Source organism: Coregonus clupeaformis, chromosome 30, assembly GCF_020615455.1.
Source record: "Coregonus clupeaformis isolate EN_2021a chromosome 30, ASM2061545v1, whole genome shotgun sequence".
NCBI classification, from domain to species: Eukaryota; Metazoa; Chordata; class Actinopteri; order Salmoniformes; family Salmonidae; genus Coregonus; species Coregonus clupeaformis.
In genome coordinates this window covers 954,050-1,081,741 of record NC_059221.1, presented here as the reverse complement: position 1 = coordinate 1,081,741, position 127,692 = coordinate 954,050, and the positions used below count along the sequence as shown (strand labels likewise).

The 127,692-nt window shown below is 43.2% G+C and overlaps 3 protein-coding genes across 6 annotated transcripts; all 3 read left to right on the top strand.

Annotated features, from left to right (window-relative positions):
* The first annotated feature begins 16,096 nt into the window (after window positions 1-16,096).
* On the top strand, window positions 16,097-74,309 carry LOC121546778 (EF-hand domain-containing protein D2). Its single transcript, XM_041858015.2, has 4 exons — window positions 16,097-16,770; window positions 70,740-70,887; window positions 73,170-73,304; window positions 73,618-74,309. The coding sequence occupies exons 1-4, from the start codon at window positions 16,436-16,438 to the stop codon at window positions 73,747-73,749; spliced, it is 750 nt and encodes a 249-aa protein (XP_041713949.1). The 5' UTR covers window positions 16,097-16,435; the 3' UTR covers window positions 73,750-74,309.
* Window positions 74,310-92,810: 18,501 nt separating this feature from the next.
* On the top strand, window positions 92,811-101,120 carry LOC121545961 (renin binding protein). 3 transcript variants are annotated; one of them, XM_041856912.2, is made up of 11 exons: window positions 92,811-93,002; window positions 93,330-93,435; window positions 93,632-93,707; window positions 95,132-95,207; window positions 95,933-96,111; window positions 98,294-98,521; window positions 98,716-98,797; window positions 99,278-99,453; window positions 100,019-100,150; window positions 100,407-100,494; window positions 100,927-101,120. In XM_041856912.2, exons 2-11 carry the CDS (start codon window positions 93,335-93,337, stop codon window positions 101,001-101,003), a joined length of 1,215 nt encoding a protein of 404 aa, XP_041712846.1. In that variant the 5' UTR covers window positions 92,811-93,002; window positions 93,330-93,334; the 3' UTR covers window positions 101,004-101,120. The 3 variants fall into 3 exon arrangements, with proteins under 3 accessions (XP_041712846.1, XP_041712847.1, XP_041712848.1); XM_041856913.2 differs by having other exon boundaries at window positions 93,315-93,435; XM_041856914.2 differs by lacking the exons at window positions 92,811-93,002; window positions 93,632-93,707 and having other exon boundaries at window positions 93,353-93,435.
* Window positions 101,121-104,355: 3,235 nt separating this feature from the next.
* Window positions 104,356-119,371, top strand: LOC121545962. 2 transcript variants are annotated; one of them, XM_041856916.2, is made up of 4 exons: window positions 104,356-104,693; window positions 114,661-116,500; window positions 116,595-116,858; window positions 117,054-119,371. In XM_041856916.2, the coding sequence occupies exons 2-4, from the start codon at window positions 114,686-114,688 to the stop codon at window positions 117,852-117,854; spliced, it is 2,880 nt and encodes a 959-aa protein (XP_041712850.2). In that variant the 5' UTR covers window positions 104,356-104,693; window positions 114,661-114,685; the 3' UTR covers window positions 117,855-119,371. The 2 variants fall into 2 exon arrangements, with proteins under 2 accessions (XP_041712850.2, XP_041712849.2); XM_041856915.2 differs by having other exon boundaries at window positions 104,356-105,035.
* The last annotated feature ends 8,321 nt before the right edge of the window (window positions 119,372-127,692 follow it).

The following is a 127,692-nucleotide window of genomic DNA, read 5'->3' as shown; positions in this document are numbered from 1 at the left end:
AAACAATCTGAAGTTGTTGTTTTTAAGTTATATATATACGATGATTTTTACGGTCCGGCCCACTTGGGAATAGATTTTCCTCCATGTGGCCCCTGAGCTAAAATGAGTTTGACACCCCTGGCCTAGATCATTGATTTAGTAATAAGATCAGGAAGATAGTAATAATAAGAAGCTGGATAGAATAATTTAAGATAGGGACTAGCTGTCCAGAAATAGATGAAGAAGGAGGAGTTAAGGAATAAATGCAGAAATACTGTAGAGCTTGGGTACTCCATTATGTAATGCATACTGGTAAATTAAGTGATCTTATCTATGGAAAGTGATCTTTTACCATGGCAGTCCATGGTAAAATCATTTGGAACTCTGAGGAGGAAGAACAATTTATGAAGAGAAAAAAGTTGCTCACTTCCCAAACAGTCTTAGCTTTTCCTACATATAACAGGGATTTTACCCAAATGGTAGAGAGTAAAGAGGGATATATGACATTGGTCGTGATTTAAAGATGGTGATGAGGGAAAAAAAAAAATTTGTGGGCTGTTAGATATAACTGGGTTAATCACGAACATAGAGTTTTTTTAATTATTTGTTGCTAGGCAGAAGACTTAGGTGACCTAGGGTCGAAGTGCTTGCTCTTACTTTAATCCATGGCTGTCTTTTGTCTCTCTTCAAACATTGTGAAGGGAGTGGCACCAGGGTTGAGCAGAGTTCAGGCTAAAACCTGTCTCTCCTTTGCTATCTTCTTGATTGATTACAGCATGAAGGGGGGTTTGTGTTAGGTTTGAAAGATTTAAGTATGGACCTGTCATGTCCAACCATCAGTCTTTAGGTCAAGCCCGGGAGAGCCGGGGTAGAACAGAGTTTGAACTAAACATGAGTGTTTTTACAAAGATAAGAGATTGATTGATTGGATTACTATTGATTCTGAACTGAATGAAAGTCCAATTTAGCCGCCATAAAAGACAGAGGAAGTGGGAGGAGCAATAAAGAAGCAAGGGACAGTCTCAAAAATAAATAAGGGATGGCAATTGGATGATAAATTACCAATATTACCTAAGTGATTGTTTACATAGGTGGTAATATTGACACATGAGCAGAACCATGTGTCAAGAGGGGGGAAGAGGCTAGTGGTAGGATTAAATAATATACGAAGGAGAGGACAAAATACTTTTTTTTTTAAACATTTTTTTAGATACAGTCTAGAAAGACAATACTGATGTGAACGGTATGATTAGAGAGGGGTTAAAGAAAACACACAGGAGAACAGGAAGAAATGGGGTACAACGTGAGAAGGTAGTTATTAACCACACCGGTATGTCAGAGGTTTTGTGCCCCACAGGTGAACTAAAGGAGAAGGTGACCCACTCTATCCAACCAGGTGACTGGTGAGGATCCAGTCCCTAAAGAAGAAAGACTGGAAGCAGGCCTGTTGGGAAGGGCCCTATCAGGTTATATTGGTCACTGCCTTTGCCATTAAAATAGCAGAAAGAGCAACCTGGGTCCACGTTACCCACTGCAAAAAGGTAAGAACTGGACCAATAGGGTCTGGGGATCACCTCTGTTAACGAAGATCTCCTACCCCGACCTATCATCACAGTAGTGTGTTCTCAGGGTGTGAGTATGGGGTGATACCAAGCAGAAAGACTGAGGACAGGAGAGGGTTGGCGGTTTTTGGGAATAGGGGTAACTTGAGCTGCATCATTGTCTTGGCAATGGTCTTGATATGTCAAGATCCACCACCAATTACGCTATGCCCTTACCATTATTAAGAAGTAAAAGAGAAGAGAAGCGACCCGACATACTGACCGTCAAGGACGAGTGGCCTACAAAATGGGAGTCAGAGAAGGGCAGACTGTAGGATTCAAAATAAAGGTCAGGGACGTAGCCAACGGGTGGGGTACATGTCAATAAGCAATTTGGGATTATAAAATCCCATTATATTCGTGTTCGGCCCCCACGGCGGATTGTTTCTAGACTCAAGTGTTTAAACACACATGGGGACAGGGATATGAGACCGGGCGGGACTGAACATCCAGATGGGGGGTAAAGAGAAACAAAGACATCACCAATTATCAATTGGAGATAGTAGTAATGTGATTGACTTAAGTTCAGAAGCACAGGAGAGAATTCTGAACCTTACAGCCCCTGTAACCGATGTGTGGTGGGCGTGTACCAGTAAAGGCAGTATAAGGCAGAGAATACCAAAAGGGTGGCTAGATACGTGCGCCCTGGTTCTACTGATTCAGCTAGTTAGAATTAGTCACCAGGAACCAAGGAAAGGGTTAAACAGACGTAGGAGGAGTTTTAACAAAAAGAAGAATAGCCCTATTTAGATGGATGCGATTGGGATACCAAGGGGGGTATCGGATGGATAACAAGCTATGAAAGAATTAGGGGAAGGGTTTACTACCACGTTCTTTTGGTGGGTGACAGTAAACAAAATTGTGGATTGGATTAATTATATATATTACGACCAACAACGATTTATTGGCTAGACTAGGAATGCAGTAAAAGGGATCTCTGAACAATTATCCACCATCCCACTCATGACTTAGTAAATGAGGTTGGCTCTAGATCAGGCAGAAAGGGCCGGTGTCTATAGAATGATAAGCCATTGTTGCACATTTATCCCTAACAACACCACACTGGATGGGACAGTCACCAGTGCTCTTGCAGAATGAACTGCACTAAGTGAAGAATGAACTGAGAACTCAGAAGTTAGTACATCGTGGATAGGGTGGTTTGATGAAATGTTTGGTAAATGGAAAACCATAGCAGCCACCATCTTAGGGGCGGTCAGTGTTTGAATGGGTATTCTTGTATTATGTGGTTGTTGTCTTGTTCCCTGTGTCCGAGGATTGGTGAGTAAGGCGTTGGTGAAATGCAGTATCTCAACAATGATGAGAGATGGACCGACTCGGACTCTGACCAGGGGAATGTGAAAACGATCCTCCAGGCTTGGTGGATGACGAGGATTTTGACCCTGAAAGACCGCAATTGGATGAAATGTTTATTAGTTCTGACGTAATCTCTGAGATTAATCATGCTTGTAAATACATTTATCCTGAATGTGAAAACATTTAGTCAAAGGGGTGGATTGATAGATTCATTTGTATTTTAAGAATAATGACTAAAGGATTTCACCCCAAATACAGTATAAATGTGTGAACGGTGTTAGAGTTATAATGTAGTGTCAACCCACTAACAGAGGGGGAAGTTAGAAACTGTTGAGAAAGCATTCCAGGGTGAAGGGGACTAAGAAACGGTTTAAAGGTGGGCGGAGCAAAATGCCTTTGTGTGTCAAGGGATATACAAGCTGTATGTATGTTTTTTGGCGCCAGAGCTCTCCATGATTAAAACATACAGATAATTCTTGTTGGTTGCGGACCTTCGTTTAATTCATGATTAAACCAGAGCCTTACACCCTCTGGGAATTATTCAAAGCATTAAGTTAGATTAATTAGAGATATAAATTTTCGTGACAGATATGTACGTACGTCACTGTGGGGATGGCGTTGTCGATGCACTTATTGATGAAGCCGGTGACTGAGGTGGTATACTCCTCAATGCCATTGGATGAATCACGGAACATATTCCAGTCTGTGCTAGCAAAACAGTCCTGTAGCGTAGCATCCACGTCATCTGACCACTTCCATATTGAGCGAGTCACTGGTACTTCCTGCTTTAGTTTTTGCTTGTAAGCAGGAATCAGGAGAATAGAATAATGGTCAGATTTGTCAAATGGAGGGCAAGGGAGAGCTTTGTATGCGTCTCTGTGTGTGGAGTAAAGGTGGTCTAGAGTTTTTTTCCCTCTCGTTGCAAATGTGAAACACTGGTAGAAATTAGGTCAAACGGATGTAAGTTTGCCTTCATTAAAGTCCCCGGCCACTAGGAGCGCCACTTCTGGATGATCATTTTCTTGTTTGCTTATGGCCTTATACAGCTCGTTGATTGCGGTCTTAGTGCCAACATCAGTTTGTGGTGGTAAATAGACAGCTACGAATAAAATAGTGAGAACTCTCTTGGTAGATAGTGTGGTCTACAGCCTATCATGAGGTACTCTACCTCAGGTGAGCAATACCTCAAGACTACTTTAATATTAGACATCGCTTACCAGCTGTTATTTACAAATAGACACACATCCCCGCCCCTCGTATTACCAGATGTAGCTGCTCTGTCCTGCCGATGCACGGAAAACTCAGCCAGCTCTATATTATCCGTATCGTCGTTCAGCCACGACTTGGTGAAACATAAGATATTACAGTTTTTAATGTCCCGTTGGTAGGATAGTCTCTACCGTAGATCATCGAGTTTGTTTTCCAGTGATTGCACGTTGGCCAATAGAACCGATGGTAATGGTGATTTACTCACTCGCCTACGAATCCTAACAAGGCACCCCGACAATCTACCTCTGTATCTCAGCCTTTACTTCACGCAAAAGACTGAGATTTGGGCCTGGTCTCCAGAGAGCAGTATATCCTTCGCGTCGGAGTCATTCAAGAAGAGGTGAGTAATCGAGGTGAGTAATCGCTGTTCTGATGTCCAGAAGCACCTTTCGGTCATAAGAGACGGTAGCAGCAACTTTATGTACAAAATAAGTTACAAACAATGTGAAAAAACTAACAAAATAGTACAGTTGGTTAGGAGCCCAGAAAACGTCAGCCATCCCCTCCGCCGACATTATTCACATGTATCACTGTATCATCTGCAAACATTTGAACTTCAGACCCAGTACAGACAGAAGGCAGATCATTAATGTACAGGCTGAACAGGAGGGGCCCCAGTATTGACCGTTAGGGCATGCCCACATCATTGCCGAGAGTGGGCGACAGCTCATTGCTCACTCTGACACACTGGGTTCTGCCTTCAAGGTATGATTTCGTCCATCTCAAGGCATTTGGGGGAAAAGTTGAACTTGGACAGTTTTGTGATGAGAACCTAATGGTTATCAGTATCAAAATATTTCCTTAGGTCTGGAAATACAGCCCCAACAATGCCCCCTTTGTCCATCTTGGACTTCACATTTTCCAGAAGAAAGCAGTTGGCCTTTTTTGTGGAGTGTTTTGCTGTGAAGCCAAACTGCATGCAGTGTAATGTGAAGGGGCTGTTGTTGAGCGCACTGGAGCAGGTTTTCATTTAGGATCTCTCTGTGCTCTCTCCAATCATCTTTCCCTCGATCCTGACTAGTAATCCAGTCCCTGCCACTGAAAAACATCCTCACAGCATGATGCTGCCACCACCATGCTTCACCGTAGGGATGGTGCCAGGTTTCCTCCAGACCTGATGCTTGGCATTCAGGCCAAAAAGTTCAATCTTGGTTTCATCAGACCAGAGAATCTTGTTTCTCATGGTGTAAGAGTCCTTTAGGTGCCTTTTGGCAAACTCCAAGCGGGCTGGCATGTGCCTTTTACTTAGGAGTGGCTTCCGTCTGGCCACTCTACCATAAAGGCCTGATTGGTGTAATACTGCAGAGATGGTTGATCTTCTGGAAGGTTCTCTGGAGCTCTGTCAGAGTGACCATCGGGTTCTTGTTCACTTCCCTGACTAAGGCCCTTCTCCCCAGATTGCTCAGTTTGGCCTGCGGCCAGCTGTAGGAAGAGTCTTGGTGGTTACAAACTTCTTCCATTTAAGAATGATGGAGGCCACTGTGTTCTTGGGAACCTTCAATGCTGCAGAAATGTTTTGGTACCCTTCCCCAGATCTGTGCCTCGACACAATCCTGTCTTGGAGCTACGGACAATTCCTTCGACCTCATGGCTTGGTTTTTGCTCTGACATGCACTGTCAACTGTGGGACCTTATATAGACAGGTGTGTGCCTTTCCAAATCATGTCCAATCAATTTAATTTACCACAGGTGGACTCCAATCAATTTGTAGAAACATCTCAAGGATGATCAATGGAAATAGGATGCACCTGAGCTCAATTTGGAGTCTCATAGCAAAGGGTCTGAATACTTATGTAAATAAGGTATTTCTGTTTTTAATTTTTAATACATTTGCAAAAAAGTCTAAAAAACAGTTTTCACTTTGTCATTATGCGGTCCTGTGTGTAGATTGATGAGGAAAATATTTTATTTAATCCATTTCAGAATAAGGCTGTAACGTAACAAAATGTGGTTAAAGGGAAGGGGTCTGAATACTTTCAGAATCCACTGTATATACTACAGTTTTCTTTTACTACAGTATGTATACTATAGTTAACTACAGTATACTACAGTATTCACTATAATGTTTTGCGGACTTTAGTTTGCAAAACACTACAGTGAATACTACAGTAAAGTCCGCAGAAACACTACAGTGAATCCTATAGTGTTTATACCATAGTAAGTATACTATAGTATTTTTCCATGTGGTTATGGGTTTGAAATAGTTACTTGCACAAAACACCCAACTATCTGGCAATCCATAAAAATGCATACTTCCACTTGTGAGCACAAATGTAGACCAGATTTTCTGTGTACTGAGCTACAGAATGGCAGCTGTAGGCTACTATTTGAAACGAGCCAGGGGAAGTAATTGAGTTGTTTATGATGCTTGGCAGACAGATACTTGACTATAAACCTTGAAGACAGATTTACAACACTAGACTCACACATGTTGGCACTGTAGCTAACTCTATATAATCTGTTATTATATTATAATAAAGTTGAACACACATTACAATTATGCAATTGTAGATCATTTTTAAATCTACAAACATTGAGACTTCACACAGGAGGCCAGTGAAACCAAGAGCAGTGGAGTGAATATGCAGTGTGTGTGTGTGTGTGTGTGTGTGTGTGTGTGTGTGTGTGTGTGTGTGCATGTGTGCGTGCGTGTGTGTTAACCACAGCACTTGTAAGGGAAAGCATACTGAACAAAAATATAAACGCAACATGCAAGAATTTCAAAGATTTTACTGAGTTACAGTTCATATAAGGAAATCAGTCAATTGAAATAAATAAATTAGGCCCTAATCTATGGATTTCACATGACTGGGAATACAGATATGCATCTGTTGGTCACAGATACCTTAAAAGAAGGGAAGGGGCGTAGATCAGAAAACTAGTCAGTGTCTGGTGTGACCACTATTTGCCTCATGCAGCGAGCGACACATCTCCTTTGCATGCTTATCATGCTGAAATATGAGGTGATGGTGGCGGATGAATGGCACGATAATGGGCCTTAGGATCTCATCACGGTATCTCTGTGCATTCAAATTGCCATCGATAAAATGCATTTGTGTTCATTGTCCGTAGCTTATGCCTGCCCATACCATAACCCCACCGCCACCATGGGGCACTCTGTTCACAATGTTGACATCCGTCTGTGGTTGTGAGGCCGGTTAGACGTACTGCCAAATTCTCTAAAATGACATTGGAGGCGGCTTATGGTAGAGAAATTAACATTACATTATCTGGCAACAGCTCTGGTGGACATTACTACAGTCAGCATGCCAATTGCACGCTCCCTCAAAACTTGAGACATCTGTGGCATTCTATTGTGTGACAAAACTGCACATTTTAGAGTGGCCTTTCATTGTCCCCATCACAAGGTGTACCTGTGTAATGATCATGCTGTTCAATCAGCTTCTTGATTTGCTACACGTGTCAGGTGGATGGATTATCTTGGCAAAGGAGAAATGCTCACTAACAGGGATGTAAACAAATTTGCGCACAATCTTATTCTGGGTGCGTATGGAACATTTCTGGGATCTTTTATTTCAGCTCATGAAACATAGGACCAACACTTTACATGTTGCGTTTATATTTTTGTTCAGTGTAGAACAGGAAATGCACTGACCACAGTGTAACATGCAAAGTATTTCAAAAGTAGCTTTTATGGGCAGTGAGTTTTGCATACTACAGTGGGAAAAAAAAGTATTTAGTCAGCCACCAATTGTGCAAGTTCTCCCACTTAAAAAGATGAGAGAGGCCTGTAATTTTCATCATAGGTACACGTCAACTATGACAGACAAAATGAGGAAAAAAAATCCAGAAAATCACATTGTAGGATTTTTAATGAATTTATTTGCAAATTATGGTGGAAAATAAGCATTTGGTCAATAACAAAAGTTTCTCAATACTTTGTTATATACCCTTTGTTGGCAATAACACAGGTCAAACGTTTTCTGTAAGTCTTCACAAGGTTTTCACACACTGTTGCTGGTATTTTGGCCCATTCCTCCATGCAGATCTCCTCTAGAGCAGTGATGTTTTGGGGCTGTCGCTAGGCAACACAGACTTTCAACTCCCTCCAAAGATGTTCTATGGGGTTGAGATCTGGAGACTGGCTAGGCCACTCCAGGACCTTGAAATGCTTCTTACGAAGCTACTCCTTCGTTGCCCGGGCGGTGTGTTTGGGATCATTGTCATGCTGAAAGACCCAGCCACGTTTCATCTTCAATGCCCTTGCTGATGGAAGGAGGTTTTCACTCAAAATCTCATGATACATGGCCCCATTCATTATTTCCTTTACACGGATCAGTCGTCCTGGTCCCTTTGCAGAAAAACAGCCCCAAAGCATGATGTTTCCACCCCCATGCTTCACAGTAGGTATGGTGTTCTTTGGATGCAACTCAGCATTCTTTGTCCTCCAAACACGACGAGTTGAGTTTTGACCAAAAGGTTATATTTTGGTTTCATCTGACCATATGACATTCTCCCAATCCTCTTCTGGATCATCCAAAAGCTCTAGCAAACTTCAGACGGGCCTGGAAATGTACTGGCTTAAGCAGGGGGACACGTCTGGCACTGCAGGATTTGAGTCCCTGGCGGCGTAGTGTGTTACTGATGGTAGGCTTTGTTACTTTGGTCCCAGCTCTCTGCAGGTCATTCACTAGGTCCCCCCGTGTGGTTCTGGGAGTTTTTGCTCACCGTTCTTGTGATCATTTTGACTCCACAGGGGTGAGATCTTGCGTGGAGCCCCAGATCGAGGGAGATTATCAGTGGTCTTGTATGTCTTCCATTTCCTAATAATTGCTCCCACAGTTGATTTCTTCAAACCAAGCTGCTTACCTATTGCAGATTCAGTCTTCCCAGCCTGGTGCAGGTCTACAATTTTGTTTCTGGTGTCCTTTGACAGCTCTTTGGTCTTGGCCATAGTGGAGTTTGGAGTGTGACTGTTTGAGGTTGTGGACAGGTGTCTTTTATACTGATAACAAGTTCAAACAGGTGCCATTAATACAGGTAACGAGTGGAGGACAGATGATCCTCTTAAAGAAGAAGTTACAAGTCTGTGAGAGCCAGAAATCTTGCTTGTTTGTAGGTGACCAAATACTTATTTTCCACCATAATTTGCTAATAAATTCATTAAAAATCCTACAATGTGATTTTCTGGATTTTTTTTCCTCATTTTGTCTGTCATAGTTGACGTGTACCTATGATGACAATTACAGGCCTCTCTCATCTTTTTAAGTGGGAAAACTTGCACAATTGGTGGCTGACTAAATCCTTTTTTTCCCCACTGTACTAAAAGTAAGTGTATTCAATCATCTTGTCTCACCATGAATAGAGTAATCTGATTTTGTGATTCCATGGCTGCAGTCCAAACACATTATTTTTACCCCCTCAGTCCTCGCGCTAGCCACTTTCCCTCGGGGGATTCCAGTCGAAACCGGATGCAGTTTGATTGCCATTTTAAATGGAGGTCTAATTCACAAACTTTTCTGCCTCGGCCCTCGATTTAGAGATTTAAATAACTTTTTTCATATGACTGACAATTCAATTCAAACTGTAGTCACGTGTCAAACTCTGGTGGCCACGAAGTGTCAAATTTAATCAACCAGGCTGCATTTTTGGCATGTCAGACAAAATTATGATTCTAGCTTGCTAAAACATATATATAGATGATGGCAAATTGGCTTAGTCTCGTAGTGAGGAGCCTATAAAACAAAGCTAGCTTCATAAACATATTTTTGGGGATTCTGAAATGTATTGGAATAAATGACCAAACTATAAAACTAGCTAGCCAGCTATGAGTAACTGTTGCTAGCTACCTTACAGTAGTGTTAGCTAGCTACGTTAGCTTGCTAGGTACATTGCTAGCTTTAGGTTGGTTGTTTTCAAGCTCAACTTCAGGATTTCCACCAAGGACGTTGCCTCTCAGATTATCACTGTCCCACGCTTGAGCAAGGGTCATTTAAGGTACAATCGGATGTGTCGATGTGGAATGTAATTCAAGGGCTGAGGGTTTAGGGCCGAAGGCTGTCTACTTTGAGTTTGGACTGCAGCCCATGACACAATTGAAATGTGTAGCCTATACAATTTGTAGCAACGTGCATGCCCTGCCCACCTGAGGATCTATCTTTTTCAGCCATCTATTTCCTGTGTTTGAGGGGTGCAAAATCCACTTGTCACTTAAATCTCGCTGGATTGACTGCTTTCTATTTATTCCTGCAACTCTTTCATACTCTTGCTTGCCTTCTCTTCCTGTTAATGTTACGGCCGCGGAAATTTCCTGTCAAACACACCCAGGTAATGGCTGAAATGGACTCAATGGAATACATTATCTTACCACTGAATCGTCAGAGTGCTAAAGTTTCGTCTGGGATTTAATGCACCGTCTAGACACTTACATCACAAGAAAGAGAAGATAACTTTATTTTGATGGGTGTTCATTTTTGTGGAATTAAATTTTTTAAATAATTTAATTAAGTTTAAATGTTTACAATTTAGATGCGCTGAAATGAAAGCAACTTCCAAAAATGAACAGTGATATCATGTCTGATCTCGCAAACAATGTAATTTGTGTTTAGATAAGTGTAATCTAGAACAAAGCGTGTTGATTTTTAATCCAAGGGTATCCTGCTATTCACACAGTTGTTGAATTATGCAAGAGAACGTGACAACAGCAGTAATGAATGAGGCAGTCAAGACAGTGCTGGTGAATGCAGATTATGTCTCTCTGTTCCTACTCCCCGCCTACAAGCAGCAACTCAAGAGGGAACCACCAATACAGAGAATAGTGAGGCGCTGGACAGAGGCAAACTCAATGCTGCAGAATTGTTTTGAGAATACTGATTTGAATACATTGCATTCGAAACTATTCAGACCCCTTGACTTTTTCAAAACGTTGTTACATTACAGCCTTATTCTAAAATTGCTTAAATTGTTTTTTGCCCTCGGCAATCTACACACAATACCCCATAATGACAAAGCAAAAACAGTTTTTTAAATTTTTTTGCAAAGTTATTAAAAATAAAATGCTGAAATAGCACATTTACATAAGTGTTCAGACCCTTTACTCAGTATTTTGTTGAAGCACCTTGGCAGCTATTACAGCCTTGAGTCTTCTTGGGTATGACACTACAAGCTTGGCACACCTGTATTTGGAGAGTATCTCCCATTCTTCTCTGCAGATCCCCTCAAGCTCTGTCATGTTGGATGGGGAGCATCGCTGCACAACTATTTTCAGGTCTCTCTAGAGATGTTCGATCGGGTTCAAGTCCGGGCTCTGGCTGGGCCACTCATTCAGAGACTTGTCCCGAAACCACTCCTGCGTTGTCTTGGCTGTGTGCTTAGGGTTGTTGTCCTGTTGGAAGGTGAACCTTTGCCCCAGTCTGAGGTCCTGAGAGCTCTGGAGCAGGTTTTCATCAAGCATCTCTCTGTACTCTCTCCAATCATCTTTCCCTCGATCCTGACTAGTCTCCCAGTCCCTGCCACTGAAAAACATCCTCACAGCATGATGCTACCACCACCATGCTTCACCGTAGGGATGGTGCCAGGTTTCCTCCAGACCTGATGCTTGGCATTCAGGCCAAAAAGTTCAATCTTGGTTTCATCAGACCAGAGAATCTTGAGTCCTTTAGGTGCCTTTTGGCAAACTCCAAGCAGGCTGTCATGTGCCTTTTACTGAGGAGTGGCTTCCGTCTGGCCACTCTAACATAACCTTCTGGAAGGTTCTCCCATCTCCACAGAGGAACTCTGGAGCTCTGTCAGAGTGACCATCGGGGTCTTGGTCACCACCCTGACCAAGGCCCTTCTCCCATGATAGCTCAGTTTGGCCGGGTGGCCAGTTCTAGGAAGAGTCTTGGTGGTTGCAAACTTCTTCCATCTAAGAATGATAGAGGCCACTGTGTTCTTGGGCACCGTCAATGCTGCAGAATTTTTTTGGTACCCTTCCCCAGATCTGTGCCTTGAGACAATCCTGTCTCAGAGCTCTATGGACAATTCCTTCGACCTCATGGCTTGGATTTTGCTCTGACATGCACTGTCAATTGTGGGACCTTATACAGACAGGTGTGTGCCTTTCCAAATCATGTCCAATCAATTGAATTTACCACAGGTGGACTCCAATCAAGTTGTAGAAACATCTCAAGGATTATCAATGGAAACAGGATGCACCTGACCTCAATTTCGAGTCTCAAAGCAAAGGGTTTGAAACTTATGTAAATGAGGTATTTCTGTTTTGAATTTGTAATACATTTGCAAACTTTTCTAAAAACCTGTTTTCATTATGGGGTATTGTGTGTAGCTTGATAATCAATTTTAGAATAAGGCTGTAACATAACAAAATGTGGAAAAAGTCAAGGGGTATGAATACTTTCCGAATGTACTCAATGTTAAAAGACTCAACCACCCAATACTTATTCATTAACATTGCGGAATATACAGTGAGGGAAAAAAGTATTTGATCCCCTGCTGATTTTGTACGTTTGCCTACTGACAAAGACATGATCAGTCTATAATTTTAATGGTAGGTTTATTTGAACAGTGAGAGACAGAATAACAACAAAAAAAATCCAGAAAAACGCATGTAAAAAATGTTATAAATTGATTTGCATTTTTATGGGGGAAATAAGTATTTGAACCCTCTGCAAAAAAAAACTCTGACTTAGTACTTGGTGACAAAACCCTTGTTGGCAATTACAGAGGTCAGACGTTTCTTGTAGTTGGCCACCAGGTTTGCACACATCTCAGGAGGGATTTTGTCCCACTCCTCTTTGCAGATCTTCTCCAAGTCATTAAGGTTTCGAGCCTGACGTTTGGTAACTCGAACCTTCAGCTCCCTCCACAGATTTTCTATGGGATTAAGGTCTGGAGACTGGCTAGGCCACTACAGGACCTTAATGTGCTTCTTCTTGAGCCACTCCTTTGTTGCCTTGGCCGTGTGTTTTGGGTCATTGTCATGAGGGAAGGAGGTTCTCACCCAAGATTTGACAGTACATGGCCCCGTCCATCGTCCCTTTGATGCGGTGAAGTTGTCCTGTCCCCTTAGCAGAAAAACACCCCCAAAGCATAATGTTTCCACCTCCATGTTTGACGGTGGGGATGGTGTTCTTGGGGTCATAGGCAGCATTCCTCCTCCTCCAAACATGGCGGGTTGAGTTGATACCAAAGAGCTCGATTTTGGTCTCATCTGACCACAACACTTTCACCCAGTTCTCCTCTGAATCATTCAGATGTTCATTGGCAAACTTCAGACGGGCCTGTATATGTGCTTTCTTGAGCAGGGGGACCTTGCAGGCGCTGCAGGATTTCAGTCCTTCACAGCGTAGTGTGTTACCAATTGTTTTCTTGGTGACTATGGTCCCAGCTGCCTTGAGATCATTGACAAGATCATCCTGTGTAGTTCTGGGCTACAATCTTGTCCCTGACATCTTGGAGAGCTCTTTGGTCTTGGCCACGGTGGAGAGTTTGGAATCTGATTAATTGATTGCTTCTGTGGACAGGTGTCTTTTATACAGGTAACACAGGTAACTCCCTTTAAGAGTGTACTCCTAATCTCAGCTCGTTACCTGTATAAAAGTCACCTGGGAGCCAGAATTCTTTCTGATTAAGAGGGGGTCAAATACTTATTTCCCTCATTAAAATGCAAATCAATTTATAACATTTTTGACATGTGTTTTTCTGGATTTTTTTGTTGTTATTCTGTCTCTCACTGTTCAAATAAACCTACCATTAAAATTATAGACTGATCATTTCTTTGTCAGTGGGCAAACGTACAAAATCAGCAGGGGATCAAATACATTTTTCCCTCACTGTACATCGTCAGTCACAAGCTTTTTTAGGAAATGTGTTGATGATGTTGTAATCACTATAACAATCCGGACATACCCCAACCAAAATGGATGAACGGAGATATCCGTACAATGCTGAGAGCCCATACTGCAGCATTCAATGTCAGCAGAACAAACCCCAATGACTTGGTGGCGCGCGAAGTGTACAAGGCAAGCAGCTACGAGCTCCGCAAATCCATTAGGGATGCAAAAAGACAATACAGACTCAAACTTAAATTGATGTTTAATAACTGAGACTCGGGTCACATGTGGCAAGGATTTAGAGACTATCACAGACTACAAAGGCAAATCCAGCTGTGCGGTGCCCACCGAAGCTTCCCTCCCAGATGAGCTTAATACATTCTATGCTCACTTCGAGGCAGACAATACCGAACCATCCAGGAAGACTCTCGCTGCTCTGGACTACCAGGTGCTTTCAATCTCTGAGGCTGATGTGAGGAAAACTGTCAAAAGAGTGAATACTCACAAAGCCACCGCCCCAGATGTTTGCTGACGACACCACGGTTGTAGGCCTGGTAACCAACAAAACAAAGGAGTTGATTGTTGACTTCAGGAAGCAGAGGAGGGAACATGCCCCAATCCACATCAACAGGACTGCAATAGAGAGAATCACAAGTTTTAAGTTCCTCGGCGTACACATCCCCAAGGACTTGCCATGGACTAACAACACCACCACTCTTGTCAAGAGGGCACAAAAGCGTCTCTACTTCCTAAGGCAGCTGAAGAAATTCAGCATGCCGCCCATGTCCTCCAAATACTACCGCTACACCATCGAGAGTGTCCTGACTGGTTGCATCACGGCCTGTTACACAAATTGCTCCGTCCACTACCACAAGGCCCTCCATCACTGGGACTGTGCTCCCACCCATCCAGGACATCTACTCGAAACAGTGCCTGAGGAAGGCACGCAGCATCATCAAGGACCCTACACACCCCAGCCATGTGCTTTTCTCTCTCTTACCGTCGGGCAAACGGTATCGGAGCATGAGGTCTGATACCAACAGGCTCAAAGACAGTTTCTATCTACAAGCCATCAGACTGCTGAACACTTGAACTGGACTGACCACCTGCTCTGATTCTCTGCACCTTAGCACACATTCATTCACTCATGCACACAACCACACACATATACATTCATGCTACACACACATCACAACTGCTGCTACCAGACTCTTATTATACTGCTCAAGTTTATAAACTGCCCCCATCCCCCCCTTCCCCAATACACATGTAAATATTGGACTATAAATTGTGCCTTGTTGTATTATACTTATGCTAAATGTTTATTCTATTCTACTAAGCCATTTACTTAATGTTTGTATTCGTATCTTGTATTATTTGTTATTGTTGTTGCATTGTCGAGAAGAAATATGCAAGTAAGCATTTCATTGGAGCATGTATACCATGCATATCCCCTACATAAGACAAAAAAAACTTGAAACTGAAACAGGTAGGGTAGACACAGAGAGTGTTTGATGGTTGCAGCCCTGTCCCACCCTTTATGTAAAAAAGTGTATATATGGAAATACACCTGGTATTATTTTAATACAAAATATTTATACAAATATCTAATACAATAAGAACATGTATATATGAGTGCATTCTTACAAAAAAAGTGACATTTGACAATAAATTGAATACCTGAATTCCCACCAAAATCCCTGAACATTAATTTGTGCTATAATTAAGTCAATATCTGATGGATTATAAAAATTTGAAAAGTTTGGAGTATCTTCATCCATTGTCCAACCGTTGCATTTATTATAATTGTTTTAAAAAAACCTTCTAACAAATTCGATGACCTTTGCTAATACAACCTAAAGCTAATACAATGTAAAGCATCAGACACAGTTCCCATATTAAACATTTTGCTGACCACCTGTGTGAAAGGTGTAACATCACTTAGAACAAACTTTTTAAATTAACCATTCTGTACCTGCCTGGCAGAAAATATAACAATTGTAAATGATGGTATGGGAATATAGTCTAAACCCAATGCATGGGCTATATTTATATTTATTGGTTAGGCTAAGCCTACTTGAATTATATTTGGAGGCGCACCATCATCATATGGCAAAACGGATAAATATGGCAAAACTGAGAAATCCCCTGTGAACTGTAAATATGAACAAAATTTACGTTTGATAACGTTGGACACAGAACTATTGTCATGTGCGTCCCTTTAAAATGCGTGCTGACGAGATTGAAATTTTACGTAGCTTTCTAAAGCAGTGTGTAACCTACTTCAGTGGAGATATTCGTGCGCCTCGCTTGTCCGTTGTGCAGTCGCGCGCTGTCCCTGCTTGCTGAAAGAGGATGCAGATATTTTGCTGGATAATTTCTATTCCAGAATAGTTCATAATTCTGACTGTCTGCACAGGAGTAGCCTAAACACGCAACAGATAGACGCATGCCTATGGACCACAGACATTGTGTTGTATGCGCTCTCGGTGTCTCATCTGTTTTGTAGATACAGTAGCTTTTGAAATAAACATCGAAATGGCCACAGACGAGCTGTCGTCGAAGCTTAGTCGTCGGCTGCAGATAGAAGAGGGTGCCGAGGCACCGGTGGCGGTTGAGGCTGGTCAGGGACATGAGAAGGCGGCCACAGCAAACGCAGACTCGGAGTTGGGAGTAAAGCTCATGCGGCGGGGGGAGTTGAACGACGGAGTGGGTGAACACCATCAGCCGAGCATGAAGGTCTTCAATCCATACACCGAGTTCAAGGAATTCTCTAGGAAGCAAATCAAAGATATGGAGAGAATGTTTAAACAGTGAGTTCATGTTGTCAAAAATATCAGCAATTGAAATATTTTCTACATACAACCTGCATAAAATGTCAACCGACTAGTTGGCTTTGGTTACGCACATGTATGCTTATCAATTGGCAATTCGCCATGCATATGACATATTAAAATACACTACATGACCAAAAGTATGTGGACACCTGCTCGTCGAACATCTAATTCCAAAAATCATGGGCATTAATATGGAGTTGGACACCCCTTTGCTGCTATAACAGCCTCCACTCTTCTGGGAATGCTTTCCACTAGATATTGGAACATTGCTGCGGGGACTTGCTTCCATTCAGCCACAAGAGCATTAGTGAGGTCGGGCACTGATGATGGGCGATTAGGCCTGGCTCGCAGTCGATGTTCCAATTCATCCCAAAGGTATTCGATGGGGCTGAGGTCAGGGCTCTGTGCAGGCCAGTTTGGAACTCGGTAGTGAGTGTTGCTCACTACCTCAATTTACAATACCCCATAATGACAAAGCGAAAACAGTTTTTTTGAAATGTTAGCAAATTTATTACAAATAAAAAAGCAGATACCTTATTTACATAAGTATTCAGACCCTTTGCTATGCGACTCGAAATTGATCTGGGAGGTGACCAAGAACCCGATGGTCACTCTGACAGAGCTCCAGAGTTTCTTTGTGAAGATGGGAGAACCTTCCAGAAGGACAACCATCTCAGCAGCATTCCACCAGTCAGGCCTTTATGTTAGTGGCCAGACGGAAGCCACTCCTTAGTAAAAGGCACACGACGGCTCTCTTGGAGGTTGACAAAAAAGTGTTGAGAAAAAAAGAGCAGAAGTAAAATAAAATAACAGTAGGGAGGCTATATATACAGGGGGGTACCGGTAAAGAGTCAATGTGCGGGGGCACCGGCTAGTGGAGGTAGTTGAGGTAATATGTACATGTGGGTAGAGTTAAAGTGACTATGCATAAATAATTAACAGAGTAGCAGCAGCGTAAAAAGGATGGGGTGGGGGGGCAGTGCAAATAGTCCGGGTAGCCATGATTAACTGTTCAGGAGTCTTATGGCTTGGGGGTAGAAGCTGTTGAGATGTCTTTTGGACCTAGACTTGGCACTCCGGTACCGCTTGCCATGCGGTAGCAGAGAGAACAGTCTATGACTAGGGTGGCTGGAATCTTTGACAATTTTGAGGGCCTTCCTCTGACACCGCCTGGTATAGAGGTCCTGGATGGCAGGAAGCTTGACCCCAGTGATGTACTGGGCCGTACGTACTACCCTCTGTAGTGCCTTGCGGTCGGAGGCTGAGCAGTTGCCATACCAGGCGGTGATGCAACCAGTCAGGATGCTCTCGATGGTGCAGCTGTAGAATTTCTTGAGGATCTGAGGATCCATGCCAAATCTGTTCAATCTCCTAAGGGGGAATAGGCTTTGTCATGCCCTCTTCACGACTGTCTTGGTGTGTTTGGACCATGATAGTTCGTTGGTGATGTGGACACCAAGGAACTTGAAGCTCTCAACCTGTTCCACTACAGCCCTGTCGATGAGAATGGGGGCGTGCTCAGTCCTCTTTTTTTTCCTGTAGTCCACAATCATCTCCTTTGTCTTGGTCACGTTGAGGGAGAGTTTGTTATCCTGGCACCACATGGCCAGGTCTCTGACCTCCTCCCTATAGGCTGTCTCATCGTTGTCGTCAGCAAACTTAATGATGGTGTTGGAATCGTGCCTGGCCATGCAGTCATGTGTGAACAGGGAGTACAGGAGGGGACTGAGCACGCACCCCTGAGGAGCCCCCGTGTTGAGGATCAGTGTGGCAGATGTGTTATTACCTACCCTTACCACCTGGGGGCGGCCCGTCAGGAAGTCCAGGATCCAGTTGCAGAGGGAGGTGTTTAGTCCCAGGATCCTTAGCTTAGTGATGAGCTTTGAGGGCACTATGGTGTTGAATGCTGAGCTGTAGTCAATGAATAGCATTCTCACGTAGGTGTTCGTCTTGTCCAGGTGGGAAAGGGAAGTGTGGAGTGCAATAGAGATTGCATCATCTGTGGATCTGTTGGGGCGGTATGCAAATTGGAGTGGGTCTAGGGTTTCTGGGATAATGGTGTTGTGAGCCATGACCAGCCTTTCAAAGCACTTCATGGCTACAGACGTCAGTGCTATGGGTTGGTAGTCATTTAGGCAGGTTATCTTAGTGTCCTTGGGCACTGGGACTATGGTGGTCTGCTTGAAACATGTTGGTATTACAGACTCAGTCAGGGACATGTTGAAAATGTCAGTGAAGACACTTGCCAGTTGGTCAGCACATGCTCGGAGTACACGTCCTGGTAATCCGTCTGGCCCTGCGGCCTTGTGAATGTTGACCTGCTTAAAAGTCTTACTCACATTGGCTATGGAGAGCGTGATCACATAGTCATCCGGAACAGCTGAACGAAGATGAACGAAGCAATGTACAGCGAGATCCTTGATGATAACCTGCTCCAGAGCGCTCAGAACCTCAGACTGGGGTGAAGGTTCACCTTCCAACAGGACGACGACCCTAAGCACACAGCCAAGACAACGCAGCAGTGGCTTCGGGACAAGTCTCTGAATGTCCTTGAGTAGCCCGGACTTGAACCCGATCGAACATCTTTGGATAGACCTGAAAATAGCTGTGCAGCGACGCTCCCCATTGAACTTGACAGAGCTTGAGAGGATCTGCAGAGAAGAATGGGAGAATCTCCCCAAATACAGGTATGCCAAGCTCCACACTCGAGGCTGTAATCGCTGCCAAAGGTGCTTCAACAAAGTACTGAGTATGTATGTATGTATAAAAAACATGGGGGATTGGAAGTGATGCAGACAATTACATTGATGGAAGTTACAATCTATCTGCAACATTAAGCTGATCTACCCCCCCCCCCCCAAAAAAAAAGTACTGAGTAAAGGGTCTGAATACTTATGTAGATGTGGTATTCCAGTATAAATACATGTATACATTTTTTTTTTTGCTTTGTCATTATGGGGTATTGTGTGTAGATTGAGGGGGGGGGGACTACTTAATCCATTTTAGAATAAGACTGTAATGTAACAAAATGTGTAAAAAGTCGAGGGGTCTGAACTTTCCGAATGCACTGTATGTGAGTGTCACTTGGAAACTGAAAACTCTGTTTGCTGACACTCATGCCATTGACACGATGAATCAGCAAAACAGTTTCACAGCTCCGTCACAGGTCTGTCAGTGGCATGACGTTGTTAGTCAAAACATTGAAGTAACTGGTTTTGTGTGATATGTGTTATTGATGTGTCCTAATAGCTTCCATACGTGTGTGTGATTAAGCAGTGCCAAGACTGACGGGATCTGTCAAGACTTAACAGCAGCTTGGGGACCTACACTATATATACAAAACATTAGTGGATTCAGCTATTTCAGCCACACCCGTTGCTGACAGGTATATAAAATCGAGCACACAGCCATCCAATCTCCATAGACAAACATTGGCAGTAAAATGGCCTTACTGAAGAGCTCAGTAACTTTCAACGTGGCACCGTCATAGGATGTCAGTTCGTCAATTTCTGCCCTTTTAGAGCTGCCCCGGTCAACTGTAAGTGCTGTTCTTGTGAAGTGGAAACGTCTAGGAGCAACAACGGCTCAGCCGCGAAGTGGTAGGACACACAAGCTCACAGAAAGGGACCGGCGAGTGCTGAAGCTTGTAGCACGTAAAAATGGTCTGTCCTCGGTTGCAACACTCACTACAGAGTTCCAACCTGCCTCTGGAAGCAACATCAGCACAAGAACTGATCGTCGGGAGCTTCATGAAATGGGTTTCCATGGCCAAACAGCCGCACACAAGTCTAAGATCACCTTGCGCAATGCCAAGAATCGGCTGGAGTGGTGTAAAGCGTGCCGTCATTGGACTCTGGGGCAGTGGAAACGCATTCTCTGGAGTGATGAAACAAGCTTCACCATCTGGCAATCCGACAGACGAATATGGGTTTGGCGGATGCCAGGAGAACGCTACCTACCCCAATGCGTAGTGCCAACTAAAGTTTGGTGGAGGAGGAATAATGGTCTAGGGCTGTTTTTCGTGGTTTGGGCTAGGCCCCTTAGTTCCAGTGATAGGAAATATTAACTCTACAGCATACAATGACATTCTAGACAATTCTGTGCTTCCAACTTTGTGGCAACAGTTTGGGGAAGGCCCTTTCTTGTTTCGGCATGACAATGCCCCTGTGCACAAAGCGAGGTCCATACAGAAATGGTTTGTCGAGAGCGGTGTGGAAGAACTTGACTGGTGTTACGGATACAGGTATCCTGTGTCTGTTTGTGTTTTTCCTCTCCTTCTGCCCTAATCACAGGTGTCCTGTATGTTCCTGATTGGTGGTCATTGGGGAGTCTGCTGATTGCTAAGGTGGACCAATCAGTGAACATTCCTCTGCATTGCACCACCTGTTGCTGGTTTTTCAATCACACATCCCATTGTTTAAAAGCCGGTCAGTTGTGTTTGTTGTTAGAGACTATTTCCGTATGTGAGTATGGATACTGTGGTGTCCTGTGTTTTGTGTACTCACTCATTTGCTGGTTACTCTGTTTGGTAACTTTGTGTGTTTCTGGGAAAAGGGGAATTTAAGCAAGTTGCCCTTGGGCGTACATTACCCGTAGGAAGAAAACTGTCTAAAAACACTAGTTAGACCTGAGCGGACCACCCACTGTAATTTTTGTTTGATTAGCAGTAGCTTAGCGGTTCTTGAGGCAGGCAAGATCAGTTTAGGGGTGTTTTACACTATTGTTTCATTTCTTGGGTCCTGCTCAGCCCTTTTTTCCAAACCCTTTACCGTGTGTTTAAAAATAAACCTTTTATGTTTGAAGGTAGTTTATGGTTGTCGTGTAGTTTTTGTTCTCACTGTTCCATGTCATCATTCTAATTTGCATGAATTATGTTACGGGTCTCTTCTCCATCCACCCTAGACGTTTAAAGCCACGGGGTTCGTAACATTGGCCTCCACAGAGCCTTGACCTGAACCCCATCGAACACCTTTGGGATGAATTGGAATGCCGACTGCGAGCCAGGCCTAATCGACTAACATCAGTGCCCGACCTCACTAATGCTCTTGTGGCTGAATGGAAGCAAGTCCCTGCAGCAATGTTCCAACATCTAGTGGAAAGCCTTCCCAGAAGAATGGAGGCTGTTTTAGCATCAAAAGGGGGACCAACTCCATATTAATGCCCATGATTTTGGAATGAGCTGTTCGACGAGCAGGTGTCCACCTACATTTGGTCGTGTAGTGTATCTGTGGGTTAGTGTCACAATGGTGCTTGGCTAGCATTTGTCGGTTTACATTTCAGACATCATTGAATTGGGCTGTAAATCAAAACTCTTAAGTCTGAGAGACTAGTTACTTATGTGCAAATAATTGAGTCCTATAGCACTGTTACTGTACAAAATGGCTGGTCAAGTATTGTAGAGAGGATACTGTATCACAGGGGACATAGTATGGGAATCCATTGGATAGCATTGGGTACGCAGGCACGCACACACAAGCACACTCTCGTTCAGTCCTGGCATACTGCCCTGACCCAGAGGTCACATGCGTTGCACTTTCTACGATACATAATATCTCAGTGTAGCCTACTCATTACGTACTCAGTATTTCAGTCCAATCAATGCAATGTCTACCCGACTTCACTCTTACTTGCTCAGTATGCTGTCACTGTCAGTGGTTGCTGAATACAGTACAATAGGTTATATTCACTCTCATTTATCTACGTTTCAAGCTCTGGCAACCCCATTTGGCTGCATTCCATATGGTTCCTTTTTGATAGTGCGGGAATTTACATTGTTGCCTCAAGCGTGACGAGTGTCTTTGTTGCTTGGTACTTGCAATACTGTAGGCCTACGTGGTATTGTAAAACCCTCTTGAGAACATTTTGTTTCATCAATCATGATTTCCAAGCCTTTTCTTGTGTTAGTAGAACAGCTCTGTAAGAGTCATTCATATTAAATGATTTGCTTTCACTGAAATATCAGATAGATATGAACAAGTGTCTTCTTTTTAGTTTTTACCCCTTTATTATTTCCCATCTGCACAACAATACTTGTGATAGGCTAACTGTAGTGTTAGGAACAGCACATTTACAGTATATGCAAATCAGAACATCGATTCAGTTCCTGTTCTACACAGCTCAATATATAAATAATATAATATGCCATTTAGCAGACGCTTTTATCCAAAGCGACTTACAGTCATGCGTGCATACATTTTTTTGTGTATGGGTGGTCCCGGGGATCGAACCCACTACCTTGGCGTTACAAGCGCCGTGCTCTACCAGCTGAGCTACAGAGGACCACAGTGTGTTGAATGTGTTGAAGGTGATTTTTTTTCAATGTGTTGAAGGTGATTTTATAACCGTTCTACTTTTCATGTCTGTTTCATAAAATGGCTTATCTCACTGCCCTAGGTTACGTTTATAGACAAGGCTGGCTAGCTTTTGCAAAACTGACTCGACAAGCGTTTGCCAAAACCAAGCTTATCTTTTCTTCCATATCAGGTGGAGTCACCACCCCTGATTTTATATTTCCTGTGCTTTTCAGTGCGACAACAACATAATTGGTCTCGAAACACACAGAATTAAAATCCCTAGTTTTGAATCATATTGGTTATTGAATCAAACTCACGATTCATTTTTACTCACACTTGTCAGATTTTTGAAATTACATTATCTTGAATGTTTTATCATATTGTGGAGGTCTACACATTTTTTTTCTGAGGTCTTGGCTGATTTCTTTTGATTTTCCCATGATGTCAAGCAAAGAGGCACTGAGCTTGAAGGTAGGCCTTGAAATACATCCACAGGTACACCTCCAATTGACTCAAATGATGTCAATTAGCCTATCAGAAGCTTCTAAAGCCATGGCATCATTTTCTGGAATTTTCCAAGCTGTTTAAAGGCACAGTCCACTTAGTGTATGTAAACTTCTGACCCACTGGAATTGTGATACAGTGAATTATAAGTGAAATAATCTGTCTGTAAACAATTGTTGGAAAAATCACTTGTGTCATGCACAAAGTAGATGTCCTAACCGACTTACCAAAACTATAGTTCGTTAACAAGAAATTTGTGGAGTGGTTGAAAAACGAGTTTTAATGACTCCAACCTAAGTGTATGTAAACTTCCGACTTCAACTGTACATACATACGGTATGCTACAGTAGAAACTTCAACACGATATACAGAAATATATATATATATACACACATACATATACACATACATACATACAGTACCAGTCAAAAGTTTGGACACACCTACTCATTCAAGGGTTTTTCTTTATTTTTTGATATTTTCTACATTGTATAATAATAGTGAAGACATCAAAACTATGATATAACACATGGCATCATGTAGTAAGCAAAAAAGTGTTAAACAAATCAAAATATATGTTATGTTTGAGATTATTCAAATAGCCACCTTTTGCCTTTATGACAGCTTTGCACACTCTTGGCATTCTCTCAACCAGCTTCACCTAGAATGTTTCTCCAACAGTCTTGAAGGAGTTCCCACATGCTGAGCACTTGTTGGCTGCTTTTCATTCACTCTGCCGTCCGACTCATCCCAAACCATCTCAATTGAGTTGAGGTCGGGGGATTGTGGAGGCCAGGTCATCTGATGCAGCACTCCATCACTCTCCTTCTAGGTAAAATAGCCCTTACACAGCCTGGAGGTGTGTTGTGTCATTGTCCTGTTGAAAAACAAATGATACTCCCACTAAGCCCAAACCAGATGGGATGGCGTGTCGCTGCAGAATGATTTGGTAGCCATGCTGGTTAAGTGTGCTTTGAATTCTAAATAAATCACAGTGTCACCAGCAAAGCACCCCCACATCGTAACACCTCCTCCTCCATGCTTTACGGTGGGAACAACACATGCGGAGATCATCCGTTCACCCACACCGCGTCTCACAAAGACACGGCAGTTGGAACCAAAAATCAACAATTTGGACTCCAGATCAAAGGACAGATTTCCACCGGTCTAATGTCCATTGCTCATGTTTCTTGGCCCGAGCAGGTCTTTTCTTCTTATTGGTGTCCTTTAGTGGTGGTTTCTTTGCAGCAATTCAACCATGAAGGCCTGAATCACACAGTCTCCTCTGAACAGTTGATGTTGAGGTGTGTCTGTGACTTGAACTCTGAAACATTTATTTGGGCTGCAATTTCTGAGGCTGGTAACTCTAATGAACTTATCCTTTGCAGCAGATGTAACTGGGTCTTCCATTCCTGTGGCGGTCCTCATGAGAGCCAGTTTCATCATACCACTTGATGTTTTTTGCGACTGCACTTGAAACTTTCAAAGTTCTTGAAATGTTCCGTATTGACTCACCTGTCGTTTCTCATTGCTTATTTGTTGTTTTTGCCATAATATGGACTTGGTCTTTTACAAAATAGGGATGTCTTCTGTATACCACCCCTACTTTGTCACAACACAACTGATTGGCTCAAACGCATTAAGAAGGAAATAAATTCCACAAATTAACTTTTAACAAGGCACACCTGTTAATTGAAATGCATTCCAGGTGACTACCTCATGAAGCTGGTTGAGAGAATGCCAAGAGTGTGCAAAGCTGTCATCAAGGCAAAGGGTGGCTATTTGAAGAATCTCAAATAGAAAATATAGTTTGATTTGTTTAACACTTTGTTGGTTACTACATGATTCCATATGTGTTATTTCATAGTTTTTATGTCTTCACTATGATTTTACAATGTAAAAAATAGTAAAAATAAAGAAAAACCCTTGAATAAGTAGGTGTCCAAACTTTTGACTGGTAGAGTGTGTGTGTGTGTATGTATGTGTGTGTGTATATATATCTATATATACATACATACATACATACAGTGGGGAGAACAAGTATTTGATACACTGCCGATTTTGCAGGTTTTCCTACTTACAAAGCATGTAGAGGTCTGTAATTTTTATCATAGGTACACTTCAACTGTGAGAGACGGAATCTAAAACAAAAATCCAGAAAATCACATTGTATGATTTTTAAGTAATTAATTTGCATTTTATTGCATGACATAAGTATTTGATACATCAGAAAAGCAGAACTTTTAATATTTGGTACAGAAACCTTTGTTTGCAATTACAGAGATCATACGTTTCCTGTAGGTCTTGACCAGGTTTGCACACACTGCAGCAGGGATTTTGGCCCACTCCTCCATAGAGACCTTCTCCAGATCCTTCAGGTTTCGGGGCTGTCGCTGGGTTATACGGACTTTCAGCTCCCTCCAAAGATTTTCTATTGGGTTCAGGTCTGGAGACTGGCTGGGCCACAGGTCTGGAGACTGGCTGGGCCACTAAGGAGTGGCTTCTTACGGAGCCACTCCTTAGTTGCCCTGGCTGTGTGTTTCGGGTTGTTGTCATGCTGGAAGACCCAGCCACGACCCATCTTCAATGCTCTTACTGAGGGAAGGAGGTTGTTGGCCAAGATCTCGCGATACATGGCCCCGTCCATCCATTCCCCCCTCAATACGGTGCAGTCGTCCTGTCCCCTTTGCAGAAAAGCATCCCCAAAGAATGATGTTTCCACCTCCATGCTTCACGGTTGGGATGGTGTTCTTGGGGTTGTACTCATCCTTCTTCTTCCTCCAAACACAGCGAGTGGAGTTTAGACCAAAAAGCTCTATTTTTGTCTCATCAGACCACATGACCTTCTCCCATTCCTCCTCTGGATCATCCAGATGGTCATTGGCAAACTTCAGACGGGCCTGGACATGCGCTGGCTTGAGCAGGGGGACCTTGCGTGCGCTGCAGGATTTTAATCCATGACGGCGTAGTGTGTTACTAATGGTTTTCTTTGAGACTGGTTTTGGCAGGCAGCTGTCATTTGAAACAAATCTATGGAGAGAGTGAGTGTGCAGGCTGCGCAGCAGGGTTAGCTAATGTGTGTGTGTGTTTTTGGTGTAGCTATGCTTTGTCATGGTAACACAATTTGTTTACTGCGGCCTTGGTTAAAAATATATCCCATATTCAACCTAGACTGCAGCATGCATAATATTGCGCAAGTAGGCCTACGACAATTATTTATTTGATTTTAAATATGCCGCGACCAAAAAAACAACAATCATATTCAAGACAGATATGCCGCGGAACGACAAGCGTTCCTCCACGGACCTGCGCCGGTCCATTGACCAGGGTTTGAGAAAGGCTGCTCCAGTGTTCTCTACTGTACTCTTCTTTACTGTACTGTTCTCTACTGTGCCTTACTGTACTGTGCTGTCCAAACTTGTGAAACATAGATGTCTATGATTCGTTCAGATTTGGTCCAGCCAGGGCGGACTGACCAGTGGCGGCTCCTGAAAAAATTCTCAGGGGGGGCAATTTTTCTGATGATTTAGGTGACCTACACACATTTTAAAAAAGATATGTCCAGCAACAACATGAAGACAGGGGCAGCATATAAGTCAATACTGATATACACATTACTTGCTTCAAAAAGGCCTCATGGTTGAATTGGAAATATGTGCACCTGAGCAAGCAGGAGCTTTTGATAGAGGCTACTGAAAACATTGATGCAAGTTATTGGTAATAAGAAATTTTTATAGACTTCCATATTCTGCCCTCTTGTATAGATTTGTGAAAATGAACAGTGATAGACATTTTGCCTGAAAACAGAATTTGAAAATAATTTCTAGAAAAGGTAAACACAGCTATCTGTATGGCTTTGTAAATATGAACAACCATATTCTGGCCAATTGTATAGATTTGTAAAAAAAATTGTTTACTTTTTTTTAAATGAAAAATAATTATTTTAAACAACATCAACTGTGAACTGATTTGGGCGTGTGTGTGTTAAAGAGACAGACAGGGAGGGACAAAGAGAGAGAGAGGCTACATTACTTGTACTGAAACTGTTCTCTTCTCTCTTTCAATGCAGCAAAGCGGTCAATGACTTTCTCATTGAAATCAGGCATGCTGAGGACTAGTTTACTAGTTACTTTTTAGCTTGCTGCATGATCAAATTCAGCTGATGCGCATAGCAATGCACGTAATGGCCTTTCTTGAAATGCTCACGCACCTTTTGCCTTCTCTCGCCTCATCACACTGGCTCCATCGTAAGCTTGCGCAATGAGTTTGACTTTCACGTCGTCGGCAAAAAGACCGTTCAGTCGCTCCAAAAGCACACTGGCGATTGAGACTGAGGTTGATTCCGAGATGGGAAGGAACTCAAAAAAGCGCTCCTGCACTTTGTGGTTGTCTCTTTGATGTCAACTTCTTTCAAAGAGACAATCGAGTTGCACTGAACGCTATAGCCATCTTGATAGTAGTACGTGAATTGATTGATGCTGCTACCCGCTCTTTTCTTAGTTACGTTCATGGTTACGTTACGTATGACGAAAGCGTGTAAGTGCAAGCCCTCAGAAACCCATAGAGATTGTATTGAAAGCTCTGAAATTTGAAAAAAATAGATTTTACATGGGAGTCTATGACAGACTTCTGGGCGATTTTCAACCTGAATGAAATCGCCCCAAAAGGGGGGGGGGCATTTGAAGCACGACTTTAGCCTGATTGGACATTTAGTGGCAGTGTGGCACTGTGGCAGATCAGACGTCTAGATTACAACACTGATAACTACTGTTGCCGTGATATACAGTGGGGAAAAAAAGTATTTAGTCAGCCACGAATTGTGCAAGTTCTCCCACTTAAAAAGATGAGAGAGGCCTGTCATTTTCATCATAGGTACACGTCAACTATGACAGACAAAATGAGGAAAAAAAATCCAGAAAATCACATTGTAGGATTTTTTATGAATTTATTTGCAAATTATGGTGGAAAATAAGTATTTGGTCAATAATAAAAGTTTCTCAATACTTTGTTATATACCCTTTGTTGGCAATGACACAGGTCAAACGTTTTCTGTAAGTCTTCACAAGGTTTTCACACACTGTTGCTGGTATTTTGGCCCATTCCTCCATGCAGATCTCCTCTAGAGCAGTGATGTTTTGGGGCTGTCGCTGGACAACACAGACTTTCAACTCCCTCCAAAGACTTTCTATGGGGTTGAGATCTGGAGACTGGCTAGGCCACTCCAGGACCTTGAAATGCTTCTTACGAAGCTACTCCTTCGTTGCCCGTGCGGTGTGTTTGGGATCATTGTCATGCTGAAAGACCCAGCCACGTTTCATCTTCAATGCCCTTGCTGATGGAAGGAGGTTTTCACTCAAAATCTCACGATACATGGCCCCATTCATTCTTTCCTTTACACGGATCAGTCGTCCTGGTCTCTTTGCAGAAAAACAGCCCCAAAGCATGATGTTTCCACCCCCATGCTTCACAGTAGGTATGGTGTTCTTTGGATGCAACTCAGCATTCTTTGTCCTCCAAACACGACAAGTTGAGTTTTTACCAAAAAATTATATTTTGGTTTCATCTGACCATATGACATTCTCCCAATCCTCTTCTGGATCATCCAAATGCACTCTAGCAAACTTCAGACGGGCCTGGACATGTACTGGCTTATGCAGGGGGACACGTTTTGCACTGCAGGATTTGAGACCCTGGCGGCGTAGTGTGTTACTGATGGTAGGCTTTGTTACTTTGGTCCCAGCTCTCTGCAGGTCATTCACTAGGTCCCCCCGTGTGGTTCTGGGATTTTTGCTCACCGTTCTTGTGATCATTTTGACCCCACAGGGTGAGATCTTGCGTGGAGCCCCAGATCGAGGGAGATTATCAGTGGTCTTGTATGTCTTCCATTTCCTAATAATCGCTCCCACAGTTGATTTCTTCAAACCAAGCTGCTTACCTATTGCAGATTCAGTCTTCCCAGCCTGGTAAAGGTCTACAATTTTGTTTCTGGTGTCCTTTGACAGCTCTTTGGTCTTGGCCTTAGTGGAGTTTGGAGTGTGACTGTTTGAGGTTGTGGACAGGTGTCTTTTATACTGATAACAAGTTCAAACAGGTGCCATTAATACAGGTAACGAGTGGAGGACAGAGGAGCATCTTAAAGAAGAAGTTACAGGTCTGTGAGAGCCAGAAATCTTGCTTGTTTGTAGGTGACCAAATACTTATTTTCCACCATAATTTGCAAAGAAATTCATTAAAAATCCTACAATGTGATTTTCTGGATTTGTTTTTCTCAATTTGTCTGTCATAGTTGACGTGTACCTATGATGAAAATTACAGGCCTCTCTCATCTTTTTAAGTGGGAGAACTTGCACAATTGGTGGCTGACTAAATACATTTTTTCCCCACTGTAATTGATTAGAAAAAAAATCCCTTCCTTTTCCCGTTTGGCAGTGCGTCGCCCATATCGCCCTATTGAACACACCGCCCCTGGGACTGACCAAATGTAAACGTTCAATATCCGTGGACCTCCAGTGTCGGTCGGTGCACATTGGGTGAGGATGCTTTTTACAGTAAATGAAAAGAGGATAAGTGGTAGGTGTCATGCCGCATTCATATGCTTGTCAGAACTAGGAAACTCTGACATTTCCGATTTGCTATCTGGTTGAACGCGGCACGTGTATAACTAAACTCAGCAAAAAAAGAAACATCCTCTCACTGTCAACTGCGTTTATTTTCAGCAAACTTGACGTGTAAATATTTGTATGAACATAACTAGATTCAACAAATGAGACATAAACGGAACAAGTTCCACAGACATGTGACTAACAGAAATTGAATAATGTTTCCCTGAACAAAGGGGGGGTCAAAATCAAAAGTAACAGTCAGTATCTGGTGTGGCCACCAGCTGCATTAAGTACTGCAGTGCATCTCCTCCTCATGGACTGCACCAGATTTGCTAGTTCTTGCTGTGAGATATTACCCCACTCTTCCACCAAGGCACCTGCAAGTTCCCGGACATTTCTGGGGGGAATGGCCCTAGCCCTCACCCTCCGATCCAACAGGTCCCAGACGTGCTCAATGGGATTGAGATCCGGGCTCTTCGCTGGCCATGGCAGAACACTGACATTCCTGTCTTGCAGGAAATCACGCACGTCTTCTCTGTAACGCACAGCATTGAGATTGCCTGCAATGACAACAAGCTCAGTCCGATGATGCTATGACACACCGCCCTAGACCATGACGGACCCTCCACCTCCAAATTGATCCCGCTCCAGAGTACAGGCCTCGGTGTAACACTCATTCCTTCGACGATAAACGCGAATCCAACCATCACCCCTGGTGAGACAAAACCGCGACTCGTCAGTGAAGAGCACTTTTTGCCAGTCCTGTCTGGTCCAGCGACGGTGGGTTTGTGCCCATAGGCGACGTTGTTGCAACAGGCCTACAAGCCCTCAGTCCAGCCTCTCTCAGCCTATTGCGGACAGTCTGAGCGCTGATGGAGAGATTGTGCGTTCCTGGTGTAACTCAGGCAGTTGTTGTTGTTGCCATCCTGTACCTGTCCTGCAGGTGTGATGTTCGGATGTACCGATCCTGTGCAGGTGTTGTTACACGTGGTCTGCCACTGCGAGGACGATCAGCTGTCCGTCCTGTCTTCCTGTAGCGCTGTCTTAGACGTCCCACAGTACGGACATTGCAATTTATTGCCCTGGCCACATCTGCAGTCCTCATGCCTCCCTGCAGCATGCCTAAGGCACATTCACGCAGATGAGCAGGGACCCTGGGCATCTTTCTTTTGGTGTTTTTCAGAGTCAGTAGAAAGGCCTCTTTAATGTCCTAAGTTTTCATAACTGTGACCTTAATTGCCTACCGTCTGTAAGCTGTTAGTGTCTTAACGACCGTTCCACTGGTGCATGTTCATTAATTGTTTGTTTCATTGAACAAGCATGGGAAACAGTGTTTAAACCCTTTACAATGAAGATCTGTGAAGTTATTTGGATTTTTACGAATTATCTTTGAAAGACAGGGACCTGAAAAAGGGACGTTTCTTTTTTTGCTGATATTACAACCAAGTTTCCTAGTTCCGACTAGTATGTGAATGCGGCATCAGTATGAGCCGGGAGAGGTGACAATAACTGGAGAGGGAGGTGGCGGGAGCAGTTGTCCAGACTGTTTTTCACAGTCTTGCTTTGACCACCAGATGACAGGGACAGAAAAATAAGTAAATAACTGTTAGCTGAACATGACAGTATGCCAGAAGGGAGGATAGTAACAGCTGATCCAACTGTAGTTTGTGACTGCTATGATTTCCCATTATAGCCATTTCAATTGCAATAATTCTGTTACTGAATAAAAATTTTACCGATTCAATAACGGTTTAATTCATCCCAAAGGTGTTCGATGGGGATGAGGTCAGGGCTCTGTGCAGGGAAGTCATGTTCTTCCACACCGATCTCGACAAACCATTTCTGTATGGACCTTGCTCTGTGCATGGGGGCATTGTCATGTTCAAAGTCCACAACAATGCTTAAACTACTTTTGAGGTCTGGGAAAAATCGAATACACTTATTTTTTTGTGTGTAGTTACCCTTTTAATTCAAGTAGGCACCAGCCATAGACCTTTATTTGGTTAGCGACGTTTCTGTAGCGCTCATGTGATTGCACAGTTTGCTAAACACTGACAGCGGTGCAAAAATGTATGCAAATCATCATGATCTCATTCTGCCAGGTAGTAATAAGCTACTTTGTAGTTAACATTTAATTGAGAAGATTTGTCATAACATTAGCATCATCACTAATGGCTACACAAGGGGGATACAAACGCACACACACACACAGATCGGGGCATTCCTGTGCCGTTGTCTCTTCAGAAAGTTGAAGGAATATACAAATCACTGATGTCATGATAATCTTGGACAAATTTAATTAATTTTACATTTAGTTTATTTCCTACTAAGTTTTAGAATATTGTTGAATTCAGTTTTAATATCTGGATTCCGTGATTCTGTCCCCATTCTACGCAGCGTGGATTTTATAGGGCCCTAGATATAAAGGATCTGGAAAGATTCTGTATAGAGGAATGGTCTATGATCCTTCCCAAAGTGTTCTCAAATCTCATAAAACATTTTAGAAATAGTCTGTCGTTATCCTCGCAAGGGGATAGAGTATTAACCGAGATGGCAATCATTTTGGCCCTTTTTAGAGATTTTTTTTGTTTATTGCTTGTAAAACAAAATCTCTCTCGGTGAGCAATTGTATTAGTATTAAATAATTATAATTTCAAAAAAATTGGCACGTACAATATAGCTCAGTATTTATATTTATTTTACTTTATCTTTATCAAGGGTGCCAATAATTATGTATGTCAGAATGCTTTAGCAATATACAGAGAAAGCAGTGATTTTAACAGGCTGTTCAATGAGTCATGCTTTTGTGGAGGATGAGTCCTCCGTGATGAGTAACAGAAGGGACTGTAGGCTGTAACTCACTGTAGTGTACTAACTGAAGGATGAGGGTGTAGTTGGCCTTACAGAGACTGGATAGCAGTAGTCCTCTATTATTATTATTATTATTATTATTCATTATTATTATTATTAATTTTTTCTATCTCGCATAGCTCATTAGTACACCCTTGTGGTTGAAAATCTATGTATCTATTTTAGGTCCTAGGATACAACAATGAATAATGTGGAACAAATCAATACCATCAAAGGCTACCTTACAACTTACAATAATGAACATGGCAATAAAACCAACCTGGCAATATTTAAGATTTTAATCCATAAACGTTGATATTTTTTGGTACAGTTGTCATTAATTTATTTTCACAGATTTGTTTGTACACTCACATGGCAATCCTAGACTAAAATACTGAATTCTGGTGTGTGGAATTTTGAGGAGGTGGTTGCTGTGTGGGTGGGAGGTTCTGCCTGTCACTTGTTCTCAACAGGCAGCCAGTCTCGGAAGGGAGACTTGAAGAGGGAGATGACAGACATATACAGTGTCTCACAAAAGTGAGTACACCCCTCACATTTTTGTAAATATTTGAGTATATCTTTTCATGTGACAACACTGAAGAAATGACACTTTGCTACAATGTAAAGTAGTGAGTGTACAGCTTGTATAACAGTGTAAATTTGCTGTACCCTCAAAATAACACAACACACAGCCATTAATGTCTAAACCGCTGGCAACAAAAGTGAGTACACCCCTAAGTGAAAATGTCCAAATTGGGCCCAATTAGCCATTTTCCCTCCCCGGTGTCATGTGACTCATTAGTGTTACAAGGTCTCAGGTGTGAATGGGGGGGCAGGTGTGTTACATTTTGTGTCATCGCTCTCACACTCCCACATACTGGTCACTGGAAGTTCAACATGGGACCTCATGGCAAAGAAATCTGAGGATCTGAAAAAAAGAATTGTTGCTCTACATAAAGATGGCGTGGGCTATAAGAAGATTGCCAAGACCCTGAAACTGAGCTGCAGCATGGTGGCCAAGACCATACAGCGGTTTAACAGGACAGGTTCCACTCAGAACAGGCCTCACCATGGTCGACCAAAGAAGTTGAGTGCACGTGCTCAGCGTCATATCCAGAGGTTGTCTTTGGGAAATAGACATATGAGTGCTGCCAGCATTGCTGCAGAGGTTGAAGGGGAGGGGGGTCAGCCTGTCTGCTCAGACCATACACTGCACACTGCATCAAATTGGTCTGCATGGCTGTCGTCCCAAAAGGAAGCCTCTTCTAAAGATGATGCACAAGAGCCCTCAAAAACAGTTTGCTGAAGACAAGCAGAGTAAGGACATGGATTACTGGAACCATGTCCTGTGGTCTGATGAGACCAAGAAACTTATTTGGTTAAGATGGTGTCAAGCGTGTGTGGCGGCAACCAGGTGAGGAGTACAAAGACAAGTGTGTCTTGCCTACAGTCAAGCATGGTGGTGGGAGTGTCATGGTCTGGGGCTGCATGAGTGCTGCCGGCACTGGGGAGCTACAGTTCATTGAGGGAACCACGAATGCCAACATGTACTGTGACATACTGAAGCAGAGCATGATCCCCTCCCTTCGGAGACTGGGCCGCAGGGCATTATTCCAACATGATAACGACCCCAAACACACCTCCAAGACGACCACTGCCTTGCTAAAGAAGCTGAGGGTAAAGGTGATGGACTGGCCAAGCATGTCTCCAGGCCTAAACCCTATTGAGCATCTGTGGGGCATCCTCAAACGGAAGGTGGAGGAGTGCAAGGTCTCTAACGTCCACCAGCTCCGTGATGTCGTCATGGAGGAGTGGAAGAGGACTCCAGTGGCAACCTGTGAAGCTCTGGTGAACTCCATGCCCAAGAGGGTTAAGGCAGTGCTGGAAAATGATGGTGGCCACACAAAATATTGACACTTTGGCCCAAATTTGGACATTTTCACTTAGCGGTTTAGACATTAATGGCTGTGTGTTGTGTTATTTTGAGGGGACAGCAAATTTACACTGTTATACAAGCTGTACACTCACTACTTTACATTGTAGCAAAGTGTCATTTCTTCAGTGTTGTCACATGAAAAGATACACTCAAATATTTACAAAAATGTGAGGGGTGTACTCACTTTTGTGAGATACTGTAACTATATCAGTGGAGGCTGGTGAGGGGAGGACGGCTCATAATGGCTGGAATGGAGTCAATGGAATGGTGTCAACCACATGTAAACCACGCGTTTGATACCATTCCATGTCCTCCATTCCAGACATTATTATTATTATTATGAGCCATCCTCCCTTCAGCAGCCTCCACTGAACTATATGTACAGCTAGCCACATGTAGATGACCAACTAGCTAGATGGAAAATGGTTGTACATAGTTAAATCCGTCCAGTTAGCTAATAGAAGTTAACTGCTTAACATTACCCTGAATTGTGAATTTCTCTGAATGTTGCACCGCTTGTCGAGATCAGTGGTGCCTTCATAGTACTTCGCCTGGTTGAACAGATAAAATAAAATCTCCTCGGGATGCCATTTGAAGTGCAAGCTACATGCAAACAGAAAGCTACAATAACAGTTACAGTAGCTAGCTAACGTTGGCTAAATAAAACTGTCTGGCTAGCTAGCTGGCTAGCCAGCTACTGTAGCTGGCTAGCTGACTAGGCAGGCTGAGGTAAATAAGTACAGTAGCTAGCAACGTCAATCTAAAAACAGCTTAAATTATGTCTTCCTATTTTAACAATATTTTCTTATATAAAGACAAATATACAGTGGGGAGAACAAGTATTTGATACACTGCCGATTTAGCAGGTTTTCCTACTTACAAAGCATGTAGAGGTCTGTAATTTTTATCATTGGTACACTTCAACTGTGAGAGACGGAATCTAAAACAAAAATCCAGAAAATCACATTGTATGATTTTTAAGTAATTAATTTGCATTTTATTGCATGACATAAGTATTTGATCACCTACCAACCAGTAAGAATTCCGGCTCTCACAGACCTGGTCGTTTTTCTTTAAGAAGCCCTCCTGTTCTCCACTCATTACCTGTATTAACTGCACCTGTTTGAACTCGTTACCTGTATAAAAGACACCTGTCCACACACTCAATCAAACAGACTCCAACCTCTCCACAATGGCCAAGACCAGAGAGCTGTGTAAAGACATCAGGGATAAAAGTGTAGACCTGCACAAGGCTGGGATGGGCTACAGGACAATAGGCAAGCAGCTTGGTGAGAAGGCAACAACTGTTGGCGCAATTATTAGAAAATGAATGAAGTTCAAAATGACGGTCAATCACCCTCGGTCTGGGGCTCCATGCAAGATCTCACCTCGTGGGGCATCAATGATCATGAGGAAGGTGAGGGATCAGCACAGAACTACACGGCAGGACCTGGTCAATGACCTGAAGAGAGCTGGGACCACAGTCTCAAAGAAAACCATTAGTAACACACTACGCCGTCATGGATTAAAATCCTGCAGCGCACGCAAGGTCCCCCTGCTCAAGCCAGCGCATGTCCAGGCCCGTCTGAAGTTTGCCAATGACCATCTGGATGATCCAGAGGAGGACTGGGAGAAGGTCATGTGGTCTGATGAGACAAAAATAGAGCTTTTTGGTCTAAACTCCACTCGCCGTGTTTGGAGGAAGAAGAAGGATGAGTACAACCCCAAGAACCCCATCCCAACCGTGAAGCATGGAGGTGGAAACATCATTCTTTGGGGATGCTTTTCTGCAAAGGGGACAGGACGACTGCACTGTATTGAGGGGAGGATGGATGGGGCCATGTATCGCGAGATCTTGGCCAACAACCTCCTTCCCTCAGTAAGAGCATTGAAGATGGGTCGTGGCTGGGTCTACCAGCATGACAACGACCCGAAACACACAGCCAGGGCAACTAAGGAGTGGCTCCGTAAGAAGCATCTCAAGGTCCTGGAGTGGCCTAGCCAGAACCCAATAGAAAATCTTTGGAGGGAGCTGAAAGTCCGTATTGCCCAGCGACAGCCCCGAAACCTGAAGGATCTGGAGGTCTATATGGAGGAGTGGGCCAAAATCCCTGCTGCAGTGTGTGCAAACCTGGTCAAGACCTACAGGAAACATATGATCTCTGTAATTGCAAACAAAGGTTTCTGTACCAAATATTAAGTTCTGCTTTTCTGATGTATCAAATACTTATGTCATGCAATAAAATGCAAATTAATTTTGCAAGTTCTAGCAACAGCCCTAGCAACAGAAGCTAGAACTCATCGAATCCCATTGTGACGCAGGTGGGGGACACTTTTTGGCATGACAGGTCCTCCCAGCTCCCCAGAGAGATTTAGCTCAGTGCTGTTTTCCACCTAATACAACCAAATACTCCATCCCTACTTATGTAGCCCATCTTCACTCACAGCCTACCTGAAATCAAATCACCAGAGTTGTGTTCATAAGGCACCAAACAGAAGGAAAAAACGATTTGAAATGGGGAGGGACTACATGGAAGAATTGCTCATTTTCTTTTTCTGTTGGAAAATGTTGTGAAACAGGTTTGGTTGTGCAGCGTACCAAATGAACATGCTCCAGTTAGTGGTGTTTGTTGGCAGGTTATTGGGTTAGGGTTAGGCCGTCAACATTTTAAAATCTTGTCTGGCCTGCAGTGCCACAACCAGACTTCCATTGATGTTAAGGAGTGCAGTGTTTGTTAGGCTGATGGGAGTTGAACACATGCCCTATTCCAATCCAGAGGGACAGAAAGGCTTTTTTCAGAGTCTATAGGGATATGGTAATTTTCAGTACTTCTCAACCACTGTTTTATTTTTATCCGTCACTCACTCGCACACACATACATAGACACACGATGGAGGGGGTTTGGTGGTTTGTCGGTTTGTCATGTCTATACCCCCTCTGAGTGCCTTGCAAGAGAGCATGCCATCAATCAGCTAAGTCCAATGCCCACAGCTCCTAACTGTCCTGCCCTTACCACCACCATCCCAATGCCACACAGGCCAGCCTTACTTACGCTTTCATACCCAGCACCATGCCCATGCTAAAAATAACCACTCACAGTATCTATCTATAACCACATCGTGCTGATCCAATTGGTGTGCTTAACAGGAAATGATTAGTCATCTGGTCCCTAATCCTCCGACATCCGGTAGAGTGTGGAGAGCTGTTAGTGGCGGTGCAAGAGAGGAATGTACCATTCCTAGCGTATTACCCAAACACATTCCCCCAACTCCTGTGCCCTAAATGGATTGTCCCGTATCCAATTTCCAGCTGTGACATGGAGCGTCTCTGTATGAAACTCTAGGCAGAGGTTGATTTATAAGCGCATGTCTCTGATCAAGTTCCCAATTCTAAGCCCACCATTAACCATAATGAGGTGGATGCCAAACTGAACTAGGGCTAGGCGTTATGGCCTAAAGATAAAATATATAATGGGCGATGCACGATTTATAGCTTGAAAAAAATAAATACATTTCTCAATAAGCTTTGTGTAATTTAAAGGTGAATACACTGCATTTCAAACAGTCAGTAATCTAATGAGTTCAGGGCTTGTAAAATTATATTTAGGCTAAATATAAGTCTTCCACAACCATAAGACCCACTAATAATTATTTATACTGAGCAAAAATAGAAACGCAATATGTTGTTTCATGAGCTGAAATAAAAGATCCCAGAAATTTTCCATACGCAAAAAAAGCTTATTTCTCTCAAATTATGTGCACAAATTTGTTTACATCCCTGTTACTGAGCTTTTCTCCTTTGCCAAGATAATCCATGCCAAGATAATCCATCCACCTGACATGGGTGGCATATCAAGAAGCTGATTAAACAGCGTGATCATTACACAGGTGCACCTTGTGCTGGGGGCAATAAAAGGCCACTCTAAAATGTGCAGTTTTGTCACACAACACAATGCCACAGATGTCTCACGTTTTGAGGGAGTGTGCAGTTGGCATGCTGACTTCAGGAATGTCCACCAGAGCTGTTGCCAGATAATTTAATGTTCATTTCGCTACCAAAAACTGCCTCCAACGTAGTTTTAGCAAATTTGGCAGTATGTCCAACTGGACTCCCAACCTCAGACCAGCTCAGGACCTACACATCTGGCTTCTTCACCTGCGGGATCGTCTGAGACCAGCCACCCAGACAGCTGACGAAGCTGTGGGTTTGCACAACTGAAGAATTTCTGCACAAACTGTCAGAAACCGTCTCGGGAAGCTCATCTGCGTGCTCGTCATCCTCACCAGGGTCTTGACCTGACTGCAGTTCGGCATCGTAACCGACTTCAGTTGGCAAATGCTCACCTTCGATGGCCACTGGCATGCTGGAGAAGTGTACTTTTCACGGATTAATCCCAGTTTTAACTGTACCGGGCAGATGGCAGACACCGTGTATAACGTCATGTGGGCAAGCGATTTGCTGATGTCAACGTTGTGAACAGAGTGCCCACATGGTGGCGGTGGGGTTATGGTATGGGCAGTCATAATTTACGCACAACGAACAGAATTGCATTTTATCGATGGCAATTTGAATGCACAGAGATACCTTGACGACAAGATCCTGAGGCCCATTGTCGTGCCATTCATCCGCCACCATCACCTCGTATGTCAGCATGATAATGCAAGGATCTGTACACAATTCTTGGAATCTGAAAATGTCCCAGTTCTTGCATGGCCTGCATATTCACCATACATGTCACCTATTGAGCATGTTTGGGATGCTCTGGATCAACGGTTATGACAGCATGTTCCAGTTCCCGCCAATATCCAGCAACTTCGCACAGCCATTGAAGAGGAGTGGGACAACATTCCACAGGCCACAATCAACCGCCTGATCAACTCTATGCGAAAGTAGATGTGGCGCAAATGATGGTCACACCTGATACTGACTGTTTTTCTGAGCCACGCCTCACCTTAAACAAAGGTAATCTGGGACCAACCGATGCATATCTGTATTCCTAGTCATGTGAAATCCATAGATTAGGGCCTCATTTATTTATTTCAATTGATGGATTTCCTGTAGCTGTAAGTAGAGTAAAATCTATAAACTGTAACTCAGTAAAATGTTTGAAATTGTTGCATTTAATTTTTCTTCAGTGTACATTATTTTATCAAAACAGTTTAACCTGCCTTTTTGCAGTGATCACTGATCTGGCTTTCAAGTCTTTCTATGACAATATCATTTTTGAACCATGCACAGTGCACCTCCACTAATAATGACCAAGCTCTTGTAGCAGGTGAATGCATTATAGAAAATTAACACAGGTCTCATAAACAATCTCTCAAGCACAAGCCCACTTGCTAATGAGTGGCCAGATTAATCTTTATCATTTAAGTCTAGCCAACTTGGATCTATATTAGCTAGCTAAAAAGGTAGAACAGTTGAACTGTTATGAACATACCCTCTTGTCTGTGGACAGCTGTTTGAAAAGCCTGCTAGCCTTTTAACTTTATTTAGATTTTGAAATCAAGTGGCCTACCTACCTGGATAAGAAGATGCTTATTTCTCAGATGAGTTGCCAATTCCTTTATATCAATTATTTTAAAGCTCATTACAAATGTATAAAACAGACTAAACAGCTAGCACATAACTACAGTGGGGAAAAAAAGTATTTAGTCAGCCACCAATTGTGCAAGTTCTCCCACTTAAAAAGATGAGAGAGGCCTGTAATATTCATAATAGGTACACGTCAACTATGACAGACAAAATGAGAAAAAATAATCCAGAAAATCACATTGTAGGATTTTTAATTAATTTATTTGCAAATTATGGTGGAAAATAAGTATTTGGTCAATAACAAAAGTTTCTCAATACTTTGTTATATACCCTTTGTTGGCAATGACACAGGTCAAACGTTTTCTGTAAGTCTTCACAAGGTTTTCACACACTGTTGCTGGTATTTTGGCCCATTCCTCCATGCAGATCTCCTCTAGAGCAGTGATGTTGTGGTGCTGTCGCTGGGCAACACGGACTTTCAACTCCCTCCAAAGATTTTCTATGGGGTTGAGATCTGGAGACTGGCTAGGCCACTCCAGGACCTTGAAATGCTTCTTACGAAGCCACTCCTTCGTTGCCCGGGCGGTGTGTTTGGGATCATTGTCATGCTGAAAGACCCAGCCACGTTTCATCTTTAATGCCCTTGCTGATGGAAGGAGGTTTTCACTCAAAATCTCACGATACATGGCCCCATTCATTCTTTCCTTTACACGGATCAGTCGTCCTGGTCCCTTTGCAGAAAAACAGCCCCAAAGCATGATGTTTCCACCCCCATGCTTCACAGTAGGTATGGTGTTCTTTGGATGCAACTCAGCATTCTTTGTCCTCCAAACACGACGAGTTGAGTTTTTACCAAAAAAGTTATATTTTGGTTTCATCTGACCATATGACATTCTCCCAATCCTCTTCTGGATCATCCATATGCACTCTAGCAAACTTCAGACGGGCCTGGACATGTACTGGCTTAAGCAGGGGGGACACATCTGGCACTGCAGGATTTGAGTCCCTGGCGGCGTAGTGTGTTACTGATGGTAGGCTTTGTTACTTTGGTCCCAGCTCTCTGCAGGTCATTCACTAGGTCCCCCCGTGTGGTTCTGGGATTTTTGCTCACCGTTCTTGTGATCATTTTGACCCCACGGGGTGAGATCTTGCGTGGAGCCCCAGATCGAGGGAGATTATCAGTGGTCTTGTATGTCTTCCATTTCCTAATAATTGCTCCCACAGTTGATTTCTCAAACCCAGCTGCTTACCTATTGCAGATTCAGTCTTCCCAGCCTGGTGCAGGTCTACAATTTTGTTTCTGGTGTCCTTTGACAGCTCTTTGGTCTTGGCCATAGTGGAGTTTGGAGTGTGACTGTTTGAGGTTGTGTACAGGTGTCTTTTATACTGATAACAAGTTCAAACAGGCGCCATTAATACAGGTAACGAGTGGAGGACAGAGGAGCCTCTTAAAGAAGAAGTTACAGGTCTGTGAGAGCCAGAAATCTTGCTTGTTTGTAGGTGACCAAATACTTATTTTCCACCATAATTTGCAAATAAATTCATAAAAAATCCTACAATGTGATTTTCAGGAGAAAAAATTTCTCAATTTGTCTGTCATAGTTGACGTGTACCTATAATGAAAATTACAGGCCTCTCTCATCTTTTTAAGTGGGAAAACTTGCACAATTGGTGGCTGACTAAATACTTTTTTCCCCCACTGTATGTGGCTAAAATGCTGTTAGCGGTAGGCTATGTGGTACAGTAATGCGGTGCCTCCAGAATATATGTTTTTTGATACTCCCGTTTAGGAATGTCTGCACTGCGCACAATTTTAGGAGTTTATCATTAAAGGTTACGTTCTCCTCTATTACAGTAAAATAATGTCTCAATGTGTTTCGGTGTCCATATGACCGATTTCTGTTTTACCAAACCACAAGTTTGGTTTGGGACTGCTTGTTATCAGAGAGCAAGAGGCGAATGCGATCTCTGTTGTTATGAGTGGCAGGGGGAGGGACTTGGTGTGTGCGGGAAGGCGCACACTGCACAGAAAGAGTGAGTGAGGTGAGACCAAAAAGACAACATGAGAACAAGCGGACATAAACGCTCATAAAAATGAAAAAACCTTGATACTTGCAATACAGGCATTTTGAAATTCCCGCTACAAAATAAATTCAAATTAACTCTTATCACCCAGCCCTAAACTGACTCAGGACCAGTGCAGTGCTTCCACCATCCACACTGGACTGCGTGGTCGCGCACGACTCCAACACCATCACATCGACAGGGCTGTAGTGGAGTGGGTCGAGAGCTTCAAGTTCCTCGGTGTCCACATCACTAAGGAATTAACATGGTCCACACACACCCAAACAGTTGTGAAGATGGCACGACAGTGCCTCTTCCCCCTCAGGGGGTTGAAAAGACAGCTAGAGATAATGTTCAGAGAGTAAAGGTTAATCTTGAGCGTGACTTCTTAGCTCACTCTAAGGGAACTCTTCCTCTTGGGTTGAACTGAGTCAAAAATCCATGTGTAGCCACTTCAATGGATGTTTTGAATCTTGAGTCTTAAAATTATTAGCTACTTACAGCTGGGCTCCCCAGTTTCCCATGACCTTGACCCAGCATTCTACGATCTCCCAGCTCACATCTGGGCTGAAGTCCCACTGTCACTCAAAGGCAGGCCTCAGCCAACGATGCTGAAAATGATCTGCATTTCAATCCAGAAACTTAATCTCTTCTTCCCCCAGCCCTTGTCGAGTGGATCCCTTGTCTTTGTGGATCTTAAAGAGCAGGTTTGGTGAAAGCAATATGGCGACAATGCCACTTAGACTTGTCTTAGCCTGCCTCGTGCTTTCAAATCGAAATGCAGCCACAGCAAATATTTTGCGAGTCGTGGTGTTTTTAGTGTACTTGGTTTCTCTGGATTCAGTGGTGCTAGGTACCTGACAGGGCTTTGTGATGTCATTGAGGGTGATGTGATTTCATGTGGAGTACTCAAGGCCTCAGTTTACATATTGATCTCATGGCCCAGTTGGCTCATAGCCCGGGGGCTTTGGGTAATGTATGAGACCTTGGAAGCTGTGGGCACTGCATCACAGCCGTGTCAAGACGGTCTTTCCCAGTTTGCTGACATGGTGCTGTTATTTCAGTATTTTTTTCTTAATTCAATTCTCCATCTGCTTTGGCTGGTTTTCTCAAATATATTTGTTTGAGCAAGGTTGTCATAGAGAAACCTGGCGCAATATGTATGGTGAGCCATTTAATGTACACCCCTCCAGTTAAGCTCAAGACTGTCCCGCAAAAGTCAGTCAACAGTCGACATTCCAAGTCAATAGTACAGATTGAGACAAAGTCTATGGCCGTTGACGCGTTTACTGTATCCTACTAGGAGCCAGTGGCATGACGACAACAATCTGTCTTAGTGAAGTCATCGCGTCACACGCTTCAGTTCATTGGAGTTTTTTATGTTTCAGGTTAAGCCACTCTACATAATTCTCCATGGAGTGCACCAGCTCCCTCTCACACGCGTAAATGCTTAGTCAATCATACATGCCATCTGTGTTTGTGTGTGCCATCATAACTGGACTAGTACTGCGGCGTGAGAGAGGGTTTTCACCAAGCCTGCTTCGGTTAGCTGTTGCCTAACAACGTAACTGGGATTAAGCCCAGAGGAATCAATTGGCAGAGAGAGAGTGGGCTGGAATGAAGTAGATCTCTGTGAACCGCTTTTTCAGGAGTAGTAGGCCATGGAATGATGGCTTTGTTGTGGTCAGGGATATAGAGCCGGTACAGGTTTGAACAGATTGCTAATCTAAATCTTACCAAGTGGTTTTATCTCAACAAAGGTTTTAGTAGACTGTGGAACAAGGCAGTGAAGCATGGACGTGTACAAACAGACAAGCTACCACCTCCGTAAATCAGTCAGAGGCAAAACGACATCACAGGAACAAAGTGGCGTTGCAATTCAACGGCTCAGATACGAGACGTACAGTGCCTTCAGAAGGTATTAACACCGCTTTACTTTTAAAAAATGTTGTTACAGCCTGAATTTAAAAAAGATGAAATGTAGATTTTGTGTCACTGATCTGCACACAATACTCCATATTGTCAAAGTGGAATTTTGTATTCAACCCCTTTTTATGGCAAGCCTAAATAAGTTCAGGAGTAAAAATGTGCATAACAAATCGCATAATTTTATTTATTTTTACCTTTATTTAACTAGGCAAGTCAGTTAAGAACAAATTCTTATTTACAATAACGGCCTACACCGGCCAAACCTGGGCCAATTGTGCGCCGCCCTATGGGACTCCCAATCACGGCCGGTTGTGATACAGCCTGGATTCGAACCAGGGGTCTGTTGTGACGCCTCAAGCACTGAGATGCAGTGCCTTAGACCACTGCGCCACTCGGGAGCAGGACTCATAAGTTGCATGGACTCATTCAGTGTTCAATAATATTGGATAACATGATTTCGTTTTTTTTTATGACTACCCCATCTCTGTACCCCACACATACAATTACCTGTAAGGTCCCTCAATCGAGTAGTGAATTTCAAGCGCAGATTTAACCACAAAGACCAGGGAGGTTTTTCAATGCCACGCAAAGAAGGGCACTGATTGGTATGTGTGTACAAAAAAAAAGCAGAAGCTGAATATCCCTTTGAGCATGGAGAAGTTATTAATTATGCTTTGGATGGTGTATCAATACACCCAGTCATGACAAAGATACAGGCATTCTTCCTAACTCAGTTGCCAGAGAGTAAGGAAACTGCTCAGGGATTTAAAAACAGTTTAATGGTTGTGATATGAGAACTGAGGATTGATCAACATTGTAGTTACTACACAATATTAACCTAAATGACAGAGTGAAAAGAAGGAAACCTGTACGGAATACAAATATTCGAAGACATGCATCCTGTTTGCAAGAAGGCACTTAAGTAATACTGCAAAACATTTCAGGAAGAAATTAACTTTTTTGTCCTGAATACAAGGCATTATGTTTGGGGCAAAACCATCACATCACTGAATACCACTGCTCTTCATATTTCCAAGCATGGTGGTGGCTGCATCATGCTACGGGGATGCTTGTCATCGACAAGGACTAGGGAGTTTTATTGGATAAAAATAAACTGAATACAGCTATAAGCAGAGGCAAAATCCAAGAGGAAAACCTGGTTCAGTCTGCTTCCCAACAGACAGTGGGAGGCGAATTCACCTTCCAACAGGACAATAACCTAAAACATAAGGCCAAATCTACTCTGGAGTTGCTTACCAAAACGACATTGAATGTTCTTTAAATCTATGGCAAGACTTGGAAATGGCTGTCTAGCAATGATCAACAATCAACTTGACAGAGCTTGAATAATCTTTTTAAGAATAATGGGCAAATATTGTACAATCCAGGTGTGCAAAGTTCAGAGACTTACCCAAAAAGACTCACAGCTGTAATCGTTGCCAAAGGTGCTTCTACAAAGTATTGACTCAGGGGTGTGAATACTTATGTAAATGAGATATTTCTGTATTTTCAATATATTAACAAACATTTCGAAAACCATGTTTTCACTTTGTCATTATGAGCTATTGTGTGTAGATAGGTGAGCGAGAAAAAAATCTGGCTGTAACACAACAAAATGTGTAATTCGAGGGGTATGAATACTTTCTGAAGGCATTACTTTTCCCACATTTTGTTATGGTACAGCCTTATTCTAATCAGGTTGGATGGGGAGCATTGCTGCACAGCTATTTTCAGGTCTCTCCAGAGATGTTCAATCGAGTTCAAGTCCGGCCTCTGGCTAGGCCACTCAAGGACATTCAGAGACTTGTCCCGAAGCCACTCCTGCATTGTCTTGGCTGTGTGCTTAGGGTCGTTGTCCTGTTGGAAGGTGAACCTTCGCCCCAGTCTGAGGTCCTGAGCGCTCTGGAGCAAGTTTTTATCAAGGATCTCTCTACTTTGCTCCATTCATCTTTCCCTCGATCCTGACTAGTCTCCCAGTCCCTGCTGCTGAAAAACATCCCACAGCATGATGCTGCCACCACCATGCTTCACCGTAGGGATGGTGCCAAGTTTCCTCCAGACGTGACGCTTGGCATTCAGGCCAAAAAGTTAAATCTTGGTTTCATCAAACCAGAAAATCTTGTTTCTCATTGTCTTTAGGTGCCTTTTGACAAACTCCAAGCGGCCTGTCATGTGCCTTTTACTGAGGAGTGGCTTCTGTCTGGCCACTCTACCATAAAGGCCTGATTTGGTGGAGTGCTGTAGAGATGGTTGTCCTTCTGGAAGATTCTCCCATCTCCACAGAGGAACTCTTGAGCTCTGTCAGAGTGACCATCGGGTTCTTGGTCACCTCCCTGACCAAGGCCCTTTTTCCCCCGATTGCTCAGTTTGGCCGGGTGGCCAGTTCTAGGAAGAGTCTTGGTGGTTCCAAACTTTTTCCATTTAAGAATGATAGAGGCCACTGTGTTCATGGGGACCTTCAATGCTGCAGAAATGTTTGGTACCCTTCCCCAGATCTGTGCCTCGACACAATCCTGTCACGGAGCTCTACGGACTATTCATTACGTGTTTTTTGCCCTGACATGCACTGTCAACTGTGGGACCTTAAGACCGGTATGTGCCTTTCCGAATCATGTCCAATCAATTGAATTTACCACAGGTGGACTTCAATCAAGTTGTAGAAACATCTGAAGGATGATCAATGGAAACAGGATGCACCTGAGCTCAATTTCGAGTCTCATAGCAAAGGGTCTGAATACTTATGTGAAGGTATTTCTGTTTTTTTCAATTTGACATAATGGGGTATTGTGTGTAGATTGAGAATGGATTTTATTTAATCAATTTCAGAATAAGGCTGTAACATAACAAAATGTGGAAAAAGTCAAGGGGTGTGGATACTTTCCGAATGCGCTTGTATGTGACGGGGACTCCAGACAATCACGGGTTCTAAAGGGAAAGCAAGCCACGTCATCGCCTCCCTCGATCCTGACTAGTCTCCCAGTCCCTGCTGCTGAAAAAACACCCCACAGCATGATGCTGCCACCACCATGCTTCACCGTAGGGATCGCCTCACTCCCAGACGAGCTAAATGCTTTCGCTGCTTCGAGGAAAACATTGAGCCGCCGACTCGGGCTCCCGACGCTTACGAGGACTGTGTGCTCTCGTTCTCCGTGGTCGACGTGAGCAAGTAATTTAAGCGTGTTAACCCTCACGAGGCTGCCGGCATAGACGGCATCCCAAGCCACGTCCTCAGAGTATGTGCAGACCAGCTGGCTGGAGTGTTTACAGACCTATTCAATCTCTCCATATCCCAGTCTGTTGTCCCTACTTGCATCAAGAGGTCCACCATTGTTCCTGTACCCAAGAAAGCGAAGGTAACTGAACTAAATGACTATCGCCCCGTAGTACTCACTTCTGTCATCATGAAGTGCTTTGAGAGGCTAGTTCAAATAAAATCAAATCAAATTTTATTGGTCACATGTGCCGAATACAACAGTGAAATGCTTACTTACAGCCCTTAACCAACAGTGCATTTATTTTTAACAAAATAAGTAAAAATAAAACAACAACAAAAAAAGTGTTGAGAAAAAAAAGAGCAGAAGTAAAATAAAGTAACAGTAGGGAGGCTATATATACAGGGGGGTACCGTTGCAGAGTCAATGCGCGGGGGCACCGGCTAGTTGAGGTAGTTGAGGTAATATGTACATGTGGGTAGAGTTAAAGTGACTATGCATAAATAATTAACAGAGTAGCAGCAGCGTAAAAAGGATGGGGTGGGGGGGCAGTGCAAATAGTCTGGGTAGCCATGATTAGCTGTTCAGGAGTCTTATGGCTTGGGGGTAGAAGCTGTTGAGAAGTCTTTTGGACATAGACTTGGCACTCCGGTACCGCTTGCCGTGCGGTAGCAGAGAGAACAGTCTATGACTAGGGTGGCTGGAGTCTTTGACAATTTTGAGGGCCTTCCTCTGACACCGCCTGGTATAGAGGTCCTGGATGGCAGGAAGCTTGGCCCCAGTGATGTACTGGGCCGTACGCACTACCCTCTGTAGTGCCTTGCGGTCGGAGGCCAAGCAGTTGCCATACCAGGCGGTGATGCAACCAGTCAGGATGCTCTCGATGGTGCAGCTGTAGAATTTTTTGAGGATCTGAGGACCCATGCCAAATCTTTTCAGTCTCCTGAGGGGGAATAGGCTTTGTCGTGCCCTCTTCACGACTGTCTTGGTGTGTTTGGACCATGATTGTTCGTTGGTGATGTGGACACCAAGGAACTTGAAGCTCTCAACCTGTTCCACTACAGCCCCGTCGATGAGAATGGGGGCGTGCTCAGTCCTCTTTTTTTTCCTGTAGTCCACAATCATCTCCTTTGTCTTGGTCACGTTGAGGGGAGAGGTTGTTGTCCTGGCACCACACGGCCAGGTCTCTGACCTCCTCCCTATAGGCTGTCTCATTGTTGTCGGTGATCAGGCCTACCACTGTTGTGTCGTCTGCAAACTTAATGATGGTGTTGGAGTCGTGCCTGGCCATGCAGTCATGGGTGAACAGAGAGTACAGGAGGGGACTGAGCACGCACCCCCTGAGGGGCCCCCGTGTTGAGGATCAGTGTGGCAGATGTGTTGTTACCTACCCTTACCACCTGGGGGGCGGCCCGTCAGGAAGTCCAGGATCCAGTTGCAGAGGGAGGTGTTTAGTCCCAGGATCCTTAGCTTAGTGATGAGCTTAGAGGGCACTATGGTGTTGAATGCTGAGCTGTAGTCAATGAATAGCATTCTCACGTAGGTGTTCCTCTTGTCCAGGTGGGAAAGGGCAGTGTGGAGTGCAATAGAGATTGCATCATCTGTGGATCTGTTGGGGCGGTATGCAAATTGGAGTGGGTCTAGGGTTTCTGGGATAATGGTGTTGATGTGAGCCATGACCAGCCTTTCAAAGCACTTCATGGCTACAGACGTCAGTGCTACGGGTCGGTAGTCATTTAGGCAGGTTATCTTAGAGTCCTGGGGCACGGGGACTATGGTGGTCTGCTTGAAACATGTTGGTATTACAGACTCAGTCAGGGACATGTTGAAAATGTCAGTGAAGACACTTGCCAGTTGGTCAGCACATGCTCGGAGTACACGTCCTGGTAATCCGTCTGGCCCTGCGGCCTTGTGAATGTTGACCTGCTTAAAAGTCTTACTCACATCGGCTACGGAGAGCGTGATCACATAGTCATCCAGAACAGCTGGTGCTCTCATGCATGCTTCAGTGTTGCTTGCCTCGAAGCGAGCATAGAAGTGGTTTAGCTCGTCTGGTAGGCTTGTGTCACTGGGCAGCTCGTGGCTGTGCTTCCCTTTGTAGTCTGTAATAGTTTTCAAGCCCTGCCACATCCGACGAGCGTCAGAGCCAGTGTAGTACGATTCAATCTTAGTCCTGTATTGACTCTTTGCCTGTTTGATGGTTCGTCGGAGGTCATAGCGGGATTTCTTATAAGCGTCCGTGTTAGAGTCCCGTTCCTTGAAAGCGGCAGCTCTACCCTTTAGCTCAGTGCGGATGTTTCCTGTAATCCATGGCTTCTGGTTGGGGTATGTACGTACGGTCACTGTGGGGGACGACATCATCGATGCACTTATTGATGAAGCCAGTGACTGATGTGGTGTACTCCTCAATGCTGTCTGAAGAATCCCGGAACATGTTCCAGTCTGTGCTAGCAAAACAGTCCTGTAGCTTAGCATCTGCGTCATCTGACCACTTTTTTATTAACCGAGTCACTGGTGCTTCCTGCTTTAGTTTTTGCTTATAAGCAGGAATCAGGAGGATAGAGTTATGGTCAGATTTGCCAAATGGAGGGCGAGGGAGAGCTTTGTATGCGTCTCTGTGTGTGGAGTAAAGGTGGTCTAGAGTTTTTTTCCTCTGGTTGCACATTTAACATGCTGGTAGAAATTAGGTAGAACGGATTTAAGTTTCCCTGCATTAAAGTCCCCGGCCACTAGGAGCGCTGCATCTGGATGAGCGTTTTCCTGTTGATTTATGGCCTTGTACAACTCATTCAGTGCAATCTTAATGCCAGCATTGGTTTGTGGTGGTAAATAGAGAGCTATGAAAAATATAGATGAAAACTCTCTTGGTAAATAGTGTGTTCTACAGCTTATCATAAGGTACTCTACCTCAGGCGAGCAAAACCTCGAGACTTCCTTAGTATTTGATTTTGTGCACCAGCTGTTGTTTACAAATATACACCGGAGTCAGCCGTTCTATCCTGCCGATGTAGCGTATAGCCCGCTAGCTGTATGATATCCATGTCGTCGTTCAGCCACGACTCGGTGAAGCATAAGATATTACAGTTTTTTATGTCCCGTTGGAAGGATAACCGTAATCTTAGGTCATCCAATTTATTTTCAAATGATTGAAGTTAAGGACCATATCACCTCAATTTACCCGTAACCCTAGACCCGCTACAATTCGCATATCGCCCCAGCAGATCCACAGACGACGCAATTGCAATTGCATTGCACACTGTCCTATCCCACCTGGACAAGAAAAATACCTATGTAAGAATGACAGTCATTGAATACAGTTCAGCCTTCAACACCATAGTACCCTCCAAGCTCATCACTAAACTCAGGGCCAATGGTCTGAACTAGGGCTGTGGCGGTCACGAAATTTCGTCAGCCGGTGATTGTTAAGCAAATAACTGTCGGTCTCGCAGTAATTTACCATTAATTAACATAAACACATTTAGCATCTCCTGGCTTCCACACATAGCCTACAAGCCACTGATGCTGACCTTTTGGAACATCTACATTTAAAAAAGTCTAATAAATCCATGTAATATAGCCTACACCTTCACAATAAATCCATTATTTATTGTAGAGGTCTAAAGCTTGATATGAAGAAAATGTAGTCTATTTCAGTAGAACAGAAAAGCATAATCTGAGTTGTCCTTATGTTAGGTCCTGATCTGGCTATTCCAAATGGCTGTGGGCTACACTAGTTCATTTAGCAGACAAGATTTGCTTAGAATTACGTGGCATTATTTTAGGTATGAAGAATACAATTGAACAAAGCTGAATAAAATATAAACAATATTTTCTCCAAATGATTTGAGGGAGTGCGCACATGCGGCTATTCTATGTTGAGTGGTTAACAAAGAAATAGTTATTCCAGATTAATTTAGAGTTATTAATGTAACTTTAGTTCTACAAACGTTGGGCTATATGTTTTGCTTTTTATTACATTGTAAGGCTGCATGATGCGACTAATGATTAGAAAAATGTCACTTGAAATGCATGAGCACTGCTTTTTGCGCAGGCTGTACACACTACATCAGTCACTCATTCACAATTTGACAAGCACTTGATAATGCCTAGAATTTCACAGCGGCATCCCCTTTGTGTGTCCGTAATGCACCCTAAAAAAATCCATGTCTTTTGCAGCCAGTGGCCGTTGTGCCCTTCTCCCTGAGTGCTGTGCGCTCCATCACGTGATCAGATCTTTCTTACAGGCTACAAGTGAAGACAGATACATCCGGGACGCAACTGCACGCGTCCTTATCCAATTCCGAGGTGCATGTTGAAGAGATTGGAAGACCTGGAAGAACTGTCCACATTTACTTTTCATCAGCCAACAAGATGAGTAGGCATAACGAACCTCATAAGCACTAGCTTATGTCAATCTACTATCCCCCATAGTACAAAAGTCAACCTATTCTGTGCGACAAATAAATTTTCCAAACATAGTCTGGGACAGTTGTGGGATGCGATAGATCCCAAATTAATACAACCACTAGCATCAAAAAACCTTGTTTATGCAATGTCTGATGCAACAGATCAGAACGTTTAGCTTAAAATATTGATAAACTATTAGGCTATTTCTTCACATTATAAGCGCAGCAATGTACACATAGTAGTAGGCTATAAGCGTGAATGTTCCATTAGCGGAAAACACCATTATCAAAAGTGACCGCAAATGCAATTAAGCATGTAATGCTTTTATTATAATGGTGCATATCTATCTTCCTCAAACTTGAAACTCACACGCTGCTTATGTATGCCATTTAGGCTCTACACCCCTTGTAAAGCGGATTCATGTGCTTAATTTTAAGTTATTTGGACAATAGTTGTGATACAAACCTTATTAAAACATATAGGCCTATGGGCTAGGCTACATGAGGTGTGCGACTATGATTTGAAAAAGTCGCAAAAAAAAGGCATTGTTTCTTATGCTGGGCATCATTCACAAGTGATAATATATAGTTCACAATAAATAAATATAGTAGGCCTAGCCTATAGAAAGCTGATGGGATCCTCCTCTTTTTAGTAGAGGCCATCACTCTGTTTTCTCTCGCAATTGCTTAGCGTATTGAAATGTTGCACAACATGAGCTCATGGGCTCTCATGAAGTGTTTGATTAGATTTCGAAAACATTTGCATTGATGTCAGAGTGATTTAGAGGGACAATAGAGTGCTGAGTACCAGGTACTTAGCATGTTTGGTAGGCTACTAATGACCAGCAGCAGCATCAGAGCTTGGAGAAGCCTAATTACGTGACTAAACGGTCACATGGAATTTGACTGCCTTCATGACGCGTGACCGCCGGTTTGGCACTAATACGGTCACCGCAACAGCCCTAGTCTGAACCCTTCCCTTTGCAACTGGGTCCTGGACTTCCTGACAGGCTTACCCCCTCTGCCACGCTGATCCTCAACACGGAGCCCACAGGGGTGTGTGCTCTGCCACTTCCTGTACTCCCTGTTCACCCATGACTGTGTGGCCACGCACGCCTCCAACTCAATCCTCAAGTTTGCTGACGACACAACAGCGGTAGGCCTGATTACCAACAATGATGAGACAGCCTACAGGGAGGAGGTGAGGGCCCTGGTGGAGTGGTGCCAGGAAAATAACCTCTCCCTCAACATCACCAAAACAAAGGAGCTGATCGTGGTCTAAAGGAAGACAGCACACCCTCATCGGCGTGCACATCACTGACAACCTGAAATGGTGCAACAGCGCCTCTTCAACCTCAGGTAAGTAGCCTTGCATGAGCTGGAACAGCTCATAGGGCAGGCTATCTCCTGTTTCTGTAGCATGAGGCAGCTTGATGTACAAGTACACCGCCTGGACAGGACGCTAGTCTATCACAGTGCCTTACCCCCAATCGATCTCCTTAATGCTGAGTGCCAAGCAGAGATGCATCAGGTCCCATTTTTACAGTCTTTCGAATGACTCGGCCAGGGATTGAACTCACAACCTTCCAATCTCAGGGCAGACACTAACCCCAAGGCCACTGAGTTGGTAGATAAGAAGGCTGAAGAAATTTGGTTTGGCCCCTAAGACCCTCACAAACTTCTACAGATACACCATTGAGAGCATCCTGTCGGGCTGTATCACCACCTGGTACGGCAATTGCACAATCCGCAACCGCAGGGCTCTCCAGAGGGTGATGCGGTCAGCCAAACGCATCACTGGGGACACACTGCCTGCGCTCAGGACATCTACAGCACCCGGTGTCACAGGAAGGCCAAGAAGATCAAGGACCTCAGCCACCCGAGCAACGGCCTGTTCACCCCACTACCATCTAGAAAGTGTAGACGGTACAGGTGCATCAAAGCTGGGACTGAGAGATTGAGAAACAGCTTCTATCTCCAGGCAAATACACTGTTAAACAGTCACCACTAACCTTAGTCACTGTTCTAGCCGGCTACCACCCAATACTCTACCCTGTACCATGTACATAGTCATTGAACAGTGGTCACTTTAATAATGTTTACATACTGTTTTACCCACTTTATATGTATGTACTCTATTCTAGTCATTGAATACTGGTCACTAATGTTTACATACATACATATATTTTTTTTGGTGCGCGTGCACTCGCTTGCATACCAAAAGTATGTGGACACCTCATTCCAAAATCATGGGCGTTATTATAGAGTTGATCCCCCCCCCCTTTGGTACTATAACAGCCTCCACTCTTCTGGGAAGGCTTTCCACTAGATGTTGGAACATTGCTGTGGGACTTGCCAAAAGAGCATTAGTGAGGTCGGGGACTGATGTTGGGCAATTAGGCCTGGCTCGCATTCGGCGTTCCAATTCATCCCAAAGCTGATCGATGGGGTTGAGGTTAGGGCTCTGTGCAGGCCAGTCAAGTTCTTCCACACCGATCTTGACAAACCATTTCTGTATGGACCTCTCTTTGTGCACAGGGGCATTGTCATGCTGAAAACGGAAAGGGCCTTCCCCAAACTTTTGCCACAAAGTTGGAAGCACAGAATCGTCTAGAATGTCATTGTATGCTGTAGCATTAAGATTTCCCTTCACTAGAACTCAGGGGCCTAGCCTGAACCATGAAAAACAGCCCCAGATCATTATTCCTCCCCCACCAAACTTTACAGTTGGCACTATGCATTGGGGCAGGTAGCGTTCTCCTGGCATTCGCCAATCCCAGATTTGTCCGTCTGACTGCTAGATGGTGAAGCGTGATTCATCACTCCAGAGAACGCGTTTCCACTGCTCCGGAGTCCAATGGCGGCAGGCTTTACACCACTCCAGCTGACGCTTGGCATTGCGCATGGTGATCTTAGGCTGCTCGGCCATGGAAACCCATTTACAGTTATTGTGCTGACGTTGCTTCCAGAGGCAGTTTGGAACTCAGAAGTGAGTGTTGCAACCGAGGACAGACGATTGTAAGTGCTTCAGCACTCGGCGGCCCCATTCTGTGAGCTTGTGTGGCCTACCACTTAGCGGCTGAGCCGTTGTTGCTCCTAGACGTTACCACTTCACAGTAACAGCACTTACAGTTGACCGGGGCAGCTCTAGCAGGGCAGAAATTTGACGAACTGACTTGTTGGAAAGGTGGCATTCTATGACGGTGCCACGTTGAAAAGCACTCAGCTCTTCAGTACAGGCCATTCTACTGCCAATGTTTGTCTATGGAAATTGCATGGCTGTGTGCTCGATTTTATACACGTCAGCAACAGGTGTGGCTGAAAAAGACGAATCCACTAATTTGAAGGGGTGTCCACATACTTTTGGCCATGTAGTGTATATATTTATATTCCGGTCTATTTCTTAATTTTTCTGGATTATGTGTATTTAAAAAAATATATATATATTGCTAGGTATTACTGCACTGTTGGAGTTAGAAACAGAAGCAATTCTCTGCACCTGCAATAACATTTGCAAATCTGTGTACGCAAACAATAAACTTTGATTTGATTTTAGTGAACTACTGTAGCAGGGCTGATCGTTATGCAAAGAATGGTTACAATCTCTTCAAATATTAATTTCACTTTATATACACAATGTTAAGCAGTGGACTTTGAAAAATAAAGACAGACAGGTTTTAATGTGGAAATGTATTTACATTTTGTCATAAAACCAATTTGTTCATCTGATTACAGTGCTCTTATGCAATTATTCATTCTGTATGCTTTATATAAAGCATTTTTACATTGAACACTAAACACAGTATACTTTGTAACAAGACCGGGTTACATTTAACACTATACACAGAGTAGACTGTCACAGTTTGTTTTATGTGTAAGTAATAAAACCACTAACCTTGTGTTGTTGTTCTGGTCTCCATCTGGCCCACCAAAGGTTTGTTCCCTGGCACTCACTGTAGGAACGGATTGCCTATTTAATCCATATATTCAATCATTAAATCAACTAGCTACTTTCAACATTTTCATTGAAAATAATATCCCCCTTTTCATTAAGTAGATGTTATTGAATGTCACTCATTCTATTGCAATCTATTCTAACCAAACCTGCATTACTAGTTCATATCAGTAGGTGTCACTATGCACTAGCTAGTCGAAAAAGACTGACGCCAGGATGGCTGCCTGTCTCTGTATTTGTGAAAGTTAGGGTGGTGCTAGAATCCATCAATTCTCTCTTTCTGAATTAGCCATCAAGCTGTTATGGTTGGACAAATGTGTTCATATTGTCTGTGTAGACTGCTCTGTGAAGGAATTTGTATTTTTTTGTATTTTTTTTTTTTTTAATAATCACCAGCAGTGTAAATAAAATAATATGCCAACATTACTGGACTGACAAACTGACTGACTAACCTTTTTAGGAACTTCAGTATCCCTTGGCCTTGGGTATTAGCAGTAGATAGTTTTCATTTATTCAGTGAGTCTAAATTGTTAACGTTAGCTGCTGGCTGCATAATTGCATTAACCTAGCTAGCTAATGTTACTTAGCTTTAGTAGCCTAGCTAGATAGCTAGCTAACGTTAGTAGTTTTGTTAGCTAAGTATAGATTGGAGAATTCTAGCTAGTTTTAAAGGACGACTAAACTGATTTTATTAACACATACCTTGTTTTCCATGAAAATGTGTGTTTGAACAAACATTCGAAGAAAGAAACCAGGACGGGAGCATGAGCGAAGATAGAAACCAAGTGCAGAGTCAAACAACGAGGTGCTGGTGCTACCAAACTTAGTTGTTGAGAGGAGTGGTTAATGAGGCTCTGTAGGCTGTAGCTAGGAGTATGAGGCAAATGGGCTGAAATTGGTGGAGTTACTATGTCAACTTGTCCAATAAGAAACGTGAACTAATGAATATATCTGGTAAACGCGTTCAGTGATGCTGCTTTGAATGTGATGTGGTGGCGCCACACCAGATTGAAAAGTGCTGGGGAAAATGCTGTCTCGCCAACCTTTTCCGGCGACTCTGATTGGGCCTATGAGATGGGTTATTATTTCAAGTATTTTGCTCTATGCATCCCAAAGGGAGCGAGGTTTATAAAATACAGTAGAATATAACAGATGAACAGACAGTTGATATTTTGCTTTGAAGTGTGTAGGCTACCGCTGTAAGCAGTCCTACTATAGTTTTAAATTTTTTTTAGTAGACAGCCTATGAGACAATGTTTCAGAATTTGCAGGCAGTGCATCATATTTAGGTTCAGGGAAAAGTAAACACAAAACATTATTGAATTCAAACAATCTGTTTACAGGTTCACAACCATTAGCAATAGTTTTTTTCTGTCAGATACAGCAAAAGTAACTGTAAAAGTTTAAAACGTTCTGCCAACACCTCCAGAGACATTTGATCAAGTTTGCCATGGCTGTTTCCTTTAAATACCGTCTTGGCCTAATTCCAATATATCCAAGGTATACAGCAAATAAGGGCATTATTGTCACCATAAAAGGTTCATGATGGCCGTTTTTCAGGTGGAGTTTTAATGCTCATTCACGCACGTACAATTTTCAGGATGGGTCTGATTTTATGACAGTGTGCACAAAGTTTCTAAAAAAATAATAAGTGCGCAGTCCTTTCAGAAATACACACGCAGATATTTAATGTAAAATGTACGCAACGGTTATAAATGAGGCCCCAGAAACGCTCCCTTAATCCATTGCCATCCTCCTTGACATGGTCACTCACACACCTGCTCAGGGGACTGAACAGGTGCAAGGCTTTTAACTCCCTCGTATAATTAGGCTGTATTTAGGCTCTTACAACCTTGTCATTTTGAGACCAATGCTTAAACTGGGTGGCAATTACAATACAATGCAGTGCTACACCTATTCGCACCCATCCTGGTCTACAAATGGCCAATTATCAGTTCTTTATAATACAATGCAGTCCGGCATAGAAGAGAGAGATGTGGTGTAAGTGCTTTTCTCAGGAGGCAATGAACAAACGTGAAAGTGTTGGTCGGTCGTGATATTTTGTCACTGAGAATGAGACCAGAAGTCAAGCTGTTAGTCGGGAGGGATGTCACAGGAAATAAGAGGGGCCGATGTCTATTTATCTTTGTATCTGTGTCCTTCCAGACTTCTCTCACCCAACCTCTGCCTGCAGTCACGACAGACTGGTTCGTCTTCTCTCTCTGTCTTATCACCCTGAGCAGAACTATTACGACACATCATGACACATTTCAACTTCATCATCAACGTAAACAATGACAGTAAACACCCAATTAATCTGCCAAACAGCTATTTATTGGAATTTGTTGTTGCACACGCCCTTTTTAATGAAAATAGCAATGCAATCTAGGCCTGGGTAAGAGGTTCATGCGCGTCCAGCCAATTTGACGTCGTTTGCGGAAATTGCTTCCATAGTGTTCAAGATGCGACTTTTGCCACGAACGTTCAGAGCTGCAGTTGGGAAGCGGCAGTGATGTAGTGGTAAGAAAAAAGGTGGGTAAACTGATCTCCGGTTGCAGTGAAAAAAGTAACGCTCCATATACTTTCAATGCATTTTTCCACAAAAGATGGGTAAACTGCTGCTAAACAAAAGTGGGTAAACTGCATTTACTTGCGTTAAACCCTCCACTACACCACCATTCTAGATCAGCACTCAGTCTCAAACATCCGGTGATTTTCGCCTCTTCAGTGACTCTATTGGCCATCAACATTGTCTTCGACTCCATTCTACAGCCTAACAATGGTGGAAATGAAGGGCCCAGTCAGGCCACCACGATCGTCAGTAAAAGGTGCCCATTGCCATGGCGACGCTGACTCGGAGCGGATGCAGGAGAGAGTCTGAGTAGAGGAAGAGGTTTTTCAGACATGACCAAGAGGAAACGGGAAGCCAGTCTTTCCGCCAGAGTGTTTCCTCCTTCACTCTGCTCCACAAAGCACGTTTGTTCTGTTTCACTCTGAGCCCTCCCCCGAACACACATACACACACGGTACACACTCTGTCTCTCACTCACACAGCCAATCCCCACCTGGCTTGGACCCAGTCAGAGCGCCCGCAGCAGAGGTGTCCTCGGGCCGTTGGGTCAGAGGGGCTGCCAGTGTCATAAACACACAGTTGGCCTAGCTAGCTCCTGTCCAACTCCCCTTTTGTTTTTGTTTAAAAAACATAATTCCACTTTAACATTATTGGGTATTGTGTGTGGGCCAGTGAGACAAAATCTAAATGTAATCAATTTTAAATTCAGGCTGTAACAACAATGTGGAAAAGGTCAAGGGGTATGAATACTTTCTGAAGGCACTGTATATGTAAACTACCATTCAAAAGTTTGGGGTCACTTAGAAATTTCCTTGTTTTTGAAAGAAAAGCAATTTTTTTGGTCCATTAAAATAACATCAAATTGATCAGAAATACAGTGTAGACATTGTTAATGTTGTAAATGGCTATTGTAGCTGGAAACGGCAGATTTTTTTATGGAAAATCTACATAGGCATACAGAGGCCCATTATCCGCAACCATCAGTCCTGTGTTCCAATGGCACATTGTGTTTGCTAATCCAAGTTTATCATTTAAAAAGGCTAATTGATCATTAGAAAACCCTTTTGCAAATATGTTAGCACAGCTGAAAACTTGTGCTGATTTAAAGAAGCAATAAAACTGGCCTTCTTGAGACAAGTTGAGTATCTGGAGCATCAGCAATTGTGGGTTCGATTACAGGCTCAAAATGGCCAGAAACAAATAACTAAAACTCGTCAGTCTATTCTTGTTCTGAGAAATGAAGGATATTCCATGCGAGAAACTGCCAAGAAACTGAAGATCTCGTACAACGCTGTGTACTACTCCCTTCACAGAACAGTGCAAACTGGCTCTAACCAGAAAGAGGAGTGGGAGGCCCGGTGCACAACTGAGCAAGAGGACAAATACATTAGTGTCTAGTTTGAGAAACAGACGCCTCACAGGTCCTCAACTGGCAGCTTCATTAGATAGTACCCGCAAAACACCAGTCTCAACGTCAACAGTGAAGAGGCGACTCCGGGATGCTGACCTTCTAGGCAGAGTTGCAAAGAAAAAGCCATATCTCAGACTGCACATCTTAATCTTTTATTTTTATTGGCCAGTCTGAGATATGACGTTTTCTTTGCAACTCTGCCTAGAAGGTCAGCATCTGAAACATTGTCTGCTCTTAAAAAATTGAAACTATACTGAACTAAAATATAAACTCAACATGCAATGATTTTACTAAATTACAGTTCATATGAGGAAATCGATCAATTGAAATAAGTTAGTTAGGCCCTAATCTATGGATTTCACTGAGAATACAGATATGCATCTCTTGGTCACAGATACCTTTAAAAATGGGCCTCACAAATGGGCCTCAGTATCTAGTTATGGTATTTTTGTGCATTCAAATTGCCATCGATAAAATGCAAAGGTGTTCGTTGTCCGTAGCTTATGCCTGCCCATACCATAACCCCACCGCCACCATGGGGCATTCTGTTCACAATGTTGACTTCAGCAAACCGCTCGCCCACACGGAGAAATGCTCACTAACAGGAATGTAAACAAATTTGTGCACAGAATTTGAGAGAAATTTGCTTTTTGTGTGTATATGGAAAATGTCCGGAATCTTTTATTTCAGCTAATGAAACTTTACATGTTGCGTTTATATTTTTGTTCAGTATAGAAGGGTCCAGACACCTTTTTTGTTGTTGTTGAGATTTCACGTTTTTGAGAAACTTACCCCAAACAGCAAGTCACTTCCTAGCCTCGTTGTGTTGTATGGGGGCCCTGAAAAAATAAGTAATTTTAGAAACGGCAAAGCTCTCAGTATAGTGATGCAGGTCTTTAGATATTGTACACATGAAATTGTGTCATTCAGAACTTTATCCGCAAACGTTATATATTCCATTTTGTTGTGACTCAAATGATACCGCTCCGTCCATTCTACAGGTAACTGCCAAAATAAAGGAAACACTTGAATAAATGAGGCATACAAAGTATATTGAAAGCACAGGGTTCTTCCACACAGGAAGTTCCATACACCTGTAGAATCTATGCCAAGGCGCATTGAAGTTGTTCTGGTGGCTCCTGGTGGTGTTTCCTTTATTTTGACAGTTACCTGTAGCAGCAGGCTACAAAGAGAATGGAACCGCTGGATAGGGGAAATGACTCGACTCGAGCAAAGCGGAAAATAACATTGCAGATAAAGTTCAGAATGACAATTTCATGTCTACAACATCTAAAGACCTGCATCACTATACTGAGAGCTTTGCCGTTTCTAAAAGGACATATTTGGGTGATTTTGGAGCCTTTGTTTGTTTTTTTCGGGGGCCCCCATGCTACACAACAAGGAAGAGGAAATTATTTGCTGATTGGGGTAAGTTTCTCAAACATGAAATCACAACAAAGGTGTCTGGACCCTTTTATATCATGCCATTTCCATAAAAAATAGAGATTTGATTGTAAAAAAAAGAACTTCTCCTTTAAGCCCATGGTTCTCCCGCTTCCTTTTCACCCATGCAGGTGACAGCTGCCTCTCCAGCTCACACTCCTTCACGTAGATCCTGAAAATACATAAAATGAAGTACAACATTAACCAAAACATGAGCAAAGTAGAGTTGTGTGAACTTTCTGTAGCTAGACTGCCATATACTTTATCAAATTGAAGTGCCAAGGTGAAAACAGTAACGAGTGCAGTTTACCATTACTTTCACCATAACTGGGGTGTATACTCCAATCAGTTGCAAAATGTTGGGTTTTGCTACAAAAACTAGGGTTTCTATTGGACAGTTTCAGCAAACAGGGAGGGACTTACCTGAATTTGTCCAATAGAAACTCTAGTTTTCGTTGCAAAACAGAACATTTTGTAACTGTTTGGAGTAATGATTACACCCCTAAATGCAATGAAACTAGCTAACTAGGCTAACGTTAAATATGAAGTTGTCGCTCAACATCAAGTAAGCATGTAGCTAACGTTACTGTTCAAACAGTTATATCTTATAGTCCTAGCTACTCAAGCACATAGGTAGTTAAAGGCACGACAGGCAGTAGGCTGCAAATCTGTTTTCAAAGATGTACGATGAAGAGAGAACAAAAACGATTAAAATTTGAACACCATCGCCGAAGCATCGCTATTCGCCATCTTCCAAGTTGTTCCAGAAAAGTGTGCAGCGAATTCTACTAGATGAAAAGCCGAAATGAGTATAACATCCTGGCATTTACAGCATACTCGATTTCCGAAAATGCACTATAATACGTTCTATTTTATTCGCATACTCAAACAACCTTTATTTATTTTTTTTATTTCACCTTTATTTAACCAGGTAAGCCAGTTGAGAACAGGTTCTCATTTACAACTGCGACCTGGCCAAGATAAAGCAAAGTAGTGCAATAAAAACAACACAGAGTTACATATGGGGTAAAAAAAAAACATAAAGTCAGAAATACAACAGAAAATATATATACAGTGTGTGCAAATGTAGCCTACTATTTAGGACACAGGTATGGGTATTCGGACACAGCTACTGTCTGAGCCTGTTGGTATCAGACATGATACAGTCTGCCCAACGGTAAGGGAGTGAACAGCTCCTGGCTGGTGTGTGTGGGGTCCTTGATGATGCTGCGGGCCTTCCTCAAACACCATTTCGAGTAGATGTCCTGGATGGGTTGGAGCACCAGTGATGTACTGAGCCGACTTAACCACCCGCTGGAGTGCGTTGTGGTCGTGGACTGCACTTTTTTCGTACCAGGCCATGATGCAACCGGTCAGGATGCTCTAGATGGTTCAGCGGTAATATGTGGAGAGGTCCAGGGGTGGCATGCCGACTTTCTTCAGCCACCTTAGGAAGTAGAGACGCTGTTACGCCCTCTTGACAAGAGTGATGGTGGTGTTGGTCCATGACAAGTGATGTGGATGCCGAGGAACATAAACCTGCTGACTCTACTGCAGTCCTGTTGATGTGGGTCGGGCATGTTCCCTCCTCTGCTTCCTGAAGTCAACAATCTGCTCCTTTGTTTTGCTGACGTTGAGTGAGAGGTTGTTGTCCTGGCACCATAATGCCAGTTCATTTACCTCCTACCTATAGGCTGACTCGTCATTGTTGGCCTACAACCGTGGTGTCGTCAGCAAACTTTATGATGGAGTTGGTGTCATGCAAAGCCTTGCAGTCTTGGGTGAACAGGGAGTACAGCAGAGGGTTAAGGACACACCCCTGGGGGGACCCTGTGTTAAGAGACAGTGTGGAGGTGGTGTTGTTGCCAATCCTCACAGCCTGTGGTCTGCCCCTCAGGAAGTCCAGGATACAGTTGCAGAGGGTGTTCGGACCCAGGTCTCTGAGCTTGGTGTCAAGCTTGGAGGGAACTATGGTGTTTGACCACAGTTCTGCATTAATGAACAGCATTCTTACATAGGTGTTCCTCTTGTCCACGTGTGTTACAGCCGTGTGAATAGCGATGGAAATGGCATCTTCTGTGGATCTGTTGGAGCGGTAGTGGGTCCAGTGTACCTGGCAAGCTGGCCTTGATGAGGGCCATGACCAGCCTCTCGACGCACTTCATGATGACCAGGGTGAGTGCGACGGAGTGGTAGTCATTTGGCCATGTCATCTTATTTTTCTAGGACACTGGGACTATGGTGGTCTCTTTGAAGAAGGTGGGGAGTCCTTGCCATATTCTTTTGCGAGTGAGTTGTCGGAACATCAATCAAGTTTGTATCAATCTTTTTGCGTCCCTAATGGATTTGCGGAGCTCGTACCTGCTTGCCTTGTACGCGTCGCACGCCACCGAGTCATCGGGCTTCTTTCTGCTTACAATGACCACATTTACATGTGCACAGTATTCTGGATGGTAGCTCATATCTCGCTTAAGGTCTTATTCGGGATAAGCTGTTTACATGCACCTTTTGATATCCCGCTCACAAGTATATCTGTATCCATGAATAATCAGAATATTCCTCATTTAAGTTCATATGGGTTAAATGGAATAGTAACTGAAAGATGGACACTGACTGTAGGCCTATAACCTCTCACATGTAGTGTAATATAATATCAACTCCTGCAGAATTATGCATTTCTTGCAGTAAAATAATACAACACATTTGTATTTTGTCTCGGGAACAGGAGTGGAGAAATATGATTTTCTTTCAGCATCTCTTGAGAAAATGTGAATGCGCGTGTAATGTTAAAGCAAGCTAGCTAGCGAGCCAAGCAATCCACAGCTAATGTTAGTTGCATAGGCTTTGTCATTTTTGCCATCTTGTCAGTCACTTCAATTTCAAATTATGTGGTTTGTAAGAGTTGGCCTGCTGGCTGTTTTAGAAGACGTTAGCTAACATTAGCATGCTAATGTTAGCTAGCATGCTAAAGTTAGTTAGCTGGTTAGCCAACAAGAAAGCAAGTCAAAGCAGATCCTCCTATAGCCGCGGGAAGTAGGAGTGCTGAGGGTGCTGCAGTACCCCCTGAAAAATCAACAAAAAAATATATAAAAAATACTAAAACAATTGTAAAAAGAAAAGAAAAACTAATCCTATATTAGTGGACTGATATAGTCGTCTGTAGCATGGGAAATGTACATTTTTCAGCATGCCTGTTTGAACATGTGAACTTTCATGTGCCGTAATAACCAACGTGTATGTCCTAATCTGTAAATATAAATAAAATGTGAAATTACGAAGCTATTGAGACAGAATCTTGCCTAGCCATGATTGGTTGAGATAATCCACGAGAAAGAGTCCTGTTCTGTCACTCAAGACTTCTCAGTCAAATGGCACATCCTGCTACCATGGATATTAGAACCATCAGCCGCATTATCAGATAAGAAGGATATATGTTCAGAAAGCAGTTTGAATATTATATTGTCTTAATACAGCTGTTAATAATACATGTTTTTTGGTTAAAGGTCTGGATTTAGTTAGTTAAATGGAAGATGAGCAAAGGTATCACAAAGATCGCCACAACCAAGCACCATGCACCAATGAATCAAGATACACAATTATTCAATGAACAATCAATGAACACAAGATATTTTAACGCACTGACAACGCAAACGTCAATCAACGCTGTTCATCTCACAATCAAATCTTATTTAACACATTGAAACAAAACAAGAAATGAGACAAATGAGTAAGAGTAGCAACTACATTGGATTAACGTTATAGATTTCGAGGTCGTTTATTTCATGATCAACTAGCTAGCTAGCTAGATGAATACCATTTACATCTAGCCAGCTGGTAATTATGAAGTTAAATGTTTGCTAAATCTAGCTAGCTATTCATTGTTTGTCTGGAAGCAGGTTGTGTGTACAGGGCATTTTAGTACAGCTGTTGCAGTCAACAGGCAATAACAAGCTATAGGAGATTAATTAATTCATGTTTTAACCTATTTTTCTGGAAATTGTCTTTCAGCATAAACCTGCTCTCCACCAACAGTATAAATGAACAAGGGTGAACAAGCATCACTTCAGATATTGTCTTTGTACTTTGAGCTTATTGCTTGAACTTGGGGGTCAATGAATGTTATTGCTGGTATGCAAGGTTTTAATGTCTTGTATATTTTTGTCTGCTTTCCTCCTTTACAGCTTAATTTGTCTGGAGCCTGGTGTTGTTGTGGCCAAGGTGCTTTCACGCAGATGGACCCAGGTTTCAGCTGCTGTGCAACGTTGACGTCCTTCCTCCGAGATGTGCAACCATCCCCCGGACTGGAAACAAACCGGCAAACATATATTATTGAAAAGGTCAAGACTTTTGCAATGAAAAGGCCATGGACATTACATGTCCTGCAACAAAGGGCAGGACAGAAATATGCTCTCAAGCACGATTCCTTTGATCATATCATGACCAGAACCAAAGTCACTCAAAGGATCTTATGATATAGGCCGATGTGTTTTTCTTAATTGTAGGCTACTACCTTAAGCACTTGAAGTTAATAAATTATTTTAATGTTGAAAGCGTTTCCTTGTTTTTTAAGCACAACCTCACTGCTTTAGCTTGTGGTCACATGTCTTCATGTGAGTTCTTTAAGAGATGGGTGGGTCTAAGAGGGTGTGAACAATGCTAAATGGGCATAAACAAAGCGCACCACTGTAGCTGTTCAATATGAAAGGTTATCTTTATTATACAACAAAAGGCTATTTAATACTGTTAATGGTTTGCCTAATGGGGAACTTGGTGAGATAATGTTCAGAGACTCCATTTTTGTAATTTGGTGAAAGTATTCCTTTTATAAATATGTTTCACAAGGATTAATGTAGAGCAAGTGTGAAAATCGCAGGAAAATGTTTGATTGTCTTTTTTCCCCAAAGCAATCAATCATTTTTGGGGGGTGGGGGGGTTCTACTAAGCTATATGGAATTGTTTTAAGAAGATCATACCAAGGATCATTTAGCTATTTGATTTTGAATTTGAACACCCCTTGAAGTATCAAAATATATATACAAAAATGATTTGATGAAAATGTGAATTTGGCCTTACTCCTATTAGCCCATACAAACACATTGAATAACAGATTCATCACTACATGGAACAACAGATAGAAAAAAAATATATATCTAAAGGAAATGTGTTCTGAAGTGTCTGCCCTATATCTGAGAGATATAAGAAATCAGACAACTATATATTTTAGACATATATTTGACCCCTTATTTTTGGCACTAATCTATCTCCATATACTGTGCATTCGGAAGGTATTCAGACCCCTTGACTTTTTCCACATTTTGTTACGTTACAGCCTTATTTTAAAATTGATTAAATAGTTTTTCCCCCTCATCAATCTACACACAATACCCCATAATGACAAAGCAAAACGTATATGTATTAAAAATGTAAAACAGAAATATCACATTTACATAAGAACTCAGACCATTTACTCAGTAGTTTGTTGAAGCACCTTTGGCAGCGATTACAGCCTCGAGTCTTCTTGGGTATGGCGCTACAAGCTTGGCACACCTGTATTTGGGGAGTTTCTCCCATTTTCTCTGCAGATCCTCTCAAGCTCTGTCAGGTTGGATGGGGAGCGTCGCTGCACAGCTAATTTTGGGTCTCTTCCGAGATGTTCGATCGTGTTCAAGTCCAGGCTCTGGCTGGGCCACTCAAGCACATTCAGAGACTTGTCCCGAAGCCACTCATGCGTTGTCTTGGCTGTGTGCTTAGGGTCGTTGTCCTGTTGGAAGGTGAATCTTCACCCCAGTCTGAGGTCCTGAGCGCTCTGGAGCAGGTTTTCATCAAGGATCTCTCTGTACTTTGCTCCATTAATCTTTCCCTCGATCCTGACTAGTCTCCCAGTCCCTGCCGCTGAAAAAACATCCCCAGAGCATGACGCTGCCACCACCATGCTTCACCGTAGGAATGGTGCCAGGTTTCCTCCAGATGTGACGCTTGGCATTCAGGCCAAAGAGTTCAATCTTGGTTTCATCAGACCAGAGAATCTTGTTTCTCATGGTCTGAGAGTCCTTTAGGTGCCTTTTGGCAAATTCCAAGTGGGCTGTCATGTGCCTTTTACTGAGGAGTGGCTTCCGTCTGGCCACTCTACCGTAAAGGCCTGATTGGTGGAGTGTTGCAGAGATGGTTGTCCTTCTGGAAGATTATCCCATCTCCACAAAGGAACTCTGGACCTCTGTCAGAGTGGCCATCGGGTTCTTGGTCACATCCCTGATCAAGGGCCTTCTCCCCGATTGCTCAGTTTGGCTGGGTGGCCTGCTTTAGGAAGAGTCTTGCAGTGGAGGCTCCTCAGAGGAGGAAGGGGAGGACCATCCTCCTCAGTGAATTTCATAGAAATAAAAACGGTAAAACATTGAAAAAGTTATCCTTTTAGATAAAACTATACTAAATATATTTACATGTCACCAAATAATAGATTAAAACACATTGTTTTGCAATGAAGGTCTACAGTAGCCTCAACGGCACTCTGTAGGGTAGCACCACGGTGTTGCCGGAGAACAGCTAGCTTCCGTCCTCCTCTGGGTACATTGACTAAAATACAAAACTTAGGAGGCTCTTGGTTCTCACCCCCTTCCATAGACTTACACAGTAATTATGACAACTTCCAGAGGACGTCCTCCAACCTATCAGAGCTCTTGCAGCATGAACTGACATGTTGTCCACCCAATCAAAGGATCAGATAATTAATTTAGTACTGAAAGCAAAAGCCACAGCTAGCTAGCACTGCAGTGCATAACATGTGGTGAGTAGTTGACTCGGAGAGAGAGAGAGACAATAGTTGAACCGTTTTCAACAAAGTAATTTCTTCAAAAATGAAGAAGACAATGAAAGTAATTTTTTTTCAGTTTCACTTACTTAGCTAGCAAATGCAGCTGGCTAGTTTAGTTACTCAAACACACGGCTCAGAGGGATGCAATGTTAGCTAGCTTGCTATGACTATCCAACACAACACTGGAACTCTTCCAAGTCAAGGTAAGCTTTTGGTTTTATTAATTTATTGCCACCGGGGCCCGCCGGTCTAACTGTAGCGGGTTTACTAACGCATTAGTTCTGTTAGCTATGTTGACTAGGACGCTACTTTAGCTAATATGGGGACAACGATATAGGCTGTTTGTAGCGGTTATGACATGGTTAGCCTTGGGAAGGTTTTTTCGCCTGGTCACATACAGCTGATGTGTTGTTCATTTAAGTCCACAAACGAAGGGAAAAGGTGAGAGGAGGAGAGTGCAAAGAGGCTAGAATGAATACAACATGGCTGCTATGAAAATTAACTCTGTTTATGCGTGATCAGGGTTTTAGCAAAAGTTTCTACAAACCTGTTTTCGCTTTGACATATTGTGTGTAGATTGAGGGGAAAAAATTATTTAATCAATTTTAGAAGAAGGCTGTAATGTAACAAAATGTGGAAAAAGTCAAGGGGTCTGAATACTTTCCGAATGCACTGTATACTTTCATATATTTTTTTTACTGGTACCGGGTGACCTTCAGACGAGGCTTGTGAGCATCCTAGAGCAAAAGGACCGACATGTTCGTGAGAGACTCACCTTTCCACAGAGGGGTCATATTAGTGGGTAGCCCAAACTGTTCGGACCCTATAGACAGAAGTTGTCAGATCGGCTGTACCGACTTAAGACGAGTCCCAAGACGCTTGTGGGTGTCGTAGAGCAAAACTGAGAACACCATCGTGTTCGTGAGAGTCATCTTTTTATAATAGTTTGTAGGCCAAACCATTCGGACGCTACAGACGTTTTCGTGAGAAGACCGATTTTCGGGATGTTTCATGGTCTGACAAACACTGCGCTGGCTCTGCGGAAGTGTGACATCTGCTGATGCAGTGGATTAAGACACATCCAATGAAAAAAACATATCTCTAGCTTTAAACTGACGGATTTTGATGGGGATTTTTGTATTATGCTAATTAGATGTATGCGAGGCCGCGGATATCGACTCTAGGGAGTTAAAGCAGCATTACTTCCCCATGTTTCCTCCAACTACAGTGTATGATATGCTATTTGGAAGCTCTGAGTCTGGACTTTTATCCAATGTAAAAAAAACAAAAAACAAATTCAAATGTTTTAACATAAGACCGAAAGACGTTGGGGGTGGATGGGTCACTTTTGAATAGCCAATTGTATGCGCGTCTCATTGGCTGAACTGTGAAATCTTTTTTTTAAAACAATTTACACCCAAACCACTTATTTCCTTACAGGCCAAGCAGGGTCACCGAGAAAAGCTGCTTTTTAAGATCCTTAATTCAAATTTTTCTATATACTGAACAAAAATATAAATGCAACATGCAACAATTTCAACGATTTTACTGAGTTAAAGTTCATATACGGAAATCAGTCAATTTAAATAAATAAATTAGGCCCTAATCTATGGATTTCACATGACTGGAAAGGGGCACAGCCATGGGTGGGCCTGGGAGAGCATAGGCCCACCCACTTGGGAGCCAGGCCAAGCAATCAGAATTAAATAAAATCCCACAAAAGGGCTTTATTACAGACAGAAATACTCCTCAGTTTCATCAGCTGTCGGGGTGGCTGATCTCAGATGATCCCGCAGGTGAAGAAGCCGGATGTGGAGGTCCTGGGCTGTCAAGGTTACACGTGGTCTGTGGTTGTGAGGCCGGTTAGACATACTGCCAAATTCCCTAAAATTAGGTTGGAGGCGGCTTATGGTAGAGAAATGAACATTCAATTCTCTGGCAACAGCTCTGGTGGATATTCCTGCTGTCAGCATGCCAATTCCACACTTCCTCAAAACTTGAGACATCTGTGGCATTGTGTTGTGTGACAAAACTGCACATTTTAAAGTGGCCTTTTATTGTCCCCATCACCTGACAGGTTCACCTCTGTAATGATCATGCTGTTTAATTAACTTCTTGATATGCCACACCTGTCAGGTGGATGGGTTATTTTGGCAAAGGAGAAATGCTTACTAACAGTGATGTAAACCAATTTGTTCACAACATTTGAGGGAAATACATTCATGGGATCTTTATTTCAGCTCATGAAACATGGGACCAACCCTTTCCATGTTGCGTTTATATTTTTGTTCAGTATATTTAATTCATATTTTAATTTTGGGGTAATAAACAATCTGGAACACTGGACAGATACTTTTACATTCCTACATTAGAAGTGGCTAACAAGGCTAACCCCTCTTTCTTCCTCTCTGTGTGTGTGTCCAGGTACGACACGGCTAGGGACAACTTCATTGACCTGATGGAGCTGAAGCTGATGATGGAGAAGCTGGGGGCACCTCAGACACACCTGGGCCTGAAGAACATGATCAAGGAGGTGGACGAGGACCTGGACAACAAGCTGAGCTTCAGAGAGGTGAGTCAAGATGAGACTGCACAAGCACTTGCCCATCACACTTCAATTAATACTTGTATGGAAAATGAGTCAGTGGTGCGTGCATGCGCTTTCTCATCCTACAGTTACAAATAACAACTCCATTCTGAATATTAAGTAGCAACTTACCTGTTGGCTCTTGGTCATTGTAGCCTATCCTTCTCCTTTAACTTTTCATTCTGTCATTTTAATTCCATCTTCCATTGATTAGATACAGTGAGCTCCAAAAGTATTGGGACAGTGACAATTTGAATTTGAAATGATACCAGGACTGAGGTTAAAGTGCAGACTGTCATCTTTAATTTGAGGGTATTTTCATCCATATCGGGTGAACCGTTTAGAAATTGCAGAACTTTTTGTACATACAGTGGGGAAAAAAAGTATTTAGTCAGCCACCAATTGTGCAAGTTCTCCCACTTAAAAAGATGAGAGAGGCCTGTAATTTTCATCATAGGTACACGTCAACTATGACAGACAAAATGAGAAAAAAAATCCAGAAAAATCACATTGTAGGATTTTTAATGAATTTATTTGCAATTTATGGTGGAAAATAAGTATTTGGTCAATAACAAAAGTTTCTCAATACTTTGTTATATACCCTTTGTTGGCAATGACACAGGTCAAACGTTTTCTGTAAGTCTTCACAAGGTTTTCACACACTGTTGCTGGTATTTTGGCCCATTCCTCCATGCAGATCTCCTCTAGAGCAGTGATGTTTTGGGGCTGTCGCTGGGCAACACAGACTTTCAACTCCCTCCAAAGATTTTCTATGGGGTTGAGATCTGGAGACTGGCTAGGCCACTCCAGGACCTTGAAATGCTTCTTACGAAGCCACTCCTTCGTTGCCCGGGCGGTGTGTTTGGGATCATTGTCATGCTGAAAGACCCAGCCACGTTTCATCTTCAATGCCCTTGCTGATGGAAGGAGGTTTTCACTCAAAATCTCACGATACATGGCCCCATTCATTCTTTCCTTTACACGGATCAGTCATCCTGGTCCCTTTGCAGAAAAACAGCTCCAAAGCATGATGTTTCCACCCCCATGCTTCACAGTAGGTATGGTGTTCTTTGGATGCAACTCAGCATTCTTTGTCCTCCAAACACGACGAGTTGAGTTTTTACCAAAAAGTTATATTTTGGTTTCATCTGACATTCTCCCAATCCTCTTCTGGATCATCCAAATGCATTTTAGCAAACTTCAGATGGGCCTGGACATGTACTGGCTTAAGCAGGGGGGACACGTCTGCACTGCAGGATTTGAGTCCCTGGCGGCGTAGTGTGTTACTGATGGTAGGCTTTGTTACTTTGGTCCCAGCTCTCTGCAGGTCATTCACTAGGTCCCCCCGTGTGGTTCTGGGATTTTTGCTCACCATTCTTGTGATCATTTTGACCCCACGGGGTGAGATCTTGCGTGGAGCCCCAGATCGAGGGAGATTATCAGTGGTCTTGTATGTCTTCCATTTCCTAATAATTGCTCCCACAGTTGATTTCTTCAAACCAAGCTGCTTACCTTATTGCAGATTCAGTCTTCCCAGCCTGGTGCAGGTCTACAATTTTGTTTCTGGTGTCCTTTGACAGCTCTTTGGTCTTGGCCATAGTGGAGTTTGGAGTGTGACTGTTTGAGGTTGTGGACAGGTGTCTTTTATACTGATAACAAGTTCAAACAGGTGCCATTAATACAGGTAACGAGTGGAGGACAGAAGAGCCTCTTAAAGAAAAAGTTACAGGTCTGTGAGAGCCAGAAATCTTGCTTGTTTGTAGGTGACCAAATACTTATTTTCCACCATAATTTGCAAATAAATTAATAAAAAATCCTACAATGTGATTTTCTGGAAAAAATTTTCTCAATTTGTCTGTCATAGTTGACGTGTACCTATTATGAAAATTACAGGCCTCTCTCATCTTTTTAAGTGGGAGAACTTGCACAATTGGTGGCTGGCTAAATACTTTTTTTCCCCACTGTAGTCCCCCCCATTTTAGGGGACTAAAAGTATTGGGACAAATTCACTAATGTGTATTAAAGTAGAATTCTGGAACCGCTCGGGGATCGGATCTCGGGTATTCGGGTACAGGTGGATCCGTGAAGACCTCTAGTGCGAGCTCTGACATTTTGTTTTTGGTCGTTTTAGGGTTTTTTCTTCTGTGATGTGATCCATTTGGCTGCTTGTAAAACCAAAATAAGAACATGTACAGAACTTGTATGGATTCTGGTTTACTTACAGTCCACTCTTCCGCTCCCCCCTTTTCCTCCCTCCCTCCCTCCAGTTCCTCTTGATCTTCAGGAAGTCAGCAGCAGGGGAGCTAGCGGAGGACAGCGGTCTCAGTGTTCTGGCTCGGCTCTCAGAGATCGACGTGTCCACTGAGGGAGTGAAGGGAGCCAAGACCTTCTTTGAAGCCAAAGTGAGTTCAAGTTCTGTTCCTCCGTGTCAAAGGTTGGTTGCCACCCTCAGCACAAGCATGGGATCTAATCCCGTTCTAACGGCTCTTCTACACGGTTTCCCCTCGATCTGCCTCTTCATTCATGTCTATCATTTTCAATAAACAAGAAAAAATACAACAATGAATTGACTTGATACATTAGTTGAGTAGGGATGTTTGAAGGTCTATAAAATTAATATCATTAAATGAAGGGTAGACAAAACCATAAACAACAATTAATTGTTGATAACCTCCTGGTACGACTCAAATTTGCCTCTCGCTCTCCCTTCGACAGGTGGCGGCCGTCAACGCGGGCAGCCAATTTGAGGCGGAGATCCGGCATGAGCAGGAGGAGAAGAAGAAGCAGGCAGAGGAGAAGAAGCAGAGGCAAGCTGCCTTCAAGAACATCCAGTCGGCCTTCAAATGACCTCTTCCTCAGCCCCCTTACTGATCCACCTCCATCTGTCCGTCCGTTTATTAGACGTTCATTCACCTTTTCCAAACGTACATTGTCGAAGTTGCTCCAAACGTCAAATTTCGAAGTGTTTTTGTTGCTCCTGCTGCTCTGTATTTTTCTATATCTCCAAACATCAAATTTCGAAGTCAAAGGTTAAGTTTAGGCATTCATTCCAAATGGTTAAGGTAATGGTTGAGGTTTGAGATGGGGTTAAAATAAAAAGCCAGCCTGGGATCGAACACACAACCTTCTGATTCAGTCATGGGATTACGCCCATCCACAACGGCCTAGCAAAACCCAAGCCTACTTTATTGTAAAGGCGCTCACTGTTTCCCCTAGTGGCCAGTTCTGATAGGCATTTCCTGACGTCCTCAGGACATGGATAGACGTCCAATTTGGACATAAATCTTGAACGACTTGGCTGCTGTGATACAATGGATTGGATACATGCTGGAGAAATGTGCCCTGTCAGATAATAGATCTGTGATGCAAGTCGTGGTCAAAAGTTTTGAGAATGACACAAGTTTATGAAAAATGTATGCACTCAATAACTGTATGTCGCTCTGGATAAGAGCGTCTGCTAAATGACTAAAATGTCAAATGTAAATATATTGGTCTTCACAAAGTTTTCTGCTTCAGTGTTTTTAGATATTTTTATCAGATGTTACTATGGTATACTGAAGTATAATTACAAGCATTCCATAAGTGTCAAAGGCTTTTATTGACAATTACATTAAGTTTATGCAAAGAGTCAATATTTGCAGTGTTGACCCTTCTTTTTCAAGACCTTTGCAATCCGCCCTGGCATGCTGTCAATTAACATCTGGGCCACATCCTGACTGATGGCAGCCCATTCTTGCATAATCAATGCTTGGAGTTTGTTAGAATTTGTGGGTTTTTGTTTGTCCAACCGCCTCTTGAGGATTGACCACAAGTTCTCAATGGGATTAAGGTCTGGGGAGTTTCCTGGCCATGGACCCAAAATGTCGATGTTTTGTTCCCCGAGCCACTTAGTTATCACTTTTGCCTTATGGCAAGGTGCTCCAACATGCTGGAAAAGGCATTGTTCGTCACCAAACTGTTCTTGGATGGTTGGGAGAAGTTGCTCTCGGAGGATGTGTTGGTACCATTCTTTATTCATGGCTGTGTTCTTAGGCAAAATTGTGAGTGAGCCCACTCCCTTGGCTGAGAAGCAACCCCACATATGAATGGTCTCAGGATGCTTTACAGTTGGCATGACACAGGACTGATGGTAGCGCTCACCTTGTCTTCTCCGGACAAGCTTTTTTCCGGATGCCCCAAACAATCGGAAAGGGGATTCATTAGAGAAAATGACTTTACCCCAGTCCTCAGCAGTCCGATCCCTGTACCTTTTGCAGAATATATTTTTGCAGTCTGTCCCTGATGTTTTTCCTGGAGAGAAGTGGCTTCCTCGCTGCCCTTCTTGATACCAGGCCATCCTCCAAAAGTATTCGCCTCACTGTGTGTGCAGATGCACTCACACCTGCCTGCTGCCATTCCTGAGCAAGCTCTGCACTGGTGGTGCCCCGATCCCGCAACTGAATCAACTTTAGGAGATGGTCGTGGCGCTTGCTGGACTTTCTTGGGCGCCCTGATGCCTTCTTCACAACAATTGAACCTCTCTCCTTGAAGTTCTTGATGATCCGATAAATGGTTGATTTAGGTGCAATCTTACTAGCAGCAATATCCTTGCCTGTGAAGCCCTTTTTGTGCAAAGCAATGATGACGGCACGTTTCCTTGCAGGTAACCATGGTTAACAGAGGAAGAACAATGATTTCATGCACCACCCACCTTTTTAAAGCTTCCAGTCTGTTATTCCAACTCAATCAGCATGACTGAGTGATCTCCAGCCTTGTCCTCGTCAACACTCTCACCTGTGTTAATGAGAGAATCACTGACATGATGTCAGCTGGTCCTTTTGTGGCAGGGCTGAAATGCAGTGGAAATGTTTTTTGGGGATTAAGTTCATTTTCATGGCAAATAGGGACTTTGCAATTAATTGCAATTCATCTGATCACTCTTCATAACATTCTGGAGTATATGCAAATTGCCATCATAAAAACTGAGGCAGCAGACTTTGTGAAAATTTATATTTGTGTCATTCTCAACTTTTGACCACGACTGTATCTCCCGTAGATAAGAATTCTTATTTCATTACTTTACGGTTATGTGCCACTAGCATAGCTGTTGATTTTAGCTCTGTGTTTTCTGTTGTGACTAAGGGAATGTGAATGAAAATATGAATGCATTTTTAGTAATATGATGTTGTGAACAACTAGGATTGCATTTTAACTTAACTTTATTAAATTATTTACTTACCGGTGATTCCAGTGAATCTGAATTGTGAACGTATGTTCAAAAGAGGTCTTATCCAATCCATTGTATTACTTGGGACCAGTGACGATTGCGCACTATACATGATGTCATTTCCTGTAGGAAGCGCTTTCTGAAAGGCACAAGTTTCACTGTACCCTGGATGCTTGGAGAGGGAAAAAAACAGCTAGCCAGAGCTGCATTCCCTATGCTGTGAGAGAAAATACATCTGTGCACACTTCTTTCCAGACACTCGATCTCATTTTAACGTAGAAGAGTAGTTCAATGCCTAAAATAGCTCTATTTTTAGTGTTTGTCGTGGTGGGTGTTGAGAAGGGTTTGGTTTTGGGGGATGGATTTCTTTGCATGCGTGGTGGTGGTCATTTTGAGCAGTGTGTTTTGCATGGGCACTTAAGTTCAAGTTCTGACAATCTTATTAACCCACTAAAATGGTTCCCTGGCTTGAGCCTTGACAGCCCCCTGGTACCAACCAGTTCAACTACTGACTGACCATGTGCTACTTTTAATCCTCCCTACCAGATTCAATTGGACTTCTAGAGGGATTGCATAATGTCTGCTAGTTTGGCCCAGGCTTTCACAAAGCAAGTATAGTGAATGGCTATCTATCATTGTTTTTTAACATAGTTGGAGATCTGCAAATTTGCACTAATTTGGCCTTTTCAAAGAGTTGATTAAAACAGAGCTTTGATATGCTTCAATTTAACCTTGTTTAATGCAAACACGGCTGTAGCTTTATTAAATGTATAGACTAAATCCCAGTCATTTATTCATACATTTATTGACAGGGGTAGAAAGTAGACTATTTTGTCATATCATTCATGAGAGCCCCTATCCAGAAAATGTTATGCATTTTAACAGTACAACTGAGAGGTTGTGTATAAAGATTATAATATTTTTTCATGATAATATATATATTTTTTAATTCTTTTAGTTTTGTATGGTGTGTGATTTTGTGAAATGTTCTGCATGTGGATGTTGCCCACAAGCGGGTCTCCTGGTAAAAAAAGTATTATAATAATATCCACTGGTTACTCCACTTCCTGGTGATGGGTGGTTGGCCAGTTGTAATTCTGTGTGATAATATATATATATATATATATATATATTGCAATGCAGAGACTAGTTTGTGAACAGTGATTCTGTGTCAAATGTCTTCAGATGTTGTCAATAGTGGAAACCTGTAGATTTCTTCCACTGTCCTCTGGACATGCAGTTTTGCCTATATGCACTGTGTCCTATTCTGTCCTGTGAAAGCTAGACTACCGATGTGATTCCATGATGCATTCTCACACTACGTCACTCCTCCTCTTTTGATGTACCTTTACCCTGTTCTGACTGAGGGAAAGAACGGAGTGCAATGAGCCTGGTCCCTGATCAGTATTAGCTGTATTACCTTCACAATAGGAGTTGGCTAATACAGTGTTTCCCAACCCTGATCCTCGACTACCCCCAACAGTACAAATGTTTTATTGTAACCCTGGACAAGCACACCTGATTCAACTTGACAACAAATCATCAAGCCCTCAATGAGTTGAATGAGGTGTGTTTGTTAAAGGATACGACTAAACTGTGTACTGTTGGGGTACTCGAGGACCAGGGTTGGGAAACACTGGGCTAATACACTTCAAACAGATCTGGGACCAGTCCAGGGTGCAATGTGAGAGAACAGAGAGAGGGTTTCGAGTGCACACAAACCAATTACTATGTGAAGGGACAAAGCCATCTATCATGTGACACCATTTATTCCTATGTGAAGACTCAATAGCGCATTGAAGCCAAATGAAGTCAGTTAAGATGGCGTTTCATGGAGCGCTATACTCCAGGAAGTGACGTTGCAGGATAGCTCAGGGCTGCCCCCTCTCATTGAGTAACTCCAGTTGAAGGCCAACCAGGGTACTGCAGGCTACCATTAGCAACTAACCTTAACTACTTCTGTGTGCGATTTAAAAAAATATATAATTGGTTCAAGGACATACATCTTGTGTATTGGAAGCAATTATTGGTACTATGATTGTCTTATAATTTTTTGTAAGATTTCCATTCACTATAATGGGGGGGATCCTGTTTTCTGCAAACAATGCCTGCAGTACCGTGGTCGGCCTTGAACTTATGTGGCTTAAATGAGAGGAAACAGTCGTTCTCCCCGGCACAAAACACACAGTGGAGACCATGCTTGTTTCTGTCATTCCTCTACATTTTTATTTTCTCCCACATCTTGATTTATTCTATGTTGTGTTGTTCATCATTTCCAGGGGTCCAGGGAAATTGTGCCAAAAAAGTTTTGTCTACTTACCATTCCACTACTCTCATTCCACTGTCAAGTCAGAGGGATTTAAAAGTTGTCTTCATAACATTCGAGGAAATCATTCTATTGACCATGGAATAGGAGATTTAGATTTAGCATGATGAACTATACTCAGGGTACTATATAGTAAAGTTACAATGTACCTTACTTTAGCTCCCCTCTTTTGGTCTGTAATTGTAACAATGTAGTTTGAAAGATTAGCAATTTTTTTTTTGCTTCGATTGGTCATACTTTTTCAAAGTTCAATTTTTAGAAACAAAAAAAAATGTGATTTTACTTGCAGGCATCATCAAGTCTGTTTTGCGTTATTGAAAGTTATTGTATTGACTTCTTTTAGGCTGATAAAATGTGTGGCTACTCTATAATACACCTTTTCTTTTTGATTTTCTTACTAAAATGTATGATTATTCTTGTGGCAATTAAAAAACATTTTAATTTGAAGCGTGGTTACGTTTATTATTTTTCACTTTGTTTCCCTTTGTCAGTGTATGCTTACTGTGAGTCTTGCTATTCTCCAATCCAGTGAGATTGTGAACTAACATTTTGAATTGGCCATTTTGTTCATCATCATGTCTGCCAAAAGCCAATATCCTCTCTGTTAGTGGATTTTAGTGGCCTACTTATAAATGTAAAAACACCTGCCATGTCATATCCTTTATCCTTCCAAATGTAAAATTGTCATTTTTATTACACAGCTCTAACCAAAGCTTGATCCCAACATTAGTGAACCCGTGCCCTCATGTGTGACGACAATGAGGATGTGCAGATAAAGGGCAGCTTGGTAAATGAGTGGCACGTTCACTGCTCTCAGGTGACAATCAACTAAAATGTTTAGATCTATACAACACAAATGAGTACAGGTTTGACAAATGTACAGTACCAGACAAGTTCAAGGGTTTTCTTTATTTTTACTATTTTCTACATTGTAGAATAATAGTGAACACATCAAAATTATGAAATAACACATATGGAATCACGTAGTAACCAAAAAAGTGTTAAACAAATACAAAATATATTTTATATTTGAGATTCTTCAAAGTAGCCACCCTTTGCCTTGATGACTGCTTTGCACACTCTTGGCATTCTCTCAACCAGCTTCATGAGGTAGTCACCTGGAATGCATTTCAATTAACAGGTGTGCCTTGTTAAAAGTTAATTTGTGCAATTTCTTTCCTTCTTAATGCATTTGAGCCAATCAGTTGTGTTGTGACAAGGTAGGGGTGGTATATGTTGTGTATGCATTGCATAATGTAATATAGTTAACTGTCCTTGTCTTTGAATTGAGATCAGTGTTGTTGATGTCGGCAGCCAGTTATGATCAGGGTTAGAATATCTCTTTTTTTTCTCTCTTTTTTTAAACGATTGATTTAACAGCCACAACGCGTCCACCCCACCCCTCCCAAGAACACCCAACATATGTCTCGGGACCAGAACGCTGAACCACAACGCCCATTCACACAACCACTACCACAGCAGAGATCAGTTTTGCCCTTTACTCTGTGTATACTTGTAAATATATATATATTTTTTACACTCTACAAAGGTCTATCAGGTCACATATTCTCAGGTTGTATATCGCCCATCAGACAAATGCCTATTTTTTTTCTCTACAAATGCTACAGTTTTTCTTCTTTTTTTTAAACATTTGCATATATACAACACATGCTTGTATTCCTACTTGAATTACCACAGGGATACTATAGCAAACAGAACACATTATATTGTACACTGAGTGTACAAAACATTTCGAACACCTGCTCTTTCCATGACATAGACAGACCAGGTGAATCCAGGTAAAGCTATGATCCCTTAGTGATGTCACTTGTTAAATCCACTTCAATCAGTGTAGATCAAGGGAAGGAGACAGATTAAATAAGTACTTTTAAGCCTTGATACAATTGAGACATGGAATGTGTATGTGTGCCATTCAGAGGGTGAATGGGCAAGATTGAAGTGCCTTTGAACGGGGTATGGTAGTAGCTGCCAGATGCACCGGTTGGAGTGTGTCAAGAACTGCAACGCTGCTCAGTTTTTCACGCTTAACAGTTTCCCATGTGTATCAAGAATGGTCCACCATCCAAAGGACATCCAGCCAACTTGACACAAGTGTGGGAAGCATTGGAGTCAACATGGGCTAGCATCCTTGTCGAACGCTTTCGACACCTTGTAGAGTCCATGCTCTACTGCATTTCCCAGATAATGGTGTCAAAGCAGAGTTCAATGACAGAAGCTCGGGCGAGGGCCCCTCAGGACCACAGTCCAACCCTATCAAGGCCTCCAGGACTCACCAGGAGCAGCACAAGGAGCTGCTGCTAGCCCACAAAAAGTAGGTACCATAAAGATGAGTATAAGCCCCTTATATTGTACACACTAACTCTGCTTTCATCAGGACACCTCTGTACCAGGATTCCAAAGCAGTCTGATCATCTGGGAAGACCCAAATATATTGGAGACAGATCCAGTTAAAAACAAGTGTTCCTAGTCCAATCTGTAAAGCTTGGATCAATCACTGTGCCAGGGGTACGAATGATTTGTGAAAGTGTAACCTTAATCGTCATTAGTAATACTTGTTTGCTACATACATTTGAAGTAACAAACGTTTAGATAATTTGGTCATGAAAACACTTGTTTCTATTTCTTAGTGTACCTCAAACCACTCCAATGTCTTTCCATCACCAATAGTGAATCCTCATGTCAACCACGTCATGATGTACCAAGCCATACTACTGTATTTAACAACCCGAAATGAACCCATTAGGTACACCCAGAGCCATAATTATACACTACATGGCCAAAAGTATGACTGTATCAAATCGAGCACACAGCCATGCAATCTCCATAGACAAACATTGGCAGTAGAATGGCCTGTACTGAAGAGCTCAGTGACTTTCAACGTGGCACCGTCATAGGATGCCACCTTTTCAACAAGTCAGTTCGTCAAATTTCTGCCCTGCTAGAGCTGCCCCGGTCAACTGTAAGTGCTGTTATTGTGAAGTGGAAACGCCTAGGAGCAACAACGGCTCAGCCGCAGAGTGGTAGCCCACACAAGCTTACAGAACGGGGCCGCTCTACTGGGGCAGTGGAAACACGTTCTCTAGAGTGATGAAACAAGCTGCACTATCTGGCAGTCCAATGGACAAATATGGGTTTGGCGGATGCTAGGAGAACGCTACCTGCCCCAATGCAGTGCCAACTGTAAAGTTTGGTGGAGGAGGAATAATGGTCTGGGGCTGTTTTTCATGGTTCGGGCTAGGCTCCTTAGTTCCAGTGAACGGAAATCTTAACGTTACAGCATACAATGACATTCTAGATGATTCTGTGCTTCCAACTTTGTGGCAACAGTTTGGGGAAGTCCCTTTCCTGTTTCAGCATGACATTGCCCCCATGCACAAAGCGAGGTCTATACAGAAATGGTTTCAAATAACCAACTCATCATCAAGCTTTGATTATTGGAAGCAGCTGTATAGTGCTTGGGCAAAAAACAAAACGTGCACCCAGGGGGTGGGGGCTCCAGGACCGAGTTTGGGAAACCCTGCATTAGGCAACAAATGTCAGAAAGCAGTCTAAAACAGGTAGAGACTAGGATACTTGTCCAGTAAGAAACACATTTTCGCTTTACGTTGCAAAACCTTTTTAAATGTATTCCGTTGCGTGCCCTATTTTTTCTCTATCATTAAAATTGCTATGGACAACTTTAAATAAAGTTTGAATTGATTTTGATATGCTTTACCTGTGCCGTCTCTATTTTTGCTGTCTGTGACAGAGGGAGAAGCAGGAGGGGGAGAAAGTGCGGGTGGAGGCACATCTGTTGGAGTTTGTCTGAGTCCGACAGAACCATAAAGAAGATCAAGGCATTCCACAAGGCCACAAACTCTTGAGTTAGTTTTGTAGACAGGCTCGGAATAGACTGACACAGAATAGACTGTTGTAATGTATGATGCCTGGGAAAGGACATGAATCAGCATTGGCTCTCTCCCAACTTTTCCAAAATGGCTTCCTTCCACTTCCACAGTCCCACACATTGACAATACTGCGTTTGTGTGCAGAGACTAGTCAGAAACTCATACAACATCACTGGTACGATTTGAAGGCATAAGGATATCGTGAACTTGGAAATAATTTAAACAGAGGACAAACATCGCCAAATATTCACATTGAACTAGCTGTGGGTGAATGAAAAAACTATATTGCTGTTCAATGGGTAAGTTGACCGAGAACATATCAGTTTTTCTGCCGGAATCACTGAATCACTGGACCTTTAACTCCGGATTCATCGCTACCAGCTAGCTGCAACAAAATGGACGTTGTGGTTTGGCTAATCATCCTGAGCTAGGCCCATCTCGCGGCTATCTACCTCTCTGTCAACCGGACGGGACCACCTAGTGTTGACACGGAGCCCCGCCGATCCTACACGACTGGTCTGCCGACGAAATCGTCTGATGTGGTTACAACAGGCTTCCCGGTACGACGTCGACCACGAAGATTCCATCTGCTAGCCCCGGCCCGCTAGCACACGCTAGCCGTGGCCTCTTGCTCGCTAGTGCTTTAGCAGCCCCCGAACTACCTCCGAACTATCCTATTGCTGTTCACCGGACCTTATGATAACTCAGCTATACAGCTGATGCCTGCTGGACTGTTCCTTTTTACGGTACCGCATCCTGTTTATGTTTAGCCTCAGCCCAAACTGTGTCATCATTACCAGCTGTTGTCTTAGCTCTCTCAAATTACACCTGTGATTGCTTTATGCCTCTCTCCCATGTCAATATGGTTTGCTTATTGCTGTTTTGGTTATTTCTAATTGTACTATTTCACTGTAGATCCCCCAGCCCAGCTAAACCTGCCTTAGATAGCTCCTTTGTCCCACCCCCATACACGCGGAGACCGACTCAATCGGTGCCTCCAGTGATGCTATCTCTTTCATTGTTACCCAACGCTTAGGTTTACCTCCACTTTACTCATATCCTTCCATATCCTTGTCTGTACATAATGCCCTGAATCTTTTCTACAACGCCCGGAAATCTGCCCCCTTTATTCTATGTACCCAACGCACTAGAAGACCAGTTCTTAAAGCCTTTAGCCGTATCCTTATTCTAGTCCTCCTCTGTTCCTCTGGTGATGTAGAGGCTAACCCAGGCCCTGCAGCCCTCAGTATCACTCCTACTTCCTACGTTTGAGTTATTCACTGCGTTAGCACACTCCTTCAACCCTGATGTTCTAGCAGTGTCTGAATCCTGGCTTAGGAAGGCCACCAAAAATTCTGATATTTCCATCCCCAACTATAACATTTTCCGTCTAGATAGAACTGCCAAAGGGGGTGGAGTTGCAATCTACTGTAGAGAGAGCCTGCAGAGCTCTATCATACTATCCAGGTCTGTGGCCAAACAGTTTGAGCTTCTACTTCTAAAAATCCACCTTTCCAGAAATAAGTCTCTCACTGTTGCCGCTTGCTACAGCCCCCCCTCAGCCCCCAGCTGTGCCCTGGACACCATATGTGAATTGATTGCCCCCCATTTATCCTCAGAGTTCGTACAGCTTGGTGACTTAAATTGGGATATGCTTAACACCCCGGCCATCCTACAATCCAAACTAGATGCCCTCAATCTCACACAAATTATCAACGAACCTACCAGGTACAACCCTAAATCTGTAAACATGGGTACCCTCATAGATATCATCCTGACTAACTTACCCTCTAAATACACCTCCGCTGTCTTCAACCAGGATCTCAGCGATCACTGCCTTATTGCCTGCGTCCGTAACGGGTCCACGGTCAAACGACCACCCCTCATCACTGTCAAACGCTCCCTAAAACACTTTAGCGAGCAGGCCTTCCTAATTGACCTGGCCCAGGTATCCTGGATGGATATAGATCTCATTCCGTCAGTAGAGGATGCCTGGTTGTTCTTTAAAAATAATTTCCTCTCAATCTTAAATAAACATGCCCCATTCAAAAAATACAGTACTAAGAACAGACATAGCCCCTGGTTCTCCTCAGACTTGACTGCCCTCGACCAGCACAAAAACATCCTGTGGCGTACTGCATTAGCATCAAATAGCCCCCGCGATATGCAACTTTTCAGGGAAGTTAGGAACCAATATACACAAGCAGTCAGGAAAGCAAAGGCTAACTTTTTCAAACAGAAATTTGCATCCTGTAGCACTAACTCCAAAAAGTTTTGGGACACTGTAAAGTCCATGGAGAATAAGAGCACTTCCTCCCAGCTGCCCACTGCACTGAGGCTAGGAAACACTATCACCACCGATAAATCTACAATAATCGAGAATTTCAACAAGCATTTTGCTACGGCTGGCCATGCTTTCCACCTGGCTACCACTACCCCGGCCACCAACTCTGCACCCTCAGCTGCAACTTGCCCATGCCCCCCCCCCGCTTCTCCTTCACACAAATTTAGACAGCTGATGTTCTCAAAGAGCTACAAAATCTGGACCCCTACAAATCAGCTGGGCTAGACAATCTGGACCCTTTCTTTCTAAAACTAGCTGCCGAAATTGTCGCAACCCCTATTACTAGCCTGTTCAACCTCTCTTTCGTAACGTCTGAGATCCCCAGAGATTGGAAAGCTGCCGCGGTCATCCCCCTCTTCAAAGGGGGTGACACTCTAGATCCAAACTGTTACAGACCTATATCCATCCTGCCCTGCATTTCGAAAGTATTTGAAAGCCAAGTTAACAAACAGATCACCGACCAGTTCGAATCCCACCGTACCTTCTCCGCTATGCAATCCGGTTTCCGAGCTGGGCATGGGTGCACCTCAGCCACGCTCAAGGTCCTAAACGATATTATAACCGCGATCGATAATAGACAGTACTGTGCAGCCGTCTTCATCGACCTGGCCAAGGCTTTCGACTCTGTCAACCACCTCATTCTTATTGGCAGACTAAATAGCCTTGGTTTCTCAAATGACTGCCTCGCCTGGTTCACCAACTACTTCTCAGATAGAGTTCAATGTGTCAAATCGGAGGGCCTGTTGTCTGGACCTATGGCAGTCTCTATGGGGGTGCCACAGGGTTCAATTCTTGGGACAACTCTTTTCTCCGTGTATATCAATGATGTCGCTCTTGCTGCTGGTGACTCTCAGATCCACCTCTACGCAGACGACACCATTTTGTATACATCTGGCCCTTCATTGGACACTGTGTTAACAAACCTCCAAACGAGCTTCAATGCCATACAACACTCCTTCAGTAGCCTCCAACTGCTCTTAAACACTAGTAAAACTAAATGCATGCTCTTCAATCGAACGCTGCTGGCACCCGCCCACCCGACTAGAATCACTACTCTTGACGGGTCTGACCTAGAGTATGTGGACAACTACAAATACCTAGGTGTCTGGTTAGACTGTAAACTCTCCTTCCAGACTCACATTAAGAATCTCCAATCCAAAGTTACATCTAGAATCGGCTTCCTATTTCGCAACAAAGCCTCCTTCACTCATGCTGCCAAACATGCCCTCGTAAAACTGACTATCCTACCGATCCTTGACTTCGGCGATGTCATTTACAAAATAGCCTCCAGCACTCTACTCAGCAAATTGGATGTAGTCTATCACAGTGCCATCCGTTTTGTCTCCAAAGCCCCATACACTACCCACCACTGTGACCTGTACGCTCTTGTTGGCTGGTCCTCACTACATGTTCGTCGTCAAACCCACATGCTCCAGGCCATCTATAAATCACTGCTAGGCAAATCCCCGCCTTATCTTAGCTAATTGGCCACCATAGCAGCACCCACCCGTAGTCTGCGCTCCAGCAGGTATATCTCACTGGTCATCCCCAAAGCCAACACCTCCTTTGGCCGCCATTCCTTCCAGTTCTCTGCTGCCAATGACTGGAACGAATTGCAAAAATCTCTGAAGCTGGAGACTCTTATCTCCCTTACTAACTTTAAGCATCAGTTGTCAGAGCACCTTACCGATCACTGCACCTGTACACAGCCCATCTGAAATTAGCCCACCCAACTACCTCATCCCTATATTGTTATTTATTTTGCTCTTTTGCACCCCAGTATCTCTATTTGCACATAATCTCTTGCACATCTAGCATTCCAGTGTTAATACTGTAACGACCCGGTATTGTGTTCTGTGTTCGTGGGTGTGTTATCGTTCTCATGGGTGCTAGCAGGGGATAAATATGCCAGGACAGATGGAAAGGTTGGGGGGGTATGATGGGTAATCCCGCGGGGTTTTGGAATGCTTAAATAGGGGTTACGGTCTCATCTCTCTCTCTTCTGTTTTGGGAACCTTGACTTGACATGTTATATTTGTGTATGTTTGAAGTTTAGCGGCGTGGGCTGTGGCCTGAACAATAGCCCATTCAGGAATAAACCTGTGTTCTGCCTGTACACCTGGTGCCCGTCTCTCTTTTACTTTATGACCCAGCTGGGTCATTACATTGGTGTCAGAAGTGCTTTCGAATGACGGGATAGATCGAGATTAGGCGAGTTAGCTGTTTCAGTATAGGCCGTGGTTAGCGTTAGCGTGACTCGCATCTACGGTCATGATGATCGGGGCGAGGCGGAAAATTAAGGAAGAGTCGGACAAAGTGTCCGTTGTGGGCTCGGGTGTACCCGGTCGGGAGGGTCAGGCGACGACGGCTGTAGAAGAGCTGGAGAGCCACATGGCGGAAGTTAAATTGTCAGTCAGCAAGATGGCAGAACGGGCGGGTTTTCCTTCAAACCGCTCGACCAGAACAGACGTCACGGCGACGGAGATATCGACGTCACCGCGTGCGGAAATGGCTGGGCCTCCTTATGTAAACAGAGATGGCAGCGCCCTATTGCCATTAGTCATGGTAGCGGCTAAACTTCCAAAGTTCAATGGACAAGGTAAATGGGAAGTTTTTTTCACTCAATTCGAGTTGTTGGCTAGAGCCGGGAGGTGGTCTGACGAGACGAAAGGGTTACAGCTTGCCCTGAGCCTGGCAGAGGAGGCGTCGGAATGCCTGCTAACGCTAGCCCCGGACGAGAGGGGCGACTACGGTGCGCTAGTGGAGGCATTGGGGGAGCCGTTTGGCAGCGATGCACAGCCCAACATGCTGCGGATTGAACTGAGTAACAAAAAGAGACTTCAGGGGGAATCATTAAAGGCGTTGGCAAGTGATATTCTGAGCCTGACCAGGCGGGCTTATGCAACTATGCCGATTGGGGTGCAAGACCGAGCTGGCACGGGATAGTTTTATTAGAGCGCTCTCCCCCACCGAACTGGGTAAGCATGTTCAGATGTCGGACCCAGCATCTCTGCGGGCTGCAGTGGAGATAGCCAGGAAGAGGGAGCTGATCTGGGGTGAGGGAGTGAGAGTGGAGGTTGCCAGTCAACCAGAGGTGAGAGCAGCGGCGGCCGGGGTGCCGGGGGTCACCAAACCAGAGTGGGTCGACGAGTTGGGCGGGTTAGTCAAGACCGCTTCGCTTGTCATTGAGAGGGGCTCCAGACAACATCGCAGTGTCAGCTCAACTCCCATTGTTTGCTGGGGTTGTGGCCAGCCTGGCCACATTCAGCGGGAGTGTGGCAGATTCTCCCGTCACCAGGAAAACGACAGCGGGTTCTCGCGCAGGGGGCAGCGCGGGCCCACCCCTCCGCCCCCGAATCCACAGTAAGCAGAAGAGGTACCCAGCAGCGCAGGCAAGAGGGTGGAGACCTGCTTCCCCAGGGTGTAGCTGCCACCGTGTTTCCTAGTCCGGTAGTTGTGGTGGGACGTACCACCATTGGGGACTTCTGCAATGTCATCGTCAAGGTAGAGGGGGTGGAATGTTTGGCCCTGATCGACACGGGGCTCTACAGTAACCCCTGGTGAGACCAGACATACTACCTGTTGGGGGTGCGGGTGGACCCGACCCTTGTCCAGCTACGGACTGTCACGGGGGAGCTAGCCCCCATGTTAGGGAAGTGTCGGTTGTCTGTACTGTGGGGGGAGAACTGTGGGGTGTCCGGTGTGGGTAGCAGCGGTACAGGACCCCTGTATACTGGGAATGGACTTTTTGAAAAACTGTGGGGCTCAGTTGGACTTAGCTTCGGGGCACTTTGAGGCTGTCGGGGGGGCCCACAGTGGGAATGTCGCCTTCGGGAGGGCCAGGTCCCTCCGTCTTCCTCCAAGCTTGCCGAAACTCCACTGGTCGTCCCGGCTGCTCCCTTGGTCGTTGTGCCATCCCAGCAGCTGTCTCCGGCGGCAACGACCTTCACTCCCCATAATGGTGCAAGCACAGGCATCCCAGTAGCCCAAAACACACTGGCTCCTTCACCCCATCAGCCCGACGGGGGGAAGGAGGAAGTTATCGACGCCGTTGAGGCTGTGTGGCTGAAAAACTGTCAAGGTCTGGATGAGAGACAGAGACAGTTAAAGCAGCTGCTGTTTGACTTTAAAGATAGCTTCGCTTGGGGGGAAGATGAGGTAGGGCAAACGCACCTGGTTCAGCACGACATCGACACTGGGGACAACCAACCCATTAAAATTCGGCCCGTTGCATTCCCCTTGCCAAGAGGGAAGCAGCAGCCACAGCTATTGCTGACATGTTGCGGGCTGATTTCATTGAGCCATCAGATAGCCCATGGTCCGCGCCGGTCGTCATGGTGCCTAAGAAAGGGGGTAAACTTAGGTTTTGTGCGGACTACAGGGGCCTAAATTCTGTCACCACTAAAGACTCTTACCCCATACCGAGGATCGATGAGTCGCTAGACCACGTCAGATGGTCCTCGTGGTTCTCTTCCCTTGATCTGCGCAGTGGCTACTGGCAGGTGCCCCTCTCGCCTGGGGCACGTGAAAAAACTGCCTTCTCCACGGATAGGGGCCATTGGCAGTTCAAGGTGCTGTGCTTCGGGCTTTGTAATGCTCCTGCCACCTTTGAGAGGCTCATGGACAGAGTGCTGGCGGGGGTTCCGAGAAACGAGTGTGTCGTGTACCTAGACGACATATTGGTGCACGGCACATCGTTTGAGGGGGCACTGGGGGCACTTAGGCGAGTGCTGGAGAGGATCTCGGGGGCGGGGCTAAAATTACACCCGGAAAAGTGCCATTTCATGCAAAGGGAGGTGGCGTTCCTGGGTCATCAGCTGGGTGGTGAGGGCATCAGCACGATGCCAGACAAAGTGGAGGCTGTGAGGGGGTGGCCAATTCCAAGGGGGAAAAAAGAGGTTAAGAGCTTCCTGGGTCTGGCATCCTACTATCGTAGGTTTGTGAAAGGGTTTGCGGGGATAGCAGCTCCTTTGAACCACCTTCTCAAGAAGGACACTGTTTTTCAGTGGACCGAAGAGCACCAGCGGGCATTTGAGGCCCTCAAACGTGCCCTGGTGGAGGCCCCTGTCCTGTCCTCACCAGACCCGAACCGTCCGTTTATCCTGGACACCGACGCAAGCAATGAGGGCTTGGGGGCTGTGCTGGCTCAGCGTGGTTCTGATGGGGAGCACGTAGTAGCTTATTACAGCAGAACTTTTGATAAGGCTGAAAAACGCTACTGCGTGACAAGGAGGGAGCTTTTGGCTGTCGTGGCAGTAGTACGCCATTTCAAGTACTACCTGGGGGGCCTGCCGTTTGTGGTGCGGACGGATCACTCCGCCCTGCAGTGGCTTCTCTCCTTCAAGGAGCCAGAGGGTCAGATCGCCCGCTGGTTGGAGGAGCTGCAACCCTACGACTTCCAGGTGGAGCACAGGGCCGGCCTTCGCCACAGCAATGCAGACGCCTTGTCCCACCGCCCGACGGCTGTGGGTACTGCGCCAAACGGGTGGAGCGAGAGAGGGAACTGTGCATGGAGGAGGGAGTCACCGCCACGGTGAGTCAGCTGAGGGTGACAGAGTGCCGGGAGCTTGAGGCTGTGGACGTCGGGGAGTGGAGGCGTCGCCAGGAGGAGGACGCAGAGCTGCGTCCTGTGCTGGGGTGGGTGGAAGAGAGAAGACGACCGCCGTGGGGGGAAGTAGCCCCTCTATCACCAGTCACCAAAGGACTCTGGGCTAAATTCTCAGTCCTTAGAGTGGCTGAGGGAGTCCTCCAGAGGGGGTGGAAAAAGCCAGCTACTGGAGAAATTACGTGGCATGTAGTGGTTCCCAAAAGGCTGCAAGGGAGCGTGTTCACGGGGGAGTAGGCGCAGGGCATTTTGGGGTCTCCAAAACGTTAAAGCGCGTATGTAAAGGCTTCTATTGGGCCAGGCACAGGAGGGATGTGGAGGACATTTGCAGGCAGTGCGACGAGTGTGCTGCTAAGAAAGGACCTCCAGGTCAGTCACACGCCCTCCTACAACAATTACCAGTAGGGGAGCCCATGGAGAGACTGGGGGTAGACATAGTTGGACCGTTTCCAACCACAGACAGCGGTAACAGGTGGATTCTAACTGCTATGGACTACTTCACCAAGTGGCCAGAGGCTTACGCTCTCCCAGACCAGGAGGCAGAAACAGTAGCTGATGCGTTGGTAGGGGGAATAATCAGTCGGTTTGGGGTGCCACAGTCTATACACAGCGACCAGGGGAGAAACTTTGAGTCACGGGTGTTCTCAGAGTTGTGTAGACGGTTAGGCGCGGAGAAGACGCGCACTACTCCGCTTCACCCCCAGAGTGATGGGCTGGTGGAAAGATTTAACAGAACATTAGCACAACAGCTGGCTATCGTTACCTCAAAACACCAGAGAGATTGGGACACCCACTTACCGTTTATTCTTATGGCATGTAGGTCGGCTGTTCAAGAATCGACTGCGTGCTCCCCAGCGCTACTAATGTTAGGTCGTGAGTTGCGCACCCCAGCCGAACTGACGTTTGGCCACCCTCCTGATAACGACGACGGGGTTTTGCCTGGCCCGAACTATGTTCGTCGTCTGCAGAACCGGTTAGAAGTGGCTCACACCTTCGCAAGAGAGCAACTCGAGAACGCAGGAATGCGCCAAAAGCGCCACTATGACTCACGCGCTAGGGGGAGGCACTTTGGAGCGGGAGAACGCGTGTGGCTTCACAACCCCATGCGCAAGAAGGGGCGGTGCCCAAAGCTGGACAGTGCCTGGGTGGGGCCGTGCCTGGTGATAGAGAGAGTGGGGGAGGTGACGTACTGGGTGGAGGTTCCCCCATGGAGCAGGAAGGTGGTGGTCCACCGGGACCGATTGGTGCCCTACAGAGGGAGGAAAACGGTAGGGAATGGAAGTGAGGACTCTGATGTGAGCACACGGGGACAGTCTAGCGAGGAGACTCTAGCGCAACCTGAGCCTGGAACGGGGGCTGCCTCTTCGGAGGGCGCTGGAAATGACTTTGGGGCAGATGAGTGTTCTGGGGGTCCACCAGTGAGAGTCAAGGGGAGGCACAAGAGACTGATGCGACCTCCGGGTCGTTTTAAGGATTTTGTTTTGTAACCCTAGGGGCTGGGGTTTAGAAAGGGGGGGGCTATGTAACGACCCGGTATTGTGTTCTGTGTTCGTGGGTGTGTTATCGTTCTCATGGGTGCTAGCAGGGGTTAAATATGCCAGGACAGATGGAAAGGTTGGGGGGGGTATGATGGGTAATCCCGCGGGGTTTTGGAATGCTTAAATAGGGGTTACGGTCTCATCTCTCTCTCTTCTGTTTTGGGACCCTTGACTTGACATGTTATATTTGTGTATGTTCGAGGTTTAGCGGCGTGGGCTGTGGCCTGAACAATAGCCCATTCAGGAATAAACCTGTGTTCTGCCTGTACACCTGGTGCCCGTCTCTCTTTTACTTTATGACCCAGCTGGGTCATTACAATACTAATTGTAATTATTTTGCACTATAGCCTATTTATTACCTTACCTCCATAACTTGCTACATTTGCACACACTGTATATATATTTTCTGTTGTATTTTTTGACTTAATGTTTTTTTACCCCATGTGTAACTCTGTGTTGTTTTTATCGCACTGCTTTGCTTTATCTTGGCCAGGTCGCAGTTGTAAATGAGAACTTGTTCTCAACTGGCTTACCTGGGTGTGGATCTATGGTTGCAATGTTTGGACTCTGGACACTATTCAGTCAATTGCGGAAATAAAAGGGTACTTTAGAATGGAGGAAAACAAAGTATAAAGAAGGCACACTTGTAGATATTGTCCTTTTGAGTTTGATTATGTATACAATCACTTTATATTTTTATTTTGCTGTGGCGCTCAAATTAGCAATTGTGAGTTTAGGCAAGTGTCTCTGTCTCTCTTTCAATCAGATTGTGAGGGATAATGGGGTTGTTAGCTTTTTTCCATGTCATACGAATGAAAATAGTTGGTTTAAATAACTTGACAAAGGGGGGAGAGGGGGGGATGCTGAGGTTGAGAGGTTCATTGGTTTAGCCTACTACTACAGTCCACCTTTGAATAAAAGGGGTTGGCTTTTATTTTGTAATCATCCCTGCTCTCACATGACCGAGCTAGTGAAGCACGTGACCCTTTGTCGCAACAAGCAGTCATATGATGAACACTTTAAACATCCTCCTCTTGAAGTAAACGTTTTTTTTATTGTCTGTAAACTGTGTTGCTACAAGGTTGCGTTGTCGTCTAAAACGGCATATCTCGGCATTTATCGAATGAGGCTCCGTTGCAAGAGTGAACATCTAAAACTACGTTTGGGGAAAAGGTAACTAAGCGCAGCGCTTTCAAATAGGGTACTTCTCTATAGAGCAGGAGTGGGCAGAAGTGTATAGGCTACGTTGCGCTCGTCTATCTCTATCTATTAGAAAGTGCATAGTACATTGCTATGTCTTAACTTGTCGCTTGTTCAAAAATAGGATTAACAGCATAGCCATAAACCATCATTATGCTTTCCTGAACTGATCCTGCAAGAATAGTCTTTAGGATATCTGAATAACGGCATTCAGACATTACAGTATTATACAAACGTGTAGACCTAAGACCTATCAATTTTCATCTGGCTTTATGATCGATTCAGTCTTGTTTTTGGAAGGGGCGATGTCGATCGAGAAGTTGCAGCTGTATCGAGAGCAGATGCGCACAGAGCTGGACAAAGTGGTGGACTTCTGGCAGAAATATTCTCATGACACACAATATGGGTAAAACCATTTGATCAGATATTCACAAATATTTGTGGAAGTTATTGATGCAATTTGTTGTTATTTGAACATTTTCTTTATCATAATTTATTTTGACAAAAATAAAAAGTATAGCCTAGTCTAGAAGTATGCTAGTATGTATGTCATGTCTGTGAGATGAGATCAGTTGACCATGTTAAACAATGTATTTTTCCAGTGGGTTTTTCACTTGTATTGGGAAAGATGGAAAAATCTACGACGAGCTGAAATATGTCTGGTTGCAGGGGAGACAGGTAAACTCATCCACAAATGTTCAGTGATTGTCTTACCACTCAACACCAAACAGCCAGACCAATGCAAAGGGCTGCGAACAACATTGATGTGCATATTCTGCTTATGGTTGCAGTGCACCATGATTTGATTCTTGGGTGGGTTTTCCCATATGTAAAAAGCAATAGTAGACTATATCTGCATGTGTATGAGGTTTGTGTTGATTCTTATGTCTAATAATAATGTTACTCACAATCAATGTTCCCTCTAATTTATTTTGGCAATGAGCAAATTTCAGGTCTGCTGAGTGCAAACTTGACGCGTTTACTGTGAACGCTGAGGCTGTACCCGCTTTAAGTTACCGTTGTAACAGTGGTCAAGTAGGCTACTGTGGCTATTTGATCATAATGTAGGCCTACCAGTGTGGTCTACCAACAAAAACAATGGAGCAAATGCATCCCATAACATTTGAACATGGAAATAGCTGTTCTATCATTCAGCCTACATTAGCAGTCAATGTGTGGTCTTCAGTGTAGGCCTACATTCCATGAGACTTTTGGAAAAAAAACATTAACCTGTTTCTCCACTTGTCCTTCAGACAAGGAGGTGACTGAAAATGTTGTTGAGTTGTTTGAGTCAAGAAACCACTTTACAAAATAAAATGCATCATTATTCCCATACCATTATTACAGAGAATCTGACAAATTATGCTACCCTCTGCCTATTGGCCACTTAGCTTATTCAAGCCTGTCTCAAAATACAACACTGCCCCTTTAAGACAAAAAAAAGCTATTTAATTTACTCACTTTTCAAAGATGGCTAGAAATGCACACATTTTGTGCATTTGTAGGAAGCAATCACTCCCCCATTTCTGTATACAAATGATCTATAACTGGGCTAATAACTCACTAACTAGTGAAGGATATGAACAAATGTGCACAGGTGGCTAGATGTAGCTCTTGCTTTGACCTCAAAACAAGCGCATCAACTCATTATCGCTCATGCTGTAAACACAGTCTAGTTCAAAGTGAATGGCACAGATTCATATATGGCAATGGTCGATTTGCATATAGGCCTACTGCAGTTCTGATTGGTTATGGCGCACCGGTCTGTGTAGAGTATGGACCTGAGTTCCTGTCAATGCATGCAATAGAATCCTACTCCGATGTGTTCTGCCTACAACAAAATCTCTTGCATAGTTAATTTTTCACACTAAGTCTTGCATAGTTCGTTTTGTTTCGGTATGTTGCATTGAAACGTTGATAGTGAACTAATGGGGAAAACTCTAGAAAGTTGAGTGAAGTTCAATCTCGTGCTTCTCTGCGTGGGCTGATATTTATTCTGTGCGGCAGTAACGGGCTGTGCACCGGCGCACTTGCGCAGCTTAGAGGGAACATTGCTCACAATATAATTTCACATTTTCACTTGGATAAATGTATCTTTGCAGGTGTGGATGTATTGCCGCCTATACAGGACAATGGAGCGCTTCAACAAGCCTGAGATCCTGGAAGCTGCCAAATCTGGTATGGGGGTTTCGGGTTTGGTGGTTGCACAGCATCCTTGTCACTGAAATGTTAAAGCATTTTAGAGTGGATTTCCAAGCACTTATCAGGTTGTTTAGATGTTGTGTCCTGTCAGCTTTGCAAGGAATTTCCCAACTAAGCATTAAGTAACAGCATTTAGCGCCAAGCTTTTTCCAAAGGTGGTAGATGGTGAAATGTTTTCTGTAAGTGATTAAGTTGATTAATGAGAGTCATTTAAAGAGGTCAGTATTCTGACTCATTTAACTGATGCAAAGTGCACAGTCTGTGACAAACTGAGTGAAGACAGTACTTAAGTAACAGAGGAAATAGCTGTTTTGAACCACTTAGTATGATGTAGGCTACATACAGGATATGTGCAAATACAAAATAAAGGTGTCATGAAGACTGTAAAAACAGAAAGAAGCGCACCCAATGTTATTAACAGCATGAAGATACACACATTCCCAGTACATAGGTGAAGACACTCCAAAGATGTAATGAAACAGAAAAAACACCAATAGGATTTACTCCAATGTTAGTTTCAGGCTTTTCCGGATCTAGACCACACTGACCTTCTGTATACCACATTTTTACTTGGCTGCAGAAAAACAAACAGATGTGAGGTAGTAACTGTTTGTGGTCTCTATAGGCATTTTGGTACAACATTCTAGTTGTGACAAGCAAACTTTATCATTGTTGTTAATGTTGTTTTTATGTTTTCTTAGGGGGTGCATTCTTGCGACGCTTCGCTCGCATTCCCAATAGTGGCAGCCCATGGAAGTGTGCCTTTTGTTTGACCAGGGACGGTAAAGCCCTGAAAGTGCAGAGGACCATCTTCAGCGAGTGTTTCTATGTCATGGCCATGGATGAGCTGGCCAGGGTCACAGGAGACCAAGACATGCAGGTAAAACAGCCCGGGGCACTAAACACTTCCACAATAAAGCTTTCTGTTAAAGTGGCAATCTGATTGGTACAGCCATATTTGAACTTTTAAATTAATTACTAATAATTAGTTTAACTGTTGTAGCCCATGAGAACCCAAAATATAAGCTTGTTTTACTCCTTTAATTTAATTATAAACATACTATAGCCTCAAAACATGGTTAAAACTATAATTTTTTAATCATGGATGATCAGTTCTTCCATCCGTAGCGCTGTCTCTGAATTATAGACAGGTTACATTTCTCCAGCCCCATCCTTCCGCAGTTTTTTTATTTAATTTTTATTTAACCTTTATTTAACCAGGTAAGCCAGTTGAGAACAAGTTCTCATTTACAACTGCGACCTGGCCAAGATAAAGCAAAGCAGTGTGATAAAAACAACAACACAGAGTTACATATGGGGTAAAACAAAACATAAAGTCAAAAATACAACAGAAAATATATATACACTGTGTGCAAATTTAGTAAGTTATGGAGGTAAGGCAATAAATAGGCCATAGTGCAAAATAATTACAATTAGTATTAACACTGGAATGATAGATGTGCAAGAGATGATGTGCAAATAGAGATACTGGGGAGCAAATGAGCAAAATAAATAACAATATGGGGATGAGGTAGTTGGGTGGGCTAATTTCAGATGGGCTGTGTACAGGTGCAGTGATCGGTAAGGTGCTCTGACAACTGATGCTTAAAGTTAGTGAGGGAGATAAGAGTCTCCAGCTTCAGAGATTTTTGCAATTCGTTCCAGTCATTGGCAGCAGAGAACTGGAAGGAATGGCGGCCAAAGGAGGTGTTGGCTTTGGGGATGACCAGTGAGATATACCTGCTGGAGCGCAGACTACGGGTGGGTGCTGCTATGGTGGCCAATGAGCTAAGATAAGGCGGGGATTTGCCTAGCAGTGATTTATAGATGGCGTGGAGCCAGTGGGTTTGGCGACGAATATGTAGTGAGGACCAGCCAACAAGAGCGTACAGGTCACAGTGGTGGGTAGTATATGGGGCTTTGGAGACAAAACGGATGGCACTGTGATAGACTACATCCAATTTGCTGAGTAGAGTGTTGGAGGCTATTTTGTAAATGACATCGCCGAAGTCAAGGATCGGTAGGATAGTCAGTTTTACGAGGGCATGTTTGGCAGCATGAGTGAAGGAGGCTTTGTTGCGTTGCGAAATAGGAAGCCGATTCTAGATGTAACTTTGGATTGGAGATGCTTAATGTGAGTCTGGAAGGAGAGTTTACAGTCTAACCAGACACCTAGGTATTTGTAGTTGTCCACATACTCTAGGTCAGACCCGTCGAGATTAGTGATTCTAGTCGGGTGGGCGGGTGCCAGCAGCGTTCGATTGAAGAGCATGCATTTAGTTTTACTAGTGTTTAAGAGCAGTTGGAGGCTACTGAAGGAGTGTTGTATGGCATTGAAGCTCGTTTGGAGGTTTGTTAACACAGTGTCCAATGAAGGGCCAGATGTATACAAAATGGTGTCGTCTGCGTAGAGGTGGATCTGAGAGTCACCAGCAGCACGAGCGACATCATTGATATACACGGAGAAAAGAGTTGTCCCAAGAATTGAACCCTGTGGCACCCCCATAGAGACTGCCATAGGTCCAGACAACAGGCCCTCCGATTTGACACATTGAACTCTATCTGAGAAGTAGTTGGTGAACCAGGCGAGGCAGTCATTTGAGAAACCAAGGCTATTTAGTCTGCCAATAAGAATGAGGTGGTTGACAGAGTCGAAAGCCTTGGCCAGGTCGATGAAGACGGCTGCACAGTACTGTCTATTATCGATCGCAGTTATAATATCGTTTAGGACCTTGAGCGTGGCTGAGGTGCACCCATGACCAGCTCGGAAACCGGATTGCATAGCGGAGAAGGTACGGTGGGATTCGAAATGGTCGGTGATCTGTTTGTTAACTTGGCTTTCAAAAACGTTACCAACACAGTGGGGGGGTCACCACTTTGTTATTGTTTGAAATGCAGATTAGACTTCTGGGTTTGGCGAAAAGGGTCATGCATCAAAGACCCAATCAAATTTGAGCAGAATGGGGGCAAATACCTGCTAGCCAATCAGAACACAGAACCCTTAGTGGGTTTAGCCTGTATTATGGCCTATTTAATTTCTCATACGCTCTCGTTGTTACTAGGCGGAAGCAGCACAAATGATGGACCAGCTGGTCCACTGGGTCAGAGTGGACCCATCAGGCCTGGGCAGGCCCCAGCTTTCTGGAGACACCCCGGTCTGCAGCATGGCTGTCCCCATGATGCTGCTGTGTCTGGTGCAGCAGCTCACGGAGGGCCGCAGCGGGGAGGAGGTGGACAAGTACAGGGAGGTTGGAGGCTGGTGTGTAAAGCAGATCCTCCAACACCTTCAGGTACAGAACTGTAGTCCTACAAATATGAAACAATCAGACCTAGGTTCAAATATTATTTTTTTGGTTGAGTGTCTGATTGAGCCTGTTTGGAGTGTCAGATGGGTGGCGTTTGCACTTTTGGGGCGGTTCCATTGAATTGGAGGTAGGAAATAGAAAATGGATTTTTACTTGTCTATGACTGTGTCTTTGTACAGAGAGGTGGTACGGCCATTTTGGAAAGTGTCTCATCGGAAGGAAAGGAACTTCCTGGTTGCCAGGGGCGACTGCAGAACCCGGGTGATACCCTTTGTACTCAATTTAAGGAGGTTTCTCTAGATCAGGGCTGTTCAATTCCGGTCCTGGAGGGACGAAAACACTTCTGGTTTTTGTTTCTACCTTGTTTTTAATTGCACTCACCTAGTGTCCCAGGTCTGAATTAGTCCCTTATTAGAAGGAGAGGATGAAAACCAGAATTGTTTTGGCCCTCCAGGACCGACATTGACAGCCCTGCTCTAGATAATGTTTGATAAGCTCCATATTACTTATGTCAAGTCATCTAACATAGGGGTGTATATATTACAGTGTATTAGCCCTAATACTATATGTTTTCTGTTTTGTATAGTAGTGTAATAACACTAGTAACTTAGTCAGACTGAATACTTCACATGTAGGGATATCTAAGATGACCGGGTTGTTGCCATTGCCTGCCTGTTGTTTCTTTCCTTTATGGTTTCCTTATACCTGGTTTCCTTGTTTCCTTATATACTGTTGCCATAGGCCATGCTCTGGAAGCAGGCTGGTTCCTGCTTCAGTACGGTTTGGAGAATGGGGACCAGGAGCTCCAAAGGACAGCAGTGGACAAGTTCATGGAGGTCCCCTTTCTGACAGGCTGGGACAAGGAGCACGGAGGGCTCCTCTACTTCCTGGATGTGGACGGTTACTGCCCCACACAGGTACATACTGTGAAAGTAGATTTAATTTATTTCCTGTACGGGACCTCCTATGTGTGCACCAAAACATTTTATGGGCCTAATCATAGAATTACAGATAGAATCCCTATTAATTCAGAAGGATCTCTGTGGACCTAGTCGTAAAAGATTTGTCATTTAACTTTTATTACTTATTATTTTGGCATAAACACAACCCATCATTATGTTTTTTTATTTGATTGTCAATGTTTTACCGGTACGGCGTACCCCCACAATTTATTTTGCTGGGACGCCGTACTGGACCGTAAAACACCTTACTTTCACCCCTGCATACAACACTGCGCTTGCTGCTACTGCATGAGTCGTTCAACCAACTATAGCATAAAAATCAGTGCAGGAGACAATTGGCTGCTCAAACCCACACTCATCACAAAGGATTGAATGGGTGAAAGTAATATGGATGAAATGCCAACTGAGGTTCTCAAACCTATTGCTGTCCAGCCCTTTCAAGGCCTTTATTAATTGACTAAATAAGTGAACAAAGGACTATAGAAATGTGAACCAGGGCCATTGTGTTCTGTTTTCACAGTTGGAGTGGAGTATGAAACTGTGGTGGCCACACTGTGAGGCTCTCATTGCATACCTGATGGCCTACAGCCATACCAAAGAGCCAGCCCTGCTGGAGCGATTCTCTCAGGTGTACGACTACACCTTCAGCCATGTGAGTGGACTCCAGCGCCACATAAACAGTGGAGGACCGAATCTCCTCTTTGACAAAAATTATCTAAGTCAACAAAAAAAAATTATGCTATTGTTCTGCTAGACAATAGCATGGAAATGCCATTAATATGGATGTCATTTTATATGTAGAGAATAAATAACACAAATATTTGATATTGCAGCTAAAAGTAAGCTAAATTGCTTGAGGAGCTAACATTTTTCAATATGGCGTGCTGTTTGTCTGCCTGTTTATGCAGTTTTCTGATGCTGAGAATGGCGAGTGGTTTGGATATTTGACCCAGCAAGGGAAAGTGACACTGGATTTTAAAGGAGGGCCTTTCAAAGGTGAGAATGTTAACAGGACAGAGAAAACATGACAGCCACAAATAAATGTACCTCCTGTAATTTGAGTCAATGCAGTGATGTATACATTGCTTTGATATGTGCTCAATCTGTAATATTTAATGTTTTGCATTTGTTTTTTTTTATGTCCAAATCACCCACTCAAGTGGATATAGTAAATCAAATGTGGTTGTATTTGTTTAAAGTGAATGCAAGCCTTCCTTTGCCCCAGCCAAAAAGGTGGTGGAGGCGCGACACTGTTCTCCATTAAAAATCTATTTTATTATGAATTAATTAAAAACAGACGTTTCGGTCATGGTGGACCTTCATCAGACAGGTTTCTTTCTCCCAAATAAATGCATCAGATCAAAAAATGTGACCTTGTGTACATCTGTGATTACACTGACAATTAATCTGCCATTCGTTTTCTTTCAGGTTTCTTCCATGTGCCTCGGTGCCTTTATATGTGCGAGAAAATCCTGGACTCTATACTGAACAAACAGGAATCCTGAGGTCACCAACTAGCATGACCTGGACAATGTAATTTTTAAAATCATATACACTGAGTGTACAAAACATTAAGAACACCTTCCTAATATTGAGTTGCATTTCCCCCTTTTGCCCTCAGAGCAGCCTCAATTCGTCGGGGCATGGACTCTACAAGGTGTCGAAAGCGTTCCACAGGGATGCTGGCCAATGTTGACTCCAATGCGTCCCACAGTTGTGTCAGGTTGGCTGGATGTCCTTTGGGTGGTGGACCATTCTTGATACACACGGGAAACTGTTGAGCATTACAAATCCAGCAGCGTTGCAGTTCTTGACACAAACCAGTGCACCTGGCACCTACTACCATACCCCATTCAAAGGCACTTAAATATTTTGTCTTGCTCATTCACCCTCTGAATAGCACACATACACAATCCATGTCTCAATTGTTTCAAGGCTTAAAAATCCTTCTTTAACCTGTCTCCTCCCCTTCATCTACACTGATTGAAGTGGATTTAACAAGTTTCATCAATAAGGAAGCAAAGCATTCACCTGGTCAGTTTAATGGAAATGTTTTGTACACTCAGTGTAGGTCTATATTAGACAATGGTGTCAATCTCCTGAGATTCTGGAGACAGTTTTGAAAGCAAAATTGCACTGATTATTGCATATGGTCTTAAAGTGAAGATGGCCTACATTTTATTAGTAACAGTGCATGGAAAATAAAATGGCTATAGAAAGAAAATAAATAGTGGACATACACTGCAAAGTTTTGTACTATGATGATTACATTACATCTGCTCAACTGTTTGTTGTATCAACTGTGTGTTGTAAGCCCATATGCTTAGCATCTTGAAATATGCAACATAGTTTAATAAATGAATCAAATCATAGGCAAATAAGGGAAATATTGTTATCACGTGAGGTCAATATAAAGGTGACCCAAAATCACTTTGTTATTTACCATAGAGAATATTGCAACAAGTTGTGTTATTGTGTGTTAAAGCCTGCACTGCAACTGATCTGAGCAGCACACTGTGACCCAGGCTCCCGGAAAGACAGAACATCACCATCTGTAACATCATTGTCAGGAGGTAATGTTCTGGTGTGCAGCTCTGCATCTCTCACCAAGAGAAGCTTAGACTGATTTCACATAATGGCGGCAAGGCCCTGGCTTAATTTGAAGTAGTGTTTGAAACTTAAAATCATTGGAACTTTGAGCGCAGCAAGCAGCACACCAAAATGCCCCAGAACTTTGCGGCTCATTTCAGCTAAATACTAGGTTTATACTGTAATTAATTACTTTTTTTATATATACATATATATTTAAAAGTTATTGACATTTTCGGATTTTGACTGACCTTCATGTCTTAAAGCAATGATGGACTGTCGTTTCTCTTTGCTTATTTGAGCTGTTCTTGACATAATATGGTCTTTTACCAAATAGGGCTATCTTCTGTATACCTTGTCACAACACAACTGATTGGCTCAAACACATTAAGAAGGAAAGAAATCTCACAAATTAACTTTTTAAGAAGGCACACCTGTTAATTGAAATGCATTCCAGGTGACTACCTCATGAAGCTGGTTGAGAGAATGCCAAGAGTGTGCAAAGCTGTCATCAAGGCATAGGGTGGCTACTTCGATTTGTTTAACACTTTTTTGGTTACTACATGATTCCACACGTGGTCCTGTGTGGCTCAGTTGGTAGAGCATGGCGCTTGCAATGCCAGGGTTTTGGGTTCGATTCCCACAGGGGACCATTACGAGAAAATGTATGTACTCACTACTGTAAGTCGCTCTGGATAAGAGCGTCTTCTAAATGACGTAAATGTTAAATGAGTTATTTCATAGTTTTGATGTCTTCACTATTATTCTACAATGTAGAAAATAGTAAAAATAAAGAAAAACCCTTGAATGAGTAGGTGTTCTAAAACTTTTGACCGGTAGTGTATATATATATATATATATATATATATATATACTTTTTTTTTAACTGGGGAATTTGCCCTGGAAAAATCTAAAGGCCTCAGGATGAATGCCACCGAAATGCATAAGTGCCTTGATCGAGTCATCCTATCCGTATTATCTATCCTATAAATAAATATACATGTCCTCCCTTTCCTGTCTCTAACACACTTTCTAGAGCTAGCCTGTGTTTGCGTCCTGCAAACAATGAAAACCCTGTCCTGCAAGCTTCTAAAGAGGGGGAACAATTAAATAACTGAAATAACTAGAAAATTACATTCCCTGAAGAAAATGCGTGTGCTTGCTAGCTTGTTTTAAAGTATTTATAGTTTTGAAATAAGTTCTAGTAGTGGTTGTGACTGCAATAGTAATCTTAACTGGTTATAGTTGAAAAGGTAGATAGATGAACATATTGGTTGGTTGATTGATTGAGTTGATTGGTTGATTGATAGGATAGCCTGAACATGTGAAAGTTGGTTTGGTGTCTAGCTTGAACGGTTCCACAGTTACAAGTATTGTTGGTGGGTATTATATGCTAATTTTAGCCAATTTAAATAGTTATCATTTATCACGTTTTTGAAAATGTTAACATTGTTATTTTGTTGTTGTTGCTGAAATGGTTAAAGAACAGTAGCATTTAAAATGTCTACCACTGTGTTTGTATGTTTGGCATTGAATCCATGAAATGTTATGCTAATTAACATTGTTTATAGTTTATAAGGGTTTTAATGAATTTTCAGTTAGGATAGCCTGAACTTTTTAAAGTTAGACTTGTAGCTTTGGCCAAAGAGCAGGACCATTTTGAAGAGCAACCACTGAATACTTATAGTTGGGGCAGTTTCTTGGTAATAGCTTAAATCGTTTAAGCTCTAGAGTGGGCGGAAGAAGTCAAATAATACTAGGAAAGTACATTTCCTGAAAATAATGTGGTGTGCTAGCTAGCTTGTTTTAACCCCTAAAAGTCTAAGCCTTTGGTAAAATATTGAATTTGTCCTTGAAACACATTGACTAACACATTCATAAATGGCAAAACATAGTCAAAAATTTAATCATAAAGAATAAAGTTTTTTAGTGTCTGTCCTATATCTAGGAGATATAAGAACACTCAGGATTTTAAAAAATATATATATTGCCTTCAGCAAGCACATCTAATAATAATATTAAAATGTAAGAAATCTAGAGTTGTGCTTTGCCTTCAGCAAGCACACCTAAAGCACACCTAATAAAGAAAAGTACATTTCCTAAAGAAAATGTGGTGTGCTTGCTAGCATGTTTTAAAGTATTTATGGTTGTGAAACCTGCTACTAAAAGTCAATTTGGACAAAAGCTGTATCCCTTCTAGACAAATCACACCGGATATTGTATATTGTCCCCGGAAGTGATGTTAAATTTTAGGAGCCGTCTCAAGTGGGGATTCAAGATCGTCAATGCTGTTAATGTTTTGATCTATTCTGTTCGCGCGCAGAGTTGGGTGGAGATGAGATAAATAGACTGAAACATTGATGTATTGATTAATAAATACTGTTTGAAACATACGGTTCTCAAGGAGCCTTGGGCACAAACTTGAGCGGAATTCTGAAGCCACTGACAAACTTGAATTATTCAATTTCTTGAACGTGCACCATGGTAACGTTTCGCGGAAGTGTAACGCAACAAAAAAGGAAATCGATTTAAGATAGCTAACGGAGAGTTTGGAAAGTGAAACTATTTTCCAGTAGAAAGTAGTGCCTACTAGTGATATAAATTAGGTGAGTTAGTTGACCAGGTTATTAGACAGTCATACAGGGCCAAATCAACGTAGCTAACGTTACTCTGAGCAGCACGATACCTCTAGGCTAGCTAACTTCCGATGGCGCAGCTGTCGTCAAACGACGTTACCACCAGACATTAGCTAGCTAGCCAACGACGTTACCAGTAATTTCGGTTTGCCATGAATGTGATTTATATAAATTGCAACAAGGGGTGCACGCTGCTTTTCTGCGCTTCACACTGAAAGGCAAGCTAACTCATTGGATAACGATGAATAACTTGAATATCGTGTCGTACAGTAGTCAAGGTAAAACAATGGCTTCTCAAGGCGCGTGTCTCAGGTAAGATTAAACGGACAAAATCTGATAATAATCTGTGTATCAAAAAAAAACATGTGAATTGGAATGATGGCTGGGGTCTTAAACTTTTGGAATAGATGACATCAATTTAATTGAAGAAAGGATTAGACTTTGTCCTTACATTCCAATTTAAACTATTAAAATAGTCTTTGCTATCTGGAATCCTTTGGACGTAGACACCGGTAGACCGTGTCCTTCGCCCACGCCTGTCAGGCACGGTTTTTTCTAGCACACGGGAGGCGGGGGCGACACCGTGCGCTAGCTAGCTAGCTAACACACTAACAAGGTAGCTAGCACATGGTGTCGCCCAAGCCTACCGCCTGCTGTGTTAGTGGAACGCGGGGGTGACCGGAAGTGTTGAAAAAGTACCCCATTTTCATACATGAGTCAAAGTAAAGTTATGTTAATAGAAAATGACTCGAAGTAAAAGTCACCCAGTAAAATACTACTTGAGTAAAAGTATTTGGTTTTAAATATACTTAAGTATATTTTAGCAATTACATTTACTTTTGATACTTAAGTATATTTTAGCAATTACATTTACTTTTGATACTTAAGTATCAAAAGTAAAAGTATAAACCTCAAATTCCTTATATTAAGCAAACCAGACGGCACTATGTTGTTTTTATTTACAGATAGCCAGGGGCACACTCTAACACTCAGACATAATTTACAAAGGGGGGGTTCGTGCAGATGCAGAAATGCCCACATGCAGGAACACCCCGAATTGCGGACTGCAGTTCAAATCGCATTTTATTGGTCGCATACACATGTTTAGCAGATGTTATTGCGGGTGTAGCGAAATGCTTGTGTTCCTAGCTCCAACAGTGCAGTAATATCTAACAATACACACATCTAAAAGTAAAATAATGGAATTTAGAAATATTAGGACGGCAATGTCGGAGTCCGGTGTGTGTGTGTGTGCAATGGGATGTATAGACATTATAGCCAGTATGTGGATAGAATATGTAGTATATCTAAATAATTAATGGATAGAATAGTATATGTACAGCAGTAGTTGAATAGGATGGACTAGAGTACAGTATGTAAACATCATTAAAGTGACCAGTGTTCCATGTCTATGTACATAGGGCAGCAGCCTCTAAGGTGCAGGGATGAGTAACTGGGTGGTAGCCGGCTAGTGACGGTGACTAAGTTCAGGGCAGGGTGCTGGGTGGAGGCCAGCTAGTGATGGCTATTTAATAGTCTAATGGCCTTGAGATAGAAGCTGTTTTTCAGTCTCTCGGTCCCAGCTTTGACACACCTGTACTGACCTCGCCTTCTGGATGACAGAAGGGTGAACAGGCCGTGGCTTGGGTGGCTGAGGTTCTTGATGATCTTATTGGCCTTCCTATGACACCGGTGCTGTAGATGTCCTGAAGGGCAGGCAGTGTGCTCCCGGTGATGTTTTGGGCTGACCGCACCACCCTTTCGAGAGCCCTGCGTTTGCGGACGGTGCAGTTGCCGTACCAGGCGGTGATACAGACCGACAGAATGCTCTCAATGGTGCATCTGTAAAAGTTTGTGAGGGTCTTAGGGGCCAAACCAAATTTATTCAGCCTCCTGAGGTTGAATAGGCGCTGTTGCGCCTTCTTCACCACACTGTCTGTGTGGGTGGACCATTTTCAGATTGTCAGTGATATGTAAGCCGTGATACTGTGGCCCCGTTGATGTGGATGGGGGTGTGCTCCCTCTGCTGTCTCCTGAAGTCCACGATCAGCTCCTTCGTTTTTGTTGACTTTGAGGGAGAGGTTATTTTCCTGGCACCACTCCGCCAGGGCCCTCACCTCCTCCCTGTAGGCTGTCTCGTCGTTGTTGGTAATCAGGCCTACCACTGATGATTGAGTTGGAGTTGTGCGTGGCCGCGTGGGTAAACAGGGAGTAGAGGAGGGGGCTGAGCATGCACCTTTGTGGGGCCCGTGTGTTGAGGATCAGTGTAGCAGAGGTGTTGATGCCTACCTTCACCACCTGGGTCGGCCCGTCAGGAAGTCCAGGACCCAGTTGCACAGGGCCCGGCCAGACCCAAGGCCCGAGCTTAATGATGAGCTTGGAGGGTACTATGGTGTTGAAGGCTGAGCTGTAGTCAATGAACAGCATTCTTACATAGGTATTCCTCATGTCCAGATGGGATAGGGCAGTGTGCAGTGCGATTACATCATCCTTGGATCTATTGAGGCGGTATGTGAATTGCAGTGGGTCTAGGGTGTCGGGTAAGGTGGAAGTCATCTAATCCTTAACTAGCCTCTCAAAGCACTTCATGATGACAGAATAATAGTAATTTAGTTCAGTTACCTTTGCTTTCTTGGGACAGCAGACTGGGATAGGGAGGGATTGAATACAGTGCATTTGGAAAGTATTCAGACCCCTTGACTTTTTGCACATTTTATTACATTACAGCCTTATTTTTAAATGGATTGAATAAAACATTTTCCTCATCAATCTACACACAATACCCCATAATGACAAAGCGAAAACACAGGTTCTTCGAAAATTTGGCAAATTTATTAAAAATAAAAACAGATACCTTATTTACATAAGTATTCAGACCCTTTGCTATGAGACTCGAAATTGAGCTCCAGTGCATCCTGTTTCCATTGATCATCCTTGAGATGTTTCTACAACTTCATTTGAGTCCACCTGTGGTAAATTCAGTTGATTGGACACGATTTGGAAAGGCACACACCTGTCTATATAAGGTCCCACAGTTGACAGTGCATGTCAGAGCAAAAACCAAGCCATGAGGTCGAAGGAATTGTCTGTAGAGCTCCGAGACAGGATTGTGTCGAGGCACAGATCTGGGAAAGGGTACCAAAACATTTCTGCAGCATTGAAGGTCCCCAAGAACACAGTGGCCTCCATCATTCTTAAATGGAAGAAGTTTGGAACCACCAAGACTCTTCCTAGAGCTGGCCGCCCGGCCAAGCTGAGCAATCTGGGGAAAAGGGCCTTGGTCAGGAAGGTGACCAAAACCCAGATGGTCACTCTGACAGAGCTCCAGAGTTCCTCTGTGGAGATGGGAGAACCTTCCAGAAGGACAACCATCTCTGCAGCGCTCCACCAATCAGGCCTTTATGGTAGAGTGGCCAGACGGAAGCCGCTCCTCAGTAAAAGGCACATGACAGCCCGCTTGGAGTTTGCCAAAAGGCACCTAAAGGACTCTCAGACCATGAGAAACAAGATTCTCTGGTCTGATGAAACCAAGATTGAACTCTTTGGCCTGAATGCCAAGGAACCCGGATAGCACTAAGCCTATTCAAATTATGTTAACAATGAGATTAGCTATTCTTAAAGAACCTTTGCAATAAAAATAAATAGAATACAAATGCTGTGACACAAATGCTACAGTCTGGGATTTGGGAAGCTGTTGAATGTTCATTTCAATTATTGATATTTAGCCCTTGATTCTGGAAAAATAACCTCATGAGCTACAATTGAGCACAACTATCTGTCTTTATCATAACCCAATATATACAATGTTTATTACTCCATTGTTTACAAATAGCAAGATTGAAAACAAACAATGTACACTTTCAATATACAGTGTGTTTAAAACCAATGATGTTATAGGGTAAATGCATTTGAACCCTTTTTGACATCATTCCTTTTGGTTTAAATAACATTCCATACATGTTTTCCCATGGAAGAAGTGGTCAGAAAGTGACTTTTTGTAACTGAATGCCAAAACGTTCAGGAGATAAAGGTGCTCAATGTTGACACATTTAGCAAACCACACCATACCATGAGACATCCATGTCTTCATCACTGGAAAAGATAAACAGTTGAGTTCAGGGTGTCCGTGGGTCCTTAAAAAGTCTTAAATGCATGTATCTGATTTAAAGGCCTTAATACATTTTTAAATGCGACGGAGATGACTACAGTGTTTATGTTATGTTGTGCCGCTGCTTAATTGTTGCCACCACGGCGAAAAATCTGATTTGTTTAACACTTTTTTGGTTACTACATGATTCCATAGGTGTTATTTCATAGTTTTGATGTCTTCACTATTATTCAACAATGTAGAAAATAGTAAAAAAAATAAAGAAAAACCCTGGAATGAGTAGGTGTGTCCAAACTTTTGACTGGTATGGTACTGTATGTTGAAAGTTCCATTTATATTCCCAAAACTTCAGTTGAAAATGATGTTGTCGTCGCTGTCCAAATCATTAACAAATATGCAGAAACAGTTTGATATATTGAAAACATAATTTGTACTATCTACACATGCATGTGCACCAATAGTAGTCATATTACTTATATTTTTTAAACGAGCACCTTAAACTGCACACCCACCAAAAACCATGTTGTTTTGACAAGTGGCAATAGATCACTATCGATTAGGGGGAATCAGGTTGCACGCGCGGTTGAAACTACTAACACAAGTTTTGTTTTTTAAACACATGGAAACTGGAGATTATTTCCATCACTGGTTAGAGAACAACCTGCAAAAGATGGTGAGCTACATTTTAGAGTGATGCATTTTGATTTGGGGGTCGCCAAAACGGAAAGAGAAACGCAACACTTTATTTGTCAACTCATCGATGTATCATGTTGAAATCAATTGCTTTAAAGGGGAGATGAGGTTGCACATCCTGTTAAAACTAACACAGCTCAAAAGCCACACATAATGTGTACATCACTGTTTAGAGGACAATTTGTAGAAGACAGCCAAATGCTTTTTGAAGTGTTGCATTTTGATTCAAGTGGGTCGCCAACGTGGTAAGTGTAAGCAAGACTTTTTTGGTTAATCACTTCCATCGATATCACGCAAAAAAAAACTACAGTTGTAGGCTACTACCCATGAGACCTATAGGCCTATGCCCTCGCAATGGCCGGTGCGTGTGCCGCTCCATATCCCAAAGCCATATCAAATATCTTGCTTGTACGATAGCTGCTATTGAGCTGAATATTGACAGTTGTATTTTTCCCGCAATTTTGCATTTTTAAATGTTATACGATCAGAACAACATTTTCTCAACAATGCATGGGGGGGAGAGGAGAGTTGCTCGCTTATACAGCAGCAGGCCACAGCGAAACAAACTTTCATTAGAGGAATCATGAGGATAATACACTTTACTGTTTGACCAAAACATGGTTTTAGCCGCCCTCAAAAATAGGACATTTTGAGTGAGGTAACAATGTAGAATGTGCTCTTTTTATAGTAACCCTTTTGTTTTGTTTTTTTACGATCCATGATCTTGGCTGTCTAACTAATAACAGTCGGAATAGGTCTCTAGGCTGATGCTGCGTTTGACTTTGAATTTGTGTGAGCTCAGCCTATCAGAAAACCGGGCCGGCCCATTTTGGTAGAGGGACGACCGTTGCCCACTGATCACACAGGCCCCTTATAGATTAGTATAACAGGGAAATTGCGCAAAAATCTTTAAATAAAAATCTTAACAGGCCCATGGGCCGCCGGCCATGTCACCTTTTCCGTAAAAAAATTATATATATACAGTACCAGTCAAAAGTTAGGACATACCTACTCATTCAAGGGTTTTTCTTAATTTTTTACTATTTTCTACATTGTAGAATAATAGTGAAGATATCAAAACTATGAAATAACATATATGGAATCATGTAGTAACCAAAAAATTGTTAAACAAATCAAAATATATTTTATATTTGAGATTCTTCAAAGTAGCCACTCTTTGCTTTGATGACAGCTTTGCACACTCTTGGCATTCTCTCAACCATCTTCATGAGGTAGTCACCTGGAATGCATTTCAATTAACAGGTGTGCCTTCTTAAAAGTTAATTTGTGGAATTTCTTTCCTTCTTAATGCGTTTGAGCCAATCAGTTGTGTTATTACAAGGTAGGGGGGGTATACAGAAGATAGACCTATTTGGTAAAAGCCCAAGTCCATATTATGGCAAGAACAGCTCAAATAAGCAAAGAGAAATGACAGTCCATCATTACTTTAAGACATGAAGGTCAGTCAATCTGGAACATTTCAAGAACTTTGAAAGTTTCTTCAAGTGCAGTCGCAAAAACCATCAAGCGCTATGATGAAACTGGCTCTCATGAGGACCGCCACAGGAAAGGAAGACCCAGAGTTACCTCTGCTGCAGAGGATAAGTTCATTAGAGTTACCAGCCTCAGACATTGCAGCCCAAATAAATGCTTCAGAGTTCAAGTAACAGACACATCTCAACATCAACTGTTCAGAGGAGACAGCATGAATCAGGCCTTCATGGTCGAATTGCTGCAAAGAAACTACTACTAAAGGACACCAATAATAAGAAGAGACTTGCTTGGGCCAAAAAACACGAGCAGTGGACATTAGACCGGTGGAAATCTGTCCTTTGGTCTGATGAGTCCAAATTTGAGATTTTTGGTTCCAACCACTGTCTTTGTGAGACGTAGAGTTGGCGAACGGATGATCTCGGCATGTGTGGTTCCCACCGTGAAGCATGGAGGAGGAGGTGTGATGGTGTTGCTTTGCTGGTGACACTGTAGGTGATTCATTTAGAATTGAAGGCACACTTACCCAGCATGGCTACCACAGCATTCTGCAGCGATACGTCATCCCATCTGGTTTGCAATTAGTGGGACTCATTTGTTTTTCAACAGGACAATGACCCAACACACCTCCAGGCTGTGTAAGGGCTATTTGACCTAGAAGGAGAGTGAAAGCGTGCTGCATCAGATGGCCTGGCCTCCACAATCACCCGATCTCAACCCAATTGAGATGTTTTGGGATGAGTTGGACCACAGAGTGAAGGAAAAGCAGCCAACAAGTGCTCAGCATATGTGGGAACTCCTTCAAGACTGTTGGAAAAGAATTCCAGCTGAAGCTGGTTGAGAGAATGCCAAGAGTGTGCAAAGCTGTCATCAAGGCAAAGGGTGGCTACTTTGAAGAATCTCAAATATAAAATATATTTGTTTAACACTTTTTTGGTTACTACATAATTCCATATGTGTTATTTCATAGTTTTGATGTCTTCACTATTATTCTACATTGTAGAAAATAGTAAAAATAAAGAAAAACTCTTGAATGAGTAGGTGTGTCCAAACTTTTGACTGATACTTTATATATATATATATATATATATATAAAAAGGTTCCAGCCCATCGGCATTTGCCAGAATTGCCAGATGGCCAATCCGCCCCTGTTTAAAAGTGTTCTTACACTACGATTTAGCTTGCTACACAACAACTTCTGTGTGATAGGAGGCATGAGCACCACCACCAATTAGCCTACGCCACTGCACACACACTCACCATTACCATGACAACTAGCGTAGCCGTGTCAGCAAATGACTATAGTGAAATCCAATTTGGTCACTTGTAACTTGCTGTTTGGACAGTCAGTATTCCAAAACGGATTTGAAAAACAAAACTTATTTGAGCATTAAGGCCTGCAGTGTGAACAGGGCTTTATATACCCTAGTAGCGCTACATCAAAAGAGTGGCAGGGCTGAGCTTATTATAGTGCCGCCTATGGGCCATTCAGTTCGAAGTTTGGCCCCATAATTAAAGATCCCACTAGATGGGCGAGTGGCAAAGTCAAAATTTGCGATATCGCCAACGTGGTAAGTGTAAGCAAGACTTTTTTGGTTAATCACTTCCATCGATATCACGCAAAAAAAAACTACAGTTGTAGGCTACTACCCATGAGACCCTTGTGTGTTCTGCATATATTGCATTTCTTATCACTTTTTGTCAACCTGGGCTTGAGATATTGGCCCCAAATCTTAGCATAAATGCTAACAGTTTTTAGGTTCACAACTGAATTGCTTCCTGTTTCCATGTTTTTGGCGATATTGACACGTGTTTCGTAGTAGACCTTCCTTTTAGTGTCCTTAAGCCCCACAATCAGTTCGAAGTTTATTGGTCAAAGAGAAGTTTAGCAGTTTAGACTAGTTTGGGGTGGGGACATGTAATATTGTTTTTTCAAAATTGTCATTTTCTTAGGTCATCTTTTGATGAAATTATTAGCTTTTCACAAACTCCGTAACGACAGAGTTTGTAAACTTATGTTCAGAATTTAAGTGAATTGGACGTGAAAATATAGCTCTTTGGCCATGCACCCCAGTGGGGGGTTTGGCATCGAAAGAAGAATGGGATAAGCAGAAAATAACCCCATACCAACTGTAAAATATTGTGGAGGGTCTTTGGAGTTTTAGCCTCCTAGCAGAGGCAATGAGGTTTTTGGCTAAAATGTCCTGGTCCTGGGTAAGGTTCATGATGCTGTTGACCTTAACAAGGGCCCCAGGACCAGGACATTTTAGCCAAAAACCTCATTGCCTCTGCTAGGAGGCTAAAACTTGGCCGAAAGTGGATCTTCCAGCAAGATAATAACCCCAAGCATATCAAATTCCACAAATAAATTGTTAATTGACCACAAAATCAACATTTTGTAATGGCGATCTCAGTCTCCGGACTGACCCCATTGAAAACCTGTGGTTTGAATTGAAGAGGGCAGTCCATAAGCGCATACACAGGATATCAAGGATCTGGAAAGATTCTGTATGGAGGAATGTTCTAAGATCTCTTCCAATGTGTTCTCCAATCTCATAAAACATTTTAGAAAAAGGCTCCGTGTCGTTATCCTTACAAGGGGAGCCAATAATTTGAAAACGGGTGCCAATAATTTGGACCCCCACTTTTATTTTATTTTGTATTACTTCTCTGAGCAATCGTATCAGTATAAAATATATATATAAAAATGTTGCATACAATACAGCTCAGTATTTGTATTATTTATTTTTGCTCGTCTTTATCAAGAGTGCCAATACAATTTCAGTCATTACTGCGTATACTGAATTTCTTAGCTCTCCGTCAAACGGCGTGGCAGGCTGAGCTTTTTAATTTTAAGGTAGACTCAGCGATATGACGTAGATGCAGAAAGTAAACAGCATAGTGGGTCAATTTCCTAAACAACTAAGAGCGTTGATGGGCGAGCTCAACTTCTCTGCTCTTTTGGTCCCGTGGCTCCCACGCTGTAAAAGTGTGAAACAAACCTTTGCTCTTGCGCAGATACTGTGTGTGACTGTGTGAGAGTGAAGTCTCAATATCTGCGGTGCTGCTCGTGGCAATGTCTTTTTGCTGAGTCTACCTTTAAGTGCTTATTATAGTGCCACCTGTGGGCCGTTCAGTTCGGGGATTGGCAGTTTTACTTGACAACCTGGGCTCGAGATATTGGCCCCATGCAAGGAGAATCACACAAAAACAATAAGGCTCTGAGCCACTACGTGGATTGGAGCTTTATTAATAAATAATAAAAATACATGGAATTTATATAGCATTTTTCAAGGACCCAAAGATACTTTAGATGGTTTCAAAGAAGCACAAGAAACACAAATCTATACAAAAACAATGGCAGACTAAAGAAAGAGAAATATTAAAGAAGGGAGTAGGGTTCTCAAGGAAAGGGTGTGATGTGTCAGTGTATGAGTGAGCGACTGTTGTATTGAATACAACCAAATCTAACTGCATTGATTTGTTCTCAATTAAGAGGTGGCCTGTTTTGTTCCTGTATCGTATCGAACACAGGCCGAACCTTCTTAAGGGAAAGATAGTCAAAGATTTACCAGTCTAAAGATTTGAATTACCTGAATTGTATCGCTGCGAGTTGTTTATATATATTTTATTTTTCCTTTTCAGTGGGACAGGTGTCTTTTACCAAGCGATGCCAGCTGTGGGAACCGATGGAAGAAATGTTATGAAACTGATCCCTGTTCAAAAGGTCAACGGACAGTTTGTTCGATCACCAATGGGCACTATAAAGGACATCGCTGAACCTAAACGAGACCATACCTCGAACGCTCCATCAATTTCGAAGAGTAACATATCTATTTCGGGACCCACAGCTAAAGAACAATTTGTGAATAAAAGGCCATTTTACATGAGTACCTCTCCAAATCCAGCCAATCTAACAGGAATATATCCTTCAGTGCGCATCCAGACTCCTATAGTAACAACAAAAGTTGCCCAAAGTGCAGGAGCCTTGACATCACCTGAGCTTACCTGTGGGAAGACAGTTGGCCTAACACTTATAAATAAGAAAAAGCTGCCAGTCACTGTGAAATCCCCAGCGCTTCCAAATGGTCAATACCTTCAAATTCCCACTAATGCACAAGTCAAAACCCTCCCAGCATCCGCACTCCCCCCAGCCATAAAGAGACAGATATTTACTTCATCAACGACCTGTGCCTCAAATTCGCCAATGGTTCTTTATGTGTCCCCTGTCCAAACCATGAAGCATAATTCTGTACCAGCATCTCCGAAGTCAGTCCCCTCACTCAGCCGACTTCCAAGGTCATCTGGCCAAACACTTTCTACATGCTCTTCAACAGGCTCAACACAGTGTTCTACTACTGCCAAGGATGGCAAAAGACCGGTCACTCCTATTAAGTGGGTGATTGAGGAGGCGGATGGCTTACCTGCACCATGCCTTGTTCCTGTGAATTCCTCTTCTATGACCTCAGATATCCTGAAAACTCTGGCAGAGATGGAAAAAGCCACCAAAATGTGTGAAAACACAGCTAAAAAGTCTTCACCTTCCCAAGAGAGTCAGACAAAAATTGGACAAGAGAAGGACAATGCCTTAGTGATGTACAATGGGAAGGTGTATTATGTGGCCAACAAAACCCCTGAGCTTTGTAACCGACCATCAAAACCCTTGGAGGCCAGAAGGAGCATGGGTACCTCCTCCACACAGGCAACGGAAAGTGTTGGATTCAATCAGAGAATCAGCTTACCGCCCTCCCTACCCTCGTGCTCCTCATTTGGATCACAATTGTCAAATAAAACCAGACCAGACCCAAAATACATTGTCATACCAGATGAAATCATTGACCTCTGTGACGATGATTCCCAGGATGACCTCACGTGCCAGGCAATATCAACAAGGGATGTAACCAGGCAACTTTTCAGACAGTCTGAAGTTGATGAGGACAAAGACTCCAATGTAATATTTGTCTCATACCTTCCACCCAAAGCGGTGCCTAAAGTAGGTGAAGGAGACAAAGAAATGGCTCATATGCTGGATGACTTGGAAGCTGAACAAGAAATGGTACGTAGTCAAGATAATTTGAAAGGCCAGGTAGTGGATAGTCAGAACAAAGTATCTGGCCTGTCAATAAAAAGGTGTCAGAACGTTGGTACTACCCAAGACATGGCAGGCTGTCAAGGTATTGCAACAGGCCAAGAGTTGAACTCCCGTCAGCAAAACATCACTGGTCAGGTCTGGAAAAGACCGCACATGGAAGGATTTCATGGCAGTGCAACTGGACTCAGAATTGAGAACATTCAGAGTGGTGCGACCAGCCAGGAAATGGGAAGCAGTCAGCCCAGTGCCTTCACCCAAGAAATTGGGAACATCCAGGATGATGCCACTGACCAGGGCATTGGAAATAGTCAGCAGAATGCCTCCACTCAAGAAATAGAGAACATTCCTGGAAGCATCGCTCTCCAAACAGAAATGGAGACACACAAAGAAAACGTAAGACAACCCACTACTCAGATTACTACATGATCAGTAGGATAGCTAATAAGGTAAACTAATAAGGTAAACTTTTAATCTTGATCAATTTCAGAGTTCATCAGATCCCATTCCTGAGCAGCGGGCTTCCATGTTGGACCAGGAATCCCTGGAAACTTGTGATCGCCTGCTGAAACAGATGTTTGGGATCACATCTGATGTGAAGATATGTTTGAAGAGGATAGATTCTAAACCCAAGGCTAACCCTATGGTGTTTCCTCAGATTGGTACCACAAACAAACATACCATAGAGGCTATTCGCAAATTGTTACAGGGATCAATATTTGTGACAAAAAAGAGGGTACACAATGAAACACAGGTAACTGATGATTTTCAACTTTTCTAAAGCTTTCTAATGGATTTTGAACTGTATATTGATATTGCCTATTAGATTGTCAAAGTTGAGTTTGGAGACAGAAAGTCCACATTGTTTTACCATTCATTAGAACAGCATTTTCCAAGATGCTATTACTGTATTTCCCACTCTGAAATTAAACACCTTGTTTTCTCACAGGTCTCTGCCACAAGGAACAATGATAGTTGCCCAAAAGATGCTAAAAGACAGAAAATAGAAAAAGTTGAAAATGCATCTGAAAGTTCAGAAAATCCAGAATCCCTTACCAGTCCAACTCCTCAGCTGAACATGTTATCTGATGGTGAACAGATATTTGTTCATGAGGAACCGACTGTCAATGATTTAATTTCCACCACAGATGAAACAGGGATCCCTTCCAAACTTCTGCCAGATATCGATCTGGTACATATTTCAAAACGAAGCTCCAACTCACCCGTTCCATCTGTCTACCCACAAACAAACACTGAAGCTATGGATTGCGCTCCTGGGCCCTGCTGTGGTACAGCAAGCAACATAAAGCCAAACTCTAGAAGTAGAAGAAGGGGAAAAGGGAGAAGATGCACTGTGTGTCCATGTGAGGTGACTGGAACACAAGTACAAGTCAAAGCAATGTGCTCATCATCCACTTCACAAGAGGAGCCTGGTTCATCTAAACCACTAAACACCAAGTCCTCAGGGAACCATAACAGTGCAATTGCAAAGTCGGTTAAACAAAAGGGGAGAAAGTCCACAAAGGCTCAAACGAAAGATAAAGAGCCAGCATCTATGGAGATCCAATGTCCTTCAACTATGAGTGAGCAGGGAAGTAGTACAGCTGGAGAGATCCCAACCAGTTATCTCTGCTCTACAGCACCCATGGACCCTGAAGAAATCAAGCGTCATGAGAGAATCAAACGACTGAAAGATCTCTTGAAGGAGAAGGAAGCTGCTCTTGAGATGATTAGAAAGAACGTGGGCTGAGTTGGAGAGGACTGAATCACTTTCCAAATTCCACAGTGTATTTCACAACTTCAGCCTTGTAGAACTCTTGTTTTAATCATCATATTTATGTAATTTAAGTTTTATTCCCTGCAGGAAATTCACTTATTTTCAGTATTGAATGTTTAATTCCAAAATACAATAATTTGGGCAATGAAATGTAACTAACTTTCCTGTTTTTCCTAGTGGATAAGGGTATTGAGAGAATATATTGATGCATTGACTAAGCATCTTAAGATGTTTTAGAAAATATTTACATTTTACAGACTAGCATTTTCCAATGTTTGTATTTCTGCCTTTTCAGCTTTTGCACAGTGTTTCTATATTTGTTCTGCAAAGATGGATCACAATGCTATCTTCAAACTGCATACAGATACTTGTTGGCTTCCTTAAGAGTATTTTATTTTAGAATGGACTAATGTAATATTTACATTTGGTTAGTAGGCATAAGTGTTTTTCTGTCTACAAATGAAAATACTGTAACTCAAAACATTTCATAAGTCATGTGTTGTAGGAGTAATCCAGGACTCCAAAGGGAATATTTCAATTGCATACTCCTCTCTCATCTCCTCCAAAACCCATTGGATGAAAAAGCCAGAGGTCCCGCCCCTCTGACCTTCTCCTCCGATAGGTGTTGAGAAGGAGACAAGGGACTTCATCACCAAGGACATCATCCTGACAATTTACCACACCATGATTACAACTTACCTGGACTACTGTGCCACAGTATGGCTTCCCACCTTACATCAGTGCAATAAGACAGGTCTTAACTGGCTACAGGGTATCATCAACAGGGCTGCTCGTATCGACCGGGCATTCACAGAGGGAACACAAAGACAGAGGTTCTTCTGCAAAAAGATGGAATCGAACCACTGAAGGTCAGGATCCATTACAACACCCTAGTGACTGTTTTCAAGGCGACACAGCCCAAACTGCCTGAATACGTCAGACCTGTTCAGGTGGGAGTCTCCCCCATCCTCCGGGGGCGTACCAGAGCAGCAGTCAAAGCCTATGATGGGACCTGCACCTACTGGCACAACCATTAGCGAAAAACATTGCCTTTCAAGGCAGTCTGATGTTCTTTGGACCATTGCTCTGGAACAAGCTGGACTTATCCACACGACAGCTAGCTAGCATGTCCACCTTCAAGAGAGCAGTACACATAGCTGTAATGTGAGCGTTGTTTTGTATGTAGGCTACCGCATATTATGTGTGTGCTTCTGTGTATGCTGTGATTTTAGATGTGCTTTTGTATGTATGCCAATGGGTATGCTGTATATGTTTTTATTGATTGTGTGGAACCCAGGACTCCCTGGAAAACAGTGGCAATTGTTACTGAGTGGACTATCCTTGCTAAATATGTTAAATTAAATTAAATTGAGAGAGGATGCGAGGAGTATGCAATTGAGATATTCTCGAGGACTGTTTTGAAAGGCTCATAAGAAAAGGTTGTTTTGTTGCTCTTTGTTTTGTATTGAATAAAAACATGTTTACATTAATGTTATTGCAAATGCATATTTAGTTGAATATATCAGATTTGTTTGTGCAATAGGACTTAAGTGGAGAATTATAATTAAGTGGATAATTATAATTTAGTGTAAAATTAGTGTATTTGGCTTTTTGTAATGACATTGCATTTGTAAGCACTATCAAAATAGTGTAGAGAGAATGCTAAAACAAAAGCAGAAATTATGCACCCAAGTTTAGGGCTAAATTATACATTTTCACTGCCTCTAATTTTGGGCACAGGAAGTTACCACTGCAGTGAATAAGCTGTGTGAAGCCAGCATCAATAAGGAACAATAAGGCTGGGATTAAATTGGTATAACATGAAAAAAAATCACATACATACATTATTACACACATAGATGTGTGTAATAATACCATATGATTAGAATCAGAAGCAACTGTGGAAAATATGATTAACTCCCATTATGTGTATTACACACTATGTGGAAGACCATCTGTATATATTATTTCATAACTGGGTTTATTATACTATACACAAGTAGTATCCAAACCACAGCACCATTGAGGCAATCTCCATTTTGAAGTAGTCCATTTTCTTCTTACTACTTCTATGAGTTGGCAACATAGAGAATGATAGAGGCCTCTAGTGGCCAAAAGGCTGTATTAGCATGTGCAGCGGCATTGAAGGCTTCCACCAGTTTAATGTAGTCAACTGGGTGGGACTTCCAACTTCATTGACTGATCCCTCCTGGTAACACGGTTGGAGTCATGTTCAAACGGGACATCAGGAGGGATCAGCCAATCGTGAAGAAGAAAATGTACTACTTAAAAAATGGAGATTGCCTCAACTGCCCATGCTTTCACAGACGCTATAATTGCACAGATACAAAGATGAGTCCTCTAACTCTATGGTTTGCAAACAAAGGGTATAATTCATTGGCTGATCCCTCCTGATGGAACCATGTGATCCTTCCTTAACCCATAGGAAGTCCCACCCAGTTGACTACTTTAAAATGGTGGAAGCCCTCAATGGCGACGTCTATGCCAAAACGGGTTTTAGCCATCTAGAGTCCTTTATCTAACTATGATGATACCCGAGTTTCCCACTTGGAAAGTATCAGAATCATCAATGGGAAGCAAATAATGTACGTACATTTTAACTCTGAGCTTACGCATTTCCGACTTGTAATTAATAAAGTGTTGCTGGAAAATATGTGAAATTCTCACTATTTGTTAACTATATGCACATGAATGTGGTCCCGTGTGACTCAGTTGGTAAAGCATGGCGCTTGCAACGCCAGGGTTGTGGGTTCGATTCCCATGGGGGACCAGTACGAAAATGTATGCACTTGCTACTGTAAGTCGCTCTGGATAAGAGCGTCTGCTAAATGACTGAAATGTAAATGGTTGGAGCATACATGTTGGGTAATACAAAGTTGCCTGCATAGACACTATATCTATGGATGCATGTACCAGAGATTTTCATCTGGCTGGTGAGGCTCAGTGTTGCCAACTCCTCAGTAAGGAAAGTAGCTATTGGCTGTCCTAAAAGTCACTAAATGATGTCATCACCTAATTTGCATAATTGGCAATGTGCATGTAATTGTGATGGATGCTGTAGGAGAGAGAAATAAGATCGTTTTTTTTAATGTCACAATTCCAACCCTCCTCCTTTATCCGGGCTTGGGACCGGCAAAAGTGACCCAAAAGAGACACTCTGGCGGAGTTACCTAGTTTTTTTTTTAGTTTTAGTTTTTTTAAACATTTATTTTAGATTTGTTTAGTTTTCTTAAGTTTTGTTTGGTTTATAACCTTATGGTCCACTTAGGAGCCTACAACAAGTCACAGTAAAACATGAAAATGTTTAACCATTACATTTTTTTATTTTTTTTGTATACAATCTACATTAACAATCTTAATGGACCAATAAGAGACAATAGAAATTATGGCCCTAATTCAGGTTAATTGTTTTTTTTCCAGACCCCCCTCCACACACACACAGGCTGTGCTGGCTCACAGAAAGAGTGGGTCATTGTCATTTTGGTCAAGGCTCTCTATGGCAGGTTCAGCAACTGAGGGAGCTGACTTAAATGAGTAAGCAGCTGATGTGCCAAAAAGCTGCAAAACATTATCAGGCAGCTGGTGCTCATAGCAAGCCTCACCAGACAGCTTCAGTCCATATCGAATGTACAGGATGGAGTTAAGGGTCTGCAAGGACATCTGATTTCTAAGTTGACTTTTTACCACACCCATCTGGCTGAATACTCTCTCGACTTCAGCATTCGAGTGTGGCAAGGACAACACAGACACTGCAGCCATGGCAAGTTCTTGAAACGGGTTGATATCAGCTGCATCCCTGAACTTCCAAATCTCACTCCAGAAGCCCAGTGTGTTTTTTTGTCTCATTCCATTTACTAAGATGGATGGCACGCCATTGCTGGACAATCTTGTCTATCTCTGCAGGGGAGTAGCCAAGGAGCTTGGCAATTTTTTCTATTTCTCCAGGGCTCTTATTGTGCTTTAGAGTTTCCTCCACATTGAAAACTGCCATGTACTGCAATGCTTTGATGTTGTCCGGCAGTCTCACCCTCAACTCATTAGTGAGGGAGATGGTGAAGGCTACACACCGCTTTCGGACATTGTTTTCATCCTCAGGCGCAAGGTGGAGCTCAGCTGCCTTTGACTCAAAAAGGTAACCAAGGTACAGTTTGGGACTGATGTATCCATTTTTTGGCCGTTTGAGTACATCAACATTTGCCAGTGGATTCAGCACCCTGCTGCTCACAGACTTGATCAGGCTAACCAAGCTGTCAAGTAGCTTAAGAGGATCTACTTGCTCTCCCTCAAAAGCCTTGATGGCCAACTGTACCTCACCCAGCACTGACTTCAAAAAAGTCAGATACAATATGTTTTGAGGATCACTGTACATGGAGTATACAACCTCAGCCATGTAGCAGTGTTCACTGGACTTGGTGACTGCGAAATGCAGCCTAAGCTCCTCCCACTGGTCCAAAATGTGTGAAACCGCGGGTTCAATGGAGAGCCAACGTGTGGCACACACCTTGGTTATCTGTAAAGGTTTCTCCCCACAGTTGATGGTCTCATATATGGCCTTGTAGGCCTCCCTGCGCTTTGGAGACACTGAAAACCAGTTATAAGTCTCTCGTACCAAGTACTCCACACTACGGGGGATGGTGTCATTGGAAGCATGACTTACAGCAAGCTGCAGAGAGTGGCACACACAGCGAATAAGAACCAGATCTTTGAGGCCATACTCCTCCTTCATCACTTTATGGACCCCATTGTTAATCCCCAGAGGCATTGTCAGTCCATATCCCCAGGAGTTTCTCTTTTTTAAGACAACACTTCTCGAGGAAAGCCACAACAGCACGGGCTATAGATTTGGCATCTCCTCCCTCCAACTCAACAAGCCCCAGAAATGTTGATACAATTGTCTACTTGGTGTCACTAAAGTACCTTATCACAACCCCCAGGTACTTAGAAACACTTACATCCGTGGACTCATCGAGGAGGAGGCTGAAACGCTGGTCACCCACATCTGCGACCAACTTTTTCATAAAGTATGGTGCTAGAACACCATTAATCATTTCTGTGCACTTTGTCCTGTGCATTTTGAAGTGGGTAGCAGCAGTGGAGTCTGAGAAAGCAGCTCTACATGCTTCTCCAATGTGATCACATGCCAGCATGGAACAGTGTTCAGCGATAGCTAATGCCATGGTGGCCTCAGCCTTTTTTGCAGAGTCAACTTTTTTAACCATAAATGGCAGCTTGTTTTGGGTAGAACTGTTATAAGGCTTTGCCTTTTGAGTATGTTTTTGAGTTGTCATGTATTTTTTACATCACTAAGTTTGGCGTAGAAATCAGCCTTACAATACAGACAGTATGCCCGTGTATCATCTCCAATAAATGGCTTCAACCAGCCTTTGAATTCAGGGTTTGATTCTCACTCCTTTCTGTATTTTTGAGTGTACAGTTTAGACTGAGACATGATGAGCTAGCAAGGTAGATGTTTAGCTTATGTCACAGAGGCACACACACAGTGGACGAGGTGAGTAATGATGTTTTTTAAATATATATATACTATTACCCTCTTTTTCGTGATATCCAATTGGTAGTTACGATCTTGTCGCTGCAAATCCCCTACGGCCTCGGGAGAGGCATGCGTCCTCCGAAACACGACCCTGCCAAGCCGCACTGCTTCTTGACACACTGCTCGCTTAACCCGGAAGCCAGCTGCACCAATGTGTTGGAGGAAACACAGTCAACTGAGGACCAAAGTCAACTTGCATGCGCCCGGCGCACCACAAGGAGTCGCTAGAGCATGATGAGACAATGAAATCCCTGCCGGCCAAACCCTCCCCTAACCCGGACGACGCTGGGCCAATTGTGCACCGCCCTGGGATCGAACCCGTGGCTCTAGTGGCGCATCAGCACAGTGATGCAGTGCCTTAGACCGCTGCGTCACTCGGGAGGAAAATATTTTGTATTTTATTTTTTACATTGTTTGTAAACTGATATGTGACACGTATTAATGCCAAAATAACATGCAAAACAGACAACAAAAAAATTAATAATCATAATACCCCACCTGCGCTGAATGACGGGTCACCACTTGTCATCATGACATGTGGCACTTTGGGGTGGACACCCACATATCTCAATCAATAAGAGAAGATTTGAAATAGACAAGATGGCTGCGTACACGTTGGATTACTTCATGGAGCAAAACATTTATTTAATTTAATAACTGAGCATTTTCTAAATTCAAATGAATCCCCTGCAACTATACTGAACAAAAATATTAACGCAACATGTTTAAAGTGTTGGACCCATGTTTCATGAGCTGAAATAAAAGATCCCAGACATTTTCCATACACACAGAAAGCTTATTTCTCTCAAATTTCGTGCACAAATTTGTTTACATCCCTGTTAGTGAGCATTTCTCCTTTGTCAAGATAATCCATCCACCTGACAGGTGTGGCATATCAAGAAGCTGATTAAACAGCATGATCATTACACAGGTGCACCATGTGCTGGGGACAATAAAAGGCCACTCTAAAATGCTGACTGCAGGAATGTCCACCAGAGCTGTTGCCAGAGAATTGAATGTTAATTTCTCTACAATAAGCCGCCTCCAACGTCTTTTTAAAGAATTTGGCAGTATGTCCAACCGGCTTCACAACTGAAGACCACTTGTAACCACGCCAGCCCAGCACCTCCACATCCGGCTTCTTCACCTGCGGGATCGTCTGAGGGGGTGCTGAGGAGTATTTCTGTCTGTAATAAAGCCCTTTTGTGGGGAAAAATGTCATTCTGATTTGCTGGGCCTGGCTCCCCAGTGGGTGCCTTTGCCCAGTCATGTGAAATCCATAGATTAGGACCTAATGAATTTATTTCAATTGACTGATTTCCTTATATGAACTGCAACTCATCAAAATCTTTGAAATTGTTGCATGTTGCGTTTATATTTTTGCTCAGTGGATATGTACGTTTGGAAGACGTGTTTTCTTCCATGTCGGGAATTGAGGAAGGATCTCTGTGCTACGCTTAAAATGACCTACCTAATAAAGCCTATCAACCAGCTGGAACAATAATATTTTTTATACTACAAATGGGCCACAAATACGTGAACAATGGATCAAATCCATCCATGACACTTTCACATACTGGTTGTAATATCTGCATGCAAATTGACTTTCTATTGTAATATAAGCTTTGTATCATTAGTTTACAAAAATGTGTTTTGTTATGATGACTATTGACAGATGTACAGTAGGTTACTTGTAATCTCACAGTCACATAAAAGCAACGAGTAGGTTTTCATCAAAAAGAAAGGAGGACCAAGGCACTCTTCATATAATTAATTTAAATGCCTTTATTTATATGGCATGTTCAATGGAAACAAAGTCTAAAAACTCCGACACGTTTCGGCTGCATGGCCTTTGTTACCAAAGAGCACCTTCTGTCTAACAAAATGGACTATGTGTACCTTAGCAGCGCTTCCCTTCCTTCTCTTTTTTTCTACAAGTATGTTTTCATTATTTGAAATGACTAAATCTACAGATTGTGGCTTTAAGTGCCCAATAACTAACTGTATGCAATGTTATAGTATATGCGGCATAAGTGTAAACCCCCTTTGCTATAGCTTTCAGCCAGCTGTAGAAGTCGATGTGAAAAGATGTAGGGCACAGACATCCTGGAGAACTTGAAGATCTACATCCCTAAAGAGGCAGAGGTGAAAATCACTCCTATTCAGACTCTGCCAACCTCCATTTTGAGAGCGATTGGGTGCCCCGCACTCACGGTGGCAGTGCCAAGAAAGGGTCCTCGCCTTCAGCCACGTGGAACTCTCCGGTGGTCATCCGGGAGAGAGGCTGTTCACCGGCCAGCCCAACAGTGGACACCGCCAAGATGAACCTGACCTCACTGGAGACAACAGAATCCAAGGCAGCACAGGGTCCCTTCTTCATGACCTTCGTCTACTCCAGCTGCACGGCCTTCAGAGTCCTCGGGAGCTCCTGCCCTGCGGACAGAACTTCCAGCAGGGTACCGCTCCCCAGATCACCCCACTCCCCCACTCCCCCATGCCCCCCCTCACCCCCACCAGGATACCATCATCATTGAACACAAGAGGATCTTCCTGTCAATCAAGAGACCAAAGACTGCCAGAGGAAAGAGACAGCACAGCCCTGACCTGAGAAACTCATCGTCTTCCCTGGCCCCTCCACAGACCACACAAAGAAAACTGATCTTCCTCTCACCTGCTAGGAAGAGCCAGAGGAAGGAAAGGCCCTGACATCTCCTGCTTTCCCCGCTGTTGCCCACTCCTGATTGTTCTCATTGCTCTTGAGAAGTGCCTGCTTAAAAATGTGAGACTTGAAACTGTTTGTGATAGCAACATGATCAAGTTGCTTGAAACTAGTCTGAAGCATCATTCAAAGACCAACCTGTGAGAATACCAGGTGTACAACATATTTTCACGGTAAGCTGAATTCCTGTATTTTGACCTCTTCCTCACCCCCTTGTCCTTACCACCTCAGTCATGCCCTGCATCTCCCAAACCTTCACCTGATGAGCCTCAGATGGAGTGGGCATTGCTAGAGAAAGAATTTATACGGAAGTTCGGCCTGACCTACCAAGTCTAGGTGAAGTTGTCCAGAATCCCCCCGGGGGACCTTGAGCCACAGCAGGGTGCCAAACAGGGCCACTCAGCGGATGAAGCTCATAACACAGCAGGTGGGGACTATCGTCTCAGCTGTGCCATAGCATGCCAACACCAGATTTGTATGAGTCTGCTATGAATCTCCTTGGCACTGCATTGTCAATTGATCAGCAAATACATTCTCATATAACTTGGCAAAGAAATCATTTGAAAATTGACAACCTATTTCCACCTTGTGGTATGTGTGATGTAAATAAAGGCTAGGTGGAGATGAAGGTATCCTGATGATAACCCCTGTTATAAATATCATTCACTTATCAGACTTGAAATATAGCTATTTTTGTAGAGTTGCTTTTTTAAGTCTGTACAATACACAATTCTCAAATCTCCTCTCAAGGAGAACAGGAAAACTGGTGTTTGTCAAAATTTGAAATCCTGTCTACAGCAATTTTTTCTCTCTTTTCCACCAAAGGATCAAGTCATACAGAAGATATTGAATGCCAACAGGTTGTCAAAGGAGACACCTGGCAGACGTCCTGAACAGGATATTGAGCTGGTGACCCAAGATGTAGACAAGCCTTTGACTGACGAGACCCAAGAATCTATATCAAAGACAGACAATCGCACCCTTGAAGACTTTAAGGGCAGATGTAGCATTACCACTGAGGTAGATGAAGATGTTCAGGAGGCGGAGCATGAGGAAAAGGGAGGTCGCAATTTGGGTAGTGTGAAACGAAGACGAGTTGATGAAGAGGACAACGGTAAGGGTGGAAAGAAGGGTGGGGCAGAGGTCCAAGCCACCAATAGGGACGAGACTGAGGTGGAAAACATGCCCTCTGATACTGCTGATGCTTTAAGTGACAGCTTACCTCCACCAAAGACCCTGAATGCTGACCAAAGCAGCGATACGGACATGGAAGTTGACGCCACCGATGGTGTCACAGGGGATAGTGTTCAGAGTTGTTCTGTGGAGTGCCCAATGACACCCACTCTCGCCCCCACCCCTAGACAGTATCATGGCTTTGACTTTGAGCAGTCGGCGAGGAAAGGATCAACCGTATCAGAGCACAACTGAGAGAGAGGGAGGCTGCCCTCAACAACCTGCACTCCCCAAGCCAAACGTCTCCAAAGTGGGGTAAAATGATTTCTAAGGGCCCTCACAGATAT

Bases quoted from the DNA above. Each gene is read 5' to 3' on its own strand.
- LOC121546778 (XM_041858015.2), top strand. From the start codon at position 16,436: ATGCGCTCTCGGTGTCTCATCTGTTTTGTAGATACAGTAGCTTTTGAA. The intron at 16,771-70,739 runs GTGAGTTCATGT...GTGTGTGTCCAG, and splicing joins ATGGAGAGAATGTTTAAACA to GTACGACACGGCTAGGGACA. The intron at 70,888-73,169 runs GTGAGTCAAGAT...CCCTCCCTCCAG, and splicing joins ACAAGCTGAGCTTCAGAGAG to TTCCTCTTGATCTTCAGGAA.
- LOC121545962 (XM_041856915.2), top strand. From the start codon at position 104,965: ATGAATAACTTGAATATCGTGTCGTACAGTAGTCAAGGTAAAACAATG. The intron at 116,501-116,594 runs GTAAGACAACCC...GATCAATTTCAG, and splicing joins TGGAGACACACAAAGAAAAC to AGTTCATCAGATCCCATTCC. The intron at 116,859-117,053 runs GTAACTGATGAT...GTTTTCTCACAG, and splicing joins GGGTACACAATGAAACACAG to GTCTCTGCCACAAGGAACAA.
- LOC121545961 (XM_041856912.2), top strand. From the start codon at position 93,335: ATGTCGATCGAGAAGTTGCAGCTGTATCGAGAGCAGATGCGCACAGAG. The intron at 95,208-95,932 runs GTATGGGGGTTT...ATGTTTTCTTAG, and splicing joins CCTGGAAGCTGCCAAATCTG to GGGGTGCATTCTTGCGACGC. The intron at 100,151-100,406 runs GTGAGTGGACTC...CTGTTTATGCAG, and splicing joins ACGACTACACCTTCAGCCAT to TTTTCTGATGCTGAGAATGG.